The 144179-nt window shown below is 32.9% G+C and overlaps 4 protein-coding genes across 5 annotated transcripts; all 4 read right to left on the bottom strand.

Annotated features, from left to right (window-relative positions):
* Positions 1–16379: 16379 nt before the first annotated feature.
* LOC128550496 (uncharacterized) lies at positions 16380–21255 on the bottom strand. The gene is made up of 5 exons (XM_053529693.1): positions 21250–21255; positions 20647–21127; positions 18185–18264; positions 17214–17433; positions 16380–16681 (listed from the first exon to the last, which is right to left on the bottom strand). The coding sequence occupies exons 1-5, from the start codon at positions 21253–21255 to the stop codon at positions 16380–16382; spliced, it is 1089 nt and encodes a 362-aa protein (XP_053385668.1).
* Positions 20283–56646, bottom strand: LOC128550801 (uncharacterized). Its single transcript, XM_053530612.1, has 6 exons — positions 56530–56646; positions 27907–28986; positions 27408–27484; positions 25712–25842; positions 23480–23594; positions 20283–22020 (listed from the first exon to the last, which is right to left on the bottom strand). Exons 2-6 carry the CDS (start codon positions 28889–28891, stop codon positions 21451–21453), a joined length of 1878 nt encoding a protein of 625 aa, XP_053386587.1. The 5' UTR covers positions 28892–28986; positions 56530–56646; the 3' UTR covers positions 20283–21450.
* Positions 56647–76423: 19777 nt separating this feature from the next.
* On the bottom strand, positions 76424–123597 carry LOC123557263 (tripartite motif-containing protein 45-like). Of its 2 annotated transcripts, none has more exons than XM_053530613.1 (6): positions 123531–123597; positions 83369–84448; positions 82850–82926; positions 80956–81026; positions 78149–78257; positions 76424–77520 (listed from the first exon to the last, which is right to left on the bottom strand). In XM_053530613.1, exons 2-6 carry the CDS (start codon positions 84351–84353, stop codon positions 77083–77085), a joined length of 1680 nt encoding a protein of 559 aa, XP_053386588.1. In that variant the 5' UTR covers positions 84354–84448; positions 123531–123597; the 3' UTR covers positions 76424–77082. The 2 variants fall into 2 exon arrangements, with proteins under 2 accessions (XP_053386588.1, XP_053386589.1); XM_053530614.1 differs by having other exon boundaries at positions 76424–77517.
* On the bottom strand, positions 115006–142051 carry LOC128550495 (uncharacterized). The gene is made up of 5 exons (XM_053529692.1): positions 140939–142051; positions 134484–134560; positions 132598–132668; positions 129776–129884; positions 115006–115473 (listed from the first exon to the last, which is right to left on the bottom strand). The coding sequence occupies exons 1-5, from the start codon at positions 141921–141923 to the stop codon at positions 115006–115008; spliced, it is 1710 nt and encodes a 569-aa protein (XP_053385667.1). The 5' UTR covers positions 141924–142051.
* Positions 142052–144179: the final 2128 nt, after the last annotated feature.

Genomic DNA, 144179 nt, shown 5'->3' with positions numbered 1-144179 from the left:
ACTTCACAGTGTTGCACTACCAGCTCACTGACAACTTCAATAAATGCCATATAAGAAATCTGTACCCTGAAAGTATAATACAAAAAGCAGCAAATTTGATACAAAATTCTCCAGGTCTTTCACCAAAATCTAGGTTAACCATAAAAATTACTGCATTAGCAACTTTAGGGGTGTGGTGGGAGGGTTAAGTTTATCTTTACTAAACGACGTGTAGAAGAACAGTGAGAAATCTGTCAGTCAGTGTATAATAACGGTCCATTCGCCCTTTCAGACGCAATGTTAGAAATCTGTACGGACTTTTTGCTTTTATATCGAACAATAGGCTGTGTTCTCGGCTCGCTGAATATGCACATCAGTACTATATTGATAAAACGAGAACCAGTTCAACTGAATGATAAAGGCCGATTAATCCCGAATCCTTAGCAACTGACAAACTATTTCTCGAGAAATAAATGATTGATTTTAAAGGAATAATTTATATTATATTATTAAATATTCCCATGATATAAAAAACAATGGAAATAAATCAATTAACTAGATTAACCAGATAGAATTTGACATAACTTCCTGGTTCTACAGTATATTCAACATAATCTCTACCTGTCAATATTAATGGTTTTATCTTAAGCCACATTCCTTTGCTTAAATTGATTTCAATTTTTTCCTTAAAAACCAGTGTTGTATTTTTAACCTCAGGTGATATATACTCTATTCCATTTGTGTGTCCACTTCTCCAGTCAAAAATAAAATTAAAACTTTTATTACTGTTACCAATGATAATATTTATTTCAATTATATAATCCCCATCTTGTTGGATTTTAAACCTTTCCACTTCTTTCTTAATAAAACTTTTATAATTTATAATCTTATTACCTCGTATTCCAAATAATGCAAAAAGATTTCCGGTCTTTAATACCTTTTGTTGTAATTGTTTATCTTCAATACTATATAAAATTTTAATATAATAATCCTTTACATCTAGTTGTCTGCTATTGTAGTATTCAAAAAGAAACACTTCACGTTTTACTTTTTCTAGTTCTTCTTCTATTGCTTTATATTCATTTTCATGTTCAAGAATTACTTCAACCAAATCATCAACTCATTTTGTTGTAGCAACTTCAGAAGCAGACAAATTGTCAACAGTATCTTTTGTTCTAGCTAATCGTGTTTATTGTTTTACAAATGAATTTTTTACTTTTGTAATTTCTTCTGCATTAGTGGAAATTGCTTCAGCATTACAGGCAATTGATTCTCCTTGTTTAACTGATTTTACAACTACAAAGTCCAGTTCATTTTTATTTTATTCAATTTTAGTTTTAAATTCGTTAATATCTTTTTTGTAATATTTCTGTAAGTGTAATTAATTCCGTATACTTTAAATTGTGACGTGTGTCGACAATACTTATTAAATCCCGAAGTTGTTTCTTCAAATTTTCTGAGTTAGAATTTAAGTTAGAATTAAACTCTTTTCTAAGGTTATCTAATGCTGTGTCATGATCATCACCTCTTTGTGAAGCTGCCTTTTCAAGTTCAGATTTATATTCTGCAAATTTATTTGAAAATGTGTCTAACAAATCTTGATACTTTTTTGTAAAGTCAGTATTTAGTTTATTTATTTCTGTTCTGACTTCTAACTGATACATATTTTGTAACTTTTTCTCAGCTTCAATGATCTTGTCTTTTAATTCTTCATGTTTAATCATACTATCTTCTAATTCCTGAACTTAATTGTATAACATTTCAAAGTTGGTTCTGAATACTTCTTTTATCTGACTATCTGTCAAATCAGACTTTTCTTCAAGTTCTTTAATAGAATCAATCAAAGCTTTCATTTCTTTTTTAAATTTACCTTGTAACTCAACTATTAATGCTCGATTGTTTTTAAAGTCTTTTTCTAATTCTTCAATATTCTTTACTTCTTCTTCTAGTGTCTGTTTAATACTTTTGATATCTTCAAGATTATAGTCTTCTATCAAACTTTGATTTTTTTTTAAACACAAACCGCATTGAAACTGCATCACCGGGTTTATCTGGATTCCCTAGGTTGATTATTTCATTACCTCCCATATCTAAGGGCGGCACGAAAACCCCAAATATACCCAAATCTTACCCAAATATACCCAAATCTGGTCATATATGACTTATTTAGCAATGAATAAGATCAGTCTTGTTAATAATGTGTTAACTGAAAACTTAAACTGATATAGACATATTTTTTCAAAGATTTAGCTATTTTAAACAGTTATTATCGGGTGAATAGAATGACTGGAAACACCGGATAGCACCGAAACAACGGGAAGCACTCAAACTTCTTTAAAAAAACATAAAAGGGATGTTCTGATCAGGTTTTAAGTGCTATAAATTGATTTTTCATTTAAAAATATATAATTTGATAAATTTTAGGCTAATTAGATTTCATATATTACGGTAGTAAGATAGTTTACATTATGCGAGTGCTTTCCGGTCCTGCGATCCTTTCAATTAGATATAAGAATATTTGAAGATATTTTGAATATTTAAGTGCTCCTGAATTTTAGAGTGTAATATTTCATATTTTATGAACTGATTATAATGTTTCCCCAAGCGGATTAATCAATAATCACCGAAAAAAGTACTAACCAACGCACATGAATGTTCACTTCACGAATGTAAAAGCACGAGCGGAAATTGATATATTAGATATACTTCTTTAATTATAGGGTTAGATTTGTATTTGAAATTAATATATTATTTGAAAATGTAATACAATGTGATAAATATTTGTCTAATTAGGTCCCATCATTACGGTCGAACAATAATATACATTTTGTGCTTTCCGGTCTCGAATCAAAATAAAGAAACTTTTTTCTAAACGAAAATCAGAGCATAACTAAAACATTTATCATATTTGATTTTTGCAACTGGAAATATGTCAAAATACGTACAAAAATATACAAACACATGATATATATATATACATACAAGCATAAAGCAGATGATGAATTAATAAAAATTATCATAGCTGTGTCCAGCTTTAACTAAACTTTTATAAACACAAATTTAAGAAAAGACTGATTTGTAAGTGTTATGAATACGACGATCTAGAATTTCTATATATGTTTTCTTATCATTATTTAACACACGTAATATATCGTCTTTATTTGCTTACCGGAAAGCTCTTAGAGGTTGCTTACCGGTGCTAATTCAATCACAGCGGTTGTATATTAGCAATAATAGGTGTTAATTCAATCACCAGTGATTGCTTTGGTGTTTATATATTATGACAACCGGAAAATATACTTTGATTTTGACGCTTGAAAGTTCACTTTATAAATTTGTCTGCTGATTAGGGAAATCAACATGATTTATCTTGCCTTATTTAGGCAAGAACCAGCACTGAATAACACTACCATAACGGACCTTTAAGAAAAAGTACAAAAACATCGCTGACCTTAAAATCGAAGTATAATAACAATACAATAATTTGTGTCAAAGACCTATAAAAATAAATTATCATTTATACTTCTTTGTTTGTGTTCATCTTTTATAAAAACAAAAAATAAAATATTAGAATAAGTTTTGCTTTTGTTAATTAGATAAGTACATAAGAAATACACAATACATTTTCATAATCCAAGTAAACCCGGTGGATTTTTTTTTTAATTATTCCTTGCATCAAGCTTTAATAACGTCAGTCAACATAGTAGTAGCTTTTAGACTGATAAACACAAATTACGTGTCATTCCATGTATCATGTGCATGTACAGCATCAAGAGGTTGATATGTGTAAGAAACATTGTGGTAGTTTGGGAATTCCCTCATTTATAACATGGAGAAAGAAAATACATTTTAAAGCAAATTTAGGTAATATTTTTGACGACTGGCGCTGAACATGATAATATGGAATGACCTCGTATACATAAGAAACAAATGTACTCACCGCCTCAGAGCGCCTTCAGCATCGTAATCCATTCCACGGAATGCACAACATTTTCACAGATATACTAAAATTATATCAGCCTTACACTCTTCATCAGTTAAATTTCTACCAATTTCTACAACTAGAACTGAATACTCTAAAGTGCATTCAGTGCATGGAGATTCTGTAATGTTTTTGATGCAAAAGTGTAATAGATAAGGATAAATCTCTACTGGTAAAAAGAACATCTTTTCTGTGTCTAATTAAGAATAAAATTTAGAAACATGACAAAGCAGCCGAAGCATGCATATTTTTAAGCGCTTCCTTTACTTAAAATAACACGTGGAAGTATATATAAAATGAAAGAAACCTTATGTTTTAGATTAACAAACAGCATATCAATATAGGACATGCACGTGAAAGTGATTTCAGGACAACAATAATTTCGTGCCATGTTTCTAAGATTTTATCAAGACGAGAGCTTTATTTATTTATTTATAACAAACTGAATTCCTGTTGATACTTTAATGACGTCTCACAAGACAATTAAACGTGCATTTATAGTCCAGAGCTGGTCCCGATTTATTCGAGAAAAATGAATGTTTCAAAGATGCAATAATGACGGGACTGTGTAGCTCATTAACAACTACTTGGAGAATATAAGATTTTCTTAAGTGAGGTATGTGTATATATAATTCATAAGAGTACGTCATGTAATATAGATGGTAAAATCGGGATTTTTTAAAGCATGATATTATATATTTCACCTCAAAAGTGAAACAGTTTTATATTTATCATGAGTGCGTATTTCACACAAGACCGCTAAAGTCTTTAGAATTTTCAATCTGGTTTAGCTGCTTTTTCTTTCTTTGTAATCGAGCGTGATCTTGTGACTAGTTTATAGTATTTCTTGTTTTCTTTTTCAGTAAGAAATAGCAACGCCACATTGAAATGTCTCTTTAAACATACTCATCTTTTTTTTTAAAAAAAAATCGTTGATATGAACGGAATCTTACAACAATTAGTATCATATTTCTGACATACAGTTTTATGATGCAACACAAAAAAACAGAATTGTTAAAAAATTAAAAAGAAACATTTTACAAATACATGTATCTGTAATTGTTATGAAACACTGTTAAGACATGCAAAGATACACTAAGACATGCAAATACACATATACTATAAACGATTCGACGTCAAAGCTTTATTACAGAAGTGTCTTATCATTTTTATGTAATGGCTTTATTTTACTCCCGCGATGTCAAGCATGTGATAAGGTATGTTTATTGGAAAAAAAACAAGAAAAAAACGGGAGACCTTGTGCATGCACGGTCTTAAAAATGACACACGAAGACATGCAATGGCAGCCGCAGACAGTTTCAATAAATAATCTACTGTTTAGGAAAGCATCTGCTACAACCTGAGCTTTTATACGACACAAAAGTTGCATCCGGGACTGGGACGAGGACCCTGCTTTCATAGTCCCATTTTTTGGAAAAAAAATGCCAAAAGTATTGTATTGATATCAAAGTTGTGTTAATTTCTTATTTATAAGTACATTTAAAAGATACACTAAATGAGAAAAATTGTGAGATTTTAATCATTCGGTAATGCCAAAAACATTGCAAACAAATCTTTTTTTAAATTATAATCAGAAAACCTAACATTTTAAATATATAATTCATTATAAATCAAAATGGACATTTTCTTCATAAAGCACACGCACACACGCGCACTAATGGTATGTTCATTGTGTTATCAAGTTCCTTATTTTTATGAAGATATGAGTCCATGTCCTTTTTAATTTGTTTTAATTGATTTCTAGTGGCATAATCACTTAAATCAATATCAAATTTAACTTTACTTATACTGTCGGGTTCACTTATTTCTTTAACATCATTAAAAACTCCCATCTATATAATTCCCGTAAAGTTTTTTCTTAAAAACTTCCTTGGTTTGTCAACATAAAAGAAATCATATTTTTGTTTTGTTGCATTAGCAAAAGAATCGTAATCTATATTTTGTTCATTAAAAATCATATTATTTTCCTTTTTACCTGGACTTTCAAACAAAATATAATGTGAACAGTTAATTCGGATATCTTTTGGTGTTTTATAGTAAGACTGACTTAAATAAACAACAGAACAGTTTTTGTGACGTCCTTAAATAAAGTATTTTGAATCTTTTTTTCCTCACATATAAAATCATCAAATATTACTACTTTTTGATCTTCTGATTCAGGATTCTCACAAGGTTCAATTTCATTATTAGAATATTCAAGTATTTCATTTGGATCTACTTTAATTCTCTTTGCAATTTCATTTAAGTGGTTAATAAAATCCTGATACATGTATTTAGATTGTTCTAGGTTTTTAGCATACAGATGTAATTTATCATTATATATAAGAGGTTTTTGAAGCATATGCATTAATGTATTTGTTTTTCCTGATCCGGAAGATCCACATATTAACATTCTAAAACATGAATCTGGTATAAACGGATAAAATTGCTTAAAGTTATTAGATTTATCACTTTTTGTATCATAATTAGGAATTCCATTATATAATAATATTACACTATTTTACATTATCTTACATTATTATATAAATGCAATCAAACCTTAATGAAATAAGAATAAGAAAAAACTTGGTCGGGCAAAAGGTAAGAGATATTAGAGAAAAAATAAAAAGAGAAAAAATAAGAAAAGCTACTGGCCGAGAAATGTATAGAGAAATTTATAAACCGATTACAGAAGGAATAGAAAGTCAAAAAGAAGAACTGTCAAGTCAGTTAAAAGCATTACCTGGAATCAAAGAGCAATTAGAGTCACTCGGTGATGAAATAAAAGACATACAAACATATCAAGGTTTACCACAGCTATTCTAAGAACCGCAACCAATTACATGGTTTCCTGAAGAAGCTGAAGAACTTGAGCTGAGGGAATATAAAACAAGAGGGTCATGATGACCCTGGATCGCTCACCTGAGTAATATGAGCTACATGTTTCAAATGTCAAACTGATAATTTTTAGAAATTTTTTGGAAAATGTTCCGATGTACAATCAAGTAACCCCTGGGGCGGGGCCAATTTTACCCCGGGGGTCATGATTTGAACAAAGTTTGTAGGAGTCTTCTATGCAATGTTACATATCAAATATCTAAGATCTAAGCCTTCTGGTTTATTTTTAGCAAATTTATGAAGATTTCCCTATGTACATGTACAATCAAGTAACTCCTGGGGCTGGGTCAATTTGACCCTGGGGTCAAGATTTGAACAAATTTTGTAGAAGTCTCCTAGGCAATGCTACATGTCAAATATCTAAGATCTAGGCCTTCTGGTTTATTTTTAGAAAATTTTTGAAGATTTTCCTATGTAAAAAAAGTGACCCCTGGGGCGGGGTCAATTTTGACCCCGAGGGTCTTGATTTGAACACATTTTGTAGAGGTCCACTAGGCAATGCTACAAGTCAAATATCTAAGCTCTAGGCCGTCTGGTTTATTTTTAGAAAAATTTTGAAGATTTTCCTATGTAAAATAAAGTGACCCCTGGGGCGGGGCCAATTTTGACCCCGGGGGTCATGGTTTGAACAAATTTTGTAGAGGTCCACTAGGCAATGCTACATTTGAAACATCTAAGCTCTAGGTCTTCTGGTTTATTTTTAGAAATTTTTTGAAGATTTTCCTATGTAAAATCAAGTGACCCCTGGGGCGGGGTCAATTTTGACCCCGGGGTCATGATTTGAACAATTTTAGTAGAGGTCCACAAGGCTATGCTACATGTCAAATATCTAAGCTCTAAGCCTTCTGGTTTTTGAGAAGAAGATTTTTTAATATTTTCCTATGTAAATCAAGTGACCCCTGGGGCAGGGTCAATTTTGACTCCGGGGTCATGATTTGAATAAATTTTGTAGAGGTTTACTTGGCAATGCTTCATTCCAAATATCTAAGCTCTAGGGCTTCTGGTTTTTGAGAAGAAGATTTTTAAAATTTTTCCTTTCGGTTGCCATGGCAACCACAGTTCTGCATGGAATTCAATTCTTTGAATAATTTTGAAAGGGGGCTACCCAAGGATCATTCCTGTGAACTTTTGGTGTAATTCTGCCTAGTGGTTTTCAAGAAGAAGATTTTTTAGAAAATGTTGACGGACACACGACGCACGACGGACGACGGACATTGAGCGATCACAATAGCTCACCATGAGCCTTTGGCTCAGGTGAGCTAAAAATACTGGAAGAATCAGAAGAAGAATTTGGGGCAAGGCCAAAAGAATATAAAGTTAATTATAATAAAGACGTTGATTTAAAACTTTTAGACAGAAAAAGATATAACACACCACAAGAAGTGTTTAACTTTTTTTTACAGCAAATCTAAAGATCCTGATAAAAAAATGACTAGGGAAGAAGTAGATAATATCAAAGAAAATGCAACGGATGATATTATAAGTTTGGGTAAAAAAACTGGTGGAATAACTAAAATGAAAAACCCCACAAATCTCGATCTGAAGCAACACGAAGTAATTATAGCTAAGTCGGATAATTTAAAAAAAATAGAAAAACGCTCCGTAAAATTCTTGATCAAGAAGAATGTGGAAAAAGGGAAAAGGAATAAAACATCACAATCGAAAACAAAGTTTTCTTAAAAAACCAAAGGTTCTAAATCCATATAAAGTTTCACCAAATGGACAATATGGTAATTTATTGATTGATCTTAATACACTTCATGATCAAAACAAATTGATTGCTAAGGATCAAAGAACTGGAAAAGAAGTAATTAACGTTAAGGTAGATGATGATTTGATTGATTTGATTAATAAAAGATATAACAATAATAAAAAACATTCAATACTTTCTAGGAAAATATTTAAAGAATTAACAGAAAAATCAGGATAACCTATCAATAAAAGATCTATGAAATTTAAAAAAGTAATTAGGGGACAAGGTTATGACGTTTGTCCATGTAACCCAGAAGAATTAATCAATGACTTAGAACTTATTTGTGGTAATATTGAAGCTGGAAATAATAATGAAAAACTGAAAAATGAAGGTATTAACATAACTGATGAACTATTAAAAATGAATAAATTGTTACCAGAACAACATGAAATGTTATATAAGAAAAATATTTTTCTTAAATATATAAATGGAACAAAAAAAAGTGTTAAGTTCTGAAGTAGTTAAAAACGATAATAAAAATGCTCCAAGTGATTGTACAGTCAGATTCAGCCGTTCCTTAATTTGTGATGAATACGATAATAAAAGAATCCGTTATGATAATGGTAAAGATTGGAAAGATATCATATTTACAAATGGTTCTTACAGTTATACGGACATTAATAATTATATCAGGGAAACACGAATAAGCAATGGTGATTTTGAAAAATTTGATAAAACATACATTGCTCCAATAAGTTTAGAATTTAAGTAGTTTTAAAATCTTAATTTCAGTTCATGATCATTTTAAGTTGGATATCATATTTTCATACATTGCTTGGTTTTGAGAAAAAAAATAGACAAAACCGAATTGGGTACTACGACACCAAATATAACTAACTCTGTGGATACAATCAACATTCATTGTGATCTTATTGATAATTCACTTGTTGATGGTAATTTTAGTGATATTATCTATGCTTTAAGCACTGCAGATTTAACAAGAGCTTATCCATTTACAAAAGAGCCAAACAGAGTCGGATATTCTGAAATTAATAAAAATGTCATAAATCAATTAGAATATATATTACAGATGTATTTGGTAGAATAATTAATTTTAATAGAGTTGAAACAAGTTTTACACTAATTTTAAAAGAAATATAAATAAATAATGTACAAAAAAGTCTATGACAAAAATAAAGGAATATTTATGTTGATCCTTGGTCAGGAACGTCAGTTCCTTATGAGCTTTACGCTCAAAATGGTTCAGGTATCTTTAACAAAATTGTTTTCATCATCTGTTGTATCTTCAATTGGTAGTGCTGGAAAAAAAGCTCTGGAAACTGCAGGAAAATCTGCAATTGAAAGTGGAACAAAAAAGATTGGAACGGAAGTCGGGAATTTAGCTGCTAATAGAATTACAGAAAAAAAATCAAAAGTTTTTAAAAACCTGTAACACCTGCTGTTGGTAATTTAATTGCTTAGGAATTACAAAAAAAAAAAATAATAGTAAAAATAATGAGGAGGATATTGATATAAGAATAAATAAAATATTGTCAGGATCAGGAGTGGACCTTGGTCCCCTTATGTCTGCGGCAGCTTCAGCTAGGCGTAAACGTATTAACAGATTAATTCATAAAAAAATAAAATAATATATAATATACATGTTTAGAACAAAACAGTATTGTGAAAGATACGAACTAACTCCTATTCAATTAGATACATCTTTAATATCCCTCTTGGAAAATAATGTTAAACAACAAAAAAAGTGGGTATCACTTTACAATTAATGATAGAAGTTCATATTTTGATTGGTTTAACCGCTATTTTGAAGTACGTTTTAAAGTTAATAAACTTGCTAATGGCAATAATTATGGTAATGATGATCGAATTGCTTTAATTAATAATGCAGCTTCACTAATTGATCAGCTAATAGTTAAACAAAAATCGAAAAATGGTCTATGATTGTAATAATTTATACAAGGTAATAAATGTAAAAAAAAAAAATAGTTGAACTATCTAAGGATTATGCAGAATTAACTGGAACAAATGAATTAATTTATTTAGATAAATATGTTGTTGCTGAAAGCAGGAAAGATCAAGTTACATATAATAGTGGTTTTGCTGCTAGAAAGGGATTAATCCAGGGTGGTAATAATGTAAATGCTAAAATTCCGTTAAATAATTATTCATTTTTATCAGGGTTTCGAACAAAACATGTTACCCGCAAGCCAAATTCAAATTACACTACAATTAACAAATGATGATGAATTAATTTACAGAGATAATACTGCCGATGCAGGTAGGATATATGTAACTAAATTAATTTTGTGGGTTTCACGTTTAATATTTAATGATCACAGATTTATTTTAATTTCAGAAAGATATACAAAAACAAGATGGAAATATCTCCGAGAAATGATAACACAGTCGGCAGATACACAACAGAATAATATAATGTTTATAATAACAGCTGGTGTAACAAAACCCGAACATGTATTTGTTAATTTACAACGACCTGATAAAAGTAATTCAGAAGAACATAAACCACAATTATTAGATACATTTAAAGTTAATGCAACAAATGATAATTGCAGGCTGAAATTTTGTCGTCTTGAAGTTGGTAATGGTGTTTTTTTCTATCCCGAAACGTGATATACAAGTATATCAAGAATTTATGATGATGTTCTTAATTATTCTCATAAACAAATTAATAAAACTACTGGAAGTCATTTAAATACGTCAGATTTTAAAAGTTTGTTTGGATTTGTTCATTTTAACTTAGAATTTAAAAAAGAAGTAATTACAGAAGATCCTAAGCATATTACATTAGAAGTTAAATTAAATATTCCGCCAGCAGCTAATATCCGTGTTTACGCAATTGTATTGTATGAAGAAACAGTTGAATTAAATACAATTGGAAATGAACTTGTTATTGTTTAAATAAAATATATATAAAATATATAATGACATCAAATTATATTGAATATAAAGTAAATTTAACAGATGGACAAAAGAAACACTTAGCAAAAGCTTACAATAATAAAATTCCACATACTTTTAGATTGAAATATGAACAATTGCGTGGAAACTTTCCTTTACTTTTAACAAAAACACAGATTAATCAAATTGAAAAGTCTATTAGGAATAAGAAGGGATTAGAAATTACAATTTCAAAAAAACGAATGTCCAGTCAAGGTCAAAATGGGGGATTCTTTGGAGCTTTGGCTGGTCTGTTAGGTCGAACAGTACTTCCGATAGCTGCAAAAATAGCTTCAAAAATATTAGGACCGTTAGGCGTCGGTGCTTTGCCTGGTCTTGCCAGTACTGGTGTTAGTAAAATACTTGGAAATGGTATGATTTGGGTAGCTAATAATAAGAGAAACATGATATCTTACACCTAGTCAAAGAAAACAATTAAGAGGAGCTGGTGTAATAAAACTAACTCAAAAACAAAAACAAGACGGTGGGCTCCTAGGTATGCTGGCTGCTAGTCTCGGAATACCTTTGACTACATCCCTGTTAAGTGGTAAGGATATACAGATTGATTCTCAACGGAGACCTTACAGACGAATTCCTATTGTAAAAAAAATTAAAACAAACCTATTTCTAGCTTTGAAATTGAAAATGGGCAAAGCAATTAAAAATAAAAAACTTTAGGGGTATATTTAGTAGAAATAATTTACCGAAAACAAAAGGACCAAAGGTCGAATGTGGAATTATAAATTTGGCCGACTCTGTTGGGTCTGGAACACACTGGGTTTGTTATGTAAATAAAATATACTTTGACCCATTCGGTTTACCACTACCAAAAGAAGTAATCAATTACATCCCGGATGTAAAATACAATAACATACAATATCAAGACAAAACAAGTGTATTATGTGGTTACTATTGTTTATTTTTCATAAAAATGTTACAAGATAGTATAAACATTTATGATTTATTGTATAAAAAATGAAAATTAACAATGTAAAACAAAATGAACAAACAATTATAAATTAGTTTAATAAAAAAGGTTAAAAACTATTAGTCAAATAATTTTAAACTGTGCTAAAATGCTATATTCTATACTACTGTCAAAATGTGTCAAAAACGTTATATTCTATACTACTCCTAAAAAAATTTAAAAAGGAACAAATATTAAACAAAAAATAATTGCAAAATACCCGTTTGTGTGGATGGACCGCAGGGCGGGCATTTTTTATATTATCTATATACATTTATTCTCTGCAGTCCCCTCTCTTACCTACCCAGTGCAACTATTCAAGCACTGGATGTAGGCACACCTGTCAGTTCTTAATCTACCCAGTGCAACTATTCAAGCACCGGCTGTAGATTATAGCTTTTCGGTCTCACACACCCCTTTAGCAGACCTTCGCGGAAGCCATTTTGACCGAAATGTCCGGAAGATTCACAGAAGTGGAGAGCTTGTATAATTTAAGCAACTGATCAGGTCTCCTAATCCACACAATCTTACTAGCTAGCAGACAGTATTGCACAATTCGGACGTTATATTTATCTTTAATATTTAAGCGGAAAATGCCGAAGTTTTACGAAAATCTTTCGGCATTATTTTCATTGGTTGGCTTTTAATAACCATGTCATTCTAGTTTTAAAGATTAACTATCACTTTAAATCTAAATATCACTACTAGATTTCATTTCACATGTAACTCATATAGGTACGAGTATTAGTCCTGGGAAAAAGAAATTATGACCAGACAGATAAAGACATATGTCTTCATCTTAAATTCAATCAAAATAGAACTGCTGTATACAGGCGATAATTTAATATAAACTTTGCAAAATAAAAGTTAATCTATAAGTAGTGCGCATAATTTAATTATGGCTCAATGTCATACAATGTACATGGAAATAATATTCACTATACTTCATTCATAAAGCTAGCGTTGTAAATCCGGTATGTTTATATTAGTACACCACGCGCTGTCAATCAATCAGACTAAAACTATTTTAAATTATTTTTCAGTATGAGTGTAAAGTTCCCTTCTGGGGTTTTAAAAATATATTTTAAAAGAAATTTGTGTATTTGAACATATTTTGTTCTTTACTTTGTCAAACCGAAGGTTTTCACAGTAATTGATTAAACCCTGTGGTTTTTTTAATTGGTCAAACAAAAGGTTTTTTAATTTTTCGGCATTGGTCAGTTTAGATCAAGGGTAAGGGGTCAAAATGAGGTCAGAGTGCCAGCTTCGGTACTTCCTATACTACTTTTGACCTTTGATCATGAGATAGAGGTTTGGGGTTTGTCATGATACATTATCTTATTATGGGGAATACTTGTGTCAAGTAATATTAAAATCCCTTTATCGATTGTTGAGTTACAGACCGGACAGGAAAAAAGCACTTTTTACCTTTGACCTCAAAGTGTGACCTTGACCTTTCAGCCACGGGTCCGGGTTTTCCGCATGACATGTTGTCTTATCTAGAATAGTTGTGCCAACCAATATCTAAATCCTGTCTTGCATGACAAAGTTATGGACCGGACAGGAAAAAAAAAACCTATTCACTTTTGAAAGTGTGACCTTGACCTCTGAGCTAAGGTTCTGGGCGTTGCGCATGGCACGTCGTCTGATTATGGGGAACATTTATGCCAAGTAATATTGTAATCCATTGATGGTTGACAGAGTTCTGAACCGGACACGAAACAGACTCTGTACATGCCATGTTAACATTTGACTGCCAAGTGTGACCTTGATTAAGCGTTTGAAAGTAGCCAGGGGTCTGAAAGTTGTGCAAGACTGATCGTACATTTGTGCAAAATAATATTAAAGTTCCTTCATGAATTATTTAGTTACAGACCGGACGGACGGACGGACGGGAAAGCGCAATCCTATGGTCCCCGAAACTGAAATTGGTTTGCAACCAGTAGGCGACTAATAAACTATGGAGTTGATTGAACAGTGACAACATGTAAACTGACTGATAAAGCCAAACAATGACGTATCATGCTATATGTGTTTTAGATTGATGGAAAAAAATGTAATTATTAGGGATGTCAACGAATACTAAAACTGGTATCCGAATATTCGGTCAACCATCCGAACGAATATCCGGATATTCGTTCCCGCACATAACCTCTTTTTTCTGATGACCTAAACGTATTTATATAAGGGCTTATGACGTTTTTCTAGGACCCGTCGTACTTGCAATAAATTAGCGGTCGCCATTTTGAAATGGAAGAAAGGTAACTCTGACAAGACTTTTCTACTTTCGGTTTAGTTTTATTATGCAAATTGGAAGGATTCGAATCCCTTCTGTCAGTTATATGTAATTATTTATATAAGTCCGGGTCCAAAATGTATTCTTTCAAAACTAGGCTTTATATAATTGCAAACTCAGTATGAAAAGACGGATTTGTTTCTTGTATTACACAAACACATTATCAAGTGCAGCGCCGATATTTATCGACAAATGTTTGTTGCAGCCGGCGTCAATAAAAGAGCATATAATGCACGTGTACTAATTATCACTTTCGCACTCTCTTGCGTCTTTTCTTTAAAGCTGCAATATTTGCCGACGATTTGTAAACACGTGTTTTAAATTATGCATAATTGTTAATTGACAATAATTGCATGTTTGATTAAACAGGACTAGCTAAGATGACAAGTATGTTTCGCACACCTGTCGGGTAGGTGTCATCACCATGGCGACTGTGTATTACGTTTTGACACGCTATATACGTGACGAAAAATTATAATGCTATGAACATGAAAATAAATATTTCAGTAATCTGTATAGTACTACCGAATATTCGAATACTTAAATTAGATCCGAATATCCGGACCCGTGACCGAATAACCGAATATCCGGATATCCGTTGACATCCCTAGTAATTATTAAAGACACTGCTGATAAAGAAATGACTAATAAATATGAAACCACATCTAATGTTCTTTCAGAAAAAAACTTAACATGTGTCTGATTGCAAAATAAGAATGTTCCTTAGCTGAATTGAAGAGTGTCCACGCACATCAACTCCAGTGAGAAAGACAGAACCGCGGTTCTTATCTGCTTGAGACTTACATTTCATTTTCATTGTTGAGCCCATCCCGACTGTGGGGTTTGTAATCATCTGCTTGAGACTTACATTCATTTTCAGGGAATTCGTAATCAGATTTTAATTGTTGAGCCCATCCCGACTGTTGGGGTTTGTTATTACTGCTTGAGACTTACATTCATTTTCAGGGAATTTGTAATCCGACATTATTTATTGAGCCCATCCCGTCTGTGGGGGTTTGTAATTATCTGCTTGAGACACATCCATTTTCAGGGAATTTGTAACCAGATTTTGGTTGAGCCCATCCTGACTCTTAGGGTTTGTAATTATCTGCTTGAGACTTACATTCATTTTCAGAGAATTTGTAATCAGATTTTAATTGTTGAGCCCATCCCGGCTGTTGGGGTTTGTAATTATCTGCTTGAGACTTCCATTCATTTTCAAGGAAATTGTAATCAGTTTGTAATAGTTGAGTCCATCCCGACTGTTTGGGTTTGTAATTATCTGCTTGAGACTTACATTCGTTTTCAAGGCCTTTGTAATAACATTTTGGTTGAGCCCATCCCTACTGTTGGGGTTTGTAATCATATGCTTGAGACTTACATTCATTTTCAGGGCCTTTGTAATCACATTTTAATTGTTGAGTCCATCCCGACTGTTGGTGTTTGTAATTATCTGCTCGAGACTTACATTCAGTTTCAGGGCCTTTGTAATCAGATTATAATTGTGGAGCCCATCCTGACTGTTGGGGTTTGTAATTATCTGCTTGAGACTTACATTCATTTTCAGGGAGTTTGTAATCAGATTTTAATTGTTGAGTCCATCCCGACTGTGGGGGTTGTAATTATCTGCTTGAGACTGACATTCATTTTCAGGGCCTTCGTAATCAGATTTTAATTGTTGAGTCCATCCCGACTGTTGGGGTTTGTAATTATCTGCTTGAGATTTACATTCATTTTCAGGGAATTTGTAATCAGATTTTAATTGTCGAGCCCATCCCGACTGTGGGGGTTTGTAATTATCTGCTTGAGACTTACATTCATTTTCAGGGACTTTGTTATCAGATTTTAATTGTTGAGCCCATCCCGACTGTTGCGGTTTGTTATTATCTATTTCAGACTTACATTCATTTTCAGAGAATTTGTAATCCGATTTTATTTGTTGAGTCCATCCCGACAGTGGGGGTTTGTAATAATTTGCTTGAGACTTCTATTCATTTTTAGGGAATTTGTAATCAGATTTTAATTGTTGAGCCCATCCCGATTGTGGGGTTTGTAATTATCTGCTTGAGACTTACATTCATTTTCAGGGAATTTGTAATCAAATTTTAATTGTTGAGCCCATCCCGGCTGTTTGGGTTTGTTATTAACTGCTTGAGACTTACATTCAATTTCAGGGAATTTGTAATCAGATTTTAATTGTTGAGCTCATCCAGACTGTGGGGTTTGTAATTATCTGCTTGAGACTTACATTCATTTTCAGGAAATTTGTAACCAGATTTTGGTTGAGCCCATCCTGACTATTGAGGTTTGCAATTATCTGCTTGAGACTTACATTCATTTTCAGGAAATTTGTAATCAGATTTAAATTGTTGATTCCATCCCGGCTGTTGGGGTTTGCAATTATCTGCTTGAGACTTACATTCATTTTCAGGGAATTTGTAACTAGATTTTAATTGTTGATTCCATCCCGGCTGTTGGGGTTTGTAATTATCTGCTTGAGACTTAAATTCATTTTCAGGGAATTTGTAACCAGATTTTGGTGGAGTCCATACCGACTGTAGGGGTTTGTAATTCTCTGCTTGAGATTTACATTCATTTTCAGGGCCTTTGAAACCAGATCTTGGTTGAGCCCATCCCGACTGTGGGGTTTGTAATTATCTGCTTGAGGCTTACATTCATTTTCAGGGAATTTGTAATCAGATTTTAATTGTCGAGCCCATCCCGACTGTGGGGGTTTGTAATTATCTGCTTGAGACTTACATTCATTTTCAGGGAATTTGTAATCAGATTTTAATTGTTGAGTCCATCCCGACTGTTGCGGTTTGTTATTATCTACTTGAGACTTACATTCATTTTCAGAGAATTTGTAATCCGATTTTATTTGTTGAGTCCATCCCGACAGTGGGGGTTTGTAATAATTTGCTTGAGATTTCTATTCATTTTCAGGGAATTTGTAATCAGATTTTAATTGTTCAGCCCATCCCGATTGTGGGGTTTGTAATTCTCTGCTTGAGACTTACATTCATTTTCAGGGAATTTGTAATCAAATTTTAATTGTTGAGCCCATCCCGGCTGTTTGGGTTTGTTATTAACTGCTTGAGACTTACATTCATTTTCAGGAATTTGTAATCAGATTTAATGTTGAGCCATCCAGCTGTGGGGTTTGTAATCATGCTTGAGACTTACATTCATTTTCAGGAATTTGTAACCAATTTTGTTGAGCCATCCTGACTATTGGGTTTACAATTATCTGCTGAGACTTACATTCATTTCAGGATTTGTAATCAGATTAAATTGTTGACCATCCCGCTGTTGGGGTTTGCAATTATCTGCTTGAGACTTACATTCATTTCAGGGATTTGTAACTAGATTTTAATTGTGAGTCCATACCGACTGTGGGGTTTGTAATTCTCTGCTTGAGATTACATTCATTTTCAGGGCCTTTGAACAGATTTGTTGAGCCATCCCGACTGTGGGGTTTGTAATTATCTGCTTGAGTTACATTCATTTTCAGGGAATTTGTAATCAGATTTTAATTGTCGAGCCCATCCCGACTGTGGGGGTTTGTAATTATCTGCTTGAGACTTACATTCATTTTCAGGGACTTTGTAATCAGATTTTAATTGTTGAGCCCATCCCGACTGTTGCGGTTTGTTATTATCTACTTGAGACTTACATTTATTTTCAGAGAATTTGTAATCCGATTTTATTTGTTGAGTCCATCCCGACAGTGGGGGTTTGTAATAATTTGCTTGAGACTTCATTCATTTTCAGGGAATTTGTAATCAGATTTAATTGTTGAGCCCATCCGATTTGGGTTTGTAATTATCTGCTTGAGACTTACATTCATTTTCAGGGAATTTGTAATCAAATTTTAATTGTTGAGCCATCCCGGCTGTTTGGGTTTGTTATTAACTGCTTGAGACTTACATTCATTTCAGGAATTTGTAATCAGTTTTAATTGTTGAGCCATCCGACTGTGGGTTTGTAATTATCTGCTTGAGACTTACATTCATTTTCAGGAAATTTGTAACCAGATTTTGGTTGAGCCCATCCTGACTATTGAGGTTTGCAATTATTGCTTGAGACTTACATTCATTTTCAGGAAATTTGTAATCAGATTTTAATTGTTGATTCCATCCCGGCTGTTGGGTTTGCAATTATCTGCTTGAGACTTACATTCATTTTAGGGAATTTGTAACTAGATTTTAATTGTTGAGTCCATCCCGACTGTTGGGTTTGTAATTATCTGCTTGAGACTTACATTCATTTTCAGGAATTTGTAACAGATTTTGTGGAGTCCATACCGACTGTGGGGGTTTGTAATTCTCTGCTTGAGACTTACATTCATTTTCAGGCCTTTGTAAACAGATTTTGATTGTTGATCCATCCCGACTGTGGGGTTTGTAATTATCTGCTTGAGCTTACATTCATTTTCAGGGAATTTGTAATCAGATTTTAATTGTCGAGCCATCCCGACTGTGGGGGTTTGTAATTATCTGCTGAGACTTACATTCATTTTCAGGGAATTTGTAATCAGATTTTAATTGTTGAGCCATCCCGACTGTTGCGGTTTGTTATTATCTATTAGACTTACATTCATTTTCAGAGAATTTGTAATCCGATTTTATTTGTTGAGTCATCCCGACAGTGGGGTTGTAATATTTGCTTGAGATTCTATTCATTTTAGGGAATTTGTAATCAGATTTAATTGTTAGCCATCCCGATTGTGGGGTTTGTAATTTCTGCTTGAGACTTACATTCATTTTCAGGGAATTTGTAATCAAATTTTAATTGTTGAGCCATCCGGCTGTTTGGGTTTTTATTAACTGCTGAGACTTACATTCATTTCAGGGAATTTGTAATCAGATTTTAATTGTTGAGCTCATCCAGACTGTGGGGTTTGTAATATCTGCTTGAGACTTACATTCATTTCAGGAAATTTGTAACATTTTGGTTGAGCCATCTGACTATTGAGGTTTCAATTATCTGCTTGAGACTTACATTCATTTTCAGGAAATTTGTAATCAGATTTAATTGTTGATTCCATCCCGGCTGTTGGGGTTTGCAATTATCTGCTTGGATACTTACATTCATTTTCAGGGAATTTGTAACTTAGGATTTTAATTGTGGAGTCCATACGACTGTGGGGTTTGTAATTCTCTGCTTGAGATTTACATTCATTTTCAGGCCTTTGAAACCAGATCTTGGTTGAGCCATCCCGACTGTGGGGTTTGTAATTATCTGCTTGAGGCTTACATTCATTTTCAGGAATTTGTAATCAGATTTTAATTGTCGAGCCCATCCGACTGTGGGGGTTTGTAATTATCTGCTGAGACTTACATTCATTTTCAGGGATTTGTAATCAGATTTAATTGTTGAGCCATCCGACGTTGCGGTTTGTTATTATCTACTTGAGACTTACATTATTTTCAGAGAATTTGTAATCGATTTTATTTGTTGAGTCCATCCGACAGTGGGGGTTTGTAATAATTTGCTTGAGACTTCTATTCATTTTCAGGGAATTTGTAATCAGATTTTAATTGTTCAGCCCATCCCGATTGTGGGGTTTGTAATTATCTGCTTGAGACTTACATTCATTTTCAGGGAATTTGTAATCAAATTTTAATTGTTGAGCCCATCCCGGCTGTTTGGGTTTGTTATTAACTGCTTGAGACTTACATTCATTTTCAGGGAATTTGTAATCAGATTTTAATTGTTGAGCTCATCCAGACTGTGGGGTTTGTAATTATCTGCTTGAGCCTTACATTCATTTTCAGGAAATTTGTAACCAGATTTTGGTTGAGCCCATCCTGACTATTGAGGTTTGCAATTATCTGCTTGAGACTTACATTCATTTTCAGGAAATTTGTAATCAGATTTTAATTGTTGATTCCATCCCGGCTGTTGGGGTTTGCAATTATCTGCTTGAGACTTACATTCATTTTTAGGGAATTTGTAACTAGATTTTAATTGTTGAGTCCATCCCGAAAGTTGTGGTTTGTAATTATCTGCTTGAGACTTACATTCATTTTCAGGGAATTTGTAACCAGATTTTGGTGGAGTCCATACCGACTGTGGGGGTTTGTAATTCTCTGCTTGAGACTTACATTCATTTTCATGGTCTTTGTAATAAGATTTTGATTGTTGATTCCATCCCGACTGTGGGGATTTGTAATTATCTGCTTGAGGCTGACATTCATTTTCAGGGCCTTTGTAATCAGATTTTAATTGTTGAGTCCATCCCGACTGTAGGGGTTTGTAATCATCTGCTTGAGACTTATATTCATTTTCAGGGAATTTGTAACCAGATTTTGGTGGAGTCCATACCGACTGTGGGGGTTTGTAATTCTCTGCTTGAGACTTACATTCATTTTCATGGCCTTTTTAATCAGATTTTAATTGTTGTGCCCATCCCGACTGTTGGGGTTTGTAATCACCTGCTTGAGACTTACATTCATTTTCAGGGCCTTCGTAATCAGATTTTAATTGTTGAGTCCATCCCGACTGTTGCGGTTTGTAATCATCTGCTTAAGACTTATATTCATTTTCAGGGAATTTGTAACCAGATTTTGGTGGAGTCCATCCCGACTGTGGGGGTTTGTAATTATCTGCTTGAGACTTATATTCATTTTCATGGCCTTTGTAATCAGATTTTAATTGTTCAGCCCATCCCGACTGTGGGGGTTTGTATTTATCTGCTTGAGACTTGCATATATTTTCTGGGCCTTTGCAAATTGTTGAGCCCATACCGACTGTGGGGGTTTGTCATTATCTGCTTGAGACTTACTTTCATTTTCAGGGAATTTGTAACCAGATTTTGGTGGAGTCCATACCGACTGTGGGGGTTTGTAATTCTCTGCTTGAGACTGACATTCATTTTCAGGGCCTTTGTAATCAGATTTTAATTGTTGAGTCCATCCCGACTGTTGGGGTTTGTAATCATCTGCTTGAGACTTACATTCATTTTTAGGGAATTTGTAACCAGATTTTGGTGGAGTCCATCCCGACTGTGGGGGTTTATAGTTATCTGCTTGAGACTTACATTCATTTTCATGGCCTTTGTAATCAGATTTTAATTGTTGAGTCTGTACTGATTGAAAGCGTTTATAATCAGACTGAGAAAAACTGGTATCGTCGTCTTTTAGAATGATGTTTTGTGATTTTGTCTCCTCAATAGATTGTTTTGTTGGTCTTGCAACTCTAGCCTGTCGATTAGCCTCGTTCTGTCAAACACAATAAAACACTTTCATAAACATAAAAGCTTTGCAATTTAGTTAATGTCAAGAAGAAAATATTGCAAAACAGTCACTCCACCGAGTAAATCAGATGACGGTAGCATTAAACATGTAATTGAAAGTCATTTTTATATGGCTTTATAAATAATCATGAGTCACTGTGAGCAAATAAAAAAGTCAATGAATATATACTGTATATGTTCAATGACATATGATTTTTATTACACTTGGCTACTTACTTAGACAAGTTTAAATAAGAAAAAAAAGTTAATTGGCTGACTGGCTGATTAAAGCAAGTGGTGCTTAGTACAGGTAGCCACTAAGGTAGATTCTATTTATATTCACTGACCAACTATTTATCATGCAACGTTGTAATGACTCACACGTGTCGTGCCTCTTTGGGTAAACAAAACTATTTCCATAGCTTACAGGCAAATTTGCAAATAAGTAACGAACGTGTTTAAAGCATATATAATCTCTTCAGGTTTTGCTATCAGCCTCGTAGTCACTGTGCTCTCAACCTACTGACCCCCAAAGCAAACAATAGGGTCATCCAAAACATCTGAAGGTCATCTACTGACAACAGGCAATCATGCTATGAAGACTGATCCTTGAAACTAAGCATTTTCTAGGTAATTATCGGAAACCATTTGGTCCACAGACCGACAAAATGACCGCCAACGAGCAAAGCTTCTTCGAAGATGGGGCATAACAGCTAGTTTGTAATAATGTTTTTAATAATTACCAGTTAGTAATGAAAACCGATGTTTAAACTGTTTTTTATCAATAAATATATTTCGACACATAAGGGAATGATTATAATTTTGTTAATTGTTGAAAGGTCAAATAAGAATCATATTTCTAGCTTTCTCAAATCGACAACAGTGGAGAATTATGTCATATGTCTGTGAAACATTCGAAAATGTTCTGTGTTGGTGCGCCGTAAAACCCAAATAAATAAATAAATAAATAAATATGCATAGGCGTATGAGCAGGGGAGGGGGGCATATGGTTTGGCCCCCTCCCCAACTGTTGACCCCAAAAACATTTTTTTTCTTAGAAAAAAAAACAGTAGATAAAGGGAAAAAAGCCAGTTTGTGAGAGCATTTAGATTTACTGTTATGAATTTTATGTGATGTCTGTTGTCACTAAGGGGGAAGAACGTTTTTTTTTTGGGTTTGTTTGTTTTTTGTCCAAAAATGTTCAAATATCTGAGTATGTTATTATAAGCTGGCCGCGCCAACCTGCTCCCACCCCACCAGCCTCGCCCATGCCCCTCCCGCCGCAACTTTGAGTTCGCGCCTACCGTCCTACGCCAATGATATATCATTATCTCAGTGTTAATGCTTTGGGGCAAACATGTATATAAAAATAGAAAATACATGATCTGGGATACTTTTGGGCATATAGTTATAAAGATAGAAAAGACATGATTTGTACGACACACCTGTTTATCTTGCCATGTTTTGAACACTGCCTTGGCTGTGATATATGCCTGACCTGCAGCATTAACTGCTGAGGCAACAAGCTGGTTTGCAAACTCGGGATCAAACTCTACCGTTCTGAAAAAGAAAAAAAAGAACCAGTTACATGCCTGATTAGAAACAATATAAACTGTAAGGATTTGCCACCTGTAACCTAGATAAACTACAGACTTTTTACTTAGGCAAGACTAATATTCAACTTAACTCAGTTCAAATGTTTCAAATTCTATGGATTTAGTGTTGTTTTTCAACAATTTTTTTACAAACGCAATGGTGGTCAGCTCATTTAACAAGAGGGCCATGAAGGCCCTGTATCGTTCACCTGACCTAATGACCTAAAGATAATCAAGATCAACATTCTGACCAAGTTTCATTAAGATATGGTCATAAATGTAGCCTCTAAAGTGTTAACTAGCTTTATTTTTATTTGACCCGGTGACCTAGTTTTTGATCCCACATGTCCCAGATTCAAACTTGACCTAATGATCATCAAAATTAACATTCTGATTAAGTTTCATGAAGATACAGTCATAAATGTGACCTCTAGAGTGTTAACAAGCTTTTCCTTTGATTTGACCTAGTGACCTAGTTTTTGACCCCACCTGACCTAAATTTGAACTTGACCTATAGATCATGAAGGTTAACAATCTGACTAAGTTTCATTAAGATATGGTCATAAATGTGGCCACTACAGTGTTAACAAGCTTTTCCTTTGATTTGACCTGGTGACCTAGTTTTTAACCCCAGATGATCCAATATCAAACTCCTCTAAGATTATATGCAGGGTAACATTCTGACCAAGTTTCATTAAGATTGGGCCAAAATTGTGACCTTTAGAGTGAGTGTTATCAAGCTTTTCCTTTGATTTAACCTGGTGACCTAGTTTTTTACCCCACCTAAATCAGATTTGTACTTGACCTATGGATCATCAAGATTAACATTCTGACCAAGTTTCATTAAGATATGGTCATAAATGTGGCCTCTCGAGTGTTAATTAGCTTTTCCTTTGATTTGACCTAGTGACCTAGTTTTTGACTTTATATAACCCAGATTCAAACTGGACCTTGAGATCATCCGGATTAACATTCTGACCAAGTTTTATGAAGATACAGTCATAAATGTGACCTCTACAATGTTAACAAGCTTTTCCTTTGATTTGACCTGGTGACCTAGCTTTCTTATCCCAGATGACCCAGTATCGAACTCGTCCAAGATTCTATTGAGGGTAACATTCCGACCAAGTTTCATTAAGATTGGGCCAAAATTGTGACCTCTAGAGTGTTAACACGCTTTTCCTTTAATCTAATCTGGTGACCAAGTGTTTGACCCCAGATGACCCAATATCAAAGTCGTCCAAGATTTTATTCAGGGTAACATTCTGACCACGTTTCATTAAGATTGGGCCAAAATTGTGACCTCTAGAGTGTTAACAAACTTTTCTTTGATTTGACCTGGTGACCTAGTTTTTGACCCCAGATAACCCGATATCAAACTCGTCAAAGATTTTATTGAGGGTAACATTCTGGACAAGTTTCATTAAGATTAGGTCAAAATTGTGACCTCTAGAGTGTTAACAGTCAAATTGTTGACGACGGACGGACGAACGGACGGAAGTTCTGACGAAACGGTATTTATGTGACACCCCCATTGTTCTCTCTATTGTTCTAACAGTCACATAAAAAGAAAAAGGTCACATAAACAGAACGGAATGAATGACATCAAAGAGAAAGTACCGTTATGCAGTCACTTAACCATCATTTCGCGGGCACGGACGGACGGACGGACGACGACGGACGACGGACACAGGGCGATCACAAAAGCTTCGTGCTCAGGTGAGCTAAAAAGTCGCTAGATTTTATACCAGTACTAATTTGTTCTTCATCTGTAACAGACATCATCTCTTTATGAAACAAAACCGGATGAATAATTCAAGACGTAATGACTTCATATTGCCAAAGACTTCATCTTATCTCTTATTATCTCTCCATTTTCACTAATTACAACTGTACTTGCTCCAAGGTTATTAAACTAAACTTTTGACCAGTCTCAGAAAGCAGTCTTTCAATTGGTCAATTTCAAAATTGTGCACAGAAACAACCAATCAGATGTTAGAATTTAAGACAGGTCACCAGATAAAGTTTTATACCCCTCAATGGCCTCTGTTTTTTTAATGAACAAGCGACAAAACTACTTACTTTCCTTGTGCATCTCGTCCCCCTTTCTTATCAGTTGCTTTAACAAATCTCACATTTTCCGGCATCTGAGCCGAGGCAGACACTGGTTCCTTGGTAATTATTTCCTCACTAGTTACCTCCCTCTCTGCATTCTGAATCAAGAAAATAAATAATTTCAATTTGATACAAGGCATGCAAAATATGCCCACGCATACTGTGTCCTCTAAAAAGCAAAAAATTAGTACAGACCATCTTCACATGAAGGATGTCCGGCTAAAAATCCCCCGCATTTTTTCATGCGAAAGTATTTAGAAAGCGAAGTATTTTCTTTTTATTTTAATGCAATATCTATTTTTACAACTGTAATTAACATCCAGTTATTATCACTGAGCCTGGTCTGAACCAGGACGCAATGCAGCTTCTGAATTCATTTATTACCAATATATCTTGTTGGGGCAATTGCAAACGAGATAGGCAAACGGTGGTAATAATGCCTATTTATACTTTCATTCATTTATATTTGATGCTTCTATCCGGAATCAGTTGAAATGCACTAAGTCGTTTTCCAAAATATTCGTCTAAAATAACTATAGAGGACTTTTACAATTTAGAGACTATACACAAAGTTTCGAAATGATATACAGTGTATATGTATAAAGTCCATACCAACAGATGTTTTGCGGGGTTAATATCACCAGACACAACTATAGGTCGAATACATGTCAAATGAAGGGAAGGACTCTATAGGTGCCCCTTCGGGCATTATTTAATCATAGGCGGGAACCTGGGTAGAACCACCGACTTTCAAAAAGCAATTTAAAGGCTTCCTCACATGAAATATTCTTAACTTCAAGAGAGATCTTGACCTACAGTGTTGAGCAAAAGTGATTCTCAACCACTCGGCCACGGAGGCTCCCGCCATACCAAAAGATGGATGCTGAACGAGAATATGATTCACACCAAAAGAACCTACATGTATTTCCAAGTGCCATGACCATTATTCCTATAATTCTAAATCGCTTCATCTTAAAAATGCTTCGAGCTGATTTTGGTTGAATCCTAGTCCAAATAACAGGACGTTTCAGGACAGCGTGATAACTTTTGACTGTTGCTGTCCCGTTGCATGACAACTATTAAAATATTAGATCATAAAATAAGTCATCCCGATAAGCCAAATGGGCTAGTTGAATTCAGCCATGCGTTTCTGGAGAAGTCGTACGAAGGAAATTCTGACGTACTGATGGACGGACGTCACTAATCTCCTTCACAAAGTTTTTGTTCGCGACATCACTTTCTTCTAAAGCACTAGTAAAAAAATCAAAAAATATTTGAATGGAAGAGCTGATCGCCACCCCCGCCCACAAATATCTTCCTGCAAGTTCTTCATACACAACTGGGCTAAAACGCATTTAATAATATACCGGACATAGTTCATTTCAGACTTGAAATCAAAATAAGCATCAAAAAATGTATCGACTAAGCTTGTAACAGTAACAATTTTGTGTAAAATGAAATAATAATTTGGATTAATTGTAATAATAAAGTGTTAGAGCAGTAAGCCATTCAAATAATGCCAATATGTCCTAATTCTACAAATGTTGGAAATTGGAGGTAGGTCAATTTTCCCATGATTAATTTAGCAAAGTAAGAGGCATTTTGGTCTGAACTTATTCATGACATGGTACAATTAATAACATTTAATCACAAGACAACTTACATTCTGAGCAGATATTCGCGTGTCTGTAGAACTAGCTGAATTAAATGTTCCTTGCTGACCACTGGTTGTATCCCTATCTGTACGAAAATAATGTAACATTAACAGAGGATAGAAAAAAACGTAAAACTTCATAGGATTTTTATTCTCTATATACATGCCTGACATATTTACGCCAAATGAACTTAACAATTATAAGTACAAAGTTTTGTAAATCCTAAAATCATCAATTAAATATAGCACTTTTTGACGATTGCTAAAACATGAACTTTTTCGAATAACAAACCATCTCAATTTATTTTGTTCGCAACTATATACTATCGTGTAAATACAACAATAATATTGGCTTATCATCAGCTAGCCTAATAAAGAAAAATTAACAGTCGACTGATGGTAAAATCAAAGATCATGTTGAAATACTTAATTAGAAAAAAAGATATTCCAAACCTAAAGCAACAAATTGTAAGCCCATTAAATACACCAAACATTATGCAATAAATACCTCCTTGTTCGCTTTCTTCGATAAGTGATCCAAGCGTAGCGTTTTCCGCAGCATCTATACTGATGTTCTCTGTGTTTCGTCTAAAGGTAAAGCACCTGACTTTGTTCTCTTTACACACATCATCTATATCTTTTTGTAGCGTTTTCATGTTGCGCTTAGTTCTTTTAGTTGCAACGAAAAGTTCTGCTTTTCGTCCTTGTCTCTCTTTATTTACTAATTCAGTGGTAAGGGACTCTAATTTCGACCTTATGTTTGCACTGTTTAGCGCAATGTTTTGTATTTTTCTCGGGTATAACATTAATTGCTCATCCAAATGATTCGCTTCGTCATCTATTTTACTTTTTATAAGTTTCTGTTGTTCAAATAATTGTTCCTTTCTTCGGCCTTGCCTCTCGTCAAGCTTCCTGATAACTTCGACCCTTTCATCGTCTAGTGCTTTAAAAATCTCAACACGTTGCTCTTCAATTTTGTCCTTAATGTACTTTTTCTGGAGGCTGATTGACTTCGAAATATCACTACTGTTAAGGGTTGCTTTTTTCAATTTTTGACCACTCTCATCTCCAGTGCGACTTGCTTCTTCCTCGACGCCTTTCAGCGATTTCTTAACTTCTTTCAATTCTCTGTATACATCTTGTGACTGCATATATGAAGGGATATGCATTAATTCGGAGCACTCAGTCTGATGTTCAATTGGTATACATTGAGAACATGCAGTGTTGTCGCATTTCGTACAGTAGAATTTTACCAGGTCATTTGGATGTAATACACATCGTTCTAAACAGAAGTCCTGTGGCATGCTAGATTTATCAAACAGTGTGTGATTCTTTGCTAATCTTTTGTGATACTTCAGACATGTACTACATAGGTAATCAGAGCAATCGGAACAAAACCCATCTGCTTCAACAGTGTTACCTTCCTTATTACAAGGTTCACAGAACATCGTCTCTTCAAAATCAGAACCATGCTCGCTTTCTGCAGTTGCCATTTTGTCTTGGTATATAAGGAACCTATTAGGCTGGACTTTGATTTAACTATTCCTGATCTGATATTCCTCTGCGGTAGGATTGATCATCCGGCTATCTAAAATCAATTCCAGATGAATAGTATAAATTTTACTTATAAGGAATCACAGAAACATTTAAAGCATTTGCATAGGGGTAGGTTTTCGTTTCAAATGGCAACCATTGTAAAGTAAACAAATTCAATGACCCTTTCTTCTTATGCCAGAAAAAATATTACAGTACATGTAAATCGTAATACAAATAAATACAGGGTATTTGTTTGTTTCGAGTGAATATGGAATATACCTCACTGTTAGCGTCCATGTACGTCGTGTTGATATGCATTTTGAAGCAAATTTCAATCTCAGCGCGGGAAACAGACACACTATATATTTATTTACCGTTTGTCAACTACATTGTAAAATAATTATTTGTTAAAGATTTATGATGTGGAATAATACGCTAAGAATTTCTTGCCTTTAATTATAAATATTACACACTTTTTGTATAGCAAACATGCATTTACATGGATTAATTATTTAAAATTCAGTTGTTAGGGATTCGTCCCATTGACAAGAAAGCTAGAAAGCTTGTCTGTACATTGTAACTGTGTGAAAAAAATAAAATGATATGAAAAAATGTTGTTCCGCTTTTCATTTCATTTTTCATTTTACTTATGGTGTCATGGCAAACTTAGTTAGGAGACAATTTTTGTAAGAGAATCGATCGAACAATTCATAATATATTTTTGCGACTTCAATGACACACAATATCTAGATTTTGTTCAATGCTAAGTAAAAAAGGACAACTGAACAAGTAAGCCATCAATGTATTTGCATGTAAAATGCTGAATTTTGTCCAGTCAATGCTCATCAAATACATTTCTAGGTTAGAAATACATGGTTAAACATACAGATATGGTTTAATGCTACATTTTGCGATTTCAAGGCATTTAGGCTACAAAATACCCAGACCAAAATATATCAAATCTACATTGTATGATCAGTTTGTGTCGTAAAAAGAAAACTGAGGACCATTTTCATGTCCTTGAAAATGTTTTCAATATTATGTCTTTTGTGAAGCTAAATAGTGCAAAAATACGGGTTGATAGAAAGACAGAATACTTCCAATCACTTGCCCCTCACCGATGTGGGTTCGAGCTTCACTCGGGGCGTTGAATTCTTCATGTGAGGAAGCCATCCTGCTGGCTTGCGAAAGGTCGGTGGATCTACCCAGGTGCCCGCTAGTAGTATAAGAAATGGGGGTTTTGGGACAAAATTCTACTCACTCGTTCCATTCGTTCCATTTGTTCACCAAACCCCCCATTTCATATACTACATTTATTAAAGTTAGTAGTTATATAACGCTTCTGACGTACTTTTTACCACTTTTTGAAAATTAAAAAACAATATTTTTTAATTTTAATCTAAAAATATTTTTCAAAATTTTTTTATAAAAAATAAACAGTAACAAATACCTTGATTAACAGAAATAATTGATTATTACCTGTTCATTCTCTCCTTGACTATTAGGTTTTAATAATTTATACAACAAATCATACAGCGCTACTTCGTTTTGTAACATTTTTATTTAAAATAAATAATATCCGCATAATACACTCGTTTTGCTCTGATATTGAATATTGTTGTACTTTACATTTGGTATATACCTAATTACTTGTTTAGGTGGTGCCAAACCAAATGGATCAAAGTAAAAAGTAATAAAATAACAAACGCAATGTGTTCCAGGTCCCATAGAGTCATCTAAATTGATTATTCCACACCCCTTATTTAATTTTGTTTTTGGTAAATTATGTCTACTAAAAACACCCCTGAAGTTTTTAATACCGAGTTGCTTAACCCATTGTTCAATTTCAAAGTTAGAAATAGGTTTGTTTATAAATTTTATTTTTTTTTACAATAGGAATTCGTCTGTAAGGTCTTCATTGTGAATCTATCTGTATACCCTGTCCCTGTCCCTTACCACTTAACAAAGATGTAATCAAAGGTATTCCTAGACTAGCTGCGAGCATACCCAAAAAAAACTCCATCTTGTTTTTGTTTTGGAGTTAATTTAAGCACCCCAGTTCCCCTTAATTGTTTTCTTTGATTAGGTGTAAGATATGGTGATATCATATTTCTCTTATCATTAGCTACTGAAATCATACCATTTCCAAGTAACTTACTAACACCAGTACTGGCGAGTCCCGACAAAGCGCCGATGCCTAGAGGAGCTAATATTTTTGGAGCTATTTTTGCTGCCATTGGAAGAATTGTTTTTCCTATTAATCCAGCCAAAGCTCCTAAAAATCCACCATTTTGGCCTTGACTAGACATATTTTTTTTGAAATTGTAATTTCTAATCCCTTCTTATTTCTAATAGACTTTTCAATTTGATTAATTTGTGTTTTTATTAAAAGTAAAGGAAAGTTTCCACGTAACTGTTCATGTTTTAATCTAAAAGTATGTGGAATTTTGTTGTTATAGGCTTCTGCTAAATTTTTCTTCTGTCCGTCTGTTAGATTAACTTTATATTCAATATAATTTGATGTCATTATATATTTTATATATATTTTATTTAAACAATAACAAGTTCATTTCTAACAGCATTTATTGCGTAAACACGGATATTTAGCTGTTAACGTAATATGCTTAGGGTCTTCTGTAATTACTTCCTTTTTAAATTCTAAGTTAAAATGAACATATCCAAACAAACTTTGAAAATTTAATCTATTTAAAAGACTTCCAGTGGTTTCATTATTTTGTTTTTGAAAATAATTAAGAACATCATCATAAATTCTTGATATACTTGTATATTCCGTTTCTGGATAAAAAAACACCATTACCAACTTCAAGACGGCAAGATTCCAACCTACAATTATTATTTGCTGCATTAACTTTAAATGTATCTAATAAATGAGGGTTACGTTCTTGGGAATTACTTTTATCAGGTCGTTGTAAATAAACAAACACATGTTCGGGGTTTGTTACACCGGCTGTTATTCTAAAAGTTATATTATTCTGCTGAGTATTTGCAGACTGTGCCAACATTTCACGAAGATATTTCCACCTTGCTTTTGTATATCTTTCAGAAATTAAATTGAATCCATAATCATTGAAAATTAAACGTGGAACCCACAAAATTAATTTAGTTACAATTACCCTACCTGCATCAGCAGCATTAGCTCTGTAAATTAATTCATCATCATTTGTTAATTGTAATGTTATTTGTATTTGGCTTGGGGGTAACATGTTTTGTTCCAAACTCTGAAAAAAATGAATAATTATTCAACGGAATTTTAGCATTTACATTATTACCACCCTGGATTAATCATTTTCTTACTCCAAAACCACTATTATCATCATCAGCAGCAGTAGCAGTAGTAGGGAAGACCCGTTTCTAATGTTGCGAGAACTTGTGGGTCGACCCTTTTGCCTATTATATGTACAATTGACGTAGTTATCTGTTTATATATGTATATATTTGCAATAAAATATGTTTAAACTAAAACTAGCAGTAGTATCTAAATAAATAAATTCATTTGTTCCAGTTGATTCTGCATAATCCTTAGATAGTTCAACCAAACTCTTTACATTTATTATTTTGTATAAATTATTACAATCAGAAACAATTTTTTCATTTTGTTTAACTATTAGCTGGTCAATTACTGAAGCTGCATTATTAATTAAAGCAATTTGGTCTCCATCAGCATAATTATTACCATTAGCAAGTTTATTAACTTTAAAACTTACTTCAAAATAACCATTAAACCAATCAAAATATGAACTTCTATCATTAATTGTAAAATGATATCCACTTTTTTTGCTGTTTAACATTATTTCCCAAGAGGGTTATTAAAGGTGTATCTAATTGAATAGAAGTTAGTTCATATCTTTCACAATACTGTTTTGTTCTAAACATGTATATTATATATTAATTTTATTTTTTATAAATTAATCTGTTAAAGTCCAAGATCCCGACAATAATTTATTTAATCTTATATTAATATCCTCCTTCTCATTATTCGAATTTGTTTTTTGTAATTCCTTAGCAATTAGATTACCAACAGCAGGTTTTGTAACGCCAGTACGAACGTCCACAGTAGGTTTTTTAAAACTTTTGATTTTTTCTGTAATTTTATTAACAGCTAAATTCCCGACTTCCGTTCCAATCTTTTTTGTTCCACTTTCAAGCGCAGCTTTTCCCGCAGCTTCCAGGGTTTTTTTTCCAGCAGATGCAACTCCACTTGTAAACAATTTTGTTAAAGTGTCAAAGATACCTGTTCCATGTATAATTTCTTCTCCAGTCTGAGCATCAACATAAATAAATATTGCTTTACTTTTATCATAAACTTTCTTGTACATTATATAAAACTAAATTTTATAATTTCATAAATAATTAATTTCTTTTAAAGTTAGTGTAAAACTTGTTTCAACTTCATTAAAATTAACATTTCTATCAAACACCTCTGTAATATATATTCTTATTGAATTTATAACATGTTTATTAATTTCAGAATATCCAACTGTTTGTGGTTCTTTTGTAAATGGATAAGCTCTTGTTAAATCTGCAGTACTTAAAGCATAGATAATATCACTAAAATTACCGCCAACAAGCGAATTATCAATAAGATCACAATGAATGTAAATTGTATCCACAGAGTTAGTTATATTTGGTGTTTTCTCAAATCCAAGCAATGTATGAAAATTGATATTCTTAAATCCAACATAAAATTATCATGAATTGAAATTAATATCTTAAAACTGCTTAAATCAGATTCTAAACTTATTGGAGCAATGTCTGATTTATCAAATTCAAAATCACCATTACTTATTAATGTTTCTCTAATATAATTATTAATGTCTGTATAACTGTAAGAACCATTTGTAAATATGATATCTTTCCAATCCTTACCATTATTATAACGAATTCTTTTATCATCGTATTCATCACTAATATTATGCCAAGAGTAAGTCTTAGTGTTAATACTATCCAAACCAACAACATAAGTTTTATTTTTATCTAAATGTAAAATCGCTTAAAATATTAAATATTTAAATAAAAGTGTAAATTCAAGAACAATATTTTTTATATAACATTCATGTTGTTCTGGTAACAATTTATTCATTTTAAATAGTTCATCAATTATGTTAATACCTTCATTTTTTAGTTTTCTTCATTATTATTTCTGGAATTAATTGAACCACAAATAAGTTCTAAGTTATTAACCAGTTCTTCTGGGTTTCACGGACAAAGATTTGAATTAAAATCTTCCCCTCTAATTACTTTTTTAAATTTCATAGATATTTTATTGATAGGTAATCCTGATTTTTCTGTTAATTCTTTAAATATCTTCCTAGAATGTATTGAATGTTTTTTATTATTGCTATATCTTTTATCAATCAGATCAATTAAATCATTATCTATTTTAATGTTAATTACTTCTTTTCCAGTTCTTTGATCCTTAGCAATCAATTTGTTTTGACCATAAAGTTTATTTAAGTTAATAATTAAATTACCATATTGTCCATTTGGTGAAACTTTATACGAGTTATGATGTTTTATTCCTTTTCCATATGTTGGAGCCATATCAAGAACATTATTTAACCGGGCTTTGTACTTTATCAGTTCGTCTTGTTTATATTTTAATTTATTTGCTTTTTCTTTTTTATTTGGTTTTTTCGATTTTGATTTGCTAGTTATTGGACCATTTAGCTTCGTAATATTTTCAGTAACGTCATCTCTTGTAAACCCTGATATGTTTGTATGTCTTTTATTTCATCACCGAGCAACTCTAATTGTTTTTTAATCCCAGGTAATGCTTTTAACTGACTTGATAATTGTTCTTTTTGACTTTCTATACCTTCTGTAATTGGTTTATAAATTTCAGTATACATTTCTCGACCAGTAGCTTTTCTCTCTCATTATTTCATCTCTCTTAGCTCTTATCTTTTGCCCGACTAAGTTTTTTCTTATTCTTATTTCATTAAGTTTTGACTGCATTTATATAATAATGTAAGATAATGTAAAATAATGTAAGATAATATAAGATAATGTAAATTATTATATACAAATGGAAATTCCTAATTATGATACAGAAAACGATAAATCTAATAACTTTAAGCAATTTTATCCTTTTATGCCAGATTCGTGTTTTAGAATGTTAATTTGTGGATCTTCCGGATCAGGAAAAACAAATACATTAATGCATATGCTTTGAAAGCCTCTTATATATTATGATAAATTATACCTGTATGCTAAAAATCTAAAACAATCTAAATATCAATATTTAATTAACCACTTAAATAAAATTGCAAAAAGAATTAAAGTAGATCCAAACAAAATACTTGAATATTCTAATAATGAAATTGAACCCTGTAATGATCTTGAACCAGAAAAATAAAAAGTAGTAATATTTGATGATTTTATATGTGAAGAGAAAAAGGTTCAGAATGAAATAACAAAATACTTTATTCAAGGACGGCACAAAAACTGTTCTGTTATTTATTTTAGTCAGTCTTACTATAAAACACCAAAAGATATCCGAATTAACTGTTCACATTATATTTTATTTGAAAGTCCAGGTAAAAGAGAAAATGATATGATTTGTAATGAACAAAATATAGATTACAACTCTTTTGTTAATGCAACAAAACAAAAATATGATTTTTTATATGTTATATATATATATATATATATATATATATATATATATATATATATATATATATATATAAACCAAGGAAGTTTCTAAGAAAAAACTTTACTGGTATTTTATAATGGGAGTTTTTAATGATGTAAAACAAATAAGTGAACCTGATAGTATAAGTAAAGTTAAATTTGATATAGATTTAAGTGATTATGCCACAAAAAAACAATTCAAAAAGCTTAAAAAGGAAACGGAATCGTATCTTCACAGAAATAAAGAACTTGATAACACAATGAACAGAGCATTAGATACGGGAGGTAATGGAATAATCAACCTAGGGAATCCAGATAAAGCCAATGATGCAGTTTCAAAACGGTTTGTGTTTAAAAAAGTTCAAAGTGTAATAGAAAACTATAATCTTGAAGACATCAAAAGTATAAAACAAACATTAGAAGAAGAAGTAAGGAATATTGAAGAATTAACAAAAATTTTTAAACACAATTCATTATTAATAGTTGAATTACAAGGTAAAATTGAAAAAGAAATGAAAGCTATGGTTGATTCTATTAAAGAACTTGAAGAGAAATCTGATTCGACAGATGACAACATAAAAAAAGTATTTAGAACCAATTTTGAAAAGTTATACGATCAAGTTCAGGAATTAAAAGATAGTATGATTAAACATAAAGAACTAAAAGACAAAATTATTGAAGCTGAGAAAAAGTTACAAAATATGTATCAGTTAGAAATCAGAACAGAAATAAATAAACTAAATACTGAAATGGCAAAAAACAATCAAGATTTGTTCGATACATTTTCAAATAAACTTGCAGAATATAAATCTGAACTTGAAAAGGCAGCTTCACAAAGAGGTGATGATCATGACACAGCATTAAACAACCTTAAAAAAGAGCTTAATTCTAACATAGAAAAATTTAAGAAACAACTTCGGATCTTGATTAGTAATGTCAACACACGTTACAATTTGAAGTACGCGGAATTAAACTTACAGGTCTGTTACAAAAAGATATTAATGAATTTAATGATAAAATTAAAAAAATAGAAAATGATCTAGACTTTGTAGTTGAAAAATCAGTTAAGCAAGGAGAATTAATTACTGCTAATGCTAAAGCAATTTCCACTAATGCTGAAGCAATTACCACTAATACCGAAAAAATTACAAAAGTAAAAAATGTTTTCTTAAAACAAGAAACACGATTACCTAGAACAAAGAGTGTTGTTGACAATTTGTCTGCTTCTGAAGTTGCTACAACAAAACGAGTTGATGATTTAGCTGAAGTAATTCTTAAACATGAAGATAAATATAAAGCAATAGAAGAAAAACTAGAAAAAGTAAGACGTAAAGTGTTTCTTTTTGAATATTATAATAGCAGACAACTGCATGTAAAGAGTTATTATCTTAAAGGAATAAAATATGATTTTGAAGATAAACAATTACAACAAAAGGTATTAACTGAAGTGAATTTTTTTTGCATTATTTGGAATACGGGCTAATAAGATTACAGATTATAAAAGTTTTATTAAAACAAATCAATATCAAGCCGTGTTTCCAGGGAGAACAAACGAAAAGAGTGGAACTCAAGCCCAACAAGATGGGGATTACATAATCGAAATAAATATTATTATTAGCAACTCTGATAAAAAAAATTGATTCGTTTCTTTTTTCCTGGGAGGGTGTTCATACAAACGGATATGAGAATATAACATCTGAGGTTAAAAATACAACACTGGTTTTTAAGAAAAAAATTGAAATTATTTTAAGCAAAGGAACGGTGTTTTTTATTATTCCAAATTCAGACATATTAATAATAGGTAGTAAAGATTATACTGAATTTACTATAGAACCAGGAAGTTATGTCAGAGTCTATCTAGCCAATTAATTAATTTACATTTTTATATAATGGGAATATTCAATAATATAAATGAAAAAGTAAATAAATTAGATAAGGCAAATAATAAGATAACCTCCTTTGTTCTTAACATATGCAACAGAAGATACCGATAGTGGTTTACTTCAATGGAAAGTTGGTAATGCTAGTCCTGGTTTAGTTCAAAATGGTAATAATGTAACAATTAAACAAAATTACATCTTAATTATTCTTATAGATGCAATTAAATTAGATAAAGGGGATGTTAAATTAGAATTAAAAAACAAAGAAAATAAAATTCTTTAAAGTTACAATGCCAAAAATAACAGAAAAAATGAATCTATGTGACGGGACTATGTCTCTTAATTATGCTAATCAATTTCAAACAAATGATGTAATTTATATTAATTCTTTAAACGTTAAAATATTCAATTAACAATTTATGGTTCTAGCTAACAATTTATGGTTCTGTAATTTAACGATAAGCTAATGTATCAATACCATTATCAAGAATATATCTTTTATCGTCATAACATGATCCAGATGTTTTATTAATAACATAACTAGAAATATTATGCTTAGCAGAACGAATAGGTCTGGTTAGTTTGGGTTGAATTAAACAAAGTATCTTTGTAATTTTTATGAACTATTGCTTTCTTTACAACATGTTTTTTAATTCTTTTACATTTTTTAATATTAACTTCATTTTCTAATAAATATGAATACATTTTACTTCTTAATCCAACGAATTCAACAATGGGAATTCCGGCAGCCTCATCTTTGAATTTTCCAATTACTTTTTTATTATTTTTGAAATAAAATTTTGATTCAGAATCATAATCACTATTATCAAATAAATCTTTGTCCTTATAAAAATCCTTATATGCATCTTTGGTTTTAATTTCATAACATAATGAATCAGTGTCACTGAATAAAAGCTTTGCTGAACTTCCGTACTTTTCCTTAATGTAACTATAATGAAAATCATACATTAAATATTTTGATAAATCTAAAATACACATTCCAACATAACTGGGTCTGTTTAATAGTAAACTTTCTTTTATTCTATGAATACAAACAAATTCTTATTAAACATCGTTGAACTAACAAATGAAGGTTTCGCTATATACTTTGATAAAATATTTTCATCATGCGTCAGCTTAATATTGATTCTTTTGCGCAGATTTTCCATAGTCTTACCGAATACAGTTGTTCATAAACTTAAAAAAGTCTTTTTCAAATGAATTTACTTCAGATCTTTTTTGGGTATTAAAGTCAATATATTCTTTTAACCAAGGACTTTCGTTAAAAGTTAATACCCTATGAATTTTTGTTACTTTTAAACCTAATTGAACATAAAGTTTTTATAATGGACTACATATTGTTCTTTTTTCCTTAAAGTTGGAACCAACTTTTTTACATTGCTTTTTCCTATTTTTTAATTCTTCTTTAATAGTTTTACTATAATTGGAAAGCCATTCGTCTGGTATTTTATTTTTTTCAGGAACTAAGGGATAATCATTGTGAAGATCATGTAATTCTTTTGGATATTCAAGATCACATTCAATTATACAATTAGTATTGGCTTTTGCAATTAATTTCTTATATTGTTTTTCGGATATGAATTTAAAGTTCCCAGAGGGTAAAGTTCGCGACATAGCCCAACCGTAAAGATTATTGGCGTCGAGGTACATAATGTATTTAGATTCTAATTCGGGATCATAATCTTTCATATATTTATTGTTTGCTTTGCTATATCTATTTGAAATATAACTAATTCCACCTCTTAAGCCTTTTTCAATAAATAAATACATATCTATATCACTAATTAAATCTAAATTAACCTTGGTCATTTTTAACATTGCATCCCAAGCTAAACCAGGACTACTAAAATAGTGACAGGGATCTAATTTATAATATTCCAAACATAGTTTTCTAAAGTTCTCGAATATATCGGCTAAAAGTAAGATATAAGTTTTTAAATATAAATCATGATATTCTCCCATTGTTTTAATTTTAAATTTATTCCAAACATTTTAGCATGCTCATATTCATTGTCAGATATATGTGTTTCGTTTAAAATTGAATAAAACTCTTCTTTAGGAGGCACCTTCTCTTCTTTAAATTTTTTTAATGAATCCATGTAATCATATGGATAAATACCTTTTGTTTTTAATAATTCTGTATTTTTAGGAAATTCTTCCAGAAGATATTTAAATTCTGGGATATTTTTTGATAAATTATCCAATGATTGAGACATAAATTGAAAACTATCTATAAAAATCAAATCACTTACCAAAATGCCATATATCTTTCCATATTGTTCGGAATTACATTTATTTCTTTTTTAAATTTTCCTATATGCTGCATAATAAAATGCCTGTCGTAACCTTTTAAATTATGAACAACAGCTGTCTCCATAGGATGACACATTCCCCCGATGGCACTTTGAATGAATAGTTATGGCCGATGTTAGAGTTTAGAACCTTTGACCTACGGACCTGGGTCTTGCGTGCGACACGTCGTCTTACTGTGGTACACATTCATGCCCAATAATTTTAAAATCCATGCATGAATGACAAAGATATGGACCGGACACGCCCATCAATGCACTATCATGAAATATGACCTTTAACGTCTAAGTGTGACCTTGACCTTTGAGCTACGGACCTGGGTCTTTCTTGCGACACGTCGTCTTACTGTGGTACACATTCATGCCAAGTTATTTGAAAATCCATCCATGGATGACAAAGATATGGACCGGACACGAATGCACATCATGAAAAATGACATTTAACGTCTAAGTTTGACCTTGACCTTTGAGCTACGGACCTGGGTCTTTCGCACGACACGTCGTCTTACTGTGGTACACATTCATGCCAAGTTATTTGAAAATCCATCCATCGATGACAAAGATATTTACCGGACACGAAAATTGCGGACAGACCGACAGACTGACAGACCGACAGACCGACAGACGGACAGACGGTTCAAAAACTATATGCCTCCCTTCGGGGGCATAAAAATAACAGGAATTTTGTGAGTTAATTAATATTACACTCTGAATGAGCGCTTCTCCTAAATTTTCCTGTTATATGACAATGGTCACATACCGGAATGTCAGTTTTCTTATATTCTTTTCCACAAATGTGGCAAGATACCTGTTTTTTAAATTTGGCTGAGTCTTTTTTAGACATTCTCAAATCTTTCTTAAAGCTTTCATTAAATATTTCCTTACAATGTTCTTCTTCCTCGAGTATTTTTTCTATAAACTTATAAACCGCATCAGGGCCTCTGTAAATCGGAGTTGGTTTGGTAAAGTTATCGTCATAGCAACAAACAACTTTATAACCATAACCACAATCTATATGATTTTGATATTCTTCAGTAAATGAAGATTCAGGTGATGGTAAAGCAGTTCTAGTTATTGATTCGAAATCAGCATAAATTACAAAAGGGACCATTAATTGTTTGTAATAATTTTTGAAATATATTTTACTTCCCTCTTTTGGCATTTTTACGCCTTGAACGCCGTTAATAACTAAACAATTAGGAATGTGTTCATCCAATATTTTTTCTTGTGAAAAATTTTGTAAGCATGATTTACAAAAATGTTTTTTTTTCTTTATGTTTTGTTTTGTTAAACATTAATCTATTAACGTCTTTTATCCAGACATAATGTGTTTTTTTTCGTTATTACTAATTAGCAACATGTCACATCTTTCGGAATAATGAATTGTTGATATGTACAATGGATAAATACCTGTAGGTTCTTCATAACTATATATTAAATGAAATATCATTTTGAGTTTCTATTTTAGGTATTTGATTTATTGTAACAGGAAATTTTATTCCGGAGTAGTCTAATTCTTTTATATGTTTTTTTTGTAATTTGAAACTCTTTCGGAATGATTTTTGCAGGAAATTTAAAAACCAAATGGCACCATCTAAAACATTCATTATCATCATTCTTTATATTTATTAATCCTTTCTTATTATGTTGTAATTCTTTTGGTAATTCTAAGTAACTAGAAGCAGCTAATGGATTATATTTGTATCTCTTTATATAATGAACATCAACTGACTCTATTCTCCAACCACTTCCTTCTGAAATCCAATTACCGATCATATTTATTATTTCATCAAAAGCTTGACGTAAAGTGCTTTTTATTTCGTTTGTTTTAATAATAATTAAAACCTTTGGTTCAAAATAAGCTGATTTATATATTGCATCTGTATTACTAATTTTCGTAAAAGTTATTCCTAAAATAATATTTATTTTTATACCTTTTAAAGCTTTAAGTTCAGATTTAAGTGTTTCATAAGAGTCGTTTATAGTTAAATATAATTGATTCTTTGGGTCTTGTCTATATTCAATCTTAATTTCAAATTTCTTAAAATATTGTTATGTAGATTTCTCAATTTCCATCTATATATTATGTTTAGAAAAAAATCTTCAAGCAAAATGAAATAAAATTAAGAATATTTAAACTTACATCTTTTTCCGTCAATTTTTTATATTCCGCATTTTACTCGGTTTGTCCCTTCACAACACATTTTTATTAACCCAGCATTAATACCAAGTTCTTTGGATGCTTTGTAAGTGCTTTTATATGTTTTTTCATTATTGGTATCTAATTCAGTTGCAATAACTGTTTTGGGGCTGTTTCGTTAATTATTTGGTCTGGGGCAATCAAATAAACTTCCGGCATTTTCTTTCTCAGGTAACAAACAACCACAGTTCCATTCAAATAAATCTATATTCTTTTTATGAAGATAAGGATCTATAACAGTTTGTAATTTATCAATCACGTGTTTTCTATATTCATCACTAACTATTTGATCAAGTTTTGATTTAATAGCATTTCTTCTTTTAAGTACATTTTTATATGATTTTTCATCTTTATTCATTATTTCTCCTAAAGTGCTAGATAATTTTGGCATAATCATTCTGTCTACTTTTCTATTAACCATTATATAATATACTTATAGAAAAAAAATCTTTAAAAACACATGTTCCTCTTAAATCGTCCCATTTTTCAGTTTACAGCGAGGTCGCCTTTAATCCCATTTTCCATGTCTCTTCGAAACGAAAACTTTAATAGAGACAGGGATGAGGTAAGGTAAGCCGGGCAGTTATTATAGACCGAAGGAGTTATGCTCCAATTTGTAATATCCACAGTTGCTATTGTAAAATGGAACAGACGTAATACCGAACCTTCGAATAAACTTTGGTTTATATAATAATTTATATTTATAGAAAAAAATCTTTAAAACACACTTAAAGAAATCATATTGTTTTGAGAAATTGTTTTATATTATCTATATCTTTTGAATAGGTTTTTGAAGTTATTTTATCTAAATTATTATCAATTGTTAATATTTTTATGTTGTTTTTAACCATTCGATCTAACCATTCTTCATGTAATTTATGTAATTTCTCTAAATAATCTAAACTAACTTTGTTTTCTTCCGTTCTGTTTCTTTTTTGAAGTCTTTTAAGACATATTTCTGGGTTGGTTTTAACATAAATAAAAGCGTTAATTGGGTTTTTTCCGTATGGTTTTATAATATGATCGGTTAGGAAAAGATTATATAACGCCCACTCGGGGTCATTTATAACACCGTTGTCGTAATATTGTTTTGTAAAAACATTGCTGTTAGTTAAATAACATCGTTCAAGAAAAGAAACACCATCAAACTGTTTAGCAGAAGATAGCATTTTTATATGACTATTTAAAGTTGCTAATTGAAAAGGAAATGAATATTTGGAAGGTTCTTGGGAAGCAAGTTCAAATAGGTTATATGAATTATGACTTGGGTCCATAACATTTTGCCATTCATGAATTGGTTCTGGAATTATATTAAAATTAGGATTATATTCTTTAATAACATCTAAAAATGTGCTTTTTCCTGATGCAATATTACCTTCAACTGATATAATTTTTCTCATTTATATCAAATACTTATAGAAAAAAACACACTTAAAAATTCCTTCATATACATTTCAAAAGGCATTGAATAATGTTTTTCTTTTTGCGTTTCTAAAAGTATTGTAAAAATATCTTGAATAACTTTATTTGAATCTTCTTTATTTACTTTTCCTATTCGTGCTTTTGTTATTAGTTTTTTTTTTTTGTGATGATGTAATTTTAAGATAGCTTTTTTGTCTCCGACTTTTAGTCTATTAATAAATATAGTAATTACTGATGGAACAGCGCAAGCAACTGCTACAAATATAGGAATAGCTGGAACAAGTGCTAATGCAGCTGAGCAGCCAAAAATACCTGCTGTAATTTGTAATCCTGTATTTACTCTTCCATAAAATTTATAACTTTTTCTGTAAGCAGCAGCAAGTTTAGTCAAGTAAATAATTAATTGATCTATTGTTTCTATTTCAGTAGAAATTAGATTTTTATTACTCATTTATATAATATATTTTTTAAATTTAAATTTCTTCCAATTCATTAAACGGAATCCAACTATTAAATTTTTCACTATAACCTTTCCACTTTACTAAAGCTTGTTTTTTCTTATAGTCTCGTTTGATAACTTTTCCTATTCTAAAAACCTCTTGTTTAGTAGGTAAAAGTTCTTGCTCATAAAATGAACCCTGAATCATTTCATCATTTAAATCTTTTATAGTGTATGTTCTGGGATTTGTATTATTAATTCCATGAATATAAATATCTCCTCTGTCCAGTTTGGTGTATATCCTTTTTCAAAGTGTCGTTTAAGTTTGCTTAAGCGAACCTGATCACCAATTTTAAACTTTGGTTTACTCTTTGGTATCTTTAAATTACCATATAAATTGAAATAAACAGTACCTTTATTTAAGTTTTTACTGGCTTCAGTCGGTGTCATTTTTATACTAGAATGTTTTGTTTTGTTATATTTATCAACCATATCCTGCAAATTATCTAAATAAGTGTAAGTATTATTTGCTGTAAAATATTTCCACATTATTCTTTTTAAACTTCTATTAAATCTTTCGATTACTACAGCTTTTCCTTCCTTAAATGTATGATACATGTTAATCTTATTTTTATTCAAAAATGACTCAAACTTTTTATTATAAAATTCTTTTCCTTCATCTACCCATAAATTGGCAGGTGTTCTACCTTCCGGAATTATTTGTTCAAATGCTTCTTTAACAGATTCTCTAGTTTTATTCTTTAATGGAATAACCCAAGCATATTTGCTGAATATATCAATAACGGTTAACAAGTACTTTACACCTTTATTATATTTTGAAAAAGCTTGCATATCAACTAAATCAGCTGACCAAGTATCATCAATGTCACGAGCAATCACTCTTCGTTTAAGAAATTTTCGTTTAATTGGTTTATGTAATTCTTCTGCTAATTCATCACTCCAGCGGTAGCTCAGAGTTACCGGCTCTGCAGTTATTTCGGGGGTCTTTTTGAGTAAATACGCTACCACCTTTTCCCGTTTTTTGACTTTCGTTTTTGTCCGAGACCAAGTTTGTATTTCATATTAATTGCAGGTTTTACAACTAAATGTTTTGCAATCTTTTCTCCAAATGTTTTTGATTTAGTGTTATTTAAATTAGACAACATTTGTTTATCGCATTCGTTTTTACTTATTCCTGAATCATAATAGTAATCGTGGGTCATACATACTACATCCAATTCATTTATGGGTTGCCCATTATCTAGGGGATTTCCTGGTCCACAATAGTTATATCCTGGAAGTGTGATTCCTTACTTAGGTAATAAAAGTAACATTGCTTTATGAATATCTAAATTACCCCCTGTACTTTTAACAAACTTTGATTTCATTCTTCCACAAGATTTACATTTTGCTTTTATCATTTTTCTCCCGTTTTTTGCTGTAACATAATGAGGATTTATATTATCAGTAAATTTTCTTTCTTTCAAACAATATATTTTATTCTGTAAACTCATCATATCATATGTATTTAAAACTTTTTATTTTTTCATTTGGTCAAAGGGACAAAACTCCACACGGCTTAACTTATATAGTAGCTAAAATCAGGAACATGAATTCTCACAAGAGAGATTTGCCACGTTGACAAAAATGAATGTTAAGTGTCACGTTGACAAAAATGAATGTTAAGTTCCACGCTGGTAAAAATGACAGTTAAGTTCCACGTTGGTAATAATGAATGTTAAGTTCCACGTTGGCAAAAATGACGCGGGCGGTTATTGATTTCTCACTAGAGAGAATTAATGTTAGTGTGTAAAGTTAATATCGGTTTTAAGATATTTTTTAAGATACTTTTTAAAGTTAAATATATATTTTTTATATATTTTTCAGTACTTTATTTTAATCTAAAAACTTCAGAGGTGTATTTAGTAGAAATAATTTACCAAAAACAAAATTAAATAAGGGGTGTGGAATAATCAATTTAGATGACTCTATGGGACCGGGAACACATTGCGTTTGTTATTTTAATACTCTTTACTTTGATCCATTTGGTTTGGCACCACCTAAACAAGTAATTAGGTATATACCAAATGTAAAGTACAACAATATTCAATATCAGAGCAAAACGAGTGTATTATGCGGCAATTATTGTTTATTTTTCATAAAAATGTTACAAAACGAAGTACCGCTGTATGATTTGTTGTATAAAATATTAAAACCTAATAGTCAAGGAGAGAATGAACAGGTAATAATAAATTATTTCTGTTAATCAAGGTGATTGTTACTGTTTATTTTTAATAAAATAAATTTGAAAAATATTTTTAGATTAAAATTAAAAAATATTGTTTTTTAATTTTCAAAATGTGGTAAAAAGTACGTCAGAAGCGTTATATAACTACTAACTTTGATAAATGTAGTATAAGAAATGGGGGGTTTGGTGAACAAATGGAACGAATGGAACGAGTGAAGTGAGTGAAATGAGTGGAATTTTGTCCCGAAACCCCCATTTCTTATACTAATCCCGCTCGTGATGAAATAATGCACGGATGGGCACCTGGGTTCTTCCTCCACCATGAAAGCTGGAAAGTCGCCATATTACCTATAATTGTGTCGGTGCGACGTTAAACCCCCCCCCCCCCCCCCCCCCCCCCCCCCCCAAAAAAAAAAAAAAAAAAAGAATAGTATACATACAGATTTTAACTACTTTAAAATATAACACATTTTACAACAATTCAAGAATCGTGAAATTATTTGAAATAAATATAAAAATAAAATGCAAGATATGAACAAAATAATTTTGCAACTTCCTTCATATTTTAACCAAAGTTTAAAACAAATCCAACATTTTCAGTATAGGCAAAGCTGTCGATCAAAACCAAGAAATGACTATAAAATCTGTGAAACAGCTGAACCTATTGTCAAAATATATTTGTGGTCGTTTACTGTGCTCACCACTAAAAACAATCCTATTTGACCTAAATATGGCCAAATAACGCTCATTTTCTCCAAAGTCTGTGATTTCATCAATATTCAATGACATGTTTTGATGAAACAGACGTTTTTTATTCTTAATATTTCAAAAGTGTTACAGCTCTCAGAAGGTTGTTAATTTTATATACAACATATAGCAAATATATTCGCTACTGTACAGCCTATATCTGCTGAAATATTTTTGTGCGTTTCTTACGCTAAATACACGTTTATCGATATCATGGTACCCGAATAATCCAAACTCTGTTCAGTGACCCTAACTCAGTGCCAATATGGCGGATGTAAAGCCGATACAACTTTGTTTTCTGTGTAATTTCGATGTATAAAGGAATGTTTCGGTTGTTACGTCTGTCTCCATTGATTAAGTGTATATTGATTTCAAAATGTATCATGTAAAATATAGCAACCCTTGTGTTTTTAGGTGGAATACCGACGAACAAGGCAAACTTTGCAATGAAAATGTATACAAAAAATCTTTAAAAATACTTATATGCTTTTGATGCCTCTACTATTTTGCTGTTTGAAAGCAAAAATATACTGCTTTATAGGCCCGTTTACACTATGTTGTTAACCCACTACATGTTGACACAATACATGTCCAAATGTACTGACAGCGAGAAAAGGGATAAAAATCTAACTTCGAGTTGATAAAAACCGAACTCTTTTTACATGAGGAATGGATAAAATCCTAACTTACACGAAATCGCGGGAAGAATAAACACCTAACTGACTAGTATTCTATAGAAATGAATGAGTTGACATGTACATGTACATGGTCTGATTATTGTAAACATTACTTTACTTTATAAGAGGTGTTGTCTATAAACTTTGCCATTAATTCTACAAGATGTTAAATGTATGCCCACTACAGTCAAATATTTTTTCATACTTTTAATATTATGCAAATAGCAATGTTTGCAAAAAGCTGGTAAAACTCTTGAAAATAATTCAATATGAAAGTCAAAATTATTATCTAATTATATAAGAAAGTATTTAATACCACCGATGTTCGAAGTTCTGTAACCCACAACATTCTCTTCCTCCATCTCTCTCTCTCGTTCTCACTGTTTCAGAAGAATTGCGTTTTTGTTTCATATCTCGTATATCTTATAGTGTAAGAGATTTTATAGAGTTGCTAATGGAATATTTTGATATAATGTTTAAATGGGATTAGATTTATGATTAATTATTAACTGACAGAGCCGGGGTGTGGAAATCCACACATTTTTCACTTGTCCACAGACACTTAAAAATCCACTTGTCCATTGTCAAATTTCACTCGCTCGGATTTGTAATATGAAACCTTCATGAAACAGACTGGAGAGTTCTATAAGGACAATGAAAAGAAAAGCATATCACAGTAACTGCGGTAAAAAAATAAGCTGTTAAAATATTTGCCTTTTAAAGTTTATAAAAGTCTGAAATCGCGTAAGCAGACTTCGGGATCTTTTGATGCCATGCCCGAAACACTGTCCACGCAATGGTGCAAAGCCAGATAAATTCAGAGAAAGACTCTTAAAACGTTCCGACTTGTTTTTAGTTATATTTGCGATCTCTGTGTGCTTTTGATTTTCATTTGGCTGACTACCGGCTCCCATATTTCCTTTGACAGTGACTTATTGTCTCAGCAGTTGGAATTCTATTAACAAACTTTTTTTTTATTATTAAATATTTTTATTTCTCTATGTTCACAAAGACATATTTTCATTTTCCACACACACACACACACACACACACACACACACACACACACACATGTATACCTGAACAAAAACAACAGCAATATGAAAAACATACACACATCCATATATATATGCATATGCACACACCCACACACTCACACACGACTGTATTCACAAAAAAATGCATATGCAGATATCAGCAGGTATAATGATAATGAAAAAAGAATTACAAAAAAAAAAAAGAAAAGAAGATACATCTACCGCTACTCTTGAAGTTTTGTTGTTGTTTTTTATAATATTTAATTTAAAAAGACTGCATAGGATAGGATATCTTTCCATTTCTGATAATGTTTTTCTATTTTGTCGTGCTGCAATGCTATACAGCTTTCGATTTCAAGTCTACTCCAAAGATATTTTAGGAAGAAATTTAAATTTGGTGTACATTTTCTTACTTTACAATTATAAATATAATATTTTGCTACTAGAAGAATAAAATTTTTCGTGTCCTTTTGTTTGTCTTTTTCTGTGATTAAGAAAGAAATAGTAGAGCAGTTAAGATCTAAATGGAAGTTTCGTTCATGAAAGTAACTTTTAAGCTCCCACCAAAATTTTTGTGCGCATGGACATTCCCAAAATAAGTGTTCGATAGATTCAACTTTCATTGAACAGAAGTCACATATATTCGATACGACCTTTTTTTGTTTTAGCATACTTTTATTTGTCGCGATTATTCTGTGCAGATATTTAAATTGAAAATTTCTATATTTACTATCTATACTTGATGTTAGTATATTTTTATATATTTGTTTCCATTTTAAATCTGCATTTGGTATGATGTTTTTCCATTTATTTTCTGCCGTGTTCGGAGATATTTTATCATTTTTCATTTGATGTTCATACAAGTATTTATTTGTTTTCTCTACATTCAAATTTTTTTTTAAATGTCTTTGTTTGGTGTATCATTTCTAATATTGTCTGTTTTAATTTTACTTTTTATTTCCTGTGGTATGCATCTAACTAAAGTCATATACTTAAGATAATCTCCACTTGGAATATTATATATCTTTTTGATATTGTCAAATGAATACATCTGATTAATTCTAAAATCATATAAATGTTCTAGGTATATAATTCCCCTTTAAAACCAAGATTTATAAAAAAGGGTTTTGTTGTTCGTTTTTACTTTGTAGTTATTCCATATACTTTTCCTTGTTTGGGTTTATGCATTCGGGAATTAGTTTGACTTTATTCCATGATAAAATGATATCTCTTAGAAACGGACAGTGTTTAAAATTTTCTTGTATATCCTTTTCATTTATTTGACACTCAAATATTAAGTTTCCACCAAGTTTTTCCAACTTAGATTGATATATAGATTTTATAAAAGAGTCATGTTCATTATTTATAAATTTCTTTACCCAACTAGCTTTTGTAGAGTATATAAATTTATGAAGGTCAATCATTTTTATACCACCATTTAAGTAGTCTTTCTTCAATGTATCTCTTTTTATTTTGTCCGGCTTTCCATCCCATATAAGGTCAAACATACATTTTTCTAAAGATGTTATTGTCTTTATATTTGGGGATGGTAAAACAGAAATATAGTATATCAATTTTGGGAGAGCAAAAGATTTAATAACTGTAACTTTACCAAGCAGGGTTAATTTTCTGTGTTGCCATTGCTTAAGACAATTTTTAAATGATTCAATTTGTGGTTCAAGATTTTTTTGATATGATAGGTTAGTGTTTGTGTAGAAAGTTATTCCTAATGATTTTGCGCTATCTGATGTCCAGTGAAAATTTCGATTTTGACAGTATTTAACATCAGAGTTGCATAAAGAGCCTGCTTTTAGCACATGGCATTTGCTTTCGTTTAGTTTAAGTCCTGAAATTTTGCCAAAATCATCTAATACTGCTATTAGGGTTTCAAAGGACCTCTTTGAGCCGTCTGTGACAAACGTTGCGTCGTCTGCAAATAAAACGTTCTTGATTTCAGTTGTGTTAACTGAAATGCCTTTTATATTTTTGTTTTTCCAAATACAGTTAGATAGCAATTCAATACAGACAATGAATAGGTAGGGAGAGAGTGGGCACCCTTGGCGAACGCCTCTTTTAATTCTAAAAAAGTCCGACATATGTCCATTGTTGATTACACAACTTTTTGGGTCTTTGTGAAGGAGTTTTATCCATTGCAATATATTGCTTCCAAAGTTAAAAAAAATTAATGTTTGAAACAAAAAGTTATAATTAAGACTGTCGAAGGCTTTTTCAAAATCAGAGAAAAACAAAATTGCATCTTGGTCTGTAATTTCCATCTGTTCTAAGACTTCAAAGATAAGACGTATGTTTTCTCCAATATACCTTCCTTTCGTAAAACCTGACTGACTTTTATTTATTATCAAAGGTAATACTTTTTCTATTCTGTTGGCTATGACTTTAGATATTATTTTATAATCGATATTCAGTAGGCTGATAGGTCTCCAATTTTCTATATATAACGTATCTTTATTAGTTTTAGGTAGGAGTGTAATTATGCTCTGCTTTTGAAGCTCTGTTAATGTTTGATGTTCAAAAGAATATTTGATAGATTTTATATAAAACTTCTTGATATCTTTCCAAAAGATTTTGTAAAATTCAGTTGTCAACCCGTCTGAACCGGGACTTTTATTGTTTTTCATATCTTTTAATGCTGTTGCGAATTCATATTCTGTTATTTCTGTATTTAAATTTCTATTTGCTTCATCACTTAGAACTGGCATTGTTGGATCCATAAAATCAAAGTTAGATGTTTTTTGTTCCACATCTGTATAAAGGTTTTGATAGAACATCTTTTGTTCTTGAATTATTTTATTTTGATCTGTTATCAAACACCCGTTTACATTTATCTCATTCATTATTTTTTTCTCAGCATGTTTTTTCTCAAAATTTGAAAACAGTTTACTATTTTTTTCACTATATTCCACATTGAGCTTTTGCTCTAAGTATAATTCCGTTTATCTTTTTATCATAAAGTTCATTTAACGCAACCTTACATTTGTCAATTTCTTTATTTATATCATTGACTTTATCAATACGTAATTCTGATATCAATTGTTCATTCAAATCTTGTAATATGGATATTAATTCTTTTTCTTTTTTATCATCTTCCTTTTTTTTTTGTTTACTTGCAAACTTGATAGTTTCATTTCTTATGTTGCCTTTAATAATTTCCCACATCGTATTTGGATTCGTACCCGCATTTATCTCGGCTGTTTCCTTTATTATATTTCGTATGGTTCTTTGATATTCCTCCTTTAATAAAAGATTATTATTTAATTTAAAGTAGCCATTTCCTTTCAGTTGTGTTTGAGTATTTAAGGAAAGAGTTATTCTTGAATGATCTGATTTATATCCGTTTTCTATTTTACATGAATTAGTGTTGTTAATAAGGTTTTGCGATAGTAGAAAATAGTCGAGTCTACAAAATATTGCAGGTTTATTATTTGAATGCCTTGTGAATTTCATTTTATTTGGATGTTTTATCCTCCAAACATCTAAGATATTAAATTTCTCTATTAGTTCTTTAATTTTTTGTCTACACTTTTTATGAGTATCTTTACGCCCATTCTTTTTGTCTAAGTTTGGATCTAGAATAGTATTGACATCACCACCTATTATTAAGTCTTTATCATCATTGTCTACAAGAAAATCATCTAATTTTTCAAATAGTGATACCTCGTCTGTATTTGGTCCATAGATATTGAGGATAATATACGTTTTACTCTCAAGTTTAAATTCGATTGCAATTAACCTTCCACAGACTACCTCTGTGTATTTTATATCATTACAAACAAATTTGTTGTTGATTAGAAAGCATACACCTGCGCTGTTATTGTTTTCGCCGCTAAAATAGGCTTTTCCACCCCAATCTGATGTCCAGTTCTGAAATTTGAGTGAATTTAAGTGTGTCTCTTGTAAAAGGCTTATATCATAGTTTTTTAGCTTTAGCCATTCAAACATTTGTTTCCGTTTTAAAGTGTTACCTATCCCTCTTACATTGAAACTACAAATTTGCATAGTCATGTCAATGTGGCGTGAACATTTTTTACATTAAAAGGTACGGTAGATGATCTTACAAAAATGATATCTAAATAGAATATCATGATACATTTGTAACTGACTCATCATGTCGCAAAAGGATATATATACATATATATACATACATCTTCGTTACTTATGTAGGTACATCTGTATACGGTACAATTTGGAAAAAAACACCCATTTTATGATGAGCAAAAATGAAGAAATATCTACAATTTACAATTGCATGGGTAAAACATAGATAGTGTTGTGTTTTCTATCTGCTTAACATCTGTACTATATATCTGTATAAGATTTGACTGAAAATAGTGACTTCATCATGAATAAAAAGTGGGAATATCTATGATTTTAAAATACATGGACCACTAACCACCGGACATGTCACGAGAAAACTCCCACATAAACTATCCTGATGAACCTCATTAAAGAAATTGTTATGTTCTATATTTCAATTTGGCATATTCGGATGTTTCTTCTGTATTTTATGTATATGATTTGTCTGAAAAAAATAACGACTTTATCATAAACAAAAAAGTGGAGATACCTATAGTTTTAGAATACATGGACATAATAAGGATATTTTTGTGTTTTCATCTCTATCTGTTTGAAAAAATAATGACTTTATCATAAACAAAAAAGTGGAGATACCTACAGTTTTAGAATACATGGATATAATAAAGATATTTTTGTGTTTTCATCTCTATCTAACATATATAATGGTACTTTATTTATATCATGTATCTGTATATGATTTGACGAAAATTAACGACTTTATTATAAAAAAAAAGGGATATTTATAGTTTTAGAATACATGGGTGTAATAAGGATATTATTATGTTTTCTATCTCCATTTAACATATTCTGATATTTTTTCTATACTATATATATGTATATGATTTAACTGAAAATAACGACTTTATCATAAACAAAAAGATGGAGATATCTATAGTTTTCGAATACATGGATATAATAAAGATAGTGCTATGTTTCCTATCTCTATTTGACACATTCTGATATTTCTTCTATTCTATATATATGTGTACAGTTTGACTTAAAATAACGACATTTTCATAAACAAAAAGATGGAGATATCTATAGTTTTAGAATACACGGGTTTAATAGAGATGTTGCTAACTTTCTTATCTCTATCTAACATATTCTGATATTTCTTCTATACTATATATCTATACAAGATATATCTTAAAATTAACGACTTTTTTGTGAACAAATAGTGGGAGAATCAATAGTTATAAGATATATAGGCATGGTAAAAATATTATAATAATTGTAGCATGTTTAACATATTGTAATATTTCAACTACATTTACACTAAACACCTTTCTACCGTAACACTCAATATAAACTCTATTACAGTTTTTTAGTGAATAAGAGATATATGCGAGAGTGCCTTATTTTTAGTGCCGTAGATTTCTTAGCCTCGTAAGTACAACGGTATGCACATTTACGGACTGATACATAGTAGTTAAGAAAGTTATATGTGCGTTGATGTATAAAATTCTAGTAATTCACAAAAGAGCGAAAACCAGATGCGCTTTTACGTCAGTAACGCATTTAAGTTTCAATGCGTAGGGGTTTAGCTGTATAATCTATAGTATCCATAACCACATACATTCACTAGATCCGTTTATATTCTTTGACTAATACATAGTAGTTTAGAAAGTTATATGTGCATTTATGTATAAATTATAGTAATTCACAAAAGAGCAAAAAAAAAAAAAAAAAAAAAAAAAAAAAAAAAAAAAAAAAAACAAATGCGCTTTTTACGCCAGTAACACATTTAAGTTTCAGTGCGTAGGGATTTAGCTGTATAACTTATAGTATCCATAACCATATACATTCACTAGTTCCGTTTATATTTTGTGACTGATACATAGTAGTTCAAAAAAAGTTTTATGTGCATTTATGTATAAAATTCTAGTAATTCACAAACGAGCGAAAAACATATGCGCCTTCTACGCCAGTAGCGCATTTAAATTTCAATGCGTAGGGACTTAGCTATATAATCTATAGCATCCATAACCATATACATTAGCTACTTTCGTTTATATTTTGTGATTCACAGTCGAATTCACAGAAAAAAAAACCCCCAACGTTCGACAAAAAAATGTATCTCTTGCCTTATTTGCCAAGACTATTTCTGTGCACATTTAAAGACATCTACATGTTATTTATACAACGATTTGGTATATATACAAAATAAGAGTACTTCTACCTCTGTACGTGCGCGACACATTAACAAACTTGTCGAAATACTTTTTTAAGTTGTTTACGTTTCTAATTTTTTATCATAGTCAACGACTTACAATGTGCGCGAGACCTAGCCAAAGAACCAATCAGATTATGGAAAGTGATGCTTAAGACACAGATGTATGTGTTTTGTAAATCTGCAACAATCGACAGGCTCTCAGCAAGTGCATCGCGGATTTCATACATTAAATTATCTTTATCACCTCCAAACACTTGAAGTAACACACACGCTAAATGATATTTTTTGTTTTCTCATTTTATACCTGAAAAAGTCTACTTGTCCGGGGACACAGAATGAAAAATGCACTTGTCCGCCGGCAAACAATCATAAGTTGGACAAGTTGGACATAGGAATCCCACATCCCTGCAGGGGTGGGTGGGTTCAAGAACTTCGAGCATCTATAGTTCATACATTAAGCACAGACGAATAGCTACGTTTTCGTTTGGTTAGGTCTTTATCCATTCTAAGTTCGTATTTATCCAGCATTGTTTCCTATACCAGTCAGGAATTATCCGCAAATCTAAACCCACCTCATAATCAATACAGTTTTCAAGCTATAAAAATGAATTTCAAACTTTGATACTATTAAACATTGTCAAAGAGATGTTTACTGAACTAATACAGTTGATGAGTAAGGTCTTATTGCAATTTATAGTACTTTAAAACAGTTAGAAACATAAAACATGTTCATTTTAAAGATTTCTTCGAGTACATTTTAATGAATTCCAGCAACATAATGTGACTCGTCGATTGGAATATTTAGTACACAAAACAAGTTATCAATGAAAGGGTATTATGGCTATCAAAAGTTTTACGCTAACATTGCATACTAACATAAAACATGAAAAAGACAAGGAAATTAACTACATACATCGTCTTTCTGTCAGCCATGTTGGCACTGAGTTAGGGTCGCTGAACAGAGTTAGGATTATCCGGATACATAGTGTGAGGTATGGACGACAAGATAACATAGATACATGTATTGATTTATACGGAGTGTCTACTCGCCGTAGATTAGACATTCTTGTTACTATTCAAAATCTCAGCTTTATTTATTTAAGATAACCAATGTCAACATAAACTGCTATCTTATAAAAGGTTACGTTTAAAAAAATCCAAAATGGCACTGTTATGTATGAAATAACCTTAACTTTAATTGTCTGTTTAGAATTAAGGCATAATGACTATATTTAAGAAATATTGCTTGAATCTGTGGCATAGTAATACTTACGTACACTTTGATCCATCCCGTCGGTTACACTCTAAATATATATAAAAAAATTAAGTTTTCATTAAGGGGACGCAGACTTTAAAATTAGAAAAAAGTAGGTGGACGGGGGTGAAAACTGAGTTTTTCTTGACCTTTTGTACCCCCTCACTAAAAGATATATATAACAGCTGTCTCCAAAACTAGGGGAGCAAAGTTCCATTATGGGTGTGACCACCCCCACCCCTTTTGGGGGTTTCTGGGAACACTGGGTGGAGTATGATAACAAAGTTTCGGTACATGAAATGGATACTATTTTAACTGTTATTAGTACACAAAGGAATGCTCACTAAAATAAAGATGAATAAAAACTCAAATAAGAAAGTTATTGTTGAATTACATACGAATTAATAAGTTTTTTATGTGAAAATAATAGCACTTTACCTTGTCCAAACATTTATCAATATCCTACAGATACTAATTTAAAGAAAAAAGTAAAATACGTTCACTATCTTTATTTTCACTTTGTATACCGTAAGCTTAAACACGGTATTTAGTTTGTTTACAAAGTAGAGCATATGAAAAGATATGGTGGCCAAGGAAGGCCACATTCCAAAACTAAAAGAGTATATTCCCCTTAATACATTAAACGATCATTGTTACAGAAGTCGAGTTGCTTGCAATAAGGGCCTAGAAATGATTCCATTATTAATTTTCAACTTGGTATTCACAAAATACAACGCACTTAAAAATCGAAACAGATTCAACAAACTTTTGAAAATGTGTTTTCTTAAAAATCTTTAAAATATGGTATGAAATTTGGTCGAGATGTCAAATCAATGTGAATATGTGCAAAATAACTTTTATATCTCATTCATAAAACTTACTATAATACACAGCAGGAATGTCAATGATCTAAACTCGACAAAAATACAATTATCCTCACTTTTATGCCATTTAAGATGTGTCCTTGAATTCTTCACCATACTTTTCATTACTCTTTTTCCACGTGTTGCACGAGACAGCTGTCATTCACGTAAAAAAACGGGGTCAGACAAGTTGTAAATGCAATACCATCTAAACTTTATTAATTGATAATGCAGTTCAAGAAAAACTTTATCTTATAACGTAATGAACAAGTATAATGTTGTATTAAGAACTACACGTAGCAGTCAGTTTATATGTGACTTTATTTCATTACCTCTCATGAACAGACTCAATCAAACCGAGTCTGCTATTATTCTTCTTGGTTAATTGTATTCTTTGCTTCCAATGGATCTTTTTACAGATTTTATTAACTATCACAACAGCAATGTTTAAGTGCCGTGTGCCGGCTGTAAAAAGTCTCCCCGTACTTGTATTCAGTGTTGTTATATTTTCTGGTCTTTTGGGATCATGGAGTCCATTCAATATATGTGTAATAGAGTTCCGCTTAAGCCGGTGCTAGGGGGGCGTGAGAGGTGTTGCACATTTCATTACCTCTCATGAACAGACTCAATCAAACCGAGTCTGCTATTATTCTTCTTGGTTGTATTCTTTGCTTCCAGTGGATCTTTTTACAGATTTTATTAACTATCACAACAGCAATCTTTAAGTGCCGTGTGGCGGCTGTAAAAAGTCTCCCCCGTACTTGGATTCAGTGTTGTTATATTTTCTGGTCCTTTGGGATCATGGAGTCCATTCAACAGAAATGTAATAGAGTTCCGCATAAGCCGGTGCTAGGGGGCTTGAGAGGTCTTGCACATTTCATTACCTCTCATGAACAGACTCAATCAAACCGAGTCTGCTATTATTCTTCTTGGTTGTATTCTTTGCTTCCAATGGATCTTTTTACAGATTGTATTTATTAATTCATTCTGTATTTGTTATTGTTGTCAAAAAGTATAACGGAAGTGCCTCACAACTGAAAGCAGAAATGACTACGATTCGGAAAATAGTCCGCTGTAAGTAATATGTTTTGAAATAGGTCCATAGAAATTAATAATTTTCAGATATTGAAGACGCATTTTCTGAATAGGACTCACTATTTGGTAAGAAACATCGATAGTTTTTTTAAAAATTATTCACGTGCTGACATCTATGTTGTCTCCCCTGGTATGATTAGAGCTTTTTGCAGTGAATCGCCGAGAAGTCGTGGGAAAATTAAAAACCATATAAATAAACTAAAATTAACCACTTTTTCAAGATCAATTTCAAGCGATCGACGTTATGTATCTAACCCACTAGACCAGTGTAGCATCTTAGATACCTGTACTAAGGTATTCATTTTGTAGAATGTAATGTTATCCCCATTCAATGCTAATCCCACTCTTGATTTTGTTTTTGTTTACATTTTTATCAATGAAAAAGACGGCGTCGACCCCGAGTTGAGATGACGGGGCGTTAAATTTTTACATGTACATGGTACATTAGAAACATTATTTGTTACACTGGTATTGTACAAAACCTGTTTTTCCTTAAACAAAAGCTTAATATTTTGTGACGAAGACCTCTGTTTTCTTATTACATTCATAGTACCATATCCTTATCCACAAAGCACTGAATATTACAGGTGTCCATGAGAGGAATATGTTTTTTATCTTCCCACCATCAATTTCTTAAAAATCCACCCTTTCCTCATTTCTGCATGAAGTGTGAAAGTAGCAATATGCGTCCTCTTAACTTTTGGAGAAAGTGACCGTAAGAAAATATAAAAAGCGTCTGTTTAGCAAAACACCAATCATTTGATTAAAACATTAATGACACTACTTTCGCTTTAGATTTGAGTATTGCACTGCACTTAATATTTTCTGTGTGTATGATTTGTTAAAATTATCTTCAGAGTTCTGATTGTCCTGGTACAAGTTATTAAAAGCATTTTATATTTTTAGTCCCCTACCGGGTCTAAAAAGGTTTTCGGGAACAATATGGTTGTTGTTGTCCGCCTTTCAGTCCGTCTACACTTGGTTTCCCCATCCGTCAAGACGGTCTAGAATGTTCCCATTAACGAGACGCCACCCATGCAGACACTTAAAAGGCAATGGTCATACTTGGAGGTAAAAGGTTAACTGTTTCTGTTTTGTGTTAGCTCCAGAATTCTTCCATACATCAAAATGATCTGAAAATGTTTGGCACACATATTTCCAATAATGAGCGCAACTTCCAGACACTTTAGCTCAGAGGTCAAGGTTACACTAAGTTGTCAAATGTTAACAGGGTAACTCTACACAACGTCATAAGATAGTGAGTCATAATGAAACACATAAATATTCAGACCCAATAATAGTGAATAACCTTCCTCTTACTCAACAGGAAGACTTTCCCCCACAGAGCACATGATTAAAGTGTATTTCGTCGCTTTTAACTTCTCACGGCAAAGTCAAACATCATGTTCCAATTGCTATTATGTATTTTAAAGTAAATCAAATATCTTAATTTCAAATTATGTTATTTTTATAAATATATAAAACTATCAGGAAGGTGAAACAAGTCCCAAACATTTATGAAAATTTCAAAACAACAGAAAAATACGTGTCCCATCAATTTCTGTCACTTCCGTGACGATAAAATAAAATCCGCATTTATAAGTATCATCCGCAAAGCAATGCATTACCGCTTTCGTCAATAATGACGTCATAACATCTCAAGTGCACATGTTCGAAGTCGCCATTTTTGTCAAAGTAGCAATGAGCACAAATGAAATGAAAGGTAAGATTTTATTGCGTACCTTTCTACCTAGTCACTTTTGAGCTTATCATAACAACACACTGTCTCGTTGACAAATGTAAAAGGGACCGAGACGGGTCACATCTGGGACGTGTATAATGTCTCTGTAGTGACCCTAATGTCACGGAGTGGACATTTCATTCTATATTGATTATACCACCGATTAACGAAGAGGGCTATGGTAGGAATCACGTCCATGGATGGATGTGTCCCGTCCGCTGCGTCCCACCTGAAACCTTTCTCGGTGAGCTCAATTGGCAGAGCTCCGGACTACCAGTCTGCTGCTACTACTACTGTTGCTACAGCTACTACCACAACTATTACTGCTACAACTGCAGCTGCTATACTGATACTACTGCTACTGCTGCTGCTGCTGCCACTACTGCTACTGCTGCTACTGCTGCTGCTACTGCTGTTCCCAATGCTACTAGTACTACTGCTACCAGGTTGATCTGGTAGGGTCGCTGTCAAGTCATCGCTGTAACCTTTCACTATTTATCTGGTTCCAATAAAAAGACAGTTGAATTTCACGGTACAAGTATCTAACAAATTTATCTCCAATTCATCCATTGCATTATAAAGGTAAACTTTCGTTTTAAGATTTACATGCTTCATTTTTAAATTTTGTAATCGAAATGCGAAATTACTGGTTACGAGCGCGTTATTTATTCGAAAGAAAAAACTGCTAAAATTTTGCTTTTATATACAGGATATCGAAAATTAGTTGCCAGTAGAGTCCAACCTACAGTGGTCACCTCTGAACACCCACATATATTACTGCAAGCTGTCTGATCACCAAAAAGGGATATTTCGCTCTATACTGACCCTCTCAACAACAGCCACCTTTCACCAACAGCCAAATTTGTTCGCTCGGGTATGGTGGCTGTTGTTGAGAGGTTATACCGAATAACGATTTTACTAATTGTTAATTTCATGTCTTTTTCAGGAATACTTGATATTGACAGAAGCCAAATTGGACAGTACTGCGTGGTATCGTACCCTGGCATTATTCAATACTTTGACATAACTGATATAGAGGTCAAATCGTGCATTCCGTTGGCGAGGCCACGAAGTGACTATGTTCTCTCGTATAACTTTGAACATCTCATAACTCTGATTTCACAACCCAGAAAAATGACTCGGCAAGAAAGATTCAGAAAGATATGTTGAAGAAAATAAAAGATTATTTGAACGCATGAGGTACATATGTGACTTGGCATAATCATGTAAAGATATGATAAAACAATATATAGCGAGCAATAACTGTACTGTAAAATTTACGCCTGAAAAGGGATTCAAGGTTGTTAGAAGCAGTAGTTTATTATTGTTAATGACGGTTTTGTTAGAGACTGTTTTGTATTTTGCTATCTTTTCTTCAGTCTTAGCAAAGCTTCAGAGTGTTGTCAAGTTGAACAGCGTATAAGCCTTAAATATGTTGCAAAGGTATACAATGTTAGTCTGAAAAGGATTTCAATGGAGTTAACCCTTAAACGCTAGACTGTAAGGCACAGACCAGCGTAGGTATTGGCGTCGGTGTTGCCTGGTTAAGTTTTATGTTTAGGTCCACTTTTCTCCTAAACTATCAAAACTATTGCTTTGAAACATAAAACACTTGTTCACCATCATAAGCTGACCCTGTACATCAAGAAACATAACTCCACCCTGCTTTTTGCAAGAATTATTGCCCCTTTTGGACTTAGAAAATCAGTTTTCTTGGTTAAGTTTTATGTTTAGATCAGCTTTTCTCCTAAACTATCAAAGCTATTGCTTTAAAACTTGCAACACTTGTTCACAATCATAAGCTGACCCTGTGCAGCAAGAAACATAACTCTATCCTGCTTTTTGCAAGATTTATGGCCCATTTTTTACTTAGAAAGTATCAGATTTCTCGGTTAAGTTTTATGTTTAGGTCAACATTTTCTCTTAAACTATCAAAGCTATTGCTTTGAAACTTGCAACACTTGTTCAGTATCATAAGCTTACCCTGTATATCAAGAAACATAACTTCATCCTGCTTTTTGCAATAATTATTGCCCCTTTTGGACTTAGAAAATATCAGATTTCTTGGTTAAGTTTTATGTTTTAATAGGTCAACTTTTTCTCTTAAACTATCAAAGCTATTGCAACACTTGTTCACCATCATAAGCTGACCCTGCACATCAAGAAACATAACTCCATCCTGCCTTTTGCAATGATTATTGCCCCCTTTGGACTTAAAAAATCAGTTTTCTTGGTTGAGTATTATGTTTAAGTCAGCTTTTCTCATAAACTATCAAAGCTATCGCTTTAAAACTTGCAACAGTTTTTTCACCATCATAAGCGGACGCTGTACATCAAGAAATTAACTCTATCCTGCTTTTTGCAAGAATGATAGTCCTTTTTAGACTTAGAAAATCATGGGTAGGACGATAGTTCTATTATACAAAAAAAATCAGATGGGCGTCAGCACCTGAAAAGAGGTGCTCTTGTTATGAAACTTTGGAAGAATATTTGTTTCTTTATGAAATCTAAGTCAAGTTTGCAACCGGGTTATATTGCGTCAAAAAGCTAGGTAACTAGGTCAAAGAATAGCCTTAATTTTCTGTCTTTGATTTGATGCTTTTAAATAAATTACGATTGTTACATTGCTGTATAGTTTGAATTACATCTTGCCTTTACTGTATTCATTTTGTGTGCGCATAAAAGCACCTTTACAGAATTTAATTCAGTTTCAAGATTAACAGAAATTACATAAGCAGCCATTGATTCACGCAAAGGAATGGCTAAGAAGTTGTTAAATCAACAAACAAGAAAGGCTTCAAAATGAAAATGTAGATAATTTTGCTGTTTTTGTTTTGCATCTACTTTGCATTCATGTATTCAGATAGTACGCTTAATTAGTGAAAATAGCTGATACAAGAACAGCTTTGATCTATTTAATCTTTACATCAAACGATAGACGGTGAGACAGAGGGTGATCACTATAGCTCACCTTGAGCCCTTTGTAAACATTAATTAAGATATACATTTGTACATATTTTCTATGTACAAGTTGGCCATAGTTCCAACAAAACGCTGGAAATAATAACAGTTCTCAGCCTACTTCACATATAATGATGAAATAAGTGTACATAGTTTCAAAGTTATATACAGCTCATATAGTCTTCAAAGGAAGTAGACTTAAACAAAAATCTAAACCAATGCCGACACCGAAGATCAGGTGACGGCAATACTTTCAAAGTGGTCTTTAGGTAAGGCCAATTTAGTATCCATTTACCTTGGAAAAGTGGTCAACAACGTGAAATAAATTTGGGGACTTCTAGGTCAGAAACTACAAGTTCAAACTGTAGTTTGGTGATCGATAGTGTTACGAAGTACCGAGTAACACGTAAAAAAAAACATGAAACAAAAACAGTATGAAATGACTCCGGTATTTTAGCAACAATTTCAATGATTTCTTACTGCAAAACGACAATTTCAATGATTTCTTACTGCAAAACGTAGAGAAACTTAAAAGAAAATTGACTTTAGTAAAATAATTGAATTTCTACTTAAGCAGTGAGGCTGTATTATCATCGCCATGGGGAAGGCATGTATGAAGTTTCATTTGGTTGTGATGAGTAATAAATGAGATAAGAGCTGGTTGGGAATCGTTTACACCAAATCACACAACACCGGAAGTATCGTCATAGCGAGTTAACAATTATGCCTTTAAAATAGCATATTTTCATCTAATCGTCCATTCTACAGATAAAGGAGCCACTCCAATTTAAATATGTCGGCGCAGTTCAACTTTTTATACTTTTCGGTAGTATCACTATTTAGCTTTCAAAAGAAGGAGGCATGTTTTATACTGTCTAAAATCGCAGTGAAATGTCCACTAAAGATAACTAACTTCCGAAATCAGACGTTTAACACATGCACATGAGATCAAAAATCAATGTCGGTGATCTAGGGTTAAATTAAATTGCATGGTACTCAAATTTAAATATCGAGACAATTACTAAACTGTTATGCTCAAATGATTAGTTAATGATATACATTTTGAACAAAACATCGCCCTTTTCAATATGCGTCGATCATTTTTATATTGACCGCGTACCTTTTGTGCCGGTATTTTGACCCCCATAGAATAATGACCCCCCGGTCATTATTCTATAGAAGAAGTGACCCCCCGGTCATAGTATTATGACCTCCAGATCATAGTACTATGACTACCCCACGTGAAGTAAACTGAACCTCACGAAGAATATTGACTCCCATAAAAAAAATGACCCCCGGTCATTTGGTCAAATTTAGTGATAACTCATGTATCTAAGGCCTAATTGCTGCATTTTATGCCCCCACTTGGGAGAGGGGACATATAGATTTGCCCTTGTCCGTCCGTCCTTCCGTTGGACCATTAGCCCCAGATACCATCACTTGACACAGAAATCAGAGCATTCCGCAACGGGAAAAGGGATTCTATTTCTAGACGCTGTATCTTGGTGTATACATTTTTTTATTTCAGGAAAATAACAATTCACAATACGTTCACAAAACACACCAGTGTCAATAATCCCTGCAAACTTCGGTATGAAGTAATTTTTCAGAAGAAAATTGCACAAGAAACTGCTAGCATATAACTTAGTATTAATAGAAGTTGCAATACTTAGCAGTGGCAGTAAAGTAGTAGTAGTAGTAGTTGTAGTAGTAGTAGTAGTAGTAGTAGTAGTAGTGGCAGTGGTAGTGGCAGTTGCAGTAGCAGCAGCAGCAGCAGGAGAACAAGAGGTAGATGTACAAGACGTATTAGTGGAAGCAGGTATAGTAGTATCAGTAGTAGCAGTTGTAGTAGTAGTAGTAGTAGACGTAGTAGTAGTAGAAGAAGAAGAAGAAGTACATGTAGTAATAGCAATAGAAGTAGCGGCACCAGTAGTAGTAGTACAATCAAAATGTTAACTATTGGCAATGGAGGGTATTAGAGTTGTAGATCTAGTAAAATTGTCCGTTAGGTTTGGTGGGGATCACTTTTTAATAGATATTATCGTCGAAAGTCTTTTTAGGAGCCGGTGTTTTACACGGAAAGAGTAACTTTTTTAAATAGAATAATGTCCGGGAATCGATATTGTATGAGAGTTCGAATATAGTAATTTCGGCAGTGAGTATTTTACATGGAAGGAGTCACTTTTTCTATAGAATGATAACCGGGGTCGTTATTCTATGAGATTCGAAGGGAGTCATCTTTAGGGAATCAGTATTTTACTTGGAGGGGTCAGTTTTTCTATAGAATAATGACCGGGGGGTCGTTATTCTATAGAGTTTTAAAAGGGAGTCAGTTTTTTATAAGGGGAGTCAATATTGTACAGGAAAGGAGTCACATTTTTCTATAGAATAATGACCGGGGGTCGTTATTCTATGGGGGTCGAAATACTTCATTACACCGGCAATTTGGACAACAGATACGTTACAACACGTATTCACTACAAATATTCAGGTGCGTAATCCATGTTCCAGAACGACTATTGACAGTTTGAATGTTTAATGATATGATTATCAAAAAAATATTTATTTATTATTGAAATAACCATATTGTAGAAAATAAAATAAGTTGATGTTCAACTGCCACCGTATTTCAAATTATTTTTAATAGATACGTTACAAATCGTTTCATTCAGCATACATTTATGTTGCATTTATCTGGAAATGTTACCGGACAGTGAAGTAGAACACGTGTTAAACTTTGTATCCGAGTTAAAGTATTTAACTTTTAGTCCAGATGATTTCATATTTCTTTACTTGAAAAAACATATTAACAAGAGGGCCAAGATGGCCCTAGGTCGCTAACCTATGTAACACACCATAACAGTGTAAACATGTGTATCTAGTGATTTCATGGAGACAAATATTCTGGCCAATTTTCATTAAGATTGGACCAAAAAATGTCGCCTCTTGGGTGTAAACAAGCATTTTCTTTGATTTGACCTAGTGACCTAGTTTTTAACCAACATGACCCAGATTCGAACTTTTCCAAAATTTCATGAAAACAAACATTCTGACAAAGTTTCGGAAATATTGGAGCAACAAAGTGGCCTCTAGAGTGTGTACAAGCATTTCCTATTATTTGACCTAGTAACCTAGTTTTTACCCAACGTGACCCAGATCTGAAATGCCACCTAGGGTGTAAACAAGTTTTTTCTTTGATTTGACCTGGTGACCTTGTTTTTGACCCCACATGACCCAGATAAAAATTTATACGGTATTTCATGCAGACAAACATTCTTACCAAGTTTCATGCACATTAAATGAACAAGAGTGTTAACAAGCTTTTCCTTTGATTTGACTGAGTGACCTAGTTTTTGACCTCGTATGACCCAGTTTCAAACTTGGCCTAGGAGTCATCAAGATAAACATTTTGACCAAATTTCATGAAGATAGGATAATAAATGTGGCCTAAAGAGTGTTAACAAGCTTTTCCTTTGATTTGACCTGATGACCTAGTTTCTGACCCAATATGACCCAGTTTCAAGTTTGGCTTAGAAATCATCAAGATGAACATTTTGACCAAGTTTCATGAAGATAGGGTCATAAATGTGGCCTCTAGGTTATTAACAAGCTTTTTCTTTGATTTGACCTGATGACCTAGGTTTTGGCCCGACATGACCCAGTTTCGGTCAAGGCGTAAAAAGCATCAAGATAATCATTCTGTGCAAGTTTGTATCAAATCAAAGCATAAATGAAACCTCTATATGGCTGGAAGGGCCAAAATAGAAAATTTTGGTCCTTTATTGGGGCAGTAACTCTAGAACCCATGACGGAGACTAGCCGGTTTTCAAAAGGAACCGAGATCTTACTGTGACTTAAGGTGTATGTAAGTGTGGTTAAAATCAAATATAAAATGTCACTTCTATCATGTTCACAAGGTAAAAATTACCAAATTTTGTCTCTTTTAGGGGTCAATCACGGGCTGTAACTCCGGAACCTATGATTGGATCTGACAGATTCATCATGAAGTCCAATATTTATTGTTGTTGAAGATATTTTTTGCAAGTTTGTATCACATCAAACCATAAATGAAGTCTCTATATGGCTGCAAAAGCCAAAATAGCAATTTTTGGCCCTTTGAGGGTCCATAACTCTGGAACCCATGATGAGATCTGAACAGCTTTCGAAAAGAACCGAGATATTATGCCAATACAGGTTGTGTGCAAGTTTGATTAAAGTTGATTGCAAAATATTGTCTCTTTCATGTTCACAAGCCAAAAATTGCAAATTTTGACCCTTTAAGGGGTCATAACTTTGAAACCCATGATGAGATCTGGCCAGTTTTCGAATGGAACCGAGATATTTTGCCCATACAAGTTGTATGCAAGTTTGATTAAAATCAAATACAAAATATGGTCTCTATCATGTTCACAAGGAAATTGTGGACGGACGGACGGATGACGGACGAATGGCGATCACAAAAGCTCACCATGTCACTACGTGACAGGTGAGCTAAAAACAGATACGTTACAAATAACAGATACGTTATACGACTGTGCTATAAATGTGTAAAAATGTTTGAATTGTTTGAATAATCATCACCTTAATTTAAAGTTTTAGAAAAAAAATTGATGACGGTTTTATTATTGATATCTGAAGTTAATAAGACTTCATAGATATTGAATAAAACAGATACGTTACAATTTCTATGTTTTATGTTAGATGTTCAAATTAAAGTTTTTCTATACAAAACATAAACATTTTGTGTAATATTTCTTTATTTTCAAATAGAATCATATCAAAATGTATGAAATATAAAGCAAATGTAACGCAAATTAATCAATTTAAAATGCGACAGATACGTTTATACGAAATGGGTAGATAATTTTCACTAAAATAAAATCTGTATTTTCGGATATATCTACAAACCCAACAGTTACATTGTTCATATAGTATGTTTCCCTCATCAATGTAAGTACAATAATCTACATGATGATATAGTGTCATCCACTTGTATAAATGGTTACAGCTCGATGGCCGGAAGAGTAAATAGTCCAGAATTCTGCCGGTTCAGAACTGAAGAATGAACCTAATACTGAAGAATGTGCTAATCTCCCTATGATGTAATGTTGACTTTCGAAGGGGACATTTGGACTGACAGGTATTCTGAAAACTAATCGGATCTACTCTGCCTATTGGATCTTCTAACACTCCACTTAGCAGATCTGTTGCAAATGTCTTATTTCAAATGAGTGGGCTTGCAGACTGATAGGCTGATTGCATTTGGAATTATTAGCATGCAAAATCCATGCACATCGTTGACTAATTTACAAAGTTGCCTTTCTTAGTTTGCAGCTTATTGAGTAGAAAACCATAGATATTACTCGGTAGAAGCACAAATCTACCAAAAACTGGATTGGGTTGAATCACAAATATGCCACTAGCTGGTTTATGTAGAAGCATACACATCTGCCACAAACTGGTATAGGTAGAAGAACAAATCTAGCACAAACAGATTAAGGTAGAAGCACAAATCTGAAAAAAACTGGTTTAGGTAGAAGCACAAATATGCCACTAGCTGGTTTAAGTAGATGCACACACATCTGCCACAAACTGGTATAGGTAAAAGCACAGATCTGCCACAAACTGGTTCAGATAGAATCACAAACCTGCCAAACTGGTTTAGGCAGAATCACAAATCTGCTACAAACTGGTTTAGGCAGAATCACAAATCTGCCGCAAACTACAAACTGGTATATCTAGTATCACAAATCTACCACAAACTGGTAGGTAGTATCACAAATCTACCACAACTAGTTTTGGTAGAATCACAAATCTACCACAAACTGGTTTAGGTAAAAGCACACATCTACCACAAACTGGTTTAGGTAAAAGCACAAACCTGCCACAAACTGGTTTAGGTAAAAGCAGAAATCTGCCACAAACTGGCTAAGGTACAATCACAAATCACCACAAATCACCACTAACTGGTTTATGTAAAAGCACAAACCTGCCAAGCTGGCCTAGGTAGAAGTACAAATCTACCACAAACTGGTTTTGGTAGAGTCATAAATCTACCACAAACTGGTTTAGGCAAAAGCACAAACCTGCCACAAGCTGGTTTAGAATGAAGCACATACATTTGCCACAAACTAGTTATATGGTTTTTGAATACCTTAAAGAACTCCAACCCGATTTTTATCACTAATACAGGCCACTTGAAATCTATTTGAACGCAATGTAGCAATTAAGGAATTAGTTCAGTAAAAACTGTGAATACATAAAAATGGTATCAACTTCCAATTGGACCAATTATTTTATTTAGAATTATTGTTTTTTGTTTTTGTTTTTTTTTTGTTTTTTTTTAACACGAAGCGCTGTGCGTTGCCATGGTTACAAGCGGTAAAACTCATGCGGTTATACTTGCGTAGGATCGTTCTGATTTCCGTTTCCGATCCCGTTACAACGTACATCATCGTTTTTGAAAAGTTTATTAGTTATATCGAAGTACATCCTGTTTATGCAGTGCATTTATGCTAAAATAGCTAGTTTGATGAAGAGGAGTCAAGGAGAGCTCAAGTCGCAGATGTTGAGATTCCAAAATAATTGCAATCAGATCCAAGCACTTTTTATTCAGGTTCCATTATTATCAATTTTATGGAAATAATGACTTTTGGACATGTTACGCAATTTAAACATAGGAAATTCGACCATTGGTTGTAACGTGATGTTAAGTATAAAAGTTTGAGTGACCAAAATGAAGGATGTGGTGGTAGCGTCTAAATAATAACCTGTCTTGTCCCATCCCGACAAATCTTACCAGAAAACTCTACACATATGCAATATAAGGTGTTCCGTTAGGGCCAGCGCCTGCTCCCTGTGAACGCGAAGCGCGAAGGTACGACGGTACGATGGCGAAGCGTGACGGTACGATGGCGAAGAGCGACAGTACGATGGTGACGTAACGTATCTTACTCATACAAAATAATTTATTTCTGAAAAGCGTTATGTATAATTTATTGAGACTTTCGTTATAATTTACAACAACAACAACAGAAAATTATTTTTATTGATGTCAATTTACAAGTTATAATTGAAACTTGTGAACCTACTGGATGTACAGAACATGTATTAATAAATTCATCATAGCTGCAATGGAATAAAAGCTAGCAACAGAGGCACTTGATTGCTATTATTATAACTTGAGTAACACTTAATGGAAATAAAAATGATGCTGAATCATCACAATGAGAATAGATATATATAACATAGGGAAATTGTTTAAAAGTAAACATGGAAAGGAACAATATGCGAAACAAAAGTGACAGCAAAATTATCAAAACTTCAGTACAAAATAAAGGACTGATGATCGAGTACATGTTAGTTCAAAAAGTTATAGAAAACACATGTATATGTTAGTAAAAAAAAAAAAGAGGTTAGACTGATCACAAGTGAATGAAGTATGTTCATACAGTATAAAAGACAATATTTTTCTCTAATGCGATTTAACACAATGATGGTATAACATAATATTCACTATTGTACTATATATACAATATGTTATAACACAACGTTTGGATTAAAATGTGCATATATAAAAATCTCCAGTTGCTGACTGCTTATACATTTATAAATATAAAAAAAGTATTTAATTTCAATTTTGATAACCTTTCATATTGAAATTGGTGGGAAAATATGAGAAAAATCATATTAAAGGGAAATAATTTTGAAGAAAATACACCAACAAATTTTATTAATTGGGTCCATATAATACATGAGAATATATTAAAATATTTTACAGACTGGATAGAAAAAGATCAACGTTGACTTTTGACCTTTAAATGTGACCTTGAGCTTTGAGATAGGCGTCTAGGTATTGCACATAGCATATTGTCTCATTATGGGGAACATTTTTGCCGAGGAATATTGAAATACTTTATAGGATGACAGTTATGGACCAGACAGGAAAATAACCCTATTGACCTTCGACCTCTGACTGTGACATTGACCTTTGAGTTAGGGGATATGGGTGTTGCACAAGATGTTGTCTCATTATGGTGAACATTTGCGTCAAGTAATATTGAAATCCCTGAATGGATGACTAGAGTTATGGACTGAACAGGAAAAAACAAAAGCTGTCACTATTAGTGATAAATGCCCCCGAAGCGGACACGAAAAAATTGACACTTCATTATGTGACCTTAACCTTGACCTGAGAGACCCGGGTCATAAGCGCGACACACTTTCTCAATATGATTAACATTTGTGTCAAATTATTTTCAAATCCCCCCATGAGTGTTAAAGTTCTTCAAACATACAAAGGGGGATTTGAAAATAACTTGAAATAAATGTTTCCCATAATGAGACGACGTGTGATGTGCAAGACCCGGAATTTACAAGAATTTACACGGACGCACACACACACACACACACACACACATGGACGGACAGTGCGATTTTAAGAAGTCGGGCATAAAATCACATGTATTGTATGTGTGTGTTCGGGTTTAACGTCTTTTTAAATAATTTGTCAGTAATATAAACGACGGTCACATGTATTGTACTTTATCATATAAAAGGGAAGTAATTTCATGTACAAACAAAAAAAAAGAAAGTTAATTCGAGCGCCTGTGACCTTGACATTAGCATATAACACAATGTCTTGTAATGATGAATAGTTATTTAAATATACACCAATGCATAAAAAGGTTATAGACCAGAAAAAAAAATCTTCAAAGGTGACCTTGACCATGGAGCTAGGGGTCTGGGTCTTTCGCGTGACAAATCAACTCAATATAGGGAACATTTGTGGCAAGTAATTTTTAAATCTCTTGATGAATGGCAGAGTTATTGACCGGACAAGAAACAGACTATGTTAACCTTTAACCTCTTAGTGTGACCTTGACCTTAAAGCTAGGGATCTGGGTCTTGTGCACGACACGTCGTCTTATTATGGGGAACGTTGGTGCTAAGTAATTTCAAATTCCCTTGGTGAATGGCAGTGTTATGGACCGGACACAAAACAGACACTGCTAACCTTTGACCTTTAAGTGTGACCTTGACCTTGGAGCTAGGGGTCTTTGTCTTGCACATGACACGTCGTCTCATTATGGGAAACATTTATTTCAAGTTATTTTCAAATCCCCCTTTGTATGTTTGAAGTTACAGCCCGGACAAGAATTTACACGGACGCATGCACACACACATACGCACACACACGCACGCACACGCGCATACGCACACGCACACGCATACTGGTATACCTTACATTACGAGGTACTCTTACCGAGGTACGTGTGTGTGTGTGTGTGTGTGTGTGCGCGCGCGCGCGCGCGTGTGTGTGTGTGTGTGTGTGTGTGTGTGTGTTCGTGTGGGTGTCTTTATCAAATGTAGCTTCAGAGGACCCACACACAGTCTGACACCAACATCATGTGGTACCCCACCTTTCCGAGGTACATAGGTTTTTCAATGTTATACCGAGGTACCACCTATCCCCCTTTAGACGCAATCGGCATGTCTTTTTACGCATTTTCAGAGGTTAACATACCGAGGTAATGGGAAAAAGTACCTCGCTACTTTTTGTACCTCGGTATGTATGTGCGTAATTCAATGATATACCTCGCTACGTAAGGTACACAAACGGACGGACAGTGTCATTTTAATATGCCCGCTTTCGGGGGGCATAAAATATATTGACCTTTGACCTCTAAGTGTAACCTTGACCTTTGAGATAGGGGTCTGGGTGTTGTGCATGACACATTATCTTATTATGGGGAATACTTGTGCCAAGTAATATTAAAATCCCTTTATGGATTGTTGAGTTACAGACCGGACAGGAAAAAAAGAACTGTTTACCTTTGACCTCCAAGTGTGACCTTGACCTTTCAGCTAGCGGTCCGGGTTTTGCGCATGATATGTTTTCTTATCATGAATATTTGTGCCAACCAGTATCTAAATCCTGTCTTGCATGACAAAGTTATGGACCGGACAGGGAAAAAAACCTATTCACCTCTCAGCTAAGGTTCTGGGTGTTGCGCATGGCACGTTGTCTGATTATGGGGAACATTTATGCCAAGTTCTATTGTAATCCCTTTATGGTTGACAGAGTTCTGAACCGGACACGAAACAGACCCTGTGCATGCCATGTTAACATTTGACTGCAAAGTGTGACTTTGACTAGTGGTTTGAAAGTAGCTAGGGGTCTGAAAGTTGTGCAAGACGCATCGTACATAAATTTGTGCCAAATAATATTAAAGTCCCTTCATAAATTATTGGGTTACAGACCGGACGAACAGTCGACGGACGGACGGACGGGAAAGCGCAATCCTATGGTCCCCGAAACCAGTAGGTGACTAATAAACTATGGAGTTGATTGAACAGTGACAAAATGTCAAATGACTTGTAAAGTCAAACAATGACTGATCGTGCTATACTAGTACATGTATGTGTTTTAGATTGATGGCAAAAAATGCAATTATCAAAGACACTGCTGATAAAAAGAGGAATTATAAATATGAAACCACATTTAAGGTTCTTTCAGATAAAAATGTATTCCAAATGATGCTGCTCTGGGTTTTTCCTAGACATATGAATATAATTTATGCAATTGACAATTTGAAAATCAAAAATTGTGTCAGAATGCTGCTTAACTGAACAGAGTGTCCATGCACATCAACTCCGGTGAGAGAAATAGGACCATCATTGACCTCTTGGACACACTATCATACTGATAAAAACAATCCAGATTTTTAAGTTTTGATTTTTATACGGCTTGCTTACTGCTTTACAGATGATACAGCGATGTGCGTCTACAGACATATCCCTTTGAAAGTATCTACTAACATGTAATAAGTCAAACAATATACATTATATAAGTTAGACACGTTAGGCACGTGCTGATTTCGTCGTGAAAGAATGGAATTTAAATGACACAAAACCTCAGAAAGATCGAAAGATTAAAATACATTGAAACAAATATCACAGAATTCTAACAACTTGCCGTGTCACAATCCAAAAAGCAAATTTGCTGTTTGTGTTTCCAATGACATAACGCTGATTACCAATCGCATACAGAAATGAACTTAAAATATACAATTCTCCATTCGTTTTTAATTCTACATATAGTTGCATAATAACGGCTCCTCGGTCTCATTTTTTCACATTTTGAGACGTTATAACGTCCTAATTACATGTTTTCAATAACACGACTCGACTCTGCGGAACAGTGTCCGAGGTTTCCCGTTTCACTTAGTCATATATGTATTTCCAATCCCTATCATCTAAATTGTAACATTGTGTCAGAAGAAAATGAAATATGTTGACAAAATTAGTTTATATATGTACACTGCTTCACACGTCTTTAATAGATTAGATATCATAGAATGTCACCATCTTTTGAGATATATTAACAGCTTCTTGTAAAGGACATCGGGTATTATGCTAGGGATTTTGTTCAAATTTCAATGCCATTTCTTGACTTCAATAGCTGTAATTTTATATAATGGCTTCATATACTCATAAATATGTTATATTTCTATCAAACCGTCACAAAAATATATTTCACGCCGTTTTTTGTTGTTTGAACATTTTGTGACTTAAGGGTCATACTTTTTGAAAAATTTGAAATGTGTATTTTTAGTGAAATAAGCATATGCATTTAAGGTATGTCTATTGTAAAATGTTTTAAAACAATTAAATTAATAAACTTTTACCATGCAGATTATCAGTTTTATTGACATTTTTAAAAATAACTGTAAATTAAACAATAAAAGTGGAACAAAACTTTTGGTCACACAACTGTACTTCAGTTCTTTCCACCCGAGTGCCCATGATAACTGATGCATTGATCATAGCCTATTGTTTGTTTTCATCTATTGCTATACTGTATTTACACATGCACAATACTGACCGGGTATTATAGGGAGGGTTATATACTGAATACACGCAGTGGTGTAGTTGGCCTCAAAACATTTCAAGTAACATTGGTGTAGCTGGTTATTTTCAGTTGTAGTGGAGAGGTGTAGGAACTGCCTAGGTCACTGTGGGTTCAGGGTAGCCTGGGCTTTAGCATTCTATGACACATTCATGCACGTTCTAGATGCCTTTTCCCTTAGTATTGCATTGTTGGTGTGTTTAGTTTTCCAGTTTCATAAATTATCTGTAAGCACAGACCTGCTGTGCTTATATAATTGCGGCTACGCCACAGAGTCATGCACATTTAGCCTATATTTTTAATGCTAGCAAACATTTACATGTGCTTTCTGTTACTTCAATACAAAAAAAAAGAATAAAACAACACAACAATACACGTAGTAATAAAATACCGATTGGTCCAATATATCAATTGAACGTAACTTCACTTGCTAGTATTCACATTTATGTAGATAATCTTGGGGCGTCAGTGTTAGTTCTTTGGAGGTCCTTACTAGTATTTTGGTCGTCTTTGGAATAAGTTTCAGACGTGTGGGTGAATTGGTGTTAATTCTGGGGTGTCAATTGTAGTTCTTGGGGCGTCAGTATTAGTTCTTGGGGCGTCAGTGTTAGTTCTGGAAGCACCAAGGTCAGTTCAGGAGTTGGTGTCTGGTGTAGTTCTGTTACAGTTTAGGATGCTTAGTGGTTCTTTGGTTCGAATTAAAGCAAAGGTTGTTCTTAAAATGCATTCTAGGTACGCCATAATTATGTCCTACAAAAGGTAAAAAGGCATTTGCACCACAGTGGCACTGCTCCCATAGAAGTTCGTCTATATCTCTTTGTTATATTTATGTTGAAGACACATACATCTAGTTGTATATGTCTAAACCACTTGCTTGGTTCATGACTTGCGACAGTTGTCTCAATCCTGATAACAGTCAATCAATTCAAGTTCGACTTTCTATATCCGCTATTTATTTATTACAGTGTTTTCTGTTTGAAATAATTAAAAAACGAAAAAAGCTGTAGATATGTAAGGTTTAAGAAACACATGCAATAAGTGTCAAAATATTTTAATATTGTATGTAAAATTCATTTGCTGACACCCTGTATGTAGTTTTTTTCTTCATTTTTTAACACTTTCCCCCATTTGCAAAGTACCATTTTTGCAGGATACGTATATAATAATTACTTACAAAGGCATGTGAAATATTTTGTTGCGTCACTGTGGGGAAAGATGTTTAAAACGTAAAAATGATTATTGTTCATATTTCAAAAGAAATGAAATGAGAAATGTCTGCAAAGTCTTCTTTTCACAAACTTGTAAAATTTAGTCGGATATATCAAGAAATGGTCTTTAACTGTCTTTGCTATGCAATTCTAGAAGTCTAGCCCTAGGTCAGTTTTTTCTTAATTGAGTAGGCAATCTGAATAGGAAAATGTCCGAGGTCCTTTTAATACTTGCTCGAAAGCTAACACTGCCGTATCAACATTCAGTATATTATTACAAAACTGTGATGTATACCTTTTAACTGCATTGCTTCTGTACAATAAGTGCGCATTTAGTATTTCCTGTTGTAAAGGTACTGCTCCTAGAACGTAACATAATGAAATATGTAAATATTGCTGTAGTATATTAAAACTATAATACAGCTGTATACATCTTAGGACAACGTTGAACTGAATTAGATGCATTAAGGTTCCTTTCAGTCTAAACGTCATGTATTTTAAATGAGGTGGCATTTTGAATTTAAGTTGTACAGTTAAGTACCATTTAATGATACACAGTTATTAATCTTTAATAAACACATAATTTGTCATTACTTAACACTTGAGTGTATTCTACAGGTATCAAAATGTATCATTGAACATCCATAGTTTTTTATGTTTGTTTTTTTTGACAGTACTAGTACAGAGGTGTAAGTGAAAATAATTCAGTACTAGATCTTTTATTCCCTGTTGTTTAAATTCCACCATGATTCTAGATTCTTGGAAAAACGCTAAATTTTGAAGTTTCATATACTGCCATATAGAAGTTTTTCTTTTATCAATGGTGATCAGCAAGTTTCAGGATATTTTGTAGGACACTTTATACATTTCACATTCCACACTGGCAATGCTTAACAGCGGGATTTAAATTTGACGTTTCTAAGACTTCAGTTTATAGAGACTCGTCTGCTGATTACGGAAAGCAGCATGATTTACTTTGCACTGTTGAAACCACAATCGTACTGAATAACACTACCAAAATTACGGACCGTTCTATTATCAAAAGTACAAAAACATCGCTGATCTCGAAATCAAACTATAGTAAAGATTTTTTTCTAATGATAACATGTTTTGAACCTCCCGCTTTATTTGAACTTTGTTATAAATCCTTTAAAGAAGTCAGTATTGACTGTATTTCTGTTTTCGTTATACTTGAACAATTGTACTCATTGTCTAAATAAACCAGTCCTTATTTTTCATGCTCAGTAACTCCTGAACGACCTTATCTAGGTTATCATTGTGTTTGGTTAGAAGTTTCTTGTTTAAATCTGTATCAAAAAATCCCATTTCTAGCAGACGTGCCATTGGTCCAACTTCTGCTGGAGACTTCCATTGATCTTTAGGGGGTGCAGGTTCAGATTGGGCTGGAGACTTCCAATTTGATTGTGGGGGTTTGTAATCATCTGTTTGTGACTTCCAGTCATCTTGAGCGACTTTGAAATCAGATTTTCTTGGAGTTCGTTCCGACTGTGGGGGTTTGTATTCCGACTGAGGAGGTTTGAACTCATTTTTCTTTGGAGGGGTGTACTGGGTACCAGCTGGTTTCCAGCCTTTAGGCTGTGTTTTTGGTATTGCAGCTCTTGCCTCTTGTTGTTTTTGTTTAACCTCCTGCTGTGATAAAAACAAGATATAGCTTAAAACTAAATGTATATGATTCTTTGCAACAACAACATTTTTCACAGTATTCTGGATATGCAACAGAGCTCAGTTAACAATTATTCCTGGAAGATGTACTGATAATGACTTGTTCTCTGCAAGGAACTAACAAATTCCCCATATGACTGAATGACTTCAGAAATACTGTCTTCTGGCAAAGGTAACAGAGAGCAGACTATCATTCCTCAACTCTCGATCTTGTGCATTACCTAACGGCCTACTTTTGACAGGCTTTTTGAAACTTAGTTACTCAGGGCATTAAGCACATTGTACTCCTCACGCCTGTGGATCAGTTAAAAACCAGAAGCCCGAAAAGCATGTACTGTCCTTATCCAATAGAGCTATATATGGAAAATCAAAACAAAAGGCTGAAGTCAGGACGAGTTCTGAAAAGTCACAGGCCTACCTTTCACTTTGGCCTCATATTGATGCAAAATTGAACTATCTTTGAAACATTTTAGCTTACTTGATGATGCCATCATGAAAAGGACTGAACCCATAGAGATGAGGTGGAAATATGTCAAAATTAGCAACCTAAACCATTCAGCCATATAGCCCCTTATATAAGAAAGTAAGACAATACCTGTTTATCTTGCCATGTTTTGAACACTGCCTTGGCTGTGATATATGCCTGACCAGCAGCATTAACTGCTGTGGCAACACGCTGAATAGCAAACTCGGGATCTTCAGCCCTGAGAAATACAGATTTCAGAACCATCGATTTCTTTATAAATTCTGAATCGAATACATTACTAGTACATATTAAAAAGACATAAATACAAGTTAGCCATTCATTAGTCAATAAAAAAAGAAGAAATGGAAGGTAAATCGCAAACATGACACTGACTCAATAGTTTATCTTTTTATGCAGAATTAAAAACCATAGTGTATTTGCTTACGGCCATTTTTCAGGTCCCGTGCGATTGGAAAAAAGATTAATGGCGACATATACCAATTTGTTCATTAAGACCTGAAGTTCATTTTAAGCCATGTCGCCAGTCCGAATTCCGCGACTGGACCGTGTTATGACGTCACCAAAATGGCGGTCATTTTTGTTCTGTTTTAAATTTTACCATCTTAAATTAATGGTCAAAGTAATTTGTATTGATGCTTAAAGTGGGCATAAAATATTTTACATCATGACACATACATAATTCTCTTATATAGTGATATTTTGAATAAAATGAACGCAATTTATTCAATATTACAGAACTTTGAACAAAAACAAAAAAAAAACGTTTCTAAGCCATTTTTGCTGTACAATAATCAAACGGAAATTAGATCCAAAACGAGCCTGATAATAAACCACAATGAAAGCTGAACAGTATACACAAATGCATATCAACCAAAAAAACAAAAATAGAAAAACCTCACCTCGGCAAAATTTGGTTTCAAAACCTCTTTAACAAATGTATTTTTTTTAATTGTATGCTTTTCATAATGCGATATAACGAGATATGTGGAATAATGAACAAATATTTCATGAATATTTCGAAACTGTTTAACTCTTGTTGTCCTCCTATTTAACATTGATGAGCATAGAACATGAATATAATATAAACAAACTATCAATTGTATTACTATAATATATATAGTACTTTCTACTTTCACTTTCGATTTTCTACAAATCACATACATTTAGCAGTCCGTTGGTATTTTAGCTATTGTTTCTTTTTTTTACTAATAACCATTTGTGTTGATGTGACGTTAAACTTAAAACCCATGAATTTACTGCTCTCCCGTTAACAAAAATTGGCCATAAATAGCGGCCAATAAGAATTGACATGACGTGCAGAACATAATCGTTTCAGAAACGTTTTAGCTTTTGACTAAAACACATCTACAAAATTGCAAATATAAATTTATTGGAAAGATTTTTAATTCTATTGTACGTTTATTCTCTGTGGTATTCTTATATATCGTGTTTACCCGTAAAGGTACATTAAAATGGCAAATCGCACCGACAACAGAGCCCCATTTGGCTGCTAAAGAACCGAAACTTTGCACGATCTGGAAACTTTGTATGATATGTCAAACATCTGGTGGTAAGTTGTGTGAAAATCCTAACGCTTATGAAAATATTATTGCTGCGATTCACCAGCGTGCTAAGTATGGAGATGGCGATTTCCCCGAAGTAGAAAGGCGTTTGAGCGGGTATAGTATAATAAAAAGCGAAAAATAGAACTTGGTGCTATATATGAAGCAGTTGGTTATGAAAATATTCAGGCTCTCCCAGCTTTCCATGCATTTTCTGGGGCAGATAATACATGTTCTTTCTCTGGAAAGCTTTCGAAACGGCATCCAAAGACATTCAAACAGCTTTTGTAAAGCTTTCAAGGAATGACACAATTGACAACAATGTGTTAGAGTGTCTAGAAGAATTTGTGTGTACTTTGCCAGGTACCAATATCAAAGAGCTCGGTGCGTTACCTTGGTGGATGTTTCGAAGAAAACAAGCTGAATCTAACAAGCTTCCGCCAACTAAGGCATCATATTTACAGGCAGTTCTTCGGACACAATATCAATGCATCGTTTGGAACAATGATACTACTAATCATCCAGACTTGTCCGACCCAGAACAGTTTGGCTGAAAGAATGGCGACGGTATTTATGTTCCTATAATGACATTAAATTCTCCGGCTCCTGACACATTATTGCAGTTAATCAAATGCAGCTGCTCAAAATCACCATGCGGTACTACGCGTTGCAAATGCATGTGGAGCAGAGGAAGATCTTTGTTCAAGTACAAATAGCATAGATATAGATATTGACATGTAAATATTACTTCATTAAATTATTAATAACAAACAAAAAGCTACGAAGGTCTTCGAATATCATGATTTCGGTATATTAAAAGTAGTAAAGTTGATACGAAACAAAATATAATCAAGAACAAAATAATAAAATAAGTTTATGTTAAAAAAGTCGGTGGGGTAATCTTTATTTCGAGTATTTCACTGCATTTTATTATCATTTTACTTCTGTATCTTATTCAGTATTGTAATTACATGGTATACCAATATTCCAAACAAGAAACTAAGCTATTGTTTCTTAATTTTGCTATCTATCCAACGTTAATATCAAGATACAGAAAATTTCATTTACACAATTGGCCGCCATTTTGATTACGTCATGAATCGGTCCAGTCGCGGAACTTGAACTGGCAATATGCCTTTTTGTGATCTTTAGGCATTACCGAACAAGTTGATATATGTCGCCATTAATTTTTTTTCCAATCGCACGGGATTCCCGTTCTGAATCAGTCAAATGAGTTTTAAATACATTGTACACACAATCATTGTCATTTACCATGAAAAAATACATATTGATGATTATGCGTTACTTCCATTTTCGTTAAATATTCTTACAATTTTGACCAAAATTACTTACCTTCCGCATACATCTGGTCTTTTGATTTTCTCAGATGTTACATCTCTTTGTACTTCCTCTACAGCTATATTCTGAATGAAGAACAATAATTGTTCCGTATAAATAAGTTATTAATATACAATGTCTGTCTTAAAAACATACACACATTTTACAGGTGTTCCTTTACCTGTTGACATATTTGCCTGTAAAATACGGATGTGCCCTTTTTTCCATCATTCGGCGTCCTTCCATCGGTAAAGTATATGTACAAACAAACATGGTCTAGATTCGCTCGTCTGATATTTTTAACTAAATAAAATGTAGAAACAGAAAGAACTAGGACTGTGTCGATTGCCCCCACATACTGTGTCCTCTAAAAAGCAAAATATCAGTACAGACCATTTTCACATGAAGGATGTCCGGCTAAAAATCCCCCGCATTTTTTCATGCGAAAGTATTTAGAAAGCGGAGTATTTTCTTTTTATTTTAATGCAATATCTATTTCTACAATTGCAATTAACATTCAGTTATTATCACTGAGCCTGGTCTGAACCAGGAGGCAATGCAGCTTCTGAATTCATTTATTTCCAATCTATCTTGTTGGGGCAATTGCAATCGAGATAGGCAAACGGTGGTAATAATACCTGTTTAAAAATTCATTCATTTATAATTGATGCTTCTATCCGGAACCGGTTGAAATTCACTAAGTCGTTCTCCAAAATATTCGTCTAAAATAACTATAGAGGACTTTTACAATTTAGAGACTATACCCAAAGTTTCGAAATGATATATAAAGTCGATAGATCTACCAACAGATGTTTTGCGGGGGTTAATATCAACCCGACACAACTATAGGTCAAATAGAAACTTTCAGCTTTTGATGTAGGGTAGAACTCTATAGGTACCCCATTCGGGCATTATTTAATCATAGGCGGGAACCTGGGTAGAACCACCGACCTTCAAAAAGCAACTTGAAGGCTTCCTCACATGAAATATTCTAAACCTCAAGAGAGATTTTAACCTACAGTGTTGAGCAAAAGTGATTCACAACCACTCGGCCACGAAGGCTCCCGCAATATCAAAAGATGAATGCTGAACGAGATAATGACTCACACCAAAAGAACCTACATGTATTTCCAAGTGCCATGACCGTTATTCCTATAATTCTAAATCGCTTCATCTTACAAATGCTTCGAGCTGAATTTGGTTGAATTATACTCCAAATAACAGGACGCTTTAGGACAGCGTGATAAGTTTTGACTGTCGCTGTCCCGTTGCATGACAACTATTAAAATATTAAATCATAAAATAAGTCATCCCGATAAGCCAAATGGGCTAGTTGAATCCAGCCATGCATTTCTGGAGAAGTCGTACGAAGGAAATTCTGACGTACTGATGGACGGACGTCACTAATTTCCTTCACAAAGTTTTTGTTCGAGACATCACTTTCTTCTAAAGCAACAGTGAAAAAATCAAAAAAATCTTTGAATGGAAGAGCTGATCCCCACCCCAGCCCCCGATAGCTCTTCCTGCAAGTTATTGGTCCTTCACACATAGCTAGGCTAAAACGCATTTAATAATATACCGGATATAGTTCATTTCAGACTTGAAATCAATGTAAGTATCAAAAATGTATCGACTAAGCTTGAAACAGTAACAATTTTGTGTACAATGAAATAAAAATTTGGATTAATTGTAACAATAAAGTGTAATAACAGTAAGCCATTCAAATATTACCAATATGCCTAATTCTACAAACGTTGGAAATAGGAGGTAGCCTAAGGTCAATTTTCCCAAACACCTAAGCCATAATTAATTTAGCAAAGTCACTGTGAATATTCACAAAGAGGCATTTTGGTCTGAACTTATTCATGACATGGTACAATTAATAACATTTAATCACAAGACAACTTACATTCTGCGCAAAAATTCGCGTGTCTGTAGAACTAGCTGAATTAAATGTTCCTTGCTGACCATTGGTTGTATCCCTATCTGTACGAAAATAATGTAACATTAACAGAAGATAGAAAAAAAACCGTTAAACTTCATATCTATAATATCTAATCACTATAATACATGTCTGACATATTTACGCCAAATGAACTTAACATTAATAAGTACACTGTACAAAGTTTTGTAAATTCTAAAATCATCAATTAAGGATAGCACTTTTTGACGATTGCTAAAACATGAATGTTTTCGAATAACAAACCATCTCAATTTATTTTGTTCGCAAGTATATACTATCGTGTAAATACATGTACAACAATAACATTGGCTTATCATCAGCTAGCCTAATAATGAAAAATTAACAGTCGACTGATGGTAAAATCAAAGATCATGTTGAAATACTTGATTAGAAAAAAAGATATTCCAAACCTAAAGCAACAAATTGTAAGCCCATTAAATACACCAAACATTATGCAATAAATACCTCCTTGTTCGCTTTCTTCGATAAGTGATCCAAGCGTGGCGTTTTCCGCAGCATCTATACTGATGTTCTCTGTGTTTCGTCTAAAGGTAAAGCACCTGACTTTGTTCTCTTTACACACATCATCTATATCTTTTTGTAGCGTTTTCATGTTTTCCTTAGTTCTTTTAGTTGCAACGAAAAGTTCTGCTTTTCGTCCTTGTCTCTCTTTATTTACTAATTCAGTGGTAAGGAACTCTAATTTCGACCTTATGTTTGCACTGTTTAGCACAATGTTTTGTATTTTTCTCGGGTATAACATTAATTGCTCATCCAAATGATTCGCTTCGTCATCTATTTTACTGTTTATAAGTTTCTGTTGTTCAAATAATTGCTCCTTTCTTCGGCCTTGCCTCTCGTCAAGCTTCCTGATAACTTCGACCCTTTCATCGTCTAGTGCTTTAAAAATCTCAATACGTTGCTCTTCAATTTTGTCTTTAATGTACTTTTTCTGGAGGCTGATTGACTTCGAAATATCACTACAGTTAAGGGATGCTTTTTTCAATTTTTGACCACTCTCATCTCCAGTGCGACTTGCTTCTTCCTCGACGGCTTTCAGTGATTTCTTAACTTCTTTCAATTCTCTGTATACATCTTGTAACTGCATATATGAAGGGATATGCTTAAATTCGGAGCACTCAGTCTGATGTTCAATTGGTATACATTGAGAACATGCAGTGTTGTCGCATTTCGTACAGTAGAATTTTACCAGGTCATTTGGATGGAATACACATCGTTCTAAACAGAAGTCCTGTGGCATGCTAGATTTATCAAACAGTGTGTGATCTTTTGCTAATCTTGTGTGATACTTCAGACATGTACTACATAGGTAATCAGAGCAATTGGAACAAAACCCGTCTGCTTCAACAGTGTTACCTTCCTTATTACAAGGTTCACAGAACATCGTCTCTTCAAAATCAGAACCATGCTCCTCTTCTGCAGTTTCCATTTTGTCCTGGTATGTAATGAACCTATTAGGCTGGACTTTGATTTAACTGTTCCTGATCTGATATTCCTCTGCGGTAGGACTGATCATCCGGCTATCTAAAAACAAATTCCTGATGAAAAATATAAATTCTACTTGAAAGAAGCCACAGAAATTATATTTAAGGAACACAAGCGCCATAATTTGCATAGGGATAGGTTTTCGTTTACAATGGCAACCATTCTAAAGTTAACAAATTTTAAGACAGCTTGTCTGTATATTTAATTATGGAAAAAAATAAAATGATATGAAAAGAATATTGTTTCACTTTTCATTCCATTTTTCATTTTACTTATGATTTCATGGGTAACTCAGTAAGAAGACTTTTTTGTAAGAGATTCTATCGAAAGATTCACAATATACTTTTTGCGACTTCATATGACACACAAAATATAGATTTTGTTCAATGCATACTCAATTTGTCCAGACATTTTATCAAATAGATTTCTGGGTTAAAAATACAGCTAATATACAGATATGGTTTAATACTTATTTTGCAATTTCATGGCATTTAGGCTATAAACTACTCAAAGCAAAAAGATCAATGAAACAGTTTTGTTGGATAAAATAACGTTCGATGGTCATTTTTATGTCCTTAAAAATGTCTTCAATATTATGTCTTTTGTGAATCGAAATGTGCAAAAAATACGGATTGAAAGAAAGAATAATGTAGACAGTAACTTATATAAAACACATTTTACTACATGAAACAATTCAAGAATCATGAAATTATTTGAAATAATTATGAGATATAATCCATATCACTCACTGCATATCACTCACTGTAAATGCCGATCTACTTGTACGTTGTGTATAAATTTTAAACTATTTGCTTAAAACAGGATGAAAATTGTAGTCGCAGTTTGTTCTTGATAGTTTATTTCTAGATTCAAATTATTTTACTTAATGAGAATTTCATAACGTTATGCAGCAAACAATAAAATAAAATGGAACTTTATGTCGTGTGCGTATTTCTAACGTCACAACACGTTTGACGTCATGTCCGTTTACGCGCGTCTGTTTCCCGCGCTGAGATTAAAATTTGTTGCAAAATGCACATCTCAACGTAATTAAGCATAAAATAAAAAGAAAATTTGTTTGTTTTTCGTAAATATGGAATATATCTCACCTTGAAGTGAAAAATTTTTCACATTTTCACTTACGCTACGCGCTCATGAAAATATCTGAAATTTTCTCACTTCTCAGTGAGATATATTCCATATTCCCTCAAAACAAACAAATATCCTCTATATATAATAGGCATGTTTCATTGTCAAGTATTCAGTATTGTCGTGTAGATTAAAATGTATTAACCTTTGAGAGTGCTATTCGTATTGGGTCTCGAAACCTAACTTTATGGGGCACCGTTTTACTGTTTCCTGATATCAAAAAATCAGTCACATTTTTTATATCAGAAAAATCGATTTCTTGATATCAAGAATTCATTTTCTGATAGCAAGAAATCGATTTTTCTGATATCAAAAATTCGACATTTTTATATCAGGATTTCATTTTCTGATATCAAGAAATGCTGTCCATTTTTTTATATAAAAAATTAGAATGTTTGATATCAGGAAATGAATTTTTGATATAAAAAAAATCGTGTTATTTTTTGATATCAAGAAATCGAATTCTAGATATCAATAAATGATTTTTCTGAAAAATCGACTTCTTGATATAAATAAATAATAAATATAAAAAAATCGGCACTTCCCGATCTTAATATAGATGGATTTAACAGGATCATATAGAATTGTATAATCCCCGCTATGGAACGCCTAGACTGTCTTGACATGATGATTATTACTTCATCATGTGCATTTCCCTATATATTCGGTACAAATTATAATCTTTCTTGTAGATAGAACAGTTTGTTATGTACATTTACTAGTTTGTCCAGTACATTTCTTAGTTTGTGTTGTGCATTCACCAGTTTGTGCTGTACACTTGATAGTTCGTCATGTGCATTTTCCAATATATTCGGTACAAATTATAATTTGTCTTGTAGATTAAACAATGTGTTATGTACATTTACTAGTTTGTCCGTTACGTTTCTTAGTTTATGTTGTGCATTCACTAGTTTTTGCTGTCCAGTAGATAGTTCGTCATGTGCTTTTCTTAATATGTTCGGTACTAATTATAATTTGTTGTGTAGATGAAACAGTTTGTTATTAACTAGTTTGTCTGGTACATTTCTTAGTTTATGTTGTGCATTTACTAGTTTGTGCTGTCCAGTTAATAGTTCGTTATATGCTTTTTCCAAATATTTTCGGTACAAATCATAACTTGTCTTGTAGATAAAGCAGTTTGTTATGTTTGAATAAACAGATATGTATTAATTATCTTTTCAAAAGTGTCCGAAAATAAATAATTGCCGAAAAGAACTTATTTAACATAAGTAGTATATTTGTTGTATGTATGTATAAGAATCCACTTGTAAAGACAAAAATTGTAAGGGTACACGTTGTGTAATTTCACATGAAATCGGATAATTTTAAGTAATCAAATGGACAGCACAAACTGGCGAATGCATAACACAAATTAAGAAATGTACCGCACAAACTAGTAAATGTACGTAACAGTTTTATCTACATAACAAATTATGATTTGTACCGAACATATTGGTAAAAGCACATAACAAACTATTAATTGGACAGCACAAACTAATGTATGGACATCACAAACTAATAAAAGTACCGGACAAACTAGTAAATGTACATAACAAACAATTTTGTGTACAAGACAAATTATAATTTCTACCAAATATATTGGAAAATGCACACGACGAACTATTAATTCTACAGCACAAGCTAGTGAATGCACAACATAAACTAAGAAATGTACCGGACAAACTAGTAAATGTACATAACAAACTGCTTTATCTACAAGAAAGATTATGATTTGTACCGAATGTATTGGAAAAAGCACATGACACATGATAGTCATTATGTCAAGACAGTCTAGGCGTTCCATACCCCGCACTCAATAAATAAATTAGGGGTTATCCTTTATTGCATGTGTATTTTTAGAAAAGGTAGGATTTTTTTATATCAAGAAATACTGGCCATTTTCTGATATCACGAAATCGAATTTTTGATATCAAGAAATCGAATTCTTGATATCAAAAAATGATTTCTTGATATCCAGAAATCGAATTATTGATATCAAAATATAGTCCGTATTTCTAGATATCAAGAAATGATTGCTTGATATCAAGAATTCGATTTCCTGATATCAAAAAATATAACTTTCTTTTTTTATATTAAGGGATGATTTTCTGATATCAAGAAATCGAATTCCTGAAATCATGAAATCGATTTTTTATATCGAAAATTCATTTCCTGAAATCAAAAATTCGATTTTTTTTATATCAAAAAAATAGACAGCATTTCTTGATATTGAAAAATGAATTCCTGATATCAAAAAATCGATTTTTGATATGAAGAAAGCCATTTTTTGATATCAAGAAATGATTTTTTGATATCAGAAATTCGATTTCTTGATATCAAGAATCATTTCTTGATATCAAAAAATGCATAGAAAATAGTAAAACGGCGCCCCATATAAGATATCCTGACAAGTAAATGACATAAAGAGAAGTAAAAATCAACATAATCTTGTAAAATCCCTGAACAGATGCAATATCAAACTAGATAGTATGATTTTATCTTTTTTAATCTTAGATTTAAAAAATACGACTGGCAGCAAACACATTCAAATGGCGACAACACTGCACTTACAATGCTCTTGAAATCAAACGTCAAGGAGATAGGGATAAACGACTATACAAGAAATCAGTGTTTACGAAACATCTTCGAGAACAAAACAGAGGAGAACGTTCTCTCCCCCCACCCACCTCCACACACACACACACACGCACGCACGCACGCACGCACGCACGCACGCACACACACACACACACACAAATGGACTAAAAACTAAAAGTAAAATACAAAATTTTCAATATAGGCTGTCCACCAAAACCAAGAAATGACCAAAATGTTCAAAAAAGCTTCTGAGGTAATATTAGACATGATTTTATCTTTTTTGTTAGAATATTTATTAAATAGGGACCAGTACGATTTAGGGTCTGACTGACGTAAATTGTTAAGCTTCCGGTTTACAGACTTATTGTACTTGTGGATTTTTTTTACTGATTTCCTTTTTATAACTTTTGCTAGCTTGCTTCAATGCTTAAAAATTCTGCTTTGAGTTTAGGTTTCTAATTTTTTTCTTTGCTGACATGAATTCTTTCCGTTTTGATTTACATTCATCATCATACCAAGGTTTAGTATTTTGCTTATTTTTAGACTTATTATTTTTCTTTCTACAATTTACTGTTTTAATCATATTTGAAGAACTTGTAGCATTAGTAAAGATGTCAGATATTTCTAAAACAATGTTATCTATATCTTCACTGATCTGGTCAATAGACTTTTCGGTTAAGGAGTCAATCTTACATGGTATATTTTCTATTTCTTCAACGTTAAAAGAATTGATAAAGTTCTGTTTAAGGTTTTTATCCCAGACTGGTTTTTTATAGGATTCATACACATCAATACAAGAAACATTAACAATAGACTTGCAATGTAAAGAAAAAGCGCGATCTGTATCGTATTATCTGCAAATGACTGACTTAAAACATATGTATATTTTTTAAAGCATGTAACCAGACGAAAATAATGGTGGTAAGGAAAGTGTCTCATAACCGTTACTTTTTCCGCAAATTTGAGCTCAATCTAGATAGATGGATGACCGTTTTCATTTCGTCTGACTTCCGTTACTTCAGGTAAAATTTTAAAATCGATTCATAGAGGATATTACAATATCGAATTTATTAAACGAGTTGAATAAATTATTCAACGAGTTTAATAAATTCAATGAGGAAAGTCACAAATGTAATATTCTTTTTATCACATGTTAGCTTTTTCTGTCGAAACATCAAAAATTCTACTTTCTTTTACTATATAAGCAAGTCAATTTGACCAACGTCTTCTATATTATAAATGACGTCGACGTCGAAGCTTTATTACAATTAATAGTGTATTATTATTTTTATGTAATGCCCTTATTACACTGCCGGGACGTCAAACATGAGATAAAAGCATTTATTTATTTTACACAACCATGAACATCATACATATCCAGTTTAATATAACACACCGTATTACCGTCGCCAGTGATGACAGATCACTGCCTGGGTGACAGACCCCAAAATTTGTAGAAAATTAATACGTTAATATGTTAGTTATTTGGTTGTGATAATGGTATGATAAATGCTAGGGCAGTGAGTCTGTTGTACATTGACTGGAAATACCATTAGGTAGTTTTGGGCTCGATTTTCCAATTATTAAGATAATTATGACGAGTTAAATATCACAGTTTCGGTCCAGAAGGTGAAAATATTTGTTTTCGCTTCAAAGCATCTTTTGAATGAATGAACTCGAGTAATTTTAGGTTATTCATCCCTCAGGATCATGTACACCAAATATAAACTATACTCGTCTTTTCTGGGAAAAGTTACTGGTTTCCATACTAGTCCGGGTAAACGTTTTTCAAGGACTGCCTTATATGACAGAAACGCTCAGAGAACGGCTAACAATTCGACAGAAATACGAAATCGCTCTTGCATTGATTTCTCTGTTTTTACGTTCTTTTGTATGGATTTGAATAGAAAGACTATTTATCATTTACTACAATTTCTCTGGATTGAATAATTGGAAAATCGAGTCCAAAACTACCTAATTATATTTCCAGTCAATGAACAACAGGTTCATGAATACGAAAATGCCATTGCTTTAATTATACCATTATCACAACCAAATAACTAACCTACGTATTAACGGTCTGCAGAAGTTAATGCCTGTCATTGAGGCAGTGATCTGCCATCACTGGCGCCGGTAATACGGTGTGTATAATGCCTTTAAAATACATCGACCTATTTCATTCACAGTACCAAGCTTAGTGACCAAATAATCCACATATTTCGATTTAAAAGCTTCTTGTAAAAGATATTCAGAATGAAAAAGATGTTTTTTATGGCTATATGCATGTACATTGTGTCGCGCTGTCCTAGTTAGACGGGAAGTAGTGATAACTGATGTCATTATAAACAAAGGTTATGTTTAATCATGGAGGTAATAGAAAGATCTCTATATTACCTCCATGGTTTAATCAGCATTTAGCACGAACAAAGGTCAAAATAAAATAATGACTATATTTAAGAAATACTTACACGTTGGTCCATCCCGTCAGTTAACTCTTTATAAAAGAATCTAAGTTTTCATTCACTTTTGCTAATCGTGACAATAATAAAACATTAAATGCGTCTGTCAAGCTTGAACACCAATCATGTGATTTAAAAGTTAACGATAATACTTTCGCTTTAGATTTGAGTATTGTGCTGCACTTAATATTTTCTGTGTGTATGATTGGTCAAAATTATCTTTAGAGTTCTGATTGTCCTGGTACAAGTTATTAAAAGCAGTTTATATTTTCTGTCCCCTATCGGGTCTAAAACCGCTTTCGGGGACAATATGGTTGTTGTTGTCCGTTTTTCAGTCTGTCTACTCTTGGTTCCCAAATCCCTCAAGGATGTTCCCGGTACAAATAATAATTTGTCTTGTAGTTAAAGCAGTTTGTTTTGTACTTGTACATTTACTAGTTTCTCCGGTGATTTGTACCAAATATATTGGATAATGCACATGACGAACTATTCATTGGACAGCACAAATTAGCGAATGCACAACACAAACTAAGAAATGTACCGGACAAACTAGTAAATGTACATAACAAACTGATTTAACTACAAAACAAATTATAATTTGTACCGAATATACTGGAAAAATTCCAATGACGAACTATTAAGTGGATAGCACAAAAAATGGAGCTAAGAAATATACCGGACAAATAGGTAAATGTACATAAGAAAGTGTTTTATCTAAACAAATTATGATTTGTTCCAAACATGTTGACACTAAGGTGTCAAATGTTAACCATGTTAACAAAGTATTAACAGTGTTTCTTTCGTGTCCACTTCATGACTAAGACTTCCGTCAAGAGATTTTTGTAAAACTTAGCACAAATCTTCCCTATAATGATTCGATGTTACATTGTATTGAGAGGATGAGATCCGGTGCGTTTACACAGACTACTCAAGTTGGCGACCATATAAAACGGACAAGGTCGGAAGTTACTTTAAACTAGGATAATGCGTCATCTATCGTTTGATTTAAAGATTACTAGTAAATAGATGACTATTTCCACTAATTAAGCATAAATTATCTAAATACATGAATGCAATGCTAAAACAGCAAAATTTACGACGTTTTCATTTCGAAGTCTTTCCTGTTTGTTGATTTAACTACTTATTAGCCATTCCCTTGCGCGAATCAATGGCTGCTTACGTAATTTCTATTATCATGAAACTGAATTAATTCTGTTGAGAAGGTACGGTAAATATAACATGTAGAACTTCAGAGTCACAGGCGTCGACTTTGATCATGCAAAATATGACCAAAAAAAAACAACTCAAAATCTCCCCAATACGAGATGATGTGTCGTGCGCAACACCCGAACACAAAGCTCAAATGTCAAGGGTGATCAGCTTATTTCTCTGTTAACATTTCACCTCAAAGTCTAATATTGATATAAGTAATACAGACAAACCTGTCTATGAAGGCCATTACTGAGAGAGTTAAAATGAGATATTTATATGCAGGTGGTCTTTACTCACAGCTTCAAATAAACTACGTGTATTTAAATAGGAAATGAAACGTATGGTCATTAGAGACATTGGGTATCTGTTCAAAGGTGGTTTTCGGCTTAGGTTTTACTCTATCAAAATCCCTTGAAGGATGGTGGAGCCATGGAACGGACAAAAAATGCGCTTAAATATGCATATACAAAATGAATACAGTAAAGGCAAGATGTAATTCAAACCATACATCAATGTAACAATTGTAACTTATTTAAAAATGACAATAATTCTTTGACCTAGCTTTTTGACCCAAAGTAGTATTAAATATTATGGTTCTAGGCCAATCTGACCTTTTTTAACCTATAGTCCTTGGTCAGGACTGACCAATGCCGGGCAATTTAAAACCCAATAAAAAGTTTTAAATACATTTGATATAGATGAGTTTACAGAATAAAATATATTGTTTGAAAGAAAGAAAATTTACTGATAATATAAATCCTCACTATGTTACAGCAAAAACCGGGAAAAGAATGATAATGGCTACCTGTTCATCTTGTGGAAAATGAAATCAAAGTTTGTTTAAAGTACTATCACAGCAGGTAATTTAGATATTCATAACGCAATGTTACCTTTATTACCTAAGGAAGGTTTAACACTCCCAGAATAAAATTATTGTGGACCAGGAAATCCTTTAGATAACGGACCCCCTGTTAACGAACTAGACGCAGTATGTATGGACCATGACTTTTGCTACGACAACGGTGTAAAAAAAGTACATGTGACAAACAAATGCTTTCCAACTTAAATAACATCAAATCAAAAACATTTGGAGAAAAGATTGCAAAACATTTAGTTGTAAAACCAGCAATTAAAACAGAATACAAACTTGGTCTTGGACAAAAACGAAAGTAAAAAAAAATGGGAAAAGGGCGTAAAGTATACCCCGGAAATAACTACACCAAGCTACCGCTAGAGTGATGAATTAGCAGAAGAATTACACAAACCAATTAAAAGAAAATTTAGGAAACGAAGAGTGATAGTTAATGATATTGATGATACTTGGTCTGCTGATTTAGTTGATATGCAAGCCTTTTCAAAATATTATAAAGGAGTAAAGTACTTGTTAACCGTTATTGATATATTCAGTAAATATGCTTGGGTTATTCCATTAAAGAATAAAACTGGAGAATCTGTTACTGAAGCATTTGAAAAAATAATTTCTGGAGCTTCAGAAGGAGCGGAGCTTTAGCTCCTCTTCACGCTCGGCCTGAAGACAGAACACCAACAAATTTATGGGTAGATGAAGGAAAAGAATTTTATAATAAAAAGTTTGAATCACTTTGGAATAAAAATAAGATTAATATGTATCATACATTTAATGAAGGATAAGCTGCAGTTATTGAAAGATTTAATAGAAGTTTAAAAAGAATAATGTGGAAATATTTTACAGCAAATAATACTTATACTTATTTAGATAATTTACAGGAAATGGTTGATAAATATAACAAAACAAAACACTCTAGTATAAAAATGACACCAACCAAAGCCAGTAAAAACTTAAATAAAGGTACTGTTCATTTTAACTTATATGGTAATTTAAAGATACCAAAATTGGTGATCGAGTTCGCTTAGGCAAACTGAAAAGGCATTTTGAAAAAGGATATACACCAAACTGGACAGAGGAAATATTTATAATTTATAAAATTAATAATACAAATCCCAGAACATACACTATTAAAGATTTAAATGATGAAATAATTCAGGGTTCATTTTATGAACAAGAACTTTTACCTACTGCACAAGAAGTTTTTAGAATAGAAAAAGTTATTAGACGAGACTATAAGAAAAAACAAGCTTTAGTAAAATGGAAAGGTTACAATGAAAAATTTAATAGTTAGATTCCCGAATCTTCGATTCGTTAAGAAACCTATGGTTTAATTCCGTTTAGTGAATTGGAAGAAATCTAAATTAAAAATATATTATATAAATGAGTAATAAAAATCTAATTTCTAATGATGGAATAGAAACAATAGATCAATTAATTATTCACTTAACTAAACTTGCTGCTGCTTACAGAAAAAGGTTTTGTGGAAGAGTAAATACAGGATTACAGATTACAGCAGGTATTTTTGGTTGCTCGGCTGCATTAGCACTTGTTCCACCTATTCCTATATTTGTAGCAGTTGCTGGCGCTGTTCAATCAATAATTACTATATTTATCAATAAACTAAAAGTTGAAAACAAAAAAGCTATTTTAAAATTGCACCACCACAAAATAAAACAACTAATAACAAAAGCACGGATCGGAAAAATTAGCAAAGAAGATCCAAATAAAGTTATACAGGATATTTTAACAATACTATTAGAAATGCAGAAAAAAAAACTATTCAATGCCTCTTGAAATGCATATGAAGGAATTTAAACTTAACGGATATAAAAGTAAAAAAGACGAAGAGCTGTATTAAATTTTACCTGCGTTTTTAGAGATTTTTTTCTATAAGTATATTATATATAGATGGTTAATAGAAAAGTAGATAGAATGATTATGCCAAAATTATCTAGCATTTGATGAGAAATAATGAATCCAGACAATAATTCATATAAAAAAGTACTCAAAAGAAGAAACGTTATTAAATCAAAACTTGATCAAATAGTTAGCGATGAATATAAAAATCATGTCATTGATAAATTACAAAATGTTATAGATCCTTATCTATTAGAAAGGAATTTATTGACGTAATGAATGGGACTGTGGTTGTCTATTAACTGAAGAAGAAAATGCCGAAAGGTTATGTGATTGTCCCAGACCAAATAATATTCGAAACAATCCTAAAAAGGTTATTGCAACCGATTATGATACTAATGAAGAAAAAACATATAAAAGCACTTATGCAGCATCCAAAGACCTCGATATTAATTCTGGATTAATAACAATGTGCTACAAAAGAAAAAAACAAGTTAAAAGTGGAAATCAAAAACCAGTGGAAAAAGATATAAATCTAAATATTTTATTTCTTTTTTTAATCCTTTTTCCTAAGTGATTTTTTTTTCTAAATATAATATATAGATGGAAATTGAGAGATGTACAAAGCAATATTATAAGAAATTTGAAATTAAAATTGAATATAGACAAGATCCAAAGAATCAATTATATTTAACTATAAACGACTCTTATGAAATACTTAAATCTGAACTTAAAGCTTTAAAAGGTATAAAAATAAATATTGTACTAAAAATAACTTTTGTAAAAATAGATAAAACTGATACAATATATAAATCAGCTTATTTTCAATCAAAGGCTTTAGAAATTATTAACACAAACGAAATAAAAAACACTTTACGTCAAGCTTTTGATGAAATAATAAATAGAATTGGCAACTGGATTTTAGACGGAAGTGGCTGGAGAATAGAGTCAGTTGATGCTCATTATATAAATAGATATAAATATACACCACTGGCTGCTTCAAGTTATTTAGAATAACCAAAACCATTACAAAATCCAAAGAAAGGATTGATAAATATAAAGAATGATGATAATGAATGGTTTAGATGGTGTCATTTAGCTTACAAATTCCCTGTAACAAAACATTCTGAAAGAGTTTCAAATTATAAAAGCATATAGATAAACTTAATTATAATGGAATAAAGTTTCCTGTTACATTAAATCAAATACATAAAATAGAAGCTTTAAATGATATTTCATTTAATATATTTGGTTATGAAGAAAATAGTATTTATCCATTGTTCATATCAAAATATCAATACGAAGAACACTGTGACATGTTATTAATCAATAAAGATAAGATAAATGGCGACTGTAAGTCACCAGGGACCCCGGTCCATCATTTTGTCTGGATAAAAGACTTTAATAGATTAATGTTTCAAAAAACAAAACATGCAAATAAAAAACATTTTTGTAAAACATGTTTACAATGTATTACACAAGAAAGAATATTAAATGAACATATTCCAAATTGTTCAGCTATTAATGGTGTTCAAGCTGTAAAAATGCCAAAAAGAGGGAAGTAAAGTACAATTTAAAAATTATCATAAGGGTTTAGCAGTACCTTTTGTAATTTATGCTGATTTTTAATCAATAACTAAGAAAGTTTTAACTGCTTTACCGTCATCTGAATCTTCATTTACTGAAAAAAAAACAAAGAAAAATATCAAACAGGGAATGCCACGCACCAAAAACGTAGCCTCCTCAAAACGAAACCCCCAGCACGCAGACGCGTGCACCATACACACACACACACCCCCCCCCCCCCCACCACACACACACAAAGCCAACACATAAGGACAAAACGAACAACACACACGCACACAAAGCCAACACATAAGACGAAACGAACAAACAAAGGAACACAGTGGGGCACCGCTATGGAACGGTCAGTGGCAAAAACACCACTGGGGAGCTTAAACCGGTTTATGGTGCACCTAACCTCACTCTTACCCCCACCATGTTCCAAAGACATGGGACAGTGTAAATAAAAGTAATCCCCTCCAGGTGAATCTCTTACACACGTAATGGAAACAAAAAGGCATGGCATGTAAAACACAAAAATGCTCGTGTATAAATATATAAAAAACAAACCTTAAGAACCAAAAACGTATGTACTCAATGCCTTTTCAGAAGACAGAGCAACAAGAGAAACACCCTTAAGGGCCCGACGAAACAGGCCAGAAGACAAATATCAAAACAGTTCAGTCCTGGTAGGATTTAAAAACTGCTTATCATAGAGTCCTCCCCCTCTTCCGTCAGACGCAATCAAAGAGGGAAGCGTAGTGTCCAACTGTAAACGGGTTGAACACTAAACATGCGGTATGTCTCAAAACAGTTGGGTCGTAACCTCTTTTGATAAAACGTTTGATAATCTTTCCAAATACATTTGGAAAATTACCGTGACCCAAGATCTTACGAAGTTTGTAAACCACATCCCCATAAAAAAACGGGTTTAGAAATACCTTCTCGCAAAAGTGTCTTTAAATTACTATTGAATTTTAAAACTAAATCAGAATTACGATAATAAAATTTAGCAAAATATTTACGCAATTTGTAATAACGGTAGCCTTGCTGAAGAAGTTTACCTGTAATATATTGATTACGTTCATTGAAATGCTTGACATGACTACACGCTCTGGCAAACCGAATTAATTGAGAAATATATACCCCATAAGATGTAGCCTGAGGTACATCCCAATCCAAATCGGGAAAATTTACAATACTAAAATTAAAATCATCCCTCTTGTCATAAATTTTGGTATGTATAAAATTGTCATAAATAGAGAGATGTAAATCTAAAAATGAAGCATCAGTATCCGAATTGTTAGTTTTAATTAACTGAAGCTCCCTAGGATAAATAGTACCCACCAATTGACCAAAAAACGGATTATCCATATTAAGAATATCATCTAGATAGCGTGATGTATTAATAAATGCCGTTATAATATCTGCCTGCGTATCTGGAGAGAGGCTCAACATAAAGTCTCTTTCATAACAATATAAAAACAAATCTGCGACAAGGGGTGCAAAATTTGTTCCCATGGGAATACCAACAACTTGTCTAAAAAACTGCATTCCCAAACCTGATGTAAATGTTGTTCAATAAAAAGGAAAGGGCTTTACAAACTTTGTCACAGGTCCACATTGTATAATGTTTAATAATATTGTTAGTAAAAAAAGCTTTATCAAAATTGCAAGCAATAAATGTAGCATTCTCTCTGGCAAAAGTCTTTTGAATTAGGGCAGTTAATTTGTCATTTATTAAGTTATGTGGTAAAGTGGTATACAAAGTAGAAAAATCGTATGTACTGACTGTAGATACCTTGTAATTATTAATTTTCAACTTATCCAGGATTTCCCAGAATTTTTAATCGACCAAAATAAGTGTTTACCAGAGTTTTCGTATACTTTATCGCAGTATCTTTCCACGTGGGCTTTCACAGCAGTTAGACATGATGTTAATAGTTTTGAAATATTTGTAGTTGTACAAGAGCTTGAATTAGCGATAAAGCGAGCTTTATATGGCTGTTTATGCAATTTAGGAATCCAATACATGGTCGGTAGTTTAATTTGTTGATCGTCTATACGAACTTTTAAATTAGAAACTTCAGTGATGTGATCAGTAATCAACTTATTTTCAACAGAAGGACTCAATGTATAAGTGTTAGTGCTATTTAGTTCGTTTTGTAAAACATTAATATAATGTAGGCGTCAAATGATGATAATATTGTTGGCCGCCTTGTCTGCTGGAACTAAGACATACTTAGAATGAAATTCTTGGATTTCCTTTTTCAAATGTCTTAAAGTAAACTTGGGTTTTGGTGGAAGTAGGTGTTCATTAGTTTGATAAAATTTTATTCGAGAATCAATAATGTTAAAAATATTTCGTTTCCAAGACGTTAATGCATTGGGATCAGCGTTCTCACGACGACACCATTTAACACAGAAGGTTTCGATGGATTCTGCAATCTGACCACGACAAGCATTAAAATCAATAGTTGAAGAAATTCTATATTTAGGTCCTTTAAAGAATAAATTACGAATACGCTTGTCCTTAACAATATCAAAATTACCAGTGATGACATGACCTGCATCTGAATAGCAAAATTTTGAGTTTTTACATTCGCAGTAAGAAGGAGTATTTGTTTGAACATCTAAGTCGGAAACAATTTTATTGTAATTGAAAATAACATTTCTTACAGGTGTTTTATATTTATAACAGATAATAGAAACTTCGGAGTTTCTGAAATATTTAGGCACAGAATCAATGACACGTTTATCACGAAATATACTAGGTACATCAATGCAGTCAATACCTTTGTTCATGAAATAAATTTTAAGAAAATGTCTCTCATGGTCAGATTGGGTGTCAATATGTGGACGGAGAACCTGTTGTGTGTAACTTTGAATAAGATATGATACAGTGTAAAACGGATCTGTTTGAATAACATACTGGTCCGCTTCTTCGTCTAGCTTTTTAAGAGACTGTACAGATAAAGATGTAAGACGAGAAAGCATTGAATGTCTACCAGAGTTTGAAAGAATTAAATCGAGGTCAGCAACAGATATATTGACTTTAGATTTGCGTTTAACATTACCATTTCGTCTAATTCCATGAGACCTGGATTTACGTTTCCTAATATTTAAAATAGAAAAGATATCGATATCAGGGTTTTTAGAGATATTACCTTCCTGATAAATATTATCATTTAAGCCCAACGGAAACGGTGACTGTAAATTTTTTAATCCATTTGAATTCTGCTACATGCCTGGCTTTAATTTTAAAACTAGATGTGGAATTAGTATCATATACGATTTGCTCTACTGGTTGCATTGTTACCTGATCAAATGTATGGCCAGATTTACGAAAGTGTTGGTATAAAAATGTAGTAAACTTGTTCCGACTACGTATTTTGTATGAATGTTCACGGAAACGAATTTTTAAAGAACGTCCTGTTTGGCCAACATATTGAATACCACAATTGGGTGCGTTTCAAGTCAGTACATATATCACGTGGGACGTATTTCAATCAACGTCAGAATTAAGTACCACATTAAAAGTTCTACCGTTAACGTTTGAGGTAATTGTAGACCTGTGCGATAAATGATTGCAACAACCGCACCTCTTAGAATTGCATTTGTTAATAAAACGGTACTCTCTACATCTCTGTGGAAAATTTGTATGTTTAATTTTATATTTCTTTAGTATAGCAGAAGTTAAAGGTGATAGACAAATACGCAGATTATTACGAAAAAACAGCTGGAGAATTTAAACTAGTACGTGGAATATAAACTGACTGAATAGAATGTAGCTTAAGTGGAGAAAGGCTAATCGATGGTGTATGTCTTAAAAATGTACTGTTATCTTTAGGCAGATGAACAGAAGATGTAGAATGTAACCGAAGAGGTGAAAGAATTAATTTCGGTACTCTGTTATATATACTCATGAAATGTAATAATTGTAATACCATTCTGTGAAAAGTGGCGTTCGGGTAGATCAGTCATCAGTTTCAATTCGTTAAGTGAAAATGTTAAGCGCCAGATAAAAAGGCGCTGGAGGTCCCAGAATACAAGAGGACGGGATAACTAGCATGGACCGGAATGTCAGTGAACACAGAACCTTCAACGCGGTATAAGATACTTCTCATCTTGACAGAGGCCGAGAGTTTAGAGCGAATAACAATCCCTGAAGGATGAAAATGTAACAACATTGATTGAATGTACGGGGAGACTTTTTACGGCCGCCACACGATATCAAAAACATATAGATTGTGGTTACGGCTATAAAGTTGTTTGTTGTTATGACGATAAATATACTAAACCAACCCAGATTTATAGAGGCCCTAATGCAGTTTATAAGTTTATTGAAAAAATGCTTGAGGAAGAGGAATATTATAAAGAAATATTTAAAGAGCACTTTAAGAAAGAATTAAGAATGTCTAAAAAAGACGATATTGAATTTAAAAAACAAAAGTTTTGTCATATCTGTGAAAAAGAATATATAGAAGGCGAAGTGCCAGGGACTACGTCCCAGGGACCACAGATTCACATACTGACCACTCTCATCTAACAGAAAATCAGAGGAAGTGCTCACTCAGAATGTAAATTAATTTTAGAATAACACACAATATTCCTGTTATTTTTCATAATTTAAAGAGGTTATGACGGTCATTTTATTATGCAACAAATAGGAAATTAAAAAAAGAAATTAATGTTATTCCTAACAATATGGAAAAGATATATGGCATTTATGATAAGGGATTTAATTTTTATGATTCATTTCCAATTTATGTCTCAATCATTGAAATTTAGTAACACCATATTCCAGAATTTAAATATTTATCTCAAGAAATTTGACAAAAGTAAACTTAATTTATTAAAAACAAAGGTGTTTACCATATGATTACATGATTCATTTGAAAATTCAAAGAAAAGAAGTTACCTCCTAAAGAAAGTTTTATTCAATTTTAAAATGAAACACACATACTGACAACGAATATGAACATGCAAAAAAAATGTTTGGAAAAATGTAAAATTAAAAACAATTGGAGAATATCATGATCTATATAAAAATGACGTATTACTTTTAGCTGATGTATTCGAAATTTTAGAAACTATGTTTGGAATATTAAAAACTTGCCCTTGTCATTATTTTGTAGTCTGGTTTAGCTTGGGAGCAATGTTAAAATGTCTGGAATAATAAATGATTTCAACTGATATTGATATGTATCTTTTTATTGAAAAGGGAATTGAGAGGGGGATAAGTTATATTTCAAACAGATACAGTAAAGCAAACAATAAATATATGAAAGATTATGATCTGAATTAGAATCTAATACATTATGTACCTCGACGCCAATATCTTTATGGTTGGCCATGTGTCGACGTTTGCCCTCTGGAAACTTTAAATTTATATCTGAAAAACCATTCAAGAAATTAATTGCAAAAGGTAAAACTAACTTTATAGTTGAATGTGATCTTGAGTATCCAGAAGAATTACATACTGTACATAATGATTATCCTTTGGCTCCTGAAAAAATCAAAATACCAGACGAATGGCTTTCAAATTATAGTAAAAATGTTAAAAAGAATTTGAAATAGGAAAAAGTAATGTAAAAAATTAGTTCCAACTTTAATGAAAAACAAAATTTATTGTTATTATGAAATATTGAACTAATACACAATTAGGTTAAAAGTAACAAAATACATAGAATTAACTTTTGACGAAAGTCCTTGGTTAAAAAATATATTGATTTTAATACTCAAAAAAGATCTAAAGCAAAAATTCATTTGAAAAAGACTTTTTTAAGTTAATGAACAATTCTGTATTCGGTAAGACGATGGAGAATTACGCAGAGGGTTAGTATAAATTAACTCACGATGAAAACCTTTTATTAAATATATTGCCAAACCTTCATTTGTTAGTTCAACGATGTTTAACAGAATTTATTTGGTATTCATAGAATAAAGAAAGTTTGTTATTAAACAGACCTTGTTATGTTGGAATGTGCATTCTAGATTTATCAAAATATTTAATGTATGATTTTCATTATAATTACATTAAGGAAAAGTATAAAGGTAATTGTAAATTACTATTCACTGACACTGAATCATTATGTTATGAAATAAAAACCAAAGATGCATATGAGGATTTTTATAAGGACAAAGATTTATTTGATAATAGTAATTACGATAGTAATTCAAAATTTTTTTTGACAATAATAAAAAAGTAATTGGAAAATTCAAAGATGAAGCTGCTGGCATTCCCATTGTTGAATTTGTTGGATTAAGAAGTAAAATGTATTCATATTTAATACAAAATTCGCCTGGGAAGGAAAACCAGGAGATTAAAAAAATGTAAAGGAATTAAAAAACATGTTGTAAAGAAAACAATAGTTCATAGAAATTACAAAGATACTTTGTTTAATTCAACCAAAAGTAATCACATCTTTAAAGTTATTCGTTCTGATAAACACAATCTTTCCAGTTATGTTATAAATAAAACATCTTTATCATGTTATGACGATAAAAGATATATTCTTGATAATGGTATTAATACACTAGCTTATTCTTAAATTATAGAACCATAAATTGTTAATTGAATATTCTTAACGTTTAAAGAATTATTATAAATTACATCATTTGTTTGAAATTGATTTGCATAATTAATAAAAATAGATACATTTTTTCTGTTATTTTTTACATTGTAACTTTGAAGAATTTTATTTTCTTTGCTTTTTAATTCCAATTTCGCTTCTCCTTTATCTATTTAAATTGCATCAACAAGAATAATTAAAATGCAATTAAAAATAATTCTTACATTATTACCATTTTGAACTAAACCAGGACTAGCATTATCAACTTTCCATTGAAATAATCCACTATCGGTATCTTCTGTTGCAGATGTTAAAAACAATGGAGGTTTTCTTATTATTTGTTTTTCTATTTTATTTACTTTTTCATTTATATTATTGAATATTCCCATTATATTAATTATTCCAGTTAAAATAAACACAATAATTAATTAAAACTTTAAATAATATTTTAATTCAAAAGTTTACTTTCTTTATAATTTATATATTCCTCCAGTATGTAGAATTTGACATAACTACCTGGCAAAAGAAAAAATCCTGTATCGAAGGATGTTGGATCGCCGTTATAAGGATTAATGTCAAACATTGTCTTTTCTGTTAGATAAATTTTGATTTTTTTCTCATACACAGATACTGACGGATTGTTACCGAACATATATACTATATCAGCGTCACTGAGGTCACTGATGTTACTGATGTCACTAACCACGGGTGTTATATTTACACTCCCGGAGGGAAATTCACCGATAAACCCTCTCGCCACCACCTAAAAAACTAAATGTGATATTGGACATGCTCCCCCCCCCCCCCCCTTACATTTGACTTTAAATAAAACCTAGTATCTATTATATAAATTTCGGCTGTTTTGACTGAAAACACATTTTTTAAAGGTACATCCGGTACAGCTAGTTTAAATTCCTGGTTTATGTTTATAAAAAAGCTTTATAATCTACGATATTTCCAGATTCCAAATTAAATAAATCAAAATAGCCCACATTAACCAGGCCTTTCCCCTCAATATAATCAACATCCACCAAAGTATATAATGATAATATCCAGACACCGTGGCTATCATAATACTTTCTCATTAATATTGATATGCGAGAATAACTTTTAAGACCGTCGCGTGATATTTTATAATCATCGTTACTTTTGTATTCAAAAAGAAACACTTCACGTTTTACTTTTTCTAGTTCTTCTTCTATTTTCTTGTATTCATTTTCATGTTCAAGAATTACTTCAGCTAAATCATCAACTCGTTTTGTTGTAACTTCACCAGAACTTTTAATTTCATGATATATATTGTCTATTCTTTTTTCAAAAACAACGTCTTGTTTATCATATACATCCAGCTGATCATTAATTATATTAATTGCTTCAGTATTGGTAGAAATTGATTGAGTATTACTAGAAATTTCTTTAGTATTAGCAGGAATTGATTCTCCTTGTTTAGCTGATATTTCAACTACAGAGTCCAGATCATTTATTATTTTTTTAATTTTATCATCAAATTCGCTGAAATTTTTTTGTAATATTTCTGTAAGTGTACTTAATTCCGCGTACTTTAAATTGTGACGTGTGTCAACAGTACTAATCAAGATCCGAAGTTGTTTCTTAAAATTTTCTAGCTGATCATTAATTATGTTAATTGCTTTAGCATCAGCAGTAATTGATTCTCCTTGTTTAACTGATTTTTCAACTAAAAAGTCCAGTTCATTTTTATCTTCTTCAACTTTAGCATTAAGCTGCGACATATCTTTTTGTTATAAACCTGTAAGTTTACTTAAGTCTGCATACTTTAAATTGTGACGTGTGTCGACATTACTAATCAAAATTCGAAGTTGTTTCTTAAAGTTTTCTATTTTAGAATTGAGCTCTTTTTTTAAGGTTATTTAATGCAGTGTCATGGTCATCACCTCTTTGTGAAGCTGCCTTTTCCAGTTCAGATTTATATTCTGCAAGTTTATTTGAAATTAATTCTAATAAATCTTTATGCTTTTTTTTCAGTTTCAGTATTTAGTTTATTTATTTCTGTTCTGATTTCTAACTTCTACATATTTTGTAACTTTTTCTCGGCTTCAATAATCTTGTCTTTTAGTTCTTCATGTTTGATCATACTATCTTTTAATTCTTGAACTTGATTGTATAACTTTTCAAAATTGGTTCTAAATACTTTTTTTATGTCATCATCTGTCGAATCAGATTTCTCTTTTCAAGTTCTTTAATAGAATCAACCATAGCTTTCATTTCTTCTTCAATTTTACCTTGTAATTGAACTATTAATAATTCACTATTTTTAAAATCTTTTGTTAAATCTTCAATATTCTTTACTTGTGCTTCTAGTGTTTGTTTTATACTTTTGATATCTTCAAGATTATAGTCATCTATTACACTTTGAACTTTTTAATACATAAACCGTCTTGAAACTGCATCGTTCGGTTTATCTGGATTTCCTAGGTTGATTATTTCATTACCTCCCATATCTAATGCTCTGTTCATTGTGTTATCAAGTTCCTTATTTCTGTAAAGATATGATTCCGTTTCCTTTTTAAGTTTTTTTTAATTGTTTTTAGTAGCATAATCACCTAAATCAATAACAAATTTAACTTTACTTATACTGTCAGGTTCACTTATTTGTTTTACATCATTAAAAACTCCCATCTATATAATTCCTGTAAAGTTTTTTCTTAAAAACTTCCTTGGTTTGTCAATATATAAGAAATCATATTTTTGTTTTGTTGCATTAGCAAAAGAGTTAGGGTTAATATTTTGTTCATTACAAAATCATATCATTTTCCGTTTACTTGGACTTTCAAATAAAATATAAAGTGTACAGTTAATCCGAATATCTTTTGGTGCTTTATAGTAAGACTGACTTAAATAAATAACACAACAGTTTTTGTGACGTCCTTGAATAAAGTATTTTGTTATTTCACTCTGAACCTTTTTATCTTCACATACAAAATCATCAAATATTATTACTTTTTGTTTTTCTGATTCAAGATTCTCACAGGGTTCAATTTGGCTGGGATCAGCCGAATATTCAAGTATTTCATTTGGATCTACTTTAATTTTTCTTTTTTGCAATTTGACTTAAGTTATTTATTAAATCCTGATATTTAGATTTCTAAGTTTTTAGCATATAGGTAATTTATCATAATATATAAAAGGTTTTCGTATCATATGCATTAATGTATTTGTTTTTCCAGATCCAGAAGATCCACATATTAACATTCTAAAACATGAATCTGGCATAAAAGGATAATGTTGTTTAAAGTGATTAGATTTATCAGTTTTTGTATCATAATTTGGAATTTCCATTATATAATAATATTACATTATCTTACATTATTTTACATTACCTCACATTATCTTACATTATTATATAAATGCAATCAAAACTTAATGAAATGAGAATAAGAAAAAACTTTATCGGGCAAAAGATGAGCTCTTAGAGAAGAAATATTGAGAGAAAAAAATTAAAAAGCTACAAATCGGGATATGTATAATGAAATTTATAAGCCAATTACTGAAGGAATAGAAAGTCAAAAAGAAAAATTATCAAGTCAGTTAAAAGCATTACCTGGAATTAAGGAGCAATTAGCGTTATTAGGTGATGAAATGAAAGACATACAAACATACCAGGGTTAACCATCTCCTGAAGAACTGGCGAGGGAATATAAAAAATACAGGGAAATAAACAAAGAACTACTGAAGAAGAAGTTGAAAAAACACTGAAAGATTATGGAAGAGAAATAAAAAAACAACAAGCTTTAAAATCGACTCCTTATACACCGGTAGATTGGGGAGATGAACCTGTTTGAGGTTCCTGAAGATGAACTTAAGAGAAGAGAAGATGAACTTAAGAGATTAGAAGATTATGGAAGAGAAAAGATGGGAATAACTGAAACAACTGATGATACAACTGAAAAATCAGAAGAAGAATTAGGAGCAAGACCAAAAGAAAAAAAAATACCTACAGTAGATTTAGATGCTTTTCTGGATGATAATGTTTTAGAAGAATATCAATATTACAAACCATCTGAAATGTTTGACTTTTTTCCTGCAGATGAATCTGATCCTGATAAAATAAATAAAAACATACTTAAACGTACAATAAATGATGTTACTACGAATATTAAAAAATTAAATGGTTCAATAACTGGCAAATCAAGATCAAAAGATCCAAATAAGCAAGAAAAAGCAAAAGAATTAAAACATACCCAAGGCGAATTAATAAAGTACAAAGACCGGTTAAATCATATTCTTGGTATGTCTTCTACATATGGACAAGGAATATTACATCATAATCCATATAAAGTTTCACCAAATGGTCAATATGGAAATTTAATTATTAACTTAAATAAACTTTATGGTCAAAATAAATTAATTGCTAAAGATAGAATAACTGGAAAAGAAGTAATAAACTCTAAAGTAGATAATGATTTGATTGATCTAATTAATAAAAGAATAAAAGATATAATAATAAAAAAACATTCAATACTTTCTAGAAAAATATTTAAAGAATTAACAGAAAAATCAGGATTACCTATCAATAAAAGATCCATGAAATTTAAAAAAGTAATTAGGGGACAGGTTTATGACGTATGTCCATGTAATCCAGACGAACTGATTAGTAACTTGGACTTAATTTGTGGTTCAATTTATGCCGGAAATAATAATGAAGAAGTAAAAAATGAAGGTATTAGCAAAATTGATGAACTATTAAAAATGAATGAATTGTTACCAAAAGAACATGAAATGTTATATAAAAAGTATTTTTTCTTAAATATATAAATGGAACAAAAAATAGTCTTAAGTTCTGAAACAGTTAATTTAAAAGATAATAATAAAAATACTCCAAGTGATTTTACAATCAGAATTAGTCGTTCTTTAAATTTAAATAAAAATAAAACTTATGTTGTTGGTTTGGATAGTATTAACACTATGACCTACTCTTGGCATAATATTAGTGACGAATACGATAATAAAAGAATTCGTTATAATAATGGTAAAGAATGGAAAGATATTAAATTTACAAATGGTTCTTACAGTTACACAGATATTAATAATTATTTAAGGGAAACATTAATAACCAATGGTGATTATGAATTTGATAAATCAGACATTGCTCCAGTAAGTTTAGAATTTGATTTAAGTAGTTTTAAAATATTAATTTCAATTCATGATAATTTTAAGTTGCATTTGGGAATATCAAATTTTCATACATTGCTTGGATTTGAGAAAAAAATTGTAAACAAAACTGAATGGGGAACTACAACACCAAATATAACTAACTCTGTGGATACAATTTATATTCATTGTGATCTTATTGATAATTCACTCGTTGATGGTAATTTTAGTGATATTATCTATGCTTTAAGTACTGCAGATTTAACAAGAGCTTATCCATTTACAAAAGAACCAAACAGAGTTGGATATTCTGAAATTAATAAAAATATTATAAATTCAATAAGAATATATATTACAGACATATTTGGTAGAATAATTAATTTTAATGGGGTTGAAACAAGTTTTACACTAATTTTAAAAGAAATATAAAATTATAAATTTTAGTTTTATATAATGTTCAAAAAAGTTTATGACAAAATAAAGGAATATTTATTTATGTTGATGCTCACACAGGAGAAGAAAATATGTATGGCTCAGGTATCTTTGACACTTTAACGAAATTGTTTTCAAGTGGAGTTGCATCTTCAATTAGCACAGCTGGAAAAAAGGCTCTGGAAACAGCAGGAAAAGCAGCACTTGAAAGTGGAACAAAAAAGGTTGGAATGGAAGTCAGAAATTTAGCTGCTAATAAAACTGTTGAAAAATTTAAAAAGAAACCTGCTCCAGCAGTTGGTAATTTAATTGCTAAGAAATTACAAAAAACAAATTCAAATAATGAGGAGGAGGATATTAATATAAGATTAAATAGATTATTGTCAGGTTCGGAAGCGAACTTTGGTTCCCTGTCATCTGCGGCAGCTTCAGCTCGACGTAAACGTATTAACAGATTAATTTATAAAAAATAAAATAATATATAATATATACATGTTTAGAACAAAACAATATTGTGAAAGATACGAACTAACTCCTATTCAATTAGATACAGCCTTAATATCAGTCTTGGGAAATAATGTTAAGCAACAAAAAAACGGATATCACTTTACAATTAATGATAGAAGTTCATATTTTGATTGGTTTAATGGTTATTTTGAAGTAAGTTTTAAAGCAAATAAGCTTGCTAATGGTAATAATTATGCTGACGGAGATCAAATTGCTTTAATTAATAATGCAGCTTCATTAATTGATCAGTTAGTGGTTAAACAAAATGGAAAACTTGTATATGATTGTAATTAATTATACAAAGTAATAAATGTAAAAAATTTAGTTGAACTATCTAAGGTTTATGCAGAAACAACTGGAACAAATGAATTTATTTATTTAGATACTACTGCTGTTACTGATGATAATAAAGGTTTTGCTTCTAGGAAGTTATCAATCCAGGGTGGTAAAGAGGTAAATGCTAAAATTCCATTAAATAATTATTCATTTTTTCAGGGTTTGGAAACTAATATTATACCTCCAAGTCAAATTCAAATAACACTGCAGCTGACGGATGATGATGAATTAATTTTCAGAGCTAATGCTGCTGATGCTGGTAGAGTAAGTGTAACAAAATTAATTCTATGGGTTCCGCGTTTAATTTTCAATGAATTTGCACTTAATCTAATTGCTGAAAGATTTACAAAAGCAAGATGGTCATACCTTCGGGAAATAGTGACACAATCAACTGATACACAACAAAATAATATAACCTTTAGAATAACAGCTGGTATAACAAAACCACAACATGTATTTGTTTATTTACAACGACCTGACAAAGTAATTCACAAGAACATAACCCACATTTATTAGATACATTTAAAATTAATGCAGCAAATAATAATTGCACTTTGAGCTCCTGTCCTCTAGAAGTTGGTAATGGTGTTTTTTATCCAGAAACAGAATACACAAGTATATCAAGAATATATGATGATGTAATTAATTATTATTATAAACAAAATAATAAGACTACTGGAAGTCTGCTAAATAGATTAAACTTTTACAGTTTATTTGGATTTGTTCATTTTAACTTGGAATATAAAAAGGAAGTAATAACAGAAGATCCTAAGCATATTACATTAACAGTTAAGTTAAATATTCCTGCACCAGCTTATATTCGTGTTTACGCAATTGTATTGTATGAGGAAACAGTTGAAATAAATACTATTGGAAATGAACTTGTTATTGTTTAAATAAAATTAAATTAAAATAAACTAAAAATTAAAATAAATATAAACTATATAATGGCATCAAATTATATTGAATATAAAGTTAATCTTACAGATGGACAAAAACATTTTTTAGCACAAGCTTATAATAATAAAATTCCACATACGTTTAGATTAAAACATGAACAATTACGTGGAAACTTCCCTTTACTTTTAACAAAAACACAAATTAATCAAATTGAAAAGTCTATTAGAAATAATAAGGGATTAGAAATTACAATTTTGAAAAAAACAAATGTCCAGTCAAGGTCAAAATGGTGGATTTTTAGGAGCTTTGGCTGGTTTGTTAGGAAAAACAATTCTTCCAATGGCAGCGAAAATAGTTCCAAAAATATTAGCTCCTCTAGGCATCGGCGCTTTGTCTGGGCTTGCCAGTACTGGTGTCAGTAAGTTACTTGGAAATGGTATGATTTCAGTAGCTAATAATAAGAGAAATATTATATCGCCATATCTTACACCTAATCAAAGAAAACAACTAGTGGGATCTGGAGTGATTAAATTAACACAAAAACAAAAACAAGACGGTGGGTTTTTAGGCATGTTGGCTGCTAGTCTTGGAATACCTTTGATTACATCTTTGTTAAGTGGTAAGGGACATGGTCAGGTATACAGATTGATTCTCAACGGAGACCTTACAGACGAATTCCTATAGTAAAAAAAAAAAATAAAATTATAAACAAACCTATTTCTAACTTTGAAATTGAACAATGGGTAAAACAACTGGGTATAACAAACTTTAGGGGTGTATTTAGTAGAAATAATTTACCAAAAACGAAAGAAAAGGTTGAATGCGGAATAATCAATTTAGATGGCTCTGTTGGACCTGGAACACATTGGGTTTGTTACTTGAATACTTTGTACTTTGATCCATTTGGACTTCCTCCACCGAAAGAAGTAATTAATTATATACCTGGAGTCAAGTATAACAACATACAATATCAAGACAAAACAAGTACACTCTGTGGTTACTATTGTTTATTTTTTATAAAAATGTTACAACATGGTATAAACATTTATGATTTATGGTATAAAACACTGAGAGTAAACAATGTCAAACATAATGAACAAACAATTATAAATTATTTTAATAAAAAGAGTTAAAATGTATCAAGAACATACTATCCTTTACTACTAACAAAAATGTACCCATAAACGTTATATTCCATACTACTCCCAAAAGTGTATATTCAATCATGCGTATGATTATGGTATAATCCTATGGTTGAGTAATTCTCAAAACATGGAAGTATTATGATGTTTAACCATGCGTGTGATTATGGCATAAGTATACGGTTGAGTGATTCTCACAACGTGGAAGTATTATAATGTTCAACCATGCATGTGATTATGGCATAAGTATACGGTTGAGTGATTCTCACAAGATGGAAGTATTATGATGTTCAGTCATGTGTGTGATTGTTCTACAATCCTACGGTTGAATAACTACTGTAAAATAAAGTTTCATTCCTTCAATTCTACCGTTGTATGGTTTTTATACTAGCAAAGAAAGTCCTAGTGTGTCGTCTGATACAATATTACACCGCCGGTGAAGCCTCTGGTGAGCTTCGCTGTGTAGAATGTTCTGGGTGTGTATGGTACTAAATCCTTTCTTTTCATTTCTCAATAATATTTTCACATATCCTTTGTTATTAGAGTCTAAAATCATATCCTTTTTATTCGATTTTATTAATTGATCGACTGTTTTTCAAGTTTGGCATATTTGTAGACAGTTAGCAGTTCGCTGGGTGTAATTTATTCGAATTCCAGACATGTTGTTTAGTAAGTTTGTAATATTTCTCACAGTATAACGAATTCCATTCTTACATCATACAGTTGTCAAAGTAAGTACTTCGTCCCCTTCCAAATAAGCAGTTAAACCTAAAGGTGTCTTTGTAGAAATCTCGAATAATCATATCTTTAAGTGTTCTTATAAGTCCTTTCTTTAATTATTTAACTTTATAAGACATATCCTTTGTTATAACTGTTTAAAATAGCATTCCATTCCTTTATCTAAGTTGATAAATTTTCGACATATAATACAACGCCATATTGAAAAGAATAATCTAGTAATATCGATTGTCACTCCATGCGGTAAGCTCTCTCGATTGGATAAATTTGTATGGGGATTTAGAAACTGTCTTATTTACTAACCTGATTAAGCGTGGTAGTCTACCTGCGTTAACCTGCTGTGGGTTATAAAATAGGCTGATTGTTTTTTCAGTATGGGTTTTAAAGTTTCTTATGACTTTTTAATGAAATATATTTTATATAAAATATATGTTTTTTTTGGTTTGTTAATACATGTGGAAGTTAAATCAGAGGTTTTTACAAAGTTTAGTAAAAACCTGTGGTTTTTTAATTGTCCGGCATTGGTCAGTCTGGACCAAGGACTATAGGTTAAATGGGGTCAGATTGGCCCAGAACCATCATATTTAATACTACTACCCAATATAACCCCGTTGCAAACTTGAATTAGATTTTATGAAGAAAAAATATTCTATCAAAGTTTCATAAAAATAGGATAGAAAATGTGTGTTCTAGCGTGTTAACGACGTTTTTCTATTATCTGACATGGTAACCCAGTTTTAAACTCAAGATGACCCAGTATGAAACTCGCCGAAACTTGATTTGACATTCAGATCAAGTTTTATATTAAGATTGGACTAAAACTGAGACCTCTAGAGTGTTAACTGTAAAAGTGTTTACGACGCCGGACACAGTATGACGGACAGAGGGTGATCACTATAGTTCACCTTCAGAACTTTGTAAACATTAAATCAAGAAATACATTTGTACATTTTTTACATATTTTCTATGTAAAAATTGGCCATGATTCCCACAAAATGCTGGAAATAATTATAGTTCTAAACCTACTACACACCTAATGATGAAATAAGTGTACAAAGTATCAAAGTTACAACTCGTATAGTCTTCAAAGGAAGTAGACCTAAACAAAAATCTAAACCAATGCCGACACCGAACAAAACTTTTACCTTGGAAAAAGTGGTCCACAACGTGAAATAAATTCGGTGTCTTTTAGGTCAGAGACCACAAGTTCAAATTGTACAGGGAACTTCCTGAGAATAAGGTAAATGTATACATGGGAATAAGGTAAGGTTTAGCCCGTATTGATTGGTCAGTCAGTCAGTAATGTAAACAGACCAAAGAATCGAACTGTTTTCCGAGAATTAATCTTTCTAGTGCGTTTAGAGTATCTTTTCACAATTTGACAATAGTGGTTTTGCGAAAGGTTTCACGAAATGGTTTTTCTCCCATCATGCCAGGCCTGGGTAGCATTTAAGTAAAAAATACTTACATAAAGTATCAGTATTCATGTTTTTCTTACGTTATTTTGATCGAACTGAGATAGTTCTTGAAAGTTAAACGTGAATAAATTTACATGTTTTGATTTACGGAAGGCCGTACACGCCATTATGTTATACGGCTATACAGCAGTAATAAAATTTGCCGTATGTTCTATATAAAATTCACAATCTATTGAGAGCTGTAACGCATACCCATGCAGACCCATTTTAAAAGGTATCACTAGCCTTGTGTTCTTAAATGACATATAAACCACCAAGAAACACCAAGGAAATTAGGAATCATGTATCTTCTAAGAGAGATTTGTTTTGTCTCACAGATCAACACTAAGGAATAACTTCTAAACTAAATGTGGGCATGGACACACGAGTAATGAGGTTTGTTTACATTTCTATAAATGCAAAGCATCTCCTGTGAAAATCCTAAACACGAAGGTGACAGTGTATTTGCCAGTCTAGGTTTCAAAGAGTTGGATTTCTTACTCCTAGGTTAGTATGTAGTAATGATATTCCACCGTCTGCACATTCGATGTGTCATCCACTTGTATATATGGTTACAACTCGATGGCCTGAAGGGTAAATAGTCCAGAGATACCTGCCAGTCTAAAACTGAAGAATGAACCTAATACTGAAGAATGGGCTAACCTTACTAAAAAAAACAAAGACAAATATCAACCCTATGATGTCATGTTGGCTTTCGAACAAGAGGACATTTGGACGGACAGGTGTTCTGAAAACTAATTGGATCTGCTCATAATGGTAACTCCCGGACTATCGTTTCTTCCAAGAGGCTAAAGTCCACTGGGCAGATTTCAGACCAGTCGGCCTGTAGACTGACGGGCTGGTTGCATTTGGAATATAAAATTCATGCACATCGTTGACTAATTTACACAGATGCCTTTCTTAGTTTGCAGCTTATTGACTAGAAAACTATAAATATTACTCTGCAAAGTATTTAGGTAGACGCACAAATATACAAAAAGCTGGATTAGGTTGAATCACTAATATGCCACAAACTGGTTTAGGTAGAAGTACATACGTCTGCAAAAAACTGGAATAGGTAGAACAGAACTACCACCAACAGGTCTAGGTACAGCCACAAATCTGCGGATAAACTGGATTACGTAGTAGCATATACATCTGCCACAATCTGGTTTAGGTAGAGACAAAAATCTATCACAAACAGGTTTATGTAGTATATGAAATCTACCACAAACTGGTTAAGGTAGAAGCACAAATCTGCCACAAACTGGTATAGGTAGCACAAATTTACCACTAACTGGTTAAGGTAGAAGCACAAATCTACCACAAATAGGTTTAGTAATAAGCACAAATCTACCATAAATAGGTTAAGGAATAAGCAAAAATCTACCACAAACTGGTTTAGGAATAATGACAAATCTACTACAGACTGGCTTAGGATTAAGCAGAAATCAACCACAAACGTGTTTAGGAATAAGTACAAATTTACCACAAACTGATTTAGGTAGAAGCACAAATCTACCACAAACTGGTTAAAGTAGAAGCCACAAACTGGTTTAGGTAGAATCACAAATCCCCCACAAATAGGTTTAGGAATAAGTATAAATCTACCACAAACAGGTTTAAGAAAAAGCTGAAATCTACCACAAACAGGTTTAGTTAGAACAGTAGAATCACAAATCTACCACAGACTGGTTTTGGTAGAAGCACAAATCTACCACAGACAGGTTTAGGAATAAGGAAAAGTCTACCACAATCTGGTTTATGAATAAGCACAAATCTATCACAAACAGTTTTAAGAATAAGCACAAATCTACCACAAACAGGTTTAAGAATAAGCACAAGTCTACCACAAACTGGTTTAGGTAGAAGACAAATCTACCACAAACAGGTTTAGGAATAAGTACAATCCTACCACAAACAGGTTTAGGAATAAACACAAATCTACCACAAACTGGTTTAGGAATAAGCACAAAACTACCACAAACTGGTTTAGGTAGAAGCACAAATCTACCAGAAACAGGTTTAGAAATAAGCACAAATCTACCACAGAAGGGTTTAGGCAGAAGCACAAGTCTACCACAATCTGGTTTAGGAATAAGCACAAATCTACCACAAACAGGTTTAAGAATAAGCACAAACTGGTTTAGGTAAAAGCACAAATCTACCACAAACAGGTTTAGGAATAAGCACAAATCTACCATAAACAGGTTTAGGAATAAGTACAATTCTACGATAAACAGGTTTAGGAATAAGCACAAATCTACCACAAACAGGTTTAGAAATAAGCACAAAACTACCACAAACAGGTTTAGGTAGAAGCACAAATCTACCAGAAACAGGTTAAGAAATAAGCACAAATCTACCACAGACGGGTTTAGGCAGAAGCACAAATCTACCACAATTAGGTTTAGGAATAAGCACAAATCTACCAAAAACTGGTTTAGGAATAAGCATTGATCTACCACAAACTGGTTTAGGCAGAAGCCCAAATCTACCACAAACTTGTTTAGGTAGAAGCACAAACCTGTCCCAAGTGTATTTAGGTAGAAGCACAAATCTACCACAAACTGGTTTAGGTAGAAGCACTAATCTGCCTCAAGCTGGTTTAGGCAGAACACAACATCTGGCACAAAATGGTTGTATGGTTTTTGATAACACAATATATATAATGACCTTAAAGAACTCCAACATTGAGCAACAAGTGACTTTTATCACTAATACAGGCCACTTGAAATCTATTTGAAAAGTGTATGCAATGTATGTAGCATTTAAGAAATTAGTTTGCTTTGGGTTTAATGCTGTTTTTCAGCAGTATTTCAGTTATGTAACGGTGGGCAGTTAACCTAACCAGTGTTCCTGGATTCTGTACCAGTACAAACCTGTTCTTCACAAGTAACTGCCAACTTTCTCACATGAATCAGAGGTGGAGAACAAATGATATAAGACACAATGTTTTTATCAAATTGTCACAGAGAACATACGCCTCATCCAGGGTTCGAACTCAAGACCGTGCAATCCGTAGTTCTGCGCTCTCCCTATTGAGCCAAGTGGGTGAGCTTTTAAGAAATTTAATACAGTGACAACTGTGGATACATAAAAATGGTAACATCTTCCAATAAATAAATTTATTTAATGATCAGTAAAAGAAAACATAACTAGTGATAGATTATGCAATTATTAGCAGATCAGCTATGTGCATAAATCATTTGAAATTCACTGTTGTAACAATAAGTCCAAACAGGCCTAAGTTACTAAACTTAGGACGGAATATACATGTGAATATAAAAGCAGATTTGACAAATAACTGATAACAGAATTAAATATCCTATCATGTTTTCGACAAACTTGCCAGAGCTTTAACAGATCTGGTAAATTTAAAAAGACAAGAAATATGTTAAAATACTAAGTCGACAAAGGCTGAAACTGTGACATTGTTCAAGATCAGTTTTAAGATACAAAACACCACTCACAGTCAACTGACTGTTTCTTTGCTAGACTGTTGGAATAGCAGATTTAGTAAAGGCAAACATTTGCTGTAAGATAGTTGTGAAAGATTTCATAAACAGTTGTTTTAATAAACACTTTTGCAGGCAATTTTGTCAACTGGGAACTGCTTTAATTGGTCACTGGATGAGTAATGAAAAAGTCATTTAATGGTATGTACCAATATAGTAAAAAAAATTTGGGAGGAATTTTAAGCAGGCGCTTAATAAAAACAAGAGGCCCAAATGGGCCCAAGTTGCTCACCTGAAGACAACCTTAACCATTTGACTCTGCTTATGACTAGGTTTGGTGGAAATCCTTTAAGCTGTTCATTAAAACAAATCTTATTTATTTTTAATAATCACTTTTTCTATAATTTGCTGACACACACCAAAAATGCATTACCATCAGAAGAAATCATTCAAAGGTATTTCTATTTTATATTATTTTCTATATTAGTGGCCCCTATAATGAGCCCCTTTTAAACAAATTTGGCATAAGACCTTATAATGATGTTACAGACAAAGTTTAATGAAGATCCATCAAGCGGTTCATGAGAAGAAGTACATTAAAGGTATTTCAATTTTAAGCTGTAGTGGCCCCTAAAAAGGGGTCAAGTGCCCCCAATGGAACAAACATGGTAAAAAGCCTTATACTGATGCTCCAGACAAAGTTTGATGAGGACCCATTAAGCAGTTCATGAGAAGAAGCCACTTAAAGGCATTTCTAGTTTTAACTCTAGTGGCCCCAGAAAGGGGCCAAGTGCCCCCAATTGAAAAAATTTTGTAGAGGACCTTAAAATAATGCAACAGACCAAGTTTGATGAAGATACATTGAGTGGTTCATAAGAAGAAATCTATAAAAGCTATTTTTATTTTCAATTGATAAACACGTCAGACACACAATCCAATCAATATGACATTTTCTACCGTCAGTACCGAGAGAGAATAAAGGTTTATGACTGACAATTTTAAGCTGTATTTCTTAAAACAAAAATTTGAATATTTACACTCGTTATAAGTATTAAATTGAGCATCGTATAGAAGAAAATTGGCAAACCTCTGACAATTTAGAATGTCCTTAACACCACACAAAACTTGTGGATGTGCTACGTATATCACAGTGCTGGAATGGCGATTCTTAAAACATGCAACTCCGTTACGGAAGTGATAAAACTTACAACGAAATGAAAACATAAGCCTAAAGAATACATTGTTGTTGTTTTTTTACCATGGGAATATGGTTTTGGAACTTTATCAAATGCTTTAAAGAATTGATCAAAACACAACACAATAAATTGACATATTACAGTTCCGGCAGTGCATAAGTATTAGAAACCTGTCACCTAACATAAATTAAAAAACAATACATTTCATTAAAGAGACAGCCATTGAAACAGTACATTTTCAAACAATAACCTGCAAAAGACTAAACAGAAACAAAACTAAACTACCATGTGTGGCATTTATACAAAATCTGTATATACAGCAAATATTGGAGCATCTAGTAACGGCAGTGATAATGCGTTACGGAAATTGTGTTACACGTATAGTTAAGCCTATAATCAAACTGTTGTGTGTAGAAGAATAATGAGCATAATATAAAATGTCAGGGCTCTTTAGATAAAGTTCAAATGATAAAGCCCTTTCATGATGCAGGCTTTCTATCCATCTACGATCTCCGTCAAAGAATATCGAACATTTCTTGATGTTCCTGTCTTTTCTAAATAATCAGCTATTTTTTATACGTCTGATTTCTTTTTTTCATTTTACATCTTGGACGAATGGGACTTTGTATTTGTTACAATATTTTCAAGGTTTAGGAAGAAAATTAATCAGAACTTTATCAGGAGCCATGTCTTAAATTACGCAGCCATCCAGATGTGTCTCCTCGCACACAAATTTCTGTGATTTGATAGCAACAGTTAAATTTGCATTTTTCGGTTACTTTTCTGATATTAGTGTGTTTGTCTACCATTCTCTGAACACTTCCAACTCACTAAATAATGTTAATTAACGTTTCCTTACTAACATTTTCTGTTTTTCATTCTGTCACATCGATGTTTCGGACATTCAACATAAAACAGTTTCTACTGGATAATAAATTCTGTAAATATTCTTTGAATGCAAAGAATGCAGTCAGCTAAAGTAATAGCAGACTCGGTTTGATTAAGTCCGTTCAAATAATTGTAAGTCATATGTGCCACTACATCTTCTTTGCACATGGAAAAAAGGTCAAATTTGTCAGAAAAGGAAATTCAGAGAAACCTAATTACAATAAATCAAGTCTAAGAATACCCTATTTCAACAACATAAATAACAAAATTTCTATGTAACCTCCGTAACATAATATCTTTTTGGTACCAGAATAAAACATGTGGTCGCCGAAGTCACATTTCTTTTTTAAAAAGTTAGTAAAATATTAAATATTACATAATGAGGAGGACATTACTGAAACCAGATCATATTGGGTGCAGTGACTAAACAAAGACAAGTTCAATGCAGTTAGACAAACTATCTCACCTCCATAACGGTATTGTGGGAAAAATCAAGCTCTATATCACTTTTCTTCAGATAAAATAGTCAGAAAAAATATATGTCTCTTGATTCTGAGTCCGTTTTGACATATCTCTTTGGCCAAATGTTCATGTATGAAATTTGAATGTCGCACTGGAATTTATGAACACGTTATCGCCTCCGTAACGTACATGTTTAAAGAGGCATATTTATTTCAGCGCTGTATTCTATGTATAGATTTACGTTCAAACCCAATTGGAAAAGCAGAGAAAACACATTCAAACACCTTAAAACATAATCTCATAAACACCATGTAGTTTAATGCTTTTTTTTTGTGTATAACTATGAAATTATCTCATTTACTTGAAATACTATTCCACAAATAATTTAAAATTACACTTAAAAGCCTTTGCAGATCAGCCTCTGCTTCCTTCGAGTGACGCATGAGAAAAACTTTATTGTGCTTTCCGCATTTCAGTAGGCAGTTAGAACAGCTAAGATGTTATGTTACGGAAGTGATACGTTACGGAAGAGATACAATTATTTCAATATTTGATAACTGTTCGATACCTTGATGGTATATACTGAAAACAAGCCTTCTTACTGATGCAATCAAGGTAAATGATACAGACACAGAGGAAAAACACTATTGTTATCACGTACATTTGAAGATGTTCCCGTTACGGAGGAGAGATTTTAAATCGCGACAAAATAAAAATGAACTGGAAACAATAATATCAGAAATATTTACTTATCAGATAGTAACAAGGGTGTTATTTTAATAAAGTTATATCATTTGACGACAGTTTGTGTCACTTTTGTCACATGTATACCTTTTTCAAAATACTTTGTTGATATATTAGGTATTGTTACGGTAGGTGAGAACTGTTTTAGGCGACAGTAATAATTATGACCGGGATGAATGCATTTTGTGCTTATGCTATGGAAAATGTCCTTCCGCAATTATAATGAACCCTCTTCCATAATACTGCATGTAGTTTTGGCGCACAGATGTACTCCAGTGCTATCAACATAGTTAGTATTTATCTCAGTATACTTGGCGACATGGCTTAAATGAGCAGAACGCTTTTATTTCAATCCTACTGCACATAGAAAGTAGAAAAAAGATCGACTAAAAGTATTAAAAAACAAAGAATATGCCCTGGCTAAAGTAAAAACCTCTTTCCAATGTAATTTATTCATCATGTGTTTGTAAAAGATGAACTAGAATGAAGGCGACAAGGAATTTTCTAAAGTGGGTCAAATTTATGGTTTTGACTGCTTTACACTTAATCTGAAAAATATTGTTATTGCAAACTACTATTCAAAAGTAGAGGAAATTAAAAACTTATTAACACAATGGTCTAAAAGAATGATCACACCAACAGGCAAGAATATAGTTTTTAAGAGGTTAGCTATGTCAAACTTGAATCACCTAATATTAAGTTTACCAAACCAAAACATTGAAATAACTAAATCAATACAAAACCTATTTTATAAGTTTCTGTGGAATTCTGGACCTGATAAGATAAAGAGAACAGTCACAACACAGTCTTATGAATATAGTGGCATTAAAGTGTGAACTTAGAAACCTTTATGACATCTCTTAAAATTACATGGCTTAGAAGGTACCTTATCTATAATACTAAATACTGTAACTTTATCACACAGATATATCCATATTTTGGTGCCGACTTTCCAAAAAACAAACTACATAATGTGAAAACTCCTTTTTGGAAAGATGTTTTCCAGGGATATATAAAACTCAGCATGCAATATCCAAAATCATGGAAAGATTTCTGTGTTTTACCAGTTTGGCATAATAGTATGTTTAAAATAGGAGGAGCAAGTTACTATTTTTCGAGATTCTTTAAAAAGGGAGTAACATTGGTGAATGACTTCCTGGACAGAAATGGAAATCTGTTATCGTTTAACAGTTTTATAAATAAACTAACTTTCTTCAGTACCAAAGTATAATTGAATCTATTAGGGAATATTTAGATAAATTAAGATTTCCTCATTATGCTGTCAAAGAGCAAAATCCTTTGCAACCTTTACCAATAAAAATCATTCAGAGTGCAAATAAAGGTTGTAGGTGTATTTATGACTTTTTGTCAAGCTTTCATAAGTTACCAGATTCAAGTAGAAAATGGAGAGACAAATTAAATTAAAATGCTAATTTCAACTGGAAATTTATATTCAATTGTTCATTTGCAATAACAAAGGACCCAAAACTTCAGTGATTTCAGTTCAAAATAAATCACAGAATTACTGGCACAAACTAGTATTAGAAAAAATGAGGAAAAGAAATGATCATCTCTGTACTCTATGTCACAATCACTCAGAAACCATAGAGCATTTATTTGCAGACTGCCAAAATTCACTAACTTTTTGGGAAGTAGTTAAAAGATGGATAAAAATGTCCTAATACAGATATTGACTGGTCAAGATCAGATATTTTATTAGGTAGTTCAAATCTCAGTGCAGCTACTCTGTTATTAATCTTGATTGGAAAATACACTATCTATCAAAGTAAATTTAAGGAGGCGGTTTCTACCTTACAGATGCTTATTAATAGTTTAAGAATACATTTGAAAACTGAGAAGTATGTCGCTAAAAAAACCCCCAAAATATGAATAGCTTTGATAAAAAATGGAAAAGTTTTAGGACTCTACTTGTAGATGGTGAAGTGCAACACGTGGGTCTGGGGCTTCATAGTGACTGCGCCTGTTGTCTTTTTTTGTTTTCTTAGTTCTGTTTTTATTTCTCAGTAAAAAAAATAATTTAGGACTGGATTACATGCTATCTATTGAGCACATTATTAGTTTTTCATTAATGGATATTTTTACTGACTCTTTTCCATTCTGACCTTGTACATTTTAAACTATATTTTTCCCTTTTGTTGAAAAAGTTACTTTAGAAAAGATATGCAACTCTGCAATCTCCACACAAAAGTATCCGTTAGAGTTTCTTCCCCTAGATCAATACCTTGTTAATGATAGAAAACCTTGCAAGGTAACTATGTATGCTAATATTGTTTGTAATTGGATTTCTGGAACCTACTGGTTAACTTGTCCTTGTCATTTTCGTACTCGTTTCCTTTTCTTTCGAGCAAGGACACCAAATTATAATACAACTATTAACTATATTTATATTAATGTAGACCCAAACATTGCAAGCAAATTGAACTTTCAATTTTTCCAATAATCAGTCTTATCGGTTGTTTTGACACATTAAATAAAGAAGGATAATTTCGCTTTATTCGCTATATCTTTTAAATGGTTTAAAATAACGAATTTGCTTTAGCGCCATTCGCTGATTTAATCTTTAATCTAAATGATGATATAAATTTAAATGTTGTAAGTTTACGCTTTCGCTTACCCTTTGGACTTATAATCGTACCACCCTTGTTTTCCATTGATGTCAATTGTAAATGTCTATTTTTGCTAAAATTTAGGGTAAGTTTTGTTTATATATTGTACAAAGTACGAAAACGGAGAAAATAATCGTTTTTGCTTCGGTGATGTTCTACAGAAAAATTATCGCTCGACTCAACTGTGTAAAAATAATTTAAAAAAAATGTTTGATTTAACTTACCCTTTGAGTGTTTTATAACAACACAATTACTTTTAAGATGAAGACTCGGGCCGACTCGGAATTTTCCGGATTTTTTCGAATGCGAGCAGACAACTCAGTATACAGGTAGTTTCCAGTTAAGGTAAATTTTAAGTCTTTTTAATAGACTCTTTGGGAAAAGACATAACTTTCGTTTGCAGATACAAAACTCAGAAATGCCAGAATCAAATACAAATGTATATGTTTATATTTGACGGTGATCTAGTGATAAGGTTATCGGCCGCTCAGTCAGGAAAACAAGTGTTCTGGCCCCACTTGGATCATGACCACGTCTTATCATATGATATTAGTACTTGAATTGTTTTCAAGGGAACGAGCTCGAGAGCAATTTAAATAAGTGTCAAACTTTCATCACAGTCGAGCTAAAATAAATTAATATAAACTAAGTACATTATATGTCCTTTCTAATTGATTACACAAATGCTAATTAATAATTTGGTGCTTGGGAGGGGACTTGTAATCAAAATTCATTGGAAATGTCCCATCAAAATGTCTGTTTTACATGACGTTAATAATGAGGGAAAAAATAATTATATGAAAACAAAGAGTAAATGACTTACCAGATCCTAGTTTAAGGGAACGGTTATATCCTCACATACCACCCCGTTTTATCACCAGATACGAACAATATGATAAAAATTAGATAAATATTCACTTTTGAACTTTATACCTGGGATAGGATGAAGTTGATGTTAGTACATCAAGTGCGTAGCCGGTGTATGGGGAAACCTCTCCCCCCCCCCCCCACCCCTCCCCCCACCCCGTGTTCACAAAACATTTTCAGTCTCAGCTGAGTTTGATAATGAAACTTTATTTGTCATTTATATCTAAATAGCATTATCAAAACAAAACTTTAAATTAATAATTATCTTCAAATGGTTACTTAGTCATATTGAACTTTCAATTTTTCCAATAATCGGTATTATCGTTGTTTTTTGTTTTGACATATTAGATAAAGAAGGATAATTTCGATTTATTCGCTATATCTTTTAAATGATTTAAAATAACGAATTTGCTTCGGTGGCATTCGCTTATTTAATCTTTCATCTAAATGATGATATAAATTTAAATGTTGTAAGTTTACGCTTTCGCTTGTATCCCATATTCAAGATCATTATCTGTTCTGTTTATTGTTTATTCAAGCGACACTTTTGATTTTTAAATTAAATGTTACAATTTCTGAAGTGTGCAGGCTTCCGTACATGAAAACAGGGTACATCGCTCCGTGGGCATCAATCTCTGAATAACTTTGTCCCCCTCTTTCAAATACATATTTCGCACGTGTAACTTGGATGTAAGGCGCACAGGAAACTGCTAATTTTGCCGTGTTTTACGTTTAAGTGGACATGATTGTCAATTCTTTATATCTTTACAATGTGTTTATATATGTCATACTTTCTACTCTGAAAAAAATACTATACGTTTGTAAGCTATTGATGTGTATATCCAATAAACAAAACGTATTGCAACTAAACGTGGGTTTTTCATTTCTATTTTCAAAATAAAACTGTATTTATTTCTTATACATAGCAATGATAATTTGAATTATTTCAAACAGATGTCTTGTTCCGCTAAAAGGCCCAGAAAGAAATGGACAAATTACACAATGTTGCATTTCCTTTTTAGTTAAATATCCTCAGTTAGTTCCCGAGTTTATTATACTTAAAAAAGTTATTAATTAAAACAAACATTTGACTTGACTGTGAATTAAGCCATTCTATTTTCATATTGGTCAATATATAAAAAAGAGAAAAGTTGTTAACATGCGTACACAGTTGTATTTTCTTTATAAGTTTATTGCATATTAACATAGTATGTTTTCAGTATGCTATGATGATAAAGAAACTGAAGTTATTTTTATGGTTATTACATACGTACATTGGTATAGTTTGTGCTGATGTAAAAATGTATATTGCTAAATAAATTTTGAAATATTACAATGTTGCCTTACACACTTATGTGATAAAATGTGTTCACGGATAAAAAGACCTTTAAGTACTACCTGGAACGACTACATACTTTTCTGGTACTACCCACTAAATATGTAAATAAAGACGCAAGGGAAAGATATGATATCCCTTTCAAGTACTTATTTTCTTTATTATTTGACTTTGAATTTTATTATATATCAAACTTCACTCTTCCTTCACTGATGTCACATAATCCCTATACAAGTGTCTTTAATCCGCTTATAACATAAATGCTATGTAGAGTAATGACTTATTACCTGAAGGCAATAAATATCAATTTTGTAGATAAGGTGACTTATGACCCCCGCTTAATCTCGGAAGTTTACGTAAAATTTACGGACGATAACGATCATACCTGTTGCATAATCGATTTTTCTCCAGCTAGGCTTAAACTGACCCGCATAGTACAGAAAGTTGTTAAGTTTATTTACTGATTAGTTACTCAAACAGCGTTTTATCATGTGCATGGTCCTTTCACTGTTAATATATTACTAGTCTTTCTTCTTAAAATAGTCTCCATCCGGAACACAACCTGTTTCACTTGATGATATTGAACAATGTATACCATTATTTGCATAGATATGTACATTTATGCACTTTCAAACAATTCTGGTTTATGTAGGTAGATTTATATGTAAATATCCTTTCTGGCACACAAAATCAATTTTGTGATGAATGTATGATACTTTTGATGTGGAAAAGCAATTAAATTATAAAAAAAATGTAATTAATAAAGACACTGCTGATAAAAAGAGGACTAAAAACTATGAAACCACATTTAATGAAAAAATGTATTCCAAATGAGACTTCACTGGGTACTGCTTTTTTCCTAAATATATAATATTTTATGTAATGGACAACTTGAAAATCCAAAAATGTGTCAGAATATTGCTTAACTGAACTAAAAAGTGTCCATGCACATCAACTCCGGTGAGAGAAAGAAGACCATCACATGCCTCTTGGACACACTATCATACTGTTAGAAACAATCCAGATTTTTAAGTTTTGTTTTTTATACGGCTTGCTAACTGCTTTTCAGATGATACAGCGTCTACAAACATATCCCTTTGAAAGTATCTGCTAACATGCTAATAAGTCAAACAATATACATTATGTAAGTTAGACACGTTCGGCACGTGCTGCTTTCGTCGTGAACGAATGGAATTTAAATGACACAAAACCTCAGAAAGAGCGAAAGATTAAAATACATTGAAACAAATATCACAAAATTCTAACAACTTGCCGTGTCACAATCAAAAAATACAAATTTGCTGTTTGTGTTTCCAGTGACATAACGCTGATTACCAATCGCATACAGAAATGAACTTAAAATATACAATTCTCCATTCGTTTTTAATTCTACATATAGTTGCATAACAACGGCTCCTCGGTCTCATTTTTTCACATGTTGAGACGTTATAACGTCATAATTACATATTTTCAATAACACGACTCGACTCTGCGAAACAGTGTCCGAGGTTTCCCGGTTCACGTAGTCGTATATGTATTTCCAATCCCTATCATCTAAATTGTAACTTTGTGTGAAGAAAATGAAATATGTTGACAAAATTAGTTTATATATGTACACTGCTTCACACGTGTTTAATAGATTAGATATCATAGAATGTCACCATCTTTTGAAAAATATTAACAGCTTCGTGTAAAGGACATCGGATATTATGCTAGGGATTTAGCTCAAATTTCAATGCCATTTCTTGACTTCAATAGCTGATAATTTTATATAATGGCTTCAAATACTCATAAATATGTTATATTCCTATCAAATTAATAAACTTTTATCATGCAGATTATCAGTTTTATTAACATTTTTAAAAATAACTGAAAAATAAACAATAAAATTGGAACAAAACTTTTGGTCACACAACTGTACTTCAGTTCTTTCCACCCGAGTGCCCATGATAACTGATACATTGATCATAGCCTATTGTTTGTTTTCTATACATCTATTGCTATACTGTATTTACACATGCACACTACTGACCGGGTATTATAGGGAGGGTTATATACTGAATACATGTAGTGGTGTAATTTCAAAACATTTTTAGTAACATTGGTGTAGCTGGTTATTTTCAGTTGTAGTGGAGAGGTGTAGGAACTGCCTAGGCCACTGTGGGTTCAGGGTAGCCTGGGCTTTAGCATTCTATGAAACATTCATGCACGTTCTAGATGCCTTTTCAAGGTCCCTTAGTATTGCATTGTTGGTGTGTTTAGTTTTCCAGTTTCATAAATTATCTGTAGGCACAGACCTGCTGTGCTTACATAATTGCGGCTACGCCACAGAGTCATGCACATTTAGCCTATTCTTTTAATGCTAGCAAACATTTTGTGCTTTCTGTTACTTCAATACAAAAAAAATAATAAAACAACACAACAATACATGTAGTAATAAAATACCGATTGGTCCAATATATCAATGGAACGTAACTTCACTTGTTAGTATTCACATTTATGTAGATAATCTTGGGGCGTCAGTGTTAGTTCTTTGGAGGTCCTTACTAGTATTTTGGTCGTCTTTGGAATACGTTTCAGACGTGTGGGTGAATTGGTGTTAATTCTGGGGGTGTCAGTTGTAGTTCTTGGGGCGTCAGTATTAGTTCTTGGGGCGTCAGTGTTAGTGCTGGAAGCACCTAGGTCATTTCAGGAGTTGGTGTCTGGTGTAGTTCTGTTACAGTTTAGGATGCTGAATCCAGTGGTTCTTTGGTTCGAATTAAAGCAAAGGTTTAAAATGCATTCTAGGTACGCCATAATTGTGTCCTACAAAAGGTAAAAAGGCATTTCCACCACAGTACGTGACACTATTCCCATAGAAGTACGTCTATACCTCTGTACAAATGGTAAAAAGGCATTTGCACCAAAGTGGCACTACTCCCATAGAAGTTCGTCTATATCTCTTTGTTATGTTTATGTTGAAGACACGTACATCTAGTTGTATATGTCTAAACCACTAGCTTGGTTCATGACTTGCGACAGTTGTCTCAATCCTGATGACAGTCAATCAATTCAAGTTCGACTTTCTATATCCGCTATTTATTTATTACAGTGTTTTCTATGTTTGAAATAATTACAAAAACGAAAAAAGCTGTAGATATGTAAGGTTTAAGAAACACATGCAATAAGTGTCAAAATATTTTAATAGTTTATGTAAAATTCATATGCTGACACCCTGTATGTAGTTTTTTTTTCTTCAGTTTTTAACACTTTCCCCCTGTGACAAAGTACCATTTTTGCAGGATACGTATATAATAATTACTTACAAAGGCATGTGAAATATTTTGTTGCGTCACTGTGGGGAAAGATGTTTAAAACGTAAAAATGATTAATGTTCATATTTCAAAAGAAATGAGAATGAGAATTGTCAACAATGTCTTCTTTTCACAAACTTGTAAAATTTAGTCGGATATATCAAGAAATGGTATTTAACTATCTTTGCTATGCAATTTTAGAAGTCTAGCCCTAGGTCAGTGTTTTCTTAATTGAATAGGCAATCTGAATAGGAAAATGTCCGAGGTCCTTTTTATACTTGCTCAAAAGCTGACACTGCCGTATCAACATTCAGTATATTATTACAAAACTGTGATGCATACATTTTAACTGCATTGCTTCTGTACAATAAGTGCGCATTTAGTATTTCTTGTTGTAAAGGTACTGCTCCTAGAACGTAACATAATGAAATACGTAAATATTGCTATGGTATATTAAAACTATAATACAGCTGTATACATTTTAGGACAACGTTGAACTGAACTAGATCCAATAAGGTTCCTTTCAGTCTAAAAGTCATGTATTTTAAATGAGGTGGCATTTTGAATTTAAGTTGTACAGTTAAGTATCATTTAATGATACACAGTTATTAATCTTTAATAAACACATAATTTGTCATTACTTAACACTTGAGTGTATTCTACAGGTATCAAAATGTATCATTGAACATACATAGTTTTTTGTTTTTTTGTTTTTTTTTGTGGGGGGGGGGAAGTTGACAGTACTAGTACAGAGGTGTAAGTGAAAATAATTCAGTACTAGATCTTTTATTCTCTGTTGTTTAAATTCCACCATGATTCTAGATTCTTGGAAAAACGCTAAATTTTGAAGTCGTGAACATACGTTTTCATATACTGCCATATAGAAGTTTTTCTTTTATCAATGGTGATCAGCAAATTTCAGGATATTTTGTAGATCACTTCTGTGATAAAAACAAGAAATAGCTTAAAACTAACTGTGTATGATTCTTTGTATCAACAACATTTTTCACAGTATTCTGGATATGCAACAGAGCTCAGTTAAGAATTATTCCTGGAAGATGTACTGATAATGACTTGTTCTCTGCAAGGAACTAACAAATTCCCCATATGACTGAATGACTTCAGAAATACTGTCTTCTGTCAAAGGTAAAAGAGAGCAGACTATCATTCCTCAACTCTCGATCTTGTGCATTACCTAATGGCCTACTTTTGGCAGGCTTTCTGAAACATAGTTACTCAGGGCATTAAGCACATTGTACTCCTCACGCCTGTGGATCAGTTAAAAACCAGAAGCCCGAAAAGCATGAAATGTCCTTATCCAATAGAGTTTTATATGGAAAATCAAAAAAAAAAAGGCTGAAGTCAGGACGAGTCCTGAAAAGTCACATGCCTAAGCTTTCACTTTGGCCTCATATTGATGCAAAACTGAACTATCTTTGAAATGTTTTAGCTTACTTGATGATGCCATCATGAAAAGGACTGAACACATAGAGATGAGGTGGAAGTATGTCAAAATTAGCAACCTAAACCATTCAGCCATACAGCCCCTTAGATAAGAAAGTAAGACAATACCAGTTTATCTTGCCATGTTTTGAACACTGCCTTGGCTGTGATATATGCCTGACCAGCAGCATTAACTGCTGTGGCAACACGCTGAATAGCAAACTCGGGATCTTCAGCCCTGAGAAATACAGATTTCAGAACCATCGATTTCTTTATAAATTCTGAATCGAATACATTACTAGTACATATTAAAAAGACATAAATACAAGTTAGCCATTCATTAGTCAATAAAAAAAGAAGAAATGGAAGGTAAATCGCAAACAAGACACTGACTCACTAGTTTATCTTTTTATGCAGAATTGAAAACCATAGTGTATTTGCTTACGGCCATTTTTCAGGTCCCGTGCGATTGGAAAAAAGATTAATGGCGACATATACCAATTTGTTCATTAAGACCTGAAGTTCATTTTAAGCCATGTCGCCAGTCCGAATTCCGCGACTGGACCGTGTTATGACGTCACCAAAATGGCGGTCATTTTTGTTTTGTTTTAAATTTTACCATCTTAAATTAATGGTCAAAGTAATTTGTATTGATGCTTAAAGTGGGCATAAAATATTTTACATCATGACACATACATAATTCTCTTATATAGTGATATTTTGAATAAAATGAACGCAATTTATTCAATATTATAGAACTTTGAACAAAAACAAAAAAAAAAAAAACGTTTCTAAGCCATTTTTGCTGTACAATAATCAAACGGAAATTAGATCCAAAACGAGCCTGATAATAAACCACAATGAAAGCTGAACAGTATACACAAAATGCATACCAACCTAAAAAAGCAAAAATAGAAAAACCTCACCACGGCAAAATTTGGTTTCAAAACCTCTTTAACAAATGTATTTTTTTTAATTGTATGCTATTCATAATGCGATATAACGAATTATGTGGAATAATGAACAAATATTTCATGAATATTTCGAAACTGTTTAACTCTTGTTGTCCTCCTATTTAACATTGATGAGCATAGAACATGAATATGATATAAACAAAATATCAATTGTATTACTATAATATATATAGTACTTTCTACTTTCACTTTCGATTTGCTACAAATCACATACATTTAGCAGTCCATTGGTATTTTAGCTATTGTTTCTTTTTTTTTACTAATAACCATTTGTGTTGATGTGACGTTAAACTTAAAACCCATGAATTTACTGCTCTCCCGTTAACAAAAATTGGCCATAAATAGCGGCCAATAAGAATTGACATGACGTGCAGAACATAATCGTTTCAGAAACGTTTTAGCTTTTGACTAAAACACATCTACAAAATTGCAAATATAAATTTATTGGAAAGATTTTTAATTCTATTGTACGTTTATTCTCTGTGGTATTCTTATATATCGTGTTTACCCGTAAAGGTACATTAAAATGGCAAATCGCATCGACAACAGAGCCCCATTTGGCTGCTAAAGAACCGAAACTTTGCACGATCTGGAAACTTTGTATGATATGTCAAACATCTGGTGGTAAGTTGTGTGAAAATCCTAACGCTTATGAAAATGTTATTGCTGCGATTCACCAGCGTGCTAAGTATGGAGATGGCGATTTCCCCGAAATAGAAAGGCGTTTGAGCGGGTATAGTATAATAAAAAGCGAAAAATAGAACTTGGTGCTATATATGAAGCAGTTGGTCATGAAAATATTCAGGCTCTCCCAGCTTTCCATGCATTTTCTGGGGCAGATAATACATGTTCTTTCTCTGGAAAGCTTTCGAAACGGCATCCAAAGACATTCAAACAGCTTTTGTAAAGCTTTCAAGGAATGACACAGTTGACAACAATGTGTTAGAGTGTCTAGAAGAATTTGTGTGTACTTTGCCAGGTACCAATATCAAAGAGCTCGGTGCGTTACGTTGGTGGATGTTTCGAAGAAAACAAGCTGAATCTAACAAGCTTCCGCCAACTAAGGCATCATATTTACAGGCAGTTCTTCGGACACAATATCAATGTATCGTTTGGAACAATGATACTACTAATCACCCAGATTTGTCCGACCCAGAACAGTTTGGCTGAAAGAATGGCGACGGTATTTATGTTCCTATAATGACATTAAATTCTCCGGCTCCTGACACATTATTGCAGTTAATCAAATGCAGCTGCTCAAAATCACCATGCGGTACTACGCGTTGCAAATGCATGTGGAGCAGAGGAAGATCTTTGTTCAAGTACAAATAGCATAGATATAGATATTGACATGTAAATATTACTTCATTAAATTATTAATAACAAACAAAAAGCTACGAAGGTCTTCGAATATCATGATTTCGGTATATTAAAAGTAGTAAAGTTGATACGAAACAAAATATAATCAAGAACAAAATAATAAAATAAGTTTATGTTAAAAAAGTGGGTGGGGTAATCTTTATTTCGAGTATTTCACTGCATTTTATCATCATTTTACTTCTGTATCTTATTCAGTATTGTAATTACATGGTATACCAATATTCCAGAACAAGAAACTAAGCTATTGTTTCTTAATTTTGCTATCTATCCAACGTTAATATCAAGATACAGAAAATTTCATTTACACAATTGGCCGCCATTTTGATTACGTCATGAATCGGTCCAGTCGCGGAACTTGAACTGGCAATATGTCTTTTTGTGATCTTTAGGCATTACCAAACAAGTTGATATATGTCGCCATTAATTTTTTTTCCAATCGCACGGGATTCCCGTTCTGAATACACTACCAGTCAAATGAGTTTTAAATACATTGTACACACAATCATTGTCATTTACCATGAAAAAATACATATTGATGATTATGCGTTACTTCCATTTTCGTTAAATATTCTTACAATTTTGACCAAAATTACTTACCTTCCGCATACATCTGGTCTTTTGATCTTCTCAGATGTTACATCTCTTTGTACTTCCTCTACAGCTATATTCTGAATGAAGAACAATAATTGTTCCGTATAAATAAGTTATTAATATACAATGTCTGTCTTAAAAACATACACACATTTTACAGGTGTTCCTTTACCTGTTGACATATTTGCCTGTAAAATACGGATGTGTCCTTTTTTCCATCATTCGGCGTCCTTCCATCGGTAAAGTATATGTACAAACAAACATGGTCTAGATTCGCTCGTCTGATATTTTTAACTAAATAAAATGTAGAAACAGAAAGAACTAGGACTGTGTCGATTGCCCCCACATACTGTGTGCTCTAAAAAGCAAAATATCAGTACAGACCATTTTCACATGAAGGATGTCCGGCTAAAAATCCCCCGCATTTTTTCATGCGAAAGTATTTAGAAAGCGGAGTAGTTTCTTTTTATTTTAATGCAATATCTATTTCTACAATTGCAATTAACATTCAGTTATTATCACTGAGCCTGGTCTGAACCAGGAGGCAATGCAGCTTCTGAATTCATTTATTTCCAATCTATCTTGTTGGGGCAATTGCAATCGAGATAGGCAAACGGTGGTAATAATACCTGTTTATACTTTCATTCATTTATAATTGATGCTTCTATCCGGAACCGGTTGAAATGCACTAAGTCGTTCTCCAAAATATTCGTCTAAAATAACTATAGAGGACTTTTACAATTTAGGGACTATACCCAAAGTTTCGAAATGATATATAAAGTCGATAGATCTACCAACAGATGTTTTGCGGGGGTTAATATCAACCCGACACAACTATAGGTCAAATAGAAACTTTCAGCTTTTGATGTAGGGTAGAACTCTATAGGTGCCCCATTCGGGCATTATTTAATCATAGGCGGGAACCTGGGTAGAACCACCGACCTTCAAAAAGCAACTTGAAGGCTTCCTCACATGAAATATTCTAAACCTCAAGAGAGATTTTAACCTACAGTGTTGAGCAAAAGTGATTCTCAACCACTCGGCCACGGAGGCTCCCGCCATATCAAAAGATGGATGCTGAACGAGATAATGACTCACACCAAAAGAACCTACATGTATTTCCAAGTGCCATGACCGTTATTCCTATAATTCTAAATCGCTTCATCTTACAAATGCTTCGAGCTGAATTTGGTTGAATTATACTCCAAATAACAGGACGCTTTAGGACAGCGTGATAAGTTTTGACTGTCGCTGTCCCGTGGCATGACAACTATTAAAATATTAAATCATAAAATAAGTCATCCCGATAAGCCAAATGGGCTAGTTGAATCCAGCCATGCGTTTCTGGAGAAGTCGTACGAAGGAAATTCTGACGTACTGATGGACGGACGTCACTAATTTCCTTCACAAAATTTTTGTTCGAGACATCACTTTCTTCTAAAGCAACAGTGAAAAATTCAAAAAAATCTTTGAACGGAAGAGCTGATCCCCAACCCCGCCCCCGATAGCTCTTCCTGCAAGTTCTTGGTCCTTCACATATAGCTGGGCATTTAATAATATACCGGACATAGTTCATTTCAGACTTGAAATCAATGTAAGTATCAAAAATGTATCGACTAAGCTTGAAACAGTAACAATTTTGTGTACAATGAAATAAAAATTTGGATTAATTGTAACAATAAAGTGTAATAACAGTAAGCCATTCAAATATTACCAATATGCCTAATTCTACAAATGTTGGAAATAGGAGGTAGCCTAAGGTCAATTTTCCCAAACACCTAAGCCATAATTAATTTAGCAAAGTCACTGTAAATATTCACAAAGAGGCATTTTGGTCTGAACTTATTCATGACATGGTACAATTAATAACATTTAATCACAAGACAACTTACATTCTGCGCAAAAATTCGCGTGTCTGTAGAACTAGCTGAATTAAATGTTCCTTGCTGACCATTGGTTGTATCCCTATCTGTACGAAAATATTGTAACATTAACAGAAGATAGAAAAAAAACGTTAAACTTCATAGGATTTTTATTCACTATAATACATGCCTGACATATTTACGCCAAATGAACTTAACATTAATAAGTACATTGTACAAAGTTTTGTAAATTCTAAAATCATCAATTAAGTATAGCACTTTTTGACGATTGCTAAAACATGAATGTTTTCGCGTAACAAACCATCTCAATTTATTTTGTTCGCAAGTATATACTATCGTGTAAATACAACTGTGTGTGTGATATGATCGTATATGAAAGAGATGAACTAAGCGTTGTGTTTCAGGTTAGATCCTTTTATTGCTGTATACTCAAGTTAATCATAACAACGTTGTGGCCGGAAGTAACGTCATGGCACAACGGTACGTTGCGCCATGACGTCGCGTGTTAAAGCCCGCAGTCCACGACATTCTCCGGGCCCACAAAAGATACCTGTAAAACTATAGTAATTGTATACATACATATGAACAAAATATCTCAAAATCATGTAAACTGAAATGTCGAAATGTTTCTCTTTGATAATTTTATAACGTCTCTGAAAAATAGAAATAGTTACACACATAGAATAGTTAAGTCTATGTTGATCAGTAAACAATACTCTTCACTTTTAAATCTCAATCACTAATTATGTATCACTTAATTATGAAAGTGTCTCTGTTTGTACACGATGTATTTCACTAAATATATAGAAAGTCAGTTTATGTGTTTTCTTGTCTCACTTCTAATGGGAACAGCTTCACGAGTGGTCTGTTAGTTACTCCTGTGGACGTCTTGACCACAGCTGAGCGAAATAGTCCGTCTTTACCAGGGATTAGTTGTTGTACCACGGCTAGTCTCCAGCGCGTTCTCGGTGTCTCGTCATGTATTTGGACAACATCTCCAACTGAAATCGTCTGCGAGTTATTCCCTGTCGCCTGATGATTTTCTCTGAGGCCCGTCAGGTACTCCCGGCGCCAACGTTGATAGAAGTGTTCGACCAGCGTCTGTTGAATACGAGCCTGTTTAATAATAGACTGGTGGTTGTTAAGGTTACCACTGGTCGGATCGAGATTGTCTGTATCGTTGTGTGAAAACGGAAGGGAGGTAAATCGTCTGCCAAACATCAGGTGTGACGGTGTTAACGGCTCTGGGTCTGAACTATCGGATGTGACATATGTTAGCGGTCGGTCGTTAAGAATCGCTTCTATCTCAGTAACTACTGTACTTAATGTCTGGTATGTGACAAATGAACGTCCAAGTACTTTCTTCAGTGTTTCCTTGGTCAGTCCGATCAACCGCTCCCACCATCCGCCGTGCCAGGGAGCTCTCTTTGGAATGAATTTCCATTCTATGCCGCGTGTGGTAAGGTTATGCTGTACTCGCTCATCTTGAAATAGTTCATGTACGTAACGTGATGATGCGTGGAACGTCGTTGCGTTATCGGACATAATGACTTCCGGAACAGATCGTCTGCAGCAAAACCGCCTTAGTGCATGTATGAATGTATCTGTTGTCATATCTGGAACTAATTCAAGATGTACTGCTCTGGTTGAAGCACAAGTAAACAAACAAACGTATGCCTTCATTTCTCTACTGTCACGGTCACGTACGTGTAGCGCTCCTGAAAAATCTATACCAGTTACACGGAATGGCTTTGCATCTTCAACTCGTGTCTTATGTAAGGGCGGGGCGTCTGGGGACATGTAAGGTCGTCCGTTGACTTTCTTACAAGCTACACATTTCTTCAATACAGACTGGACGCTACGTCGTATAGAAGGTATCCAGTATAGCTGGCGTAACTGGGTAACGACAGATGATACGCCGGAATGTAGTAATCTCTCGTGTGTATCTTGAATGAGTAGTCTGGTATAGTTGTGCTTGTCTGGTAACAGGTACGGAAACTTAGTTTGTTTATCTACCGGTGCATTGTGAATTCTGCCACGACATCGTATGAAACCGTTTTCATCAATGTATAGTCTAAGTTGTCTCACTAGCGTTGCACGAGCTGATCCGGTTTCCATAGAGACTATTTCTTGGGTAAATGTAGATTGTTGAATATCTTTTATCCAAATATTCCTAACCGTGTTCACTTCGTGTGATGTCAAACTACCTAGTTTCCGGTCTGTACGTGGCGAACGGCAATTTGAAGCGAATCTAAGCACGTACGCTGTCACGTTCAATAATCTATTCAGCTTGCTGTATCGGTTAATGTCTACTATCTGACTAATTCCCGTAGTATAAATGGTGTTATCTGAAGTATACTGTACTGAAGTGGTATGTAAGTCGTGCGATATCAGCTCTTGTGTGTTCTTTTGTAAAGATGTAGAATTTCTATCGTTCCAGGTTGGCCATTGAAGTTTGTCTGTAAGCCAGGTAGGTCCGGATTCCCACAGGGTACTCATACTTAGGTCTCGTGCTGTGATTCCTCTAGTCAATAAGTCGGCTGGATTATTTTTCGTACGGCAGTATCGCCAAGGAAACTCGCCACTCAAACTCTTTATTTCATCGACTCGATTTCTAACAAATCGCTGTAATGGTTTATCGCTCGATAACCAACTCAAAACAATCTGACTGTCGGACCAAAACGTTACTTTTTCTATTTGTAATGAATCCTGTGCATGTTTAGCTATGCGTGCGCCTACAACTGCAGCCATGAGTTCAAGCTTCGGGAGGGTCAATGGCTTCACTGGTGCAATTCTGTTCTTCGATATCACGATTCTTGATTGTATGTTGTTGCTAATGTAAACTGCTGCTCCGTATGCTTGAATGCTTGCATCCACAAACACGTGCAATTCAAAAGACTGTTGGATAGTGTCACTGGATGGTAAATATCGTCTGCTGAGATGGGTATCGTGACAAAAGCATAAATCTGTTGTTAGCGTATTCCATTTCTGTAGATACTCATCTGATAATGGTTCATCCCAGTCTACTTTCTGTTTCCAAATATCTTGCATAAGTAGTTTTGCGCGAACGGTCACCGGGCTAAGTAAGCCAAGAGGGTCGTATATGCGAGAGGAAAACTTCAATATATCTCGTTTTGTTACACTGTCTAAGACTGGAATATCTCTCTGTGCGAATGTAAGCGTGTCTGATTTTGTATTCCATAGCATTCCTAGCACTTTGCTGGATTCGTCTTCTTCAGCAACTTTGTCGTCTGCTGCTAACTTCTGTATTTCTAGACTGTTGGAAGCCCATGATCGTAGATTCATTTTGGTACTAGATAGAAGGTTTCTGGATTCGCGGTAAAACTTTAATAACTCGTCCTCATCTCTAAAACTGGATAGTACATTGTCAACGTACAAATCACGTTCAATAGTTGATGCAGCTTTCACGTGCGTGTTGTTTTCAAGGTGTTTACTAATAGCGGCACTCAGTATGAAAGGCGAGCACGTGGCACCGAAAAGAACGGATTTGAACCTATAGGTCACAAGAGGGCTGTTTGGGTCGTTTGGATTGCTGAGCCAGAAGAAACGAGTTACATCACGGTCATCTTTGTGGAGTCCTATTTGTAAAAAGGCTTTCTCTATATCAGCTGTCATGCATATCTGTGTAGTCTAAACCTGAGCAAAATGGATGTGATATCGTTAAGATCTGGCGGTGTGGATTCAAGACAGTCGTTTAAGCTGGCATGGGCTTTAGTCTGTTTGCAACTGCAATCATACACTATCCGAACTGGGGTGGTACTTGATTCTTTACGTACGGGATGATGCGGTATGTAATGAACCCTGGTTTGAGTCTCTGTGACGTCACTAACTTTTTCAATAAATCCGCGGTTCTCTTGATCTGAGATTATTTTACTGTAGAACTGCAGCATTTTGGATTCTTTGGATAGTCTACGTATGGTGTTCTCAGTACGTCGTAGAGTGACGTTGTAGTTCGTCGGTAGGGTAGGGTGTTCCTGCTTCCACGGTAGTTTGGCTATATACTGTCCATCTTCGATATCAATGCACGTATCCTTGTACTGTTGTAACACGCTGGTATCTTTCGTGTCTTCATCCTCTGGTAGAATTCCCATACTCTCTAATTTCCAGAATCGCTCTAATGACATTTCGTCTGCTGCACGGGAGGTTATACTAACATTCATCACGTGTTCTGACTGGTTCACGTTACGATATCTATCGTCTGCTACTGGTCCCGATAACAAGTATCCCAGCTTGGATTTCACAGCTGTCGGTCCTTCCCCCTCTATAATCTGGTCTTCTACTATCGTCCAGTAGTAATCTGCTCCAATCAGTATAGATATATTGATATCGTTTCTCCGGTTATGTGATGGGCTAGTTTTAGGTCTCTCAGGTAACTGTATTTAGACACTTGATGTATGGTTCTGTTACTCATGGCGTAGCTATGCTGGGACAATTAGTACATGGATTGGTATCAATTCACGCTCGTCTGTTACAATATGCACGGTTGCTGTATCAAGATGCATTAGTCTGTTGTCATGGTTACCAAATGTGGAAAGGGAAATTGTTTCAGGACGCTGACGTGTTAATTTCAGCTGATTGGCTAGAGCTTCTGTTATAAAGGATCTTTGCGCACCCTCGTCTAGCAGTATGTTTGCAGCCGCGTCTATACTTCCGGAACTTACTGTTGCTGTCGCAGTTTTTAGCAAAACACCTGCGTTGACGTTTCTAGACGTAGAATGAAATACAGCAGCTTCTGGTCTTAATGTAGAAGATATTTCAGGCCGGGTCTGTGGTTGATTTCTGATTACACCATTGTTACATATACTAGTATGATGGCGTTTGTTGCATTTGCGACATCTACCTGTAGCTCGACAATTTACAATACGGTGCGACTTCAGACAATTAAAACATAGTTGTTTCTGCTTAACGATCTGTATTCTAGCAGTATAATCAGTGTATTGAGTACAGTCATTATGGGCGTGGTCACCTTCACAAAATGCACACTTCTTGGTTGTTTGAGTACGGACCGGGGTTTGGCGAATATTTAGTCTATTACCTGGTTTGTGGGTTTTAACGTGGGTTTCGGTCAAGAATGATGCTGTTGTACTATAGCTATATAGCCCGTGCTGTCCTGTAGATATACTATCACCAGCTTCTATTATGTCTAGCTCTGTACGTATAGCCTCTCTAAGCTCACATAACTGCCAGCGATTGTTACCATGGTTACGTGTCATATTGCGTCTTATCTCGGAGGGGAGTTTATCTATAACAATGGGGACTAGTAAATTTCCGTATGATTCCTGACATTCACCAAGTGACTCTAGACTTCTTATATATGCCTCTAGTTTATCATGGAAGTTTCGTAGGCTAGGCAATGCATTACCGGGTGCTGGTAAACTAAGTAACGCCTGCATTGTAGCATGGGTGATCTTATGTACCTGACCAAACCTTTCCTTTAACAGACTGACCGCTCTGCTATAATTATCGTTGGTCAAGGCAAATCCTTCTATAGTACGTTCAGCCTCGCCTTCTAATTGGTTCTTAAGATAGCTGAAACGTTGTACATCAGTTAGGTTGGGGTTACTATGGACTGTGGAATCAAACGAGTCCCAAAAGGTCTGCCAGCGTAGAATACTACCATCAAATGTGGGAAGGGCCAGATTAGGAAGTTTATGAAACTGGGACGGATGGGAAACTCTAGAAAGTTCACTTACAGTTTGGCTGTCTGTCATTACCGCATTTGTGTTCTGTCCTTGCTCTGTCGATGTTGATTGTGTTATCGTTGTTTGTTCTTCTCTCTGCTTACCAAAGTCTTTCAATAGCTGTAACTGCATGTATAGATCCAAGAATACATCTCCGTCTGTAACGTCTCATCATTGAGTTCCTCGATGTCTGTCTGATTTGAAATTTTCTCATCAAGTACCTTGAGCTGTTGAAACTTCACCTCCAATGACTCCAGAACGGCATTGTACTTTATAGGTGAGAAGTTTGCTTCGTCTTTGATCGCCTCGATTTTCTCTAAGTATTGCTGCACTACGTTTCTCTGGGCGTTTCTCTGTGTTAGGAGTTTCTGTAGAATCATCTCTGCTATTTCTGTCTGGTCACGGCACCAAAATGTCTGTGTGATATGATCGTATATGAAAGAGATGAACTAAGCGTTGTGTTTCAGGTTAGATCCTTTTATTGCTGTATACTCAAGTTAATCATAACAACGTTGTGGCCGGAAGTAACGTCATGGCACAACGGTACGTTGCGCCATGACGTCGCGTGTTAAAGCCCGCAGTCCACGACAACAACAATAACAATGGCTTATCATCAGCGAGCCTAATAATGAAAAATTAACATTCGACTGATGGTAAAATCAAAGATCATGTTGAAATACTTGATTAGAAAAAAAGATATTCCAAACCTAAAGCAACAAATTGTAAGCCCATTAAATACACCAAACATTATGCAATAAATACCTCCTTGTTCGCTTTCTTCGATAAGTGATCCAAGCGTGGCGTTTTCCGCAGCATCTATACTGATGTTCTCTGTGTTTCGTCTAAAGGTAAAGCACCTGACTTTGTTCTCTTTACACACATCATCTATATCTTTTTGTAGCGTTTTCATGTTGTGCTTAGTTCTTTTAGTTGCAACGAAAAGTTCTGCTTTTCGTCCTTGTCTCTCCTTATTTACTAAAACAGTGGTAAGGGACTCTAATTTCGACCTTATGTTTGCACTGTTTAGCGCAATGTTTTGTATTTTTCTCGGGTATAACATTAATTGCTCATCCAAATGATTCGCTTCGTCATCTATTTTACTGTTTATAAGTTTCTGTTGTTCAAATAATTGCTCCTTTCTTCGGCCTTGCCTGTCGTCAAGCTTCCTGATAACTTCGGCCCTTTCATCGTCTAGTGCTTTAAAAATCTCAATACGTTGCTCTTCAATTTTGTCCTTAATGTACTTTTTCTGGAGGCTGATTGACTTCGAAATATCACTACTGTTAAGGGTTGCTTTTTTCAATTTTTGACCATTCTCATCTCCAGTGCGACTTGCTTCTTCCTCGACGGCTTTCAGCGATTTCTTAACTTCTTTCAATTCTCTGTATACATCTTGTGACTGCATATATGAGGGGATATGCTTAAATTCGGAGCACTCAGTCTGATGTTCAATTGGTATACATTGAGGACATGCAGTGTTGTCGCATTTCGTACAGTAGAATTTTACCAGGTCATTTGGATGGAATACACATCGTTCTAAACAGAAGTCCTGTGGCATGCTAGATTTATCGAACAGTGTGTGATCTTTTGCTAATCTTTTGTGATACTTCAGACATGTACTACATAGGTAATCAGAGCAATCGGAACAAAACCCATCTGCTTCAACAGTGTTACCTTCCTTATTACAAGGTTCACAGAACATCGTCTCTTCAAAATCAGAACCATGCTCCCCTTCTGCAGTTGCCATTTTGTCCTGGTATGTATTGAACCTATTAGGCTAGATTTTGATTTAACTGTTCCTGATCTGATATTCCTCTGCGGTAGGACTGATCATCCGGCTATCTAAAAACAAATTCCTGATGAAAAATATAATTTTTACTTGAAAGAAGCCACAGAAATTATATTTAAAGAACACAAGCGCCATAATTTGCATAGGGGTAGGTTTTCGTTTACAATGGCAACCATTCTAAAGTTAACAAATTTTAAGACAGCTTGTCTGTATATTTAACTATGGAAAAAAAATGATATGAAAAGAATATTGTTTCACTTTTTATTTCATTTTTCATTTTACTTATGATGTCATGGGTAACTCAGTAAGAAGACATTTTTGTAAGAGATTCTATCGAAAGATTCACAATATACTTTGTGCGACTTCATATGACACACAAAATATAGATTTTCTTCAATGCATACTGAATTTGTCCAATCAATGGTTTCCAGACATTTCATCAAATAGATTTCTGGGTTAAAAATACAGCTAATATACAGATGTGGTTTAATACTTATTTTGCAATTTCATGGCATTTAGGCTATAAACTACTCAAAGCAAAAAGATCAATGAAACAGTTTTGTTGGCTAAAATAACGTTTGATGGTCATTTTCATGTCCTTAAAAATGTCTTCAATATTATGTCTTTTGTGAATCTAAATGTGCAAAAAATAAGGATTGAAAGAAATAATAATGTAGACAGTAACTTATATAAAAACACATTTTACTACATGAAACAATTCAAGAATCATGAAATTATTTGAAATAATTATAAAAGTAAAATGCAAGATATCCTGCGGAAAAATTGTGTAACTGGATTATGTACATACCAAGGGACACAACAATGCTGCATCAGCAACACTATTAGAACATTGAGTTATTGTTACTGTGTTTTATTTTATGCCAAATAACTGATGAAATATTGTTTTATCAGTGAGATATAACCCATATCACTCACTGCACATCACTCACTGTAAATGCCGATCTACTTGCACGTTGTGTATAGATTTTGAATTATTTGCTTAAAACAGGATGAAAATTGTAGTCGCAGTTTGTTCTTGATAGCTCTAGTATATTTCGATTCAAATTATTATACTTAATGAGAATTTCATACCGTTATGCAGCAAACAATAAAATAGAATGAAACTTTATGTCGTGTGCGTATTTCTAACGTCACAACACGACGTCATGTCCGTTTACGCGCGTCTGTTTCCCGCGCTGAGATTAAAATTTGTTGCAAAATGCACATCTCAACGTAATTAAGCATAAAATAAAAAGAAAATGTGTTTGTTTTTCGTGAATATGGAATATATCTCACCTCGAAGTGAGAAATTTTTCACATTTTCACTCACGCTACGCGCTCATGAAAATATCTGAAATTTTCTCACTTCTCAGTGAGATGTATTCCATATTCACTCAAAACAAACAAATATCCTTTATATATAATAGGCATGTTTCATTGTCAGGTATTCAGTATTGTCATGTAGATTAAAATGTATTAACCTTTGAGAGTGCTATTCGTATTGGGTCTCGAAACATAACTTTATGGGGCGCCGTTTTACTGTTTTATAGGCATCTTTATATCAAAAATTCGATTTCTTGATATCAAGAATTCCATTTCTTGATATCAGAAAATCATTTCTTGATATCAAAAAATCAGTCACATTATTATATCAGAAAAATCGACTTCTTGATTACAGAATTCATTTTCTGATATCAAGAAACGACTTTTTTCAATCAGGATTTCATTTCCTGATATCAAGAAATGCTGTCCATTTTTTTATATCAAAAAATAGAATGTTTGATATCAGGAAATGAATTGTTGATATCAAAAAATCGTGTTATTTCTTGATATCAAGAAATCGAATTCTTGATATCAATAAAATGATTTTTCTGATATCAAAAATCGACTTCTTGATACATGTATCAAGAAATAATTTTTTGATATCAAAAAATCAAGCCTATTTTTTATATAAAAAATTCGGCACTTCCCGATCTTAAAATAGATGGATTTAACAGGGTCATATAGAATTGTATAAGCCCCGCTATTGAACGCCTAGACTGTCTTTACATGATGATTATTACTTCATCATGTGCATTTCCCTATATATTCGGTACAAATTATAATCTTTCTTGTAGATAAAACAGTTTGTTATGTACATTTACTAGTTTGTCCAGTACATTTCTTAGTTTGTGTTGTGCATTCACCAGTTTGTGCTGTACAATTGATAGTTCG

The sequence above is a fragment of the Mercenaria mercenaria genome, chromosome 18 (genome assembly GCF_021730395.1).
Source record: "Mercenaria mercenaria strain notata chromosome 18, MADL_Memer_1, whole genome shotgun sequence".
Classification (NCBI taxonomy): domain Eukaryota; kingdom Metazoa; phylum Mollusca; class Bivalvia; order Venerida; family Veneridae; genus Mercenaria; species Mercenaria mercenaria.
Note: the sequence above shows the minus strand (reverse complement) of the source record. Positions and strands in the feature narration are given on the sequence as shown.

Bases quoted from the DNA above. Each gene is read 5' to 3' on its own strand.
- LOC128550496 (XM_053529693.1), bottom strand. The intron at 17,434-18,184 runs GTATGGACTCAC...CAAACCCCACAG, and splicing joins AATTACAAACCCCACAGTCG to TCGGGATGGGCTCAACCAAG. The intron at 16,682-17,213 runs GTAAGTCTCAAG...AGTCTGAAATAG, and splicing joins CAAATTCCCTGAAAATGAAT to ATAATAACAAACCGCAACAG.
- LOC128550801 (XM_053530612.1), bottom strand. From the start codon at position 28,891: ATGGCAACTGCAGAAAGCGAGCATGGTTCTGATTTTGAAGAGACGATG. The intron at 23,595-25,711 runs GTAAGTAGTTTT...TTTCTTTTTCAG, and splicing joins GGACGAGATGCACAAGGAAA to AACGGTAGAGTTTGATCCCG. The intron at 22,021-23,479 runs GTGTGTCGTACA...TGTGTTTGACAG, and splicing joins AAACATGGCAAGATAAACAG to AACGAGGCTAATCGACAGGC.
- LOC123557263 (XM_053530613.1), bottom strand. From the start codon at position 84,353: ATGGAAACTGCAGAAGAGGAGCATGGTTCTGATTTTGAAGAGACGATG. The intron at 82,927-83,368 runs GTATTTATTGCA...ATTTTCGTACAG, and splicing joins CGAAGAAAGCGAACAAGGAG to ATAGGGATACAACCAATGGT. The intron at 77,521-78,148 runs GTATTGTCTTAC...TTTTTATCACAG, and splicing joins AAACATGGCAAGATAAACAG to CAGGAGGTTAAACAAAAACA.
- LOC128550495 (XM_053529692.1), bottom strand. From the start codon at position 141,923: ATGGCAACTGCAGAAGGGGAGCATGGTTCTGATTTTGAAGAGACGATG. The intron at 132,669-134,483 runs GTAAGTTGTCTT...TTCTTCATTCAG, and splicing joins CGCGAATTTTTGCGCAGAAT to AATATAGCTGTAGAGGAAGT. The intron at 115,474-129,775 runs GTATTGTCTTAC...TACCTAAACCAG, and splicing joins AAACATGGCAAGATAAACTG to TTTGTGCTTATTCTTAAACC.